The sequence below is a fragment of the Nelumbo lutea genome, chromosome 3, assembly GCF_056320005.1.
Source record: "Nelumbo lutea isolate HS-2025 chromosome 3, American lotus-T2T, whole genome shotgun sequence".
Lineage (NCBI taxonomy): Eukaryota > Viridiplantae > Streptophyta > Magnoliopsida > Proteales > Nelumbonaceae > Nelumbo > Nelumbo lutea.
The window spans coordinates 35,394,981-35,539,159 of record NC_142686.1 but is presented as its reverse complement, the minus strand read 5'-3'; the positions used below and the strand labels follow the sequence as shown (position 1 = coordinate 35,539,159).

The 144,179-nt window shown below is 39.2% G+C and overlaps 6 protein-coding genes, 2 long non-coding RNA genes and 2 pseudogenes across 15 annotated transcripts in view; 7 read left to right on the top strand and 3 right to left on the bottom strand.

Moving 5' to 3' along the window:
• LOC148864213 (2-methylpropanoate--CoA ligase CCL4 pseudogene) overlaps positions 1 to 1,931 on the top strand; it is a 2,500-nt pseudogene extending 569 nt beyond the window's left edge. Inside the window, exon 1 of the transcript XR_016109100.1 lies at positions 1 to 1,931. This exon is cut by the window's left edge and continues 569 nt beyond it. The product of XR_016109100.1 is annotated as a 2-methylpropanoate--CoA ligase CCL4 pseudogene (transcript).
• Positions 1,932 to 4,425: 2,494 nt separating this feature from the next.
• On the top strand, positions 4,426 to 5,367 carry LOC148864212 (uncharacterized). The gene is made up of 2 exons (XR_016109334.1): positions 4,426 to 4,565; positions 4,645 to 5,367. It is a non-coding gene; the product is annotated as an uncharacterized LOC148864212 (long non-coding RNA).
• A 26,946-nt stretch (positions 5,368 to 32,313) lies between these two features.
• On the top strand, positions 32,314 to 34,702 carry LOC148864211 (2-methylpropanoate--CoA ligase CCL4-like). The gene has a single exon (XM_088980628.1). The coding sequence runs from the start codon at positions 32,900 to 32,902 to the stop codon at positions 34,547 to 34,549; it is 1,650 nt and encodes a 549-aa protein (XP_088836754.1). The 5' UTR covers positions 32,314 to 32,899; the 3' UTR covers positions 34,550 to 34,702.
• Positions 34,703 to 61,587: 26,885 nt separating this feature from the next.
• On the bottom strand, positions 61,588 to 64,265 carry LOC148864210 (putative metal-nicotianamine transporter YSL7). The gene is made up of 4 exons (XM_088980219.1): positions 64,108 to 64,265; positions 63,864 to 63,961; positions 63,609 to 63,743; positions 61,588 to 63,142 (listed from the first exon to the last, which is right to left on the bottom strand). Exons 1-4 carry the CDS (start codon positions 64,243 to 64,245, stop codon positions 61,819 to 61,821), a joined length of 1,695 nt encoding a protein of 564 aa, XP_088836345.1. The 5' UTR covers positions 64,246 to 64,265; the 3' UTR covers positions 61,588 to 61,818.
• Positions 64,266 to 80,387: 16,122 nt separating this feature from the next.
• On the top strand, positions 80,388 to 87,835 carry LOC148864209 (NADH dehydrogenase ubiquinone 1 alpha subcomplex subunit). Its single transcript, XM_088980169.1, has 3 exons — positions 80,388 to 80,576; positions 80,678 to 80,767; positions 87,469 to 87,835. Exons 1-2 carry the CDS (start codon positions 80,475 to 80,477, stop codon positions 80,765 to 80,767), a joined length of 192 nt encoding a protein of 63 aa, XP_088836295.1. The 5' UTR covers positions 80,388 to 80,474; the 3' UTR covers positions 87,469 to 87,835.
• A 1,023-nt stretch (positions 87,836 to 88,858) lies between these two features.
• On the bottom strand, positions 88,859 to 89,961 carry LOC148864208 (uncharacterized). Its single transcript, XR_016110480.1, has 2 exons — positions 89,823 to 89,961; positions 88,859 to 89,561 (listed from the first exon to the last, which is right to left on the bottom strand). It is a non-coding gene; the product is annotated as an uncharacterized LOC148864208 (long non-coding RNA).
• A 957-nt stretch (positions 89,962 to 90,918) lies between these two features.
• Positions 90,919 to 102,578, bottom strand: LOC148864207 (protein FAR-RED IMPAIRED RESPONSE 1-like). Of its 3 annotated transcripts, none has more exons than XM_088980168.1 (3): positions 102,228 to 102,578; positions 99,616 to 101,562; positions 90,919 to 96,642 (listed from the first exon to the last, which is right to left on the bottom strand). In XM_088980168.1, exons 2-3 carry the CDS (start codon positions 101,521 to 101,523, stop codon positions 96,640 to 96,642), a joined length of 1,911 nt encoding a protein of 636 aa, XP_088836294.1. In that variant the 5' UTR covers positions 101,524 to 101,562; positions 102,228 to 102,578; the 3' UTR covers positions 90,919 to 96,639. The 3 variants fall into 3 exon arrangements, with proteins under 3 accessions (XP_088836294.1, XP_088836293.1, XP_088836292.1); XM_088980167.1 differs by lacking the exon at positions 90,919 to 96,642 and adding an exon at positions 101,947 to 102,022 and having other exon boundaries at positions 99,531 to 101,562; positions 102,228 to 102,422; XM_088980166.1 differs by lacking the exon at positions 90,919 to 96,642 and having other exon boundaries at positions 99,531 to 101,562.
• A 197-nt stretch (positions 102,579 to 102,775) lies between these two features.
• LOC148864206 (plasmodesmata-located protein 8 pseudogene) lies at positions 102,776 to 104,246 on the top strand (annotated as a pseudogene).
• An 8,310-nt stretch (positions 104,247 to 112,556) lies between these two features.
• On the top strand, positions 112,557 to 131,013 carry LOC148864205 (protein S-acyltransferase 8-like). Of its 4 annotated transcripts, none has more exons than XM_088979141.1 (5): positions 112,557 to 113,140; positions 122,524 to 122,709; positions 123,063 to 123,368; positions 123,481 to 123,714; positions 130,085 to 131,013. In XM_088979141.1, exons 1-5 carry the CDS (start codon positions 113,102 to 113,104, stop codon positions 130,580 to 130,582), a joined length of 1,263 nt encoding a protein of 420 aa, XP_088835267.1. In that variant the 5' UTR covers positions 112,557 to 113,101; the 3' UTR covers positions 130,583 to 131,013. The 4 variants fall into 4 exon arrangements, with proteins under 4 accessions (XP_088835267.1, XP_088835268.1, XP_088835270.1 ...); XM_088979142.1 differs by having other exon boundaries at positions 112,636 to 113,140; positions 123,063 to 123,224; XM_088979144.1 differs by having other exon boundaries at positions 112,778 to 113,140; positions 122,524 to 122,872.
• A 5,990-nt stretch (positions 131,014 to 137,003) lies between these two features.
• On the top strand, positions 137,004 to 140,881 carry LOC148864204 (BTB/POZ domain-containing protein At3g19850-like). Of its 2 annotated transcripts, XM_088975517.1 has the most exons (4): positions 137,004 to 137,188; positions 137,283 to 138,431; positions 139,872 to 140,332; positions 140,423 to 140,881. In XM_088975517.1, the coding sequence occupies exons 1-3, from the start codon at positions 137,126 to 137,128 to the stop codon at positions 140,286 to 140,288; spliced, it is 1,629 nt and encodes a 542-aa protein (XP_088831643.1). In that variant the 5' UTR covers positions 137,004 to 137,125; the 3' UTR covers positions 140,289 to 140,332; positions 140,423 to 140,881. The 2 variants fall into 2 exon arrangements, with proteins under 2 accessions (XP_088831643.1, XP_088831642.1); XM_088975516.1 differs by having other exon boundaries at positions 139,872 to 140,425.
• The last annotated feature ends 3,298 nt before the right edge of the window (positions 140,882 to 144,179 follow it).

Here is a 144,179-nt window from a genome sequence, read left to right as displayed (position 1 = left end):
TGCCTGCAACTCGCTTCATCCCTCACGTCTCTCGGCATCAAGAGAGGCGACGTGGTCTCTGTCGTGGCCCCCAATGTCCCAGCCATGTACGAGCTCCACTTCGCCGTCCCCATGGCCGGCGCCATCCTCAACACCATCAATACCCGCCTGGATGCTCGGACCATCTCCATCCTCCTCCGTCACGCCGAGTCCAAGCTCGTCTTCGTCGACGTCCTCTGTCGCTCCCTTGTCCTCGATGCCATCTCCTTGCTCCCACCCGCCACTCAAAGCCCTCTTCTCTTCTTCATCACAGAGGAAGCAAACGAAATGGTAGCCGTTGACGACGACCGGACTTACGAAGGCCTGATCAAGAAGGGTGACCCCAGCTTCAAATGGGTCCGGCCGGAGAACGAGTGGGCCCCGATGATATTAAACTATACCTCTGGTACCACCTCGGCTCCTAAGGGGGTCGTCCACTGCCACCGGGGAATTTTCATCGTCACCCTTAATTCTTTGATCGACTGGTCTGTGCCGAAACAGCCCATCTACTTGTGGACCCTACCAATGTTCCACGCCAATGGCTGGACCTTCCCTTGGGGCATGGCAGCTGTGGGTGGGACCAACATCTGTCTCCGTAGGTTTGATGCTGCGGCAATCTACCGTGCGATTCACAAGCATGGGGTGACCCACATGTGTGGTGCACCGGTTGTGCTCAACATGTTAGCCAACGCACCTAACGTCCAGCCACTCCCACGACCCGTCCATATTCTAACGGCTGGAGCGCCGCCCCCTTCCGCCGTTCTGCTCAGGACAGAGTCGCTGGGCTTTATAGTGAGTCACGGCTTCGGGATGACCGAGACAGGTGGAATCGTTATTTCATGCGCTTGGAAATCCAAGTGGAATCGGTTACCGGCAACTGAGAGGGCGAGGTTAAAGGCGAGACAAGGGGTGAGGACTATTGGGATGACCGAGATAGACGTAATAAATCCCAAGTCGGGAGAGAGTGTGAGACGAGACGGGTCGTCCATCGGTGAGATCGTTTTGCGTGGTGGGTGTCTTATGTTGGGTTATTTGAAGGAGCCAGCCGCGACGTCCGTCGCCCTAAGTGACAAAGGCTGGTTCTTCACCGGCGACGTGGGTGTGATGTACCCAGATGGGTACGTGCAGATCAAAGACCGATCGAAGGATGTGATCATAAGCGGAGGTGAGAACTTGAGCAGCGTGGAGGTGGAATCGGTTCTATACACGAACCCAGCTGTGAACGAAGCGGCAGTGGTGGCTCGGCCGGACGAGTTCTGGGGTGAGACTCCTTGTGCTTTCGTGAGTTTGATGAAGTCGTCGACACAGAAGCCGTCGGAGAAGGAAATTGTGGAGTACTGTCGGGCTCGGTTGCCGCACTACATGGCTCCTAAAATTGTTGTGATCATGGACGAGCTTCCCAAGACTTCGACGGGGAAGATTCAGAAGTTTGTTCTTAGGGACATGGCGAAGGGATTGAACTCGTCCCAGCAATTGAGCCGGATATAAGCTTATTGTGAATGAGCTCGAATCCAGTGAACGGGGAGCGTGCACGTCGCCCCTTTCAAATCTAACAATTCTGTTAATTAAATTCGATTCACGCTCCCGTTATTCAACGTTGGGAAGAGACAAAATCACCAATAAAAAGCCTTTTTTTTTTAAAGACACAGACCCTCCTACTTTGTTTTGCGACAAAGTCCCCTCATTTGAAATTTGCCGTTGCAATATTTGTAATCCCCATACTATCCTTGTACCTGTAATCTTCCCTGACCTTTTCTTTTGTCTTGACGTTGTTGGCGAGTGGAGAAGTAATCGGGTAACCTGTAAGTGGGGTTGATTGATTTGTGCGGTAATCAGAACTAACTTGTAAATTATTGAAGCATGATTATAGTTTTCATATCCATTCAAGAAGGTTACTTAAAATCGATTGATCACGATGTTTTTTTAGCAGTCACAAGTTAGTTAGAAAATGGAGAACTCAACTACGCAATTCAAAGAAAACAGAGAACGGTAAAGGTAGAACAAAAGGGGAAATTTATTGTAGAATTGTAGATATAGTGGGGACTGAAAAATAAAGAAAAGATATGGAAAAGAAAAACAAAAAAAACAATGACAGAAGATACCAGCCGTCGGAAGGGATTAAAATCTCCACTTGCTCACACAGTACAAGCCTACAAATACCAGTTCGAGTCCAGGGTTGCCTATAAATATCAGTTCTTAGACGAGGTTTTTTCATCCAGCATTTCTCTGCAGAACTCTCGTTCTTCCATACACAGGAGCTTCCTCTCCTTACATAAAAACCATCTTTCGTTCTTCACACACATCTGATTTTCTTTGCAAAACGCCAATTATTATGGCTATAGAGATTGAGATAGGGAAGATAGGGAAGATGAGAAATGGGTTTCCTTGGTCCTTTCATTTTGTAGAGTTGGGAGAGAAAAAGAATGAGAAAGGACGGTGAGGGAGGGGAAAAGAAAAGCAAAAAGGGAAAGCAATAGGTTAAATAGGTTTTAAGAGAAAAATGGCAAAAGAAAAGAAAATAAAAACATTTTAGTGAAGTATTAGTAATTTAACATATTTCGTCATCTGATTTAATGGTCAAGGGGATCTTTGTTTCACGGTCATAGTACAGGTCATAGTACAGGAGAGTTTTTGTCGCAAAACAAAGTACAAGGGGTCTTTGTCACAAAACCTATAGTATAGAGAGGTTTTTGTCGCAAAACAAAGTACAAGGAGCCTTTGTCACAAAACTCATAGTACAGGGGAGCCTTTGTAATTTACCCTTTTTTTTCTCTCATTTGTTGGAATCTGTTATTAGCACCCATGGGTGCATGAATGCACCCCCCAATGAAAGACGACCACGTCGTCATCTGGGCGAAATCAAGCTAACGTTAATAGGCATTTGAACATTAGTAAAATGAATCTGGTTGAACCAAATAGAAAAAGACAAAAGAAACTTAAAATCATTGATTCTTTTGAATTATTTAGGATTGGGATGTGAGAATTCGTTCTTACTCCTCCCATTTTCTCCTCGGAGCCCTAACACAGAAAGCAATCCATCAGCGGTTTCACTGCATAACCGACGTCTGTGAATAAGGAATCCACCGACAATAAGAAATCAACCGGCAATAAGCATGTTTGTCTTCTTTATATTCTTCTTCTTCTTCTCTTCCTCCTCCCCTGCAAATTTAATTTTTTTTTGCTTTTTAATACATCTGAATTTGGCATTACCCCTAAACTCCTTCCTCTTTAAACCAAACATCCACATCCCCAAGTCGATGCGATGCTACCCTGATCGAATGCAGCCTATCGAAACCCCACAAACATAACTGGATCCAATTCTCTGTTGCTTTGGTGCTCTTTGTCTAATGCAGAAGAATTGAATTCCTTGTCCGTTCAGTTCTATGAAATTTACTACACTGCTTTGAGAACTAAAAACCTGGAATTTAGACTACAAAAATGAAATTGTAAAGCAATTCTCTTACTAGAATTCCAATACTGAATGCTATTTGAGTTCATCTCACTGTAAAAATTTCAAAATGATTTTTATATTCTTAATGCATGGTCGTTCATCGTACTTTGAGTTATGCTTGCACAAGTTTTTTATGAAACTAATACAACATTTTACCTTAACCTTAGAATTACAAAAAACAAAAAAAAACATGTCGATCTGCTATCCTTGAGGAGTTCCAAGGAAGAACTTCAGCACCACCTCAAACCAAGCTTTATTACTTTATGATACAAATTTGTTGCAAGTAAAAAAATAAAACTTTAATTTTTTTTACTCTTAAACTTAAAATTGGTTACAAAGTGTAGAGTTAACTGTTCTATTTTTGAAACTTTGATACTGATGATTCGTTTATGAGAAAAAGGGGTTCAGATACCGCCAATTTTAGAAGCATTCACTAACAACAAAAAAATAATAGTATAATGAAGTGATATCGGCATTAATCGAAACCCCCTGGCAATTTCTTGCATTGAGGAACACCAGAGTTTTGAATCCATCATCGTACAATCCGTTGACGGAGATGACAACAGCGGAGACAATATGCGCTATCCGGTGGCAAACAAAGCTGTAGTCCTTGATGTTGTCCGCGTGGCTTTCACGTTCACGGACGTCCTGCCGATGGATGCTTCTAGGTTAGGGCTTGGTGGGGGAGAATCGAAAATGGGAGGAAGACCGAAAAACCCCATGTAATTAAAATGTTTATAACTTTTTAAGTATTTTTTTATCCTTTTATGCCTAGTTCGACGCCGACGTTGTGCATTCGTTCAATGCATCCATGCGTGCATAGTACGCCGACTCTTTGAATTCCCTTTCCCCATTTCCATTTTCACCCAAGCCCGAGCCCAAGAGCAAGAGACCACCGGCAGCAATTCCAACAAGCTCTGAAGGCATGGAGTCAACTGGCAATAAGAATAAGCCGAATCCCTTCTTCTCATTCTCCTTCCAACCCTATATTATTCCTCTTTGTTAATGTTTTCCTCCTTTCTCTTCTTCTAGCAACAGACCACCGGCGGCGATTTCATTGTTTCACCGAACTCCAACAGCATGTAGTCAACCGGCGGTAAACATCCTTTCTTCTCCTTTTTCTTTCAACCCTGTGATTCATCTTCATTAATATCTTCTTCCTTTTCTTTTGGCAGGAGACCACCGGCAATGATTTCATTGTTTCACCAAGCTCCGACAGCGATTGCCGTCCAATTCTGATGGCATGTCACCTAGTGGGAGGTTGGTGCCGTCAAGCTCAAAGAGACAATTGTGCCTCCGAGTTTTTGCATGTTATGTCAGCTATGATGAACCCAAACGATATTGAATGGAAAACGGAAAGAACCTGATTTTCCCTTGAAGGGGTACAAGTGTTTCTTGTATATCTGTTCCCAGCGAAGAAGTTGGTGCCATATGGAGATTTCATTGGTGCCTTTTACTTTCGAGCTTCTCACAGTTTCTCCGATGATGTTATTATCAAGCAAAATCCAATTTGCTCCTATTGTATTAGTCGACATGCTTAATACCAGAGGTGCCATTCAATCACTGGAGTAGGATGACAAGACAAGCTCGGTTCGAATTGGAGCGAGGGAAACCGGAGAGATGAGGTTGTTTGCATCAAAAGAAACCAAAAGTTTGTTTAATTGATGGTGAAGAGGTGCATTTACGTTCGAGGAGCACATAGTTGTGATTCAAGTTCCATGGCCTACTTCTGTGTTATCTACAATTGATTACCAGTTTTAGAATCTGAGATGGGGATCGGATCCACAAAAAAATGGATGTTTTTTGAAAGCCACAAAAAATGGATTAATGTTTGATTTTTATTGAACTAAATTTATGCAATGTGAATAGTAGTAAAGTGTGCTCTGTTATTTATTGTCTATCTTGTGCATCGAACAGTAAATTATATTCATTTTTCACAAATGACCAACTATGGTATTGAGAAAACCTGGTAACCAATGTAAATGAAGAATTAGTATGATAAGCGTGGAAACCTTTCTTGATCTTCTAGGGCTACCTTATACAACAGCCATGACGGTTAAATTTAATTGTATACACAGAAGGTGGGAGGGAACTAGGCCATATAAATCATAGCTCTTAAAGGATATTCTTTGTAATGAGATCATGAAGTTGAATGTGGGAACTCGGTGAAACAGTGAAATCGCCGCCGGTAGTCTCCTACCGGAAGAAGAGGAAGGAGGAAGATATTAAGGAAGAGGAATAACAGGGTTGGAAGGGGAAGGAGAAGAAGAAATGCTTACTGCCAATTGACTCTATGTCGTCAGAGCTTGGTGAGTTTATGTGGAAATTTATGCATGGTTCCCTCCCCATTGATGAGGTGGTTAAGAGAGTCTAGTTTCAAAATGTTGTTGTGTGATAACCATCATGTAGAATTTTTCAACCATATCATTGTCAAAAGGGGTTATGACAATGAAGATATGGAGCAAAGTTTGGGGCTATGGAAAAAAAACAACTGAAAAACTCAAATGATCCACCTTTACTCTAAACCAAACTTAAATAATACCCTTACTAGATTCTAACCATTAGTCCCCTCTGCCTCCCCCCACCCTTAGTAAACAAAATTAGAAGAATCAGCAAGATTCTACACCTTATGCATATAAGAAGTGTATTAGAAAATTTCCTGATGTTATCGAAAACCAACACAGTACTAACTTCCACATCTAACCCTAGTAATTCGCTGTTAATCTAATTACATATTTGGTAAATTATTTCCATTAAAAATTGGCTGGGGCAAGTATACCCCACCCCCATCATTAAAAAAAACCAATATTCTCTCATTCCGTCACCTCCTTTTTTTAGTTAGTTGAAGAGGAAAGGGGAAGAGAATTAAGAAGGAAAGATGGGGAGAATTTGTATGAGGCCTTTGGTGAGAGGAGAGACCCTTGCCCTATCGAAACCGGATTCAGTCAGTGCAATCCCCCCATTTGAACAGTTTTTATAGCCTTCCATTGGGAATTTCTTCCCATTAAATAAAACACTGAAGTATGGAGATTGATGATGTGCAATTCGTTCGGTCCTATCTGTCGGTTACCTTGCCTCTGACGAAATTGGAGGTGCCTGAAACAAGGAAGAAAATGCAAACTTCCGGGGGGAAATCCGATTGGAACACTCCGAAGCTCAAGTTAGTGCTCTTGAGAAGGCAAAGGGAATGAGGGATTTCAAGACCAGAAAGCACAAGAATCACATACCTCCTTCTTTGGGGGAAGGGGGCATTTTATAATCACCAAGGTACACTCACTCCCATACCTCTACCAAATCGAGCATCATCACTTCCGCCAGATCGAATGTCATCATCTCTGTCAGACGGCAGTTCGGGTGTCATAACCTCTGCCAGTTGCCAGTTCGGGGGTCATAACCGCCACTTTCTTCCTTGTCAGGGCCGTCTCTACCATGTCTGAGATGGCGGTGGCAGGTGGCCATTGGAGGGTGGCTGTCATGTGTCGGACCCCTAATCAGTCAGGTGCACCGCCTTCGTGTACAGGCTTCCGAGGCGTCAGTTACGGTTGTACAATCAAGCGACTTGGAGCCGAAGTGGTGTGCGAGGTGAAGTCTTGAGTTCGGATAGAAGTGTGGCCCGAACTATCCCGGGGTGGGTCAGCTCGGGTTTTTGCCCTTTCGCTCCTTGTAAGGCTCAGGACATCCAAGGGAGAGCTCGGGTTCTTCCTTGGGGAGCTCGGGTCGTGGGTTCCTTTTTTGGGGGAGCTTGGGACTCCTTTTCTCGGAGCTCGGGTTGTGGGCCCGCTATCGTGCTGAGCTGGCGCTTCTGCTAGGTCACTCTCGGTTGCTTCCACGTGTCGCGTGGCCAAGGGGTCGGGCCAAATCTCCCTCCATCAATTGCCTCCCACTACCCATGCCCGGGGTCCTGACCCAATGTGGGGAGTTCATGGGATGACGGGTGGATTTGCCTCGTGACGCTTTTGCCTTGGTTTGGAGCTTCTCCGGTCTGACCTACTTGTGTTTTTGGCCCGATCAAGGTCGGCTTGGTTCGACCAGGGGTTAATCCCGGGTTGCGTGTAGCTCACGCGCGGACGCCAAACGATTTTAAAATTTTGAACATCGAAAATGCGCACTAAACTGACTTCTCCTCGAGGGGCGCACAGTCGGTTTTGAGGGGAGCCGTTGGATGGTTTTGATCTTGGTCGTTGATGCGTGAGTACAGTGGCTATAAATAGTGGGGGGACCCTGGTCACTTTCCTTCGTCATTCTTCAGCATTCATTTCTTGAGCTCACGTCCAAGGCTATTAGCTCGCGCCATTCTTCGTAGTCCGGTAGCTTTTCCCCGGTGAGTCCTCAGCCTTCTTTTTGATTCAATGTCTAGCTCGGGTAGTTTAGATAGTCTTCTAGGGGGGTCAGATGTTGGTTCTACAAACCGAGCTGCTGCCCCTGACAGCCTTAGTGAGTCCAAGGCGGGGCCTGAGGTACAGCTCGAGGAAGAGCTCGAGTTCGAGCCCGTAGGCCGAGTCACCTCGGTGTCGAGGTCGGGTGCCAAATAAGTTCGAGTCTTCCACTATGATGCCCGAGAGACTTTGGTCCCTTATCGCTCAGTATAACCTGCCCAAGGAGTATACTTATATTTTACGCTCGAGCGACTTTCCTTGGGAGCATGGTTTGGGCGAGATCGTGATATTCTGGGAGCAACTTGTTGCTGGGTTGAGGTCATGAATCACTTTGGCGTTACTGTTGGTCAAATCCACCCGAACTCCATTCGTAACCTTGTTGGGACCATCTCCCTTTGTTGCGAGCACTACCTTCCATTGGACCTAGGCGTAGGCGGGCCTACTACTTGTCTCCTCGTCCGAGGTTCAAGCTTTTGCACGATCTTCCGAATATGGTCCCAACATGGAAGTGGGACTACTTCGTGGTTCGAAGTGCTACGGGGTGGCCATTTCCTACCAAGTGGAGATTGGTTGTTCCTGATGCCGGTGCCACGTTAGATGAAGAAACGGTGAAAGGCCTCCAGGACTGGGCTCGGCTTGGACTCAAATGCCAGGTCTACCTCACGAAGGCCAAGCTTATCCAGGCCAGTCTAAGTTCGGGTAGGTTTCTTGCTCAGAGGCTTGCTTTTACTTTGTTTTTTATTCTCGTCTTTTGATGTCGAGCTCTTTTTATAGGTGTTATGGAGGCAGAGAAGACTCAAGGTGCAAGCTTGTTTGATGGTATGAGGAGGAGGAAGTGAGCTGCTAAGCGGGTTCGTGCTGATCCTTCCCGGGTTGTGGAGCCTGAGGCACCGAGAATGGAGCCTCCTAGGGAGCCCGAGGTGGCCCCTCCAGTCCAGGAAGCGGCAGGGGTCCCCTATGCCGATACTGCTTATACCTGGGTTATGCCTTCAGGCTCGGGAAGTCAGGATGGGGCTGGGAGCGTGCTGACGTCGAGCTATGCTCTCCGAAAAAGTAAGAAGGCTATTTGCCCTGAGGAGGTTGCGGCGTGGGACGATCTTCCTCCGCAACACATAGGCACGCGTGTTGCTACTCACGCCATAGTGGTAAGTCGAAGTAGTTTTTTTTTTTTTTTTTTTTTTTTTTCGGGCTGATTTGTTCTTGTTTTGTCAGGTGAACTCCTCTATCCATGCTCTAACAATCTAGGCAGAGAGGAGCTTGAAGCGAGAGCAAGCTGCCGAAAAGGCTTCCCACGCTGCGCGATTCGAGCTAACGAGGTCTCGGAGGGACAACGAGGCCTTAGGATTGGTGGTGAAACACATGGTGGACCTAAAGATGGACCTGGAGCATCAGGTTGGGTACCTTCAGGATGATATCAGGGAGAAGAATGAGATCTTCTCTCAGGCCATCGAGGAGGCGAAGGTGAAGGCCGTTAACGATTACATCGCTTTGCCGCGCTTTGATGACATGATGGTAGGCTCGTACAGAAGGGGTTTCAAGTTGAGCCGATGGATGATAAGGAACACATACCCCGAGCTCGACATTAGTGCCATAACCACTTCGCGCATCACTCCGGAAATGGCTACTACAGCTGATGATGACACGGATTTCGAAGATGAAGCGGGACCTTTGGGTATTGTCGAAGTCCCTTCTGAAGGCGAGGAAGATGTACCTCCGGGCCTGTGAGCTTGTTGCCGTTGTTTTTTTTTTGGGATGAAGTGTAAGCAAGATTATTTTGCAATGAGTAGTCCCCCTTTTTTGGTTAAGTGTTGGGTAGTCATTTTCTCTTTTCGCCGAGCTGACTATGTTGCCGAACTGCTAAACTTAGGCCCCGAGGCGAGTTAACATAGTAAGGCTATACGCCCGATTTGTTCTCCGCCCGGGTTAGTTAACATAGGCTTAGAATTGGGCTCTAGGCCATGCACCTTGGGATCCATACTCGTGCAGCTTGCTTCGTTGATGAGGTGCCGAGGTCATCTTTAGCTCGGCATTCTGGCCCTTACGGTGCCGAGGTCCTTGTTAGTTCGGCATTCTGGCCCTTAGGCTCTGATAGTGGCTCATGGCCTACTATATTTGATAATTTATAAGTAATACCTCTCAAGTGCTCTCTTTACTTGGGAGGACCCTTCCCAGTTCGGCCCGAGTTTTCCAATGCCGAGCTTAGGTACCATGACCTTGCGAAGAACCAGGTCGCCGATGCGGAAGTTTCGTCTCTTAACTCTGGCGTTGTAGTACCGAGCTACCCTTTGCTGGTACGCCGCGGTCCTGACGTATGCGAGGTCCCTCACCTCGTCAAGTAGGTCGAGGTTGGTACGTAGCTCGCCGTTATTAGTACTGTCGCTGTATGCTTCCAACCGAAGTGAGGGGATTTCAATTTCAGCTAGGATGACAACCTTTGTGCCATAGGTGAGGTTGAAGGAAGTTTCTCTGATGGCGGTCTTCTCTGTAGTTCGGTATTCCCATAGGATGTTGGGCAGCTCGTCTGCCCATAACCCTTTAGCTCGGTCTAACCTAGCTTTTAGTCCGCGGAGGATAGCTCTGCTCGTGACTTCTGCTTGACCGTTTGCTTTTAGTCCAAGAACTGCTTGCCATTGTTGGAGATCAATGCCTCATATTTTTCCTCATTGTTGGATGCCGCAAACTCGAAGCGTAGCGCGTGTTCCATTTTCGTGCCACTCGGACTATGGAGAACTAAACCAGCTCCGCTGCCTTGCTGATTTGAGAAGCCATCTACGTGAAGGATCCAGGGCTCTTCATCCCATTTCGTGCTTGGCCTAACCAGGAGAGATACCGAACTGGGAATGACCTCATAGGACTCGAACTCAACCGGCCTGGGAGCCTCGTGCTCAACGGGCTAAGGACCTCGGAGCTAAATGTGCATTCTGTAACAAAATCCGCCAAGGCTTGAGCTTTGATAGCGGTTCGTGGCTTGTATTGGAGGTCATACTCACTAAGTTCGATGGCCCACTTCGTCAATCGACCAGAGACCTTGGGCCTGAGTAATACTTGCCTCAAGGTTTTGTCGGAGATGATGATGATGGTATGGTCTTGGAAATACAGACAGAGTTTGCGGGCCACAATGACCAGCGCATAAGCTAGCTTTTCTATCTCCAGATATCTTGTTTTTACTCCCTGCAATATTTTATTAACATAGTAGATGGGTCGTTGAACCTGCTCTGCTTCCTTTACCAGTACCGAACTGACCACTTCGTCGCTTGCCGAGAGGTACAGTTCTAAAACATCGCCCTAATCAGGTCGGGTCAACACTAGGATACTGGCGAGGTGTTTTTTGAGCTCGTCAAATGCAAGCTAGCATTTCGGGTTCCACTCGAATCCTTTGCCTTTTATTGCCTTGAAGAAGGGCAGGCAATGGCCTGCTGACTTAGACATGAAACGACTCAGAGCGGCTATTCTGCCATTTAGTTTCATGTTAAATTGACACAGAATTTGAAAGACAGAATGTAGATCTTGTACCAATTGATGCGAAAACTGTGTTTTGATGACCATGTCGTCTACATAACATTCTATCTTTGTTTCAATTAAGGGTTGTAACAACTTATTCACAAGCCTTTAAAAGGTTGCCCTAGCGTTTTTTAGTCCGAAGGGCATAACCTTGTAGCAGTACAGGTCGAACTCGGTTACGAAGGCGGTTTTTTCCTCATCGGCTGGGTCCATCCTGATTTGGTTGTAGCCCGAGTAGGCATCCAGGAAGCTTAGAAACTCATGTCCCAAGGTCACGTCCACTAGGTGGTCGATCCTGTGAAGGGGGAAGCAATCTTTTGGGCAAGCTCAGTTCAAGTCAATGTAGTCGATGCACATGCGCCACTTGCCATTTGCCTTTTCTACCAGAACGGGGTTGGCTACCCAGCTCAGGTAATGAACTTTCCTTATGAAGTTTGTTGCGAGGAGCTTCTCGACCTCCTCATTGACCGCCCTCCAGCGTTCTGGGGCTAAGTTGCGTTTCTTCTATCTAATGGGTCTAACTACAGGGTCAGTATTGAGCTTGTGAGTTATGAGCTTAGGGTCTATGTCGGGCATTTCTGCCATGGACCAAGTGAAAGCATCTAAGTTATTGAGTAAGAAGCGTACCGGTTCGGACCACAAGGGTTCTTCCAAGGATGCTCCGACCTGAAGTAATCTGGCGGGGTCTTCTACCGAGATAGAGATGGAAACTGTTTCCTCTGTTGGTGCAACTTGCTCCTCGTTCTGTTCCACCAGCCGCTCCAGTTCGGGGTCGCCAGCTACCTTGGCTTTTCCCTTGAGGGCGGCGACATAGCACTTACGGGACTCGAGCTGGTCGCCCCGTACTACTCCGATGCCAAAGTCCGTTGGGAACTTCATGGCCAAATAGTAAGTAGACACCACGACCTTTAAAGCATGGGTGATTGGCCGACCTACTATGGCATTGTAAGGGGAGGGGGTTGTGACCACCAAAAAATCATGATTGAGTCTTACCGTATTAGGCCACGTGCCGACTTCCACGGGTACTGTGACCTTTCCTAGGGGTCCGACCTCTTCTCCGCTAAAGCCGACCAGCGGGGTTTTCTTGGGTTTCATGTCATTCTCTCAAAACTGGAGTTTGTCGAAAGATGCTTTAAAAAGGATGTCTGCCGAACTGCCGGAGTCAACGAGTATGCGCCAAACTTCGAAGTCGTTGATCTTTACCTTTATGACAAGTGCATCATTGTAGGGGTAGTGGACCCTGCGTGCATTGCCTTCGGTGAAGAATATGCGGTCTTCCATCCTAGGCCGCTTTGGGGGATTTTGTTCTTCTCTGTCGGCCTCCCGGGTTGATGCCCGAGTTGCTGCCGAGGTGCATCCTACTACGATCGATCCTCCAATGATCACGTGGATTGTTCCTCGAACTGGTCTTTCCTCTGGGGGCTACTTCTGCGGTTCAGCTGGCCGGCTGCTGGACTCGGAGGCATCTCTGTTGTGCTCTCCCTACCGATTTGCCTTATTACTATTATGCTGTACAAAATTCCTTAGGTACCCGCGACGGATAAGTTCTCCTATCTCATCATGGAGATTATTACAATGTTCAGTGCTATGACCGTGGTATCTATGGAAACTACAATACAAGTTTTTATTCCTCTCATTCGAGTTTCCCTTTAGACGAGGTGGCCATTTCACGTGCGGGGTGTCTTTGATTGTCATTAAGATCTCGGCCCGCTTTGCGTTCAAGGGAATCTAGTCCGTCCGACCTGCTAAGGGAGCTCGGAACGGTTGGCTTGGCTTCGTCCACTGAGGTGGGTCTTTCCTTCTCCTGTCATCTGGGTTGGAGGGTTCACCTTCCCTCTTCCTTTTTTCGATCCAAATTTCACTCATTTGATTGATCTTCTCCTCTGTTTTTATGAATTTGTCCACGAGCTTGAGGAATTCAGCTACGGTCGCGGGCTGGTTGACTACCAAGTGCCACTTGAACACCTTGTGTGTCAACCCCTCTTGGCTGCCGTGGACTGCACCACGGGGTCTCGGCGCGGTATCTGTAAGCACGCGTCATTGAACTGTTTGACATAGCCCCGGATGGACTCTCCTTCCCTTTGGACTATTCCGAGGAGGCTCTCCTCAGTTCGGGGGCACCACTTGCTAGTAATGAAGTGCGTGGTGAAGACTTGCACGTACTGGGTCCAGCTTCTTATCGACCCAAGGGCTAGATTCCTGTACCAGTTGCGGGCCACTCCCCTGAAGGTGGTAGTGAAGGCCACACACATGCAGGACTCACTGGCCCTTGCTAGGTGCATTTTGGGACTGGAAAGCATCGACATGGTCATTGGGGTCAAAAGACCCATCATACTTGTCTAGAGAAGGGAGTTTGAAATCTTTGTGCATGGGAATTGCAAGGAGTTCTGAGGACAGGGGGGAAGGGACTGAAAGAATAGGGGCAACTTTTACCTCGTTCGAGCTTATTTCTTCTTTACCTTGGAGCTCGGGCAGGATGTGGGTGGTAGTTCGGCGACTTCGTCGGAGTCTTCACTGCTACTTAGAAGGCCTGGCATTGGTGCTACTTGCCTCGGTGTTGCCGAGCTCGATTGGCACGGACTGTTGGTAGTCCGCGGCCAGGATGTCGAATTGGTTCTCTGTGAGCGGAAGCTCGAACTTAGAGTGCTGAGGTGCTGACTTGGTCGGAAGGAGGTTCCTAATCCGTCGGTGAGATGCGAGGCGGGGCTAATTAGTCTTTCCCTCCTGCCCGGGGATGAGGCCTGGCTCCTGGAGGGGTTCTGAAGTTGGGAGGCTTCCCCTCGGTGAAGGCGCCCGCCCTGAGGGGACGGCTTGACCGCCTTGGGAGCAGGGTGCTGAGGTGGGAGCTGAGGTTGGTTCAGAGGCAGTTGGGGGAACTGTTGTTGGTAGTGATGTTGGGAAATGTGGTGTAGTACTTGCTGCTGATGGAGCTTATGTTGCTGGAACTGTTGCATTTGGGTTTGCATTGCCCGCATGCACTGCATCAAGTCATCAAGCTGGCTCTGGCTGGTCGCCAGAGGGGCAACGGTCGATTCGGCGAAGGTTGTCTCAATAGGAAGGGGAATGGGAACATTAATAGGTGCCACCGCACTTGGTGCATTGAGGCTAGGGATTCCGTCCATCGAGAGGGGGACGGTGAACAATCTGATACATACGGTGGCAGACTGAGGGTGTTCCCCTTCCGCATTCAAGTCGGCGTTGCTGTTGGAGGAAGCCATGGGAGCTAAGGTCTCTTTGAGAGAGAGAGAGAGAGCTAAAGGATAGGGGAGGCTTTTTGAAGTGTTCCCACAGACGGCGACAAAGGATGATGCGCAATCCGATCGGTCCTAACTGCTGGTTACCTTGCCTCTAACGAAATTAGAGGTGCCTGAAACAAGGAAGAAAATGGAGGCTTCCTAGGAGGAACCCAGTTGGAACACTCTGAAGCTCAAGTTAATGCTCTTGAGAAGGCAAGGGGAATGAGGGACTTCAAGACCAGAAAGCACAAGAAGCACATACCTCCTTCTTTGGGGGAAGGGGGCCTTTTATAATCACCCTGGTACACTCACTCCCATACCTCTGCCAGATCGGGCATCATCACCTCTGTCAGACAGCAGTTCAGGTGTCATAACCTCTGCCAGTTGCCAGTTCAGGTGTCGTAACTGCCACTGTCTTCCTTGTCAGGGTCATCTCTGCCACGTCTAAGATGGCGATGGCAGGTGGCCATTGGAGGGCGGTTGTCATGTGTCGGACCCCTAATCAGTCAGTCGCGCCGCCTCCGTGTACGGGCTTCCTGGGCGTTAGGTATGATTGTTCAGTCAGGCGACTTGGAGCCGAAGTGGTGTGCGAGCTGAAGTCTTGAGTTTGGATAGGAGTGTGGGTCGAACTGCCCTGGGGTGGGTCAACTCAGGTTTTTGCCCTTTGCGCTCCTTGTAAGGCTCAGGACCTCCAAGGTAGAGCTCGGGTTCTTCCTTGCGGAGCTCGGGTCATGGGTTCCTTTTTTGGGAGAGCTCGGGACTCTTTTTCTCGGAGCTCGGGTTATGGGCCCATTGCCATGCCGAGCTGGCGCTTCTGCCAGGTCACTCTCGGTTGCTTCTACGTGTCGCATGGCAAAGGGGTCGGGCCAAATCTCCCTCCATCAGAGATGTTCGTAATGCAATGCTGTAAAGGTTATTCGAATGGAGTTTGCACGGACTGAAGTCGATCTCAGCCTATACATACTCCTCTTTCTATTACATTTATAGATGTTATGACTAATAGAGATTAAGGGACAACCAAAGAAAAGAGAACCTACATGGCTTCCATTATCATTTTTGTTGCGCACATCACCATTGTCCCTTCTATGCTACGACAAACAGGAGACCTTACCAATCAACGCTGGTTGACACCTTGCAAATAGACCTACCTTTTTATTTGTGTAGCAGGTTGACCAGTTCAACTATCAAGGTCAACAATAATTGTAAACATCGATCAAGAGTGGTAATACATAAAATACATGCTTATATCTTATACCAAATTTATACTTGGTAAAATCCATGGTGCGTAAGCAATGTGATATGTCATACCTGATATCTTTGGCATTATTACGTTTTTTTAAGGTAAGTACATACAACTTGTGAAAAGTAAATTAACCAATGAAAAGAAAATAAATTATTTATTGTCTTTAATGTAATTGGCTGAAATTGAAATTTAATGTATCACAAATCATCGCTTAGGTGGTGCTACAGATTGGCCCTAGACGAGGTGCTCCTAATCGGCCTAAGTTGTGGTCAAAGTCGCTAGGTCGGAGTGAAAATGAACCACGATCTAGAACTCCAAATCATCACTTAGGTGGTGTCCAAGTGTCATCCAACTGTTCTAAGATGCCATGTCATGATGCGACTAAAGGGTCAAATCCACCCTCATCAATTGCCCCCTCCTGAGCTGAGGGCAGCTCGACGAAGGAAGTAGATCGTTCCTTTTAGCCCAAAATGACTGTTTGATGAGCTCGTAGTCGCAAGTATCGGTCCAATTTGCTTCTCAGGTCGGAAGAGTCTGAGCATTTGCAACCTTTCGTAGGACCTTGCCGTCTTGATTTTTGGGGCACGAGAGCAAATTCATCTGCTCGAGGAGAGGTGGAGCAGGTGCCACAAGGACATCTACCTTATTAAGGATGTGACCATCAAGGGGTTTTGCAATCTGACTAAGTACCTCAAGAGGGAAGCTCATCATGCCATCCTCAAGAAGGGGTTCAAAATTGCGTGATTGCTTTAATAGGTCGCTCTATCGAGGTAGACTTTGGCGCAGTGTCAATCGAAGTGGTTCTCAAAAGAGTAGCCAGTGAGTTCGACATGGAGCCTGAAACCGAAGTGAAGAGATCAACCAAGTTTGCATCCGTCGTGGTGTTGAGAGTGAACTAGTCTTTCCTTTGTTATCTTTCTCGTGTTGAATGCAAACAACTTTTTATTTCGCCCAAGCAAAAGAGGTGAGTGGGTCTTATGTGGTGCCAAGGTCTTTTATTAGCTCGGTATCTTAGCCCTTAGGATCTGGGAGCAACTTGTGGTCCACTCTCCTCATCCTTGATTTTTCCCATCCTGAAGAGGCTATTGGATCTTATGTGGTGCCGAGGTCTTTCATCTGCTCGGCACCTTAAACCTTAGGCTCTGGGAACGACTTACAGTCCACTCTCCTTATCCTTGATTTTGTCCATGCCGTAGAGGCAACTGGGTCTCATGTGGTGTCGAGGTCTTTTATCAGCTCAGCACCTTAGCCCCTAAACTCTAGGAGAAAATCACGATCCACTTTCCATATTATTATTTAGCCGACATATGGCTTGACTAGTTTGCTTAAGTAGGTGGTCATTCTTTTGTACTCTTAGATGTGGCTACTTCTGCATCATCACTTGAGATTGGCTTCATCGGGAAGGTACTTGCAAGATCATGGCGTACTGCTTCTAGAACTGCTGACTGCCTGCTTCTATTGGAGTCATGGGAGGCTCACCCTAAGGGGGCAGCTCTGCTGTCTACGGGTCACCTACTCTCACAGGAACCATAAGGGGCTCGACTTATGAGGGCGGTTCCACTTTCAGCTCGCTTCCAACTCTCAGGGGGCCATAAAAGCTCGATTCGTAGGGAGGCTTCGCAGTTCGGGCTGGAGGTAGTCTGGGTCAGGTTGCTAAGGCTCGCCCAAGCTAGTTATTTGTTTCTGTTCTATTTACAGATTTTGTCATTACTTTTGACATTAGATGATAAGTTGATGTCGCGGTTACACTACATCAGCCCTCGGAGACGCTGGTCATCAACTCCTACGAGAAGCCACAGGGAGCTCGACCTGCAGGAGCAGCTCAACTAGCTGTAGGTTGCCAACTCGCGTGGGAGACTTGAAAGGCTTGACCAGAAAGGGCATCTGCACAGTCCGTAGGCCGCTAACTCCCGTAGGAGCCATGAAGGGTTCAACTTGTAGTGGAGACCTTGCGAAGAAGGCTAATGAGGCTTGTCTGGGCTAAAATGAGGTTGGTAGAGCTGCTTAATTGGTTGGCTATCAACTCCTACAGGAACCATGAATGGCTCGACCTGCAGGGGCAGCCTTATTCCGAGGTGCTTGTCGCCAGACTACTGGTTATTGAGGTCATTCTACCGTTGATTGCTCTAATGCACTGAGCTTCTTGATTGTCATGGAGAAGGGTTCTCATGTTCTTTCCCCCATAGTAATTGATTATTTGTTCTCGATGTTGGTGCTGCTTAAAAATGCATTTGAGTTAGTAAAAAATGGAAATTAGAAAGTAAGAACATAAATTTTTAAAAGGTGAGATCTTAGCTTTCTGGAAGATAAGGACTTAGCTTTTTAGAGGTGAGAACTTAACTTCTTATAGCATTTCCCACAGACGATGCCAATTGATGAAACAAGTTTTGGCAGCCCTTGGTTGGCTGGTGACTCGAATGCTGATTAATGGTGTGTAATCCGACTGCTCTCCTATTGTCTGGTTATTTCCTAGTGACTGATGACTCAGAGGCCGAAGTGGAGGATTTTTGTTGAATGAGGACTTGGATGCCAAGCTGACAAGGCCGAGCTTGGTTGCTCTTCAGAGAAACCTGCAAAGAATCAATGTTAGAGGACCAGGGGTGGCTAACCTGGCAAGGTCAATGCGATGCTTAAGTTAGTACTCTCGTAGTAAATTGTGAGTTAAAAAATCAGAAAGTATGAGAGATAGAATGTGCTTACTCGCCTCTCTCTTGTGTCATTGGGGTTGTTGCCTTTATATAGGCTTTGTTTGACGTGGGCTTTACGCACCACATCCAAGATTTCTAGGAGGTCGCCTAACTTGTCTGAGATCTCTGGAGGTAACTGATGAAGGAAGATTTTGCCCGACCTCACAGTTATGCGACATGTGGCAAAAACAACACCTCGGCACAAAAGTAATCCTAAGGCGCGAACACCAAGGGGAGACACCAACGGACCGAACTCCCTACTGGGGGCCCGAACTCACCCTTGGCCCCAAACCAGAAAGTAATCCAAATTGGACAACCTTGTAACAGTTCGGGGTACACCTCGCCGAACTAGCCAACCTTGTAACAGTTTGGGGTACATCTCGCCGAACTGGCCAACCTTGTAACAGTTCGGGGTACACCTCGCCGAACTAGCCTGCCCTATACATACCTCCAAACTCAAGACTTCGCCTCGCTCACCACTCCGCGTCACCTTCCGAGTACCAAAACCAAACAAATCGTACCATGCCTGACACTGAGGAAGTCCGTACCCGAGGGCGGTGCACCGGACTGACTTGGGATCTGACGCTTGATGGCCGCACTCTAAACGGCCACCTGCCACCGCCACCCGACACCCGACACCGCCATCTCCAGTTAGAGAGACGGTTAGGCAGTGACGGTTCTGTCCCAACAGAAAGGACGGCGGCCGAATTGACAGATGCAAGGGTAATCATACCCGACCTGACAAGGGCCTCGGAGCGAGTGTGCGAAGTGATTATAAAACTCCCTGCCCCCAACAAACAAGGTATGCGAACTTTGCGCTATCTGGTCTACAATTTGCCTTTGAGAGATTACTGACTTGAGCTTCGGAGTTATCACACCGGGTTCCCCCCCGGAGCTCTCATCTTCCCCGTTTCAGGTCCCCCGACGCTCCAGCTCAGAGGCGAGTTTGTTGACAACTAAGACCGGGCAGATTGCGCTCCATCAATTGGCGTTGTCAGTGGGAATGCTTCAAAAAGCCTCCCTCCAAATATCTTTTACCTACCCTTCTTTGAAAAACTCCCAACACCCACTCCAGCCCCAAGATGGCCTCCTCCAGCAATGCCGGATGTGGAACTGAAACAACCACTACCGGAGAGCAACTTAATGCTCCGGCGGTGTGCATTGGGTAGTTCACCATCCCCCTTTCAGTGGATGGGATCCCAAGTTTGAATGTGCCACATGCGGTGGCACCTCTGAACACTCCCTCGCTGAACATCCCTCTCCCACTCCCCATCGAAACGAATTTCCCGAAACCGACTGCTGTCCCACTGGCAGCCCGCCAAAACCAGATAGATGATCTGATGCAGTGCATGCGGGCAATGCAGGCCCAAATGCAGCAATTCTAGCAGCACCAACTCCAACAACACCAGGTGTTGCACCACCTCTCCCAACACCATTATCAACAACAATTCCCTCAACTACCCTTGAACCAGCCACTTCCCCCCGGCACCCTGTTTCAAAGCCGGTCAAGGCCTCCCCTCAAGGTGGACGACCTCACCAAGGAGAGGCTTCCCGACCGCAGAACCCCCCTAACAGTTAGGCCTCATCCCTGGGCCGAAAACAAAGAAAGATCACTCCTGCCTCGCAGCCTGCGGGTGGGTCAAGAACCTCGCCAACAAAGTCACCTCGGCGCTCCAGGCCTGAGTTCCCACTCACGGAGAACTGCTTCAGCGCCTTGGCAGCAGGCCAACAATCCGGGCCCATCGAGCTCAGCAACACAGAGGCAAGCAGAGCCAGCACCAGGCCCACTCAAAGAAGGCACCGACAAAGTCGTCGAACTGCTACCCGCATGCTACCCAAGCTCAGAGGAAAGGAAGAAACGAACTCGGGCGAGGTAAAAATCGTCCTCATTCTCTCAGTTCCTTCCCCCCTTTTAGCGGAACTGTTGGCAGTCCCCTTGCCTAGAGATTTCAAACTCCCTTCTCTGGACAAGTATGATGGGTCCTTTGACCCCAACGACCACGTTGACGCGTTTCAGTCGCAAATGCACCTCACTAGGGCAAGCGAGTCATGCATGTGCGTGGCCTTCACCACCACTTTCAGAGGGGTGGTCTGCACCTGGTACCGGAATCTAGCTTCTGGGTCAATAAAAAGCTGGCCCCATTTCGTGCAGATCTTCACTACGCACTTTGTCACCAGCAAAAGGTGTCCCAGAACCGAGGAAAGTATCTTCGGGGTAATCCAAAGGGAGGGAGAACCCATCCGGAGCTACATCAAATGGTTCAATGAGGCATGTCTACAAATCCCTCAGTTAGACCCCGCGGTACAGCTCGTCGCGGCCAAAAGGGGTGTGACGCACAAAGAATTCAAATGGGAACATCGTGGCTAGCCAGCCAGCAACCGTGGCCGACTTCCTCCAGCTCGTGGACAAGTTTATGAGAACAGAGGAAGAGATCAACCAGAGAAACGAAGGCGGTGTTGAAAAAAGAAAAAGAGAAAGCGAGCCCTCCAACCTCGGCGACAGAAGAGGCCACAACCGAGATGCGAAGCCAAGTCAGGCATCCCGAGCTCCCCTAGCAGTTCGGACGGACTACACGTCGTTGAACACAAGGCGGACCGAGATCTTGGTGACGATCAAGGACGCCCCCTACATAAAGTGGCCACCTCGCCTAAAGAGCAACCCAAACGAAAGGAACAAACATTTATATTGTAGTTTTCATAAAGATCACGGTCATAGTACCGAGCAATGTAATAATTTCCGCGACGAGATAGAGGGACTCATCCATCGCGGGTACTTGAGAAATTTTGTACATAGTGACAATAGTAATAAAGCAGGTCGGAAAGGGGAACACAGGAAGGATGTCCCCGGGCCGAGCAACAGACCGGCCGAAGCCTTGCAGCGACCTCCCCCAGAAGAAAGGCCAGTCCGGGGAACCATTCACGTGATAGTGGGCGGTTCAGTGGTGGTAGGATGCACTTCGGCGGCAACAAGGACGTCAGTTCGCGAAGCAACCCGAGAGGAGCAGAACCCTCCCAAGAGGCCAAAGAAGGAAGACCCAATCTTTTTTACAGAAGACGATGTGCGAGGTGTTCAATACCCCCACGACGACGCGCTCGTAATAAAGCTAAGGATCATTGACTTCGAAGTTCGGTGCGTACTGGTAGACTCAGGCAGTTTGAAGGACATACTATTCAAATCGGCGTTCGACCAATTGCAGTTGTAGAAAAGCGATTTGAAACCCACTCACACTCCTCTGGTAGGCTTCAGCGGAGTGGAAGTCAGGCCCTTGGGAAAAATAACAGTACCTGTGGAAGTCGGCACATGGCCGTGCGCGGTAAGACTCAACCACGATTTCCTGGTGGTCGCAACCCCCTCCCCATACAACGCCATAATAGGGCGACGAATTACGCATATTCTTCGTGCATTGGTCTCCACCAATTATCTGGCAATGAAGTTCCCCACGGACTTCGGTGTGGGGGTAGCGCGGGGCGACCAACTCGAGTCCCGCAAGTGCTATGTTGCTGCCCTAAAGGGAAAAAACAAGGCAGCCGATGACCTCGAACTAGAGCGACCGACGGAGCAGGGCGAGGAACGAGCTTCGCCCACTAAGGAAACAGTCGCAGTCCCGACCTCGGCTACAGATACGATGCGAACTCTATAGATCGGCGCCTCCGTCAAGGAGCCTTTGCGAACTAAACTGGTGAGCTTCTTACTCCAAAATTTAGATATTTTTGCATGGTCTGCAACAGATAGGCCCGGAGCGCTGGAGGGCGGTCGACGACGAAGTCGAAAAGCTCCTCGTAGCGGACTTCATAAGGGAAGTTCATTACCCGAGCTGGGTAGCCAACGGCAAGTGGCGCATGTGCGTCGACTACACCAATCTAAACCGAGTTTGCCCAAAAGACTACTTCCCCCTACCCCGAATTGACCGCCTCGTCGACGCGACCTTAGGACACGAGCTGCTAAGCTTCCAGGACGCCTACTCAGGCTACAACCAGATTAAGATGGACCAGTCCGACCAAGAAAAAACCAGCTTCATTGCCGAGTTCGGCCTGTACTGTTACAAGGTCATGCCCTTCGGACTAAAGAATGCTGGCGCAACCTTTCAAAGACTTGTAAATAAACTTTTTCGGCCTTTAATTGGCATGAAAATCGAATGTTATGTAGATGACATGGTCGTCAATACATAATTTTCGCGAGAATCAATAAGAGACTTGGATTCTGTCTTCCAAATTCTGCGTCAGTATAACATGAGACTAAACCCAAACAAGTGTGTATTCGGTGTCACCTCGGGTAAGTTCCTAGGGTACATTGTCAACCGACGCGACATTGAGGCCAACCCAGACAAAATAAAGGCCATCCTTGATATGAGACCACCTCGGAAAGTAAAAGAAGTTCAAAGGCTAAACGACCGCATAGCCGCCCTGAGCCGCATCATGTCCAAGTCGGCAGACCGCTGCCTGCCTTTCTTCAAGGCAATCAAAGGCAAAGGGTTCGAATGGACCCGAGATTGCCAGCTCGCATTCGATGAGCTAAAGACTTACCTCGCCACCATAACGACCTTAGCCAGACCCGAGGAGGGCGAGGTCCTAGAACTGTACCTCTCGGTGAGCGGCGAAGTGGTCAGTTCGGTATTAGTAAAACAAGTAGATCGAGTCCAGCGGCCCGTCTATTATGTTAGTAAAATTCTGTAGGGAGCTGAAACAAGGTACCCGCAGATTGAAAAAATTGCCTACGCACTGGTGATATCAGCTCGGAAACTCTGCCCATACTTCCAAGCTCACACCGTCGTTGTCTTAACCGACAAACCCCTAAGACTAGTTTTGCTGAAGCCCGAGGTCTCCGGTAGGCTGACGAAATGGGCCATCGAAATCAGTGAGTACGATCTCTAGTACAAACCCCAGACCGCAATTAAGGCCCAAGCTTTGGCAGATTTTATCGCCGAGTGCACTTTCAGCCACGAAGCCCTACAAGTCGAGCCCAAGGCCCCCAGTTCGGGTGAACTCGGAGCTCTCGAGCCAATAGAGTCTGAACCCCGTGAAGTAGCAGCAAGTGTGGCATCTCTCCTAGTCAGGCGTAACGCGAACTGGGATGAGGAGCCCTGGATCCTTCACGTGGATGGTTCCTCGAACCAGCAAGGCAACGGGGCTGGAATAGTCTTATGCGGCCCGGGCGGCACAAAATTAGAGTACGCACTACGCTTTGAGTTCGCGGCATCCAACAATGAGGCAGAGTACGAAGCACCGATAGCTGGGCTGGACCTAGCACGAAAGGTGAAGGCAAAGCACCTGGTCATCTGCAGCGATTCCCAGCTCGTGGTCAACCAAGTTATGGGCATGTATGAAGCACTCGAGCTCTCCATGATCGCATATTTGGCGAAAGTAAAAGAGGCCCTGCACAACTTCCAGTCACACTTCATCAGGCAAATCTCGAGGTCAGAGAACACTGAGGCCGACGCTCTGTCCCGGTTAGCCAGCACAAGTCACAACAACATGAGAACCGTGTACATAGAGGACTTACCTCGGGCTAGTATTCTCGGGGGGGGGGGGGGGGGGGGCAGAGGAGGTCGCTCCCATCCTGGAAGCAAAGCCGAGTTGGATCGACCCACTCGCGAGCTTCTTGATAGACGGAACCCTCCCTGCAAAACGCAATGCAGCCAAGTGGGTGCAGCGCCAGGCAACCAAATACGTCATAATAGACGAACGGTTATTCTGACGGTCCTACACGCTCCCCTACTTGCGTTGCCTGCGACCTGCCGAAGCCGAGTTCGTACTCCGCAACACTCATGTAGGCCTGTGCGGCGGACACTTGGGGGGCAGAGCACTCGCCCAAAAAGCACTCCGATAAGGATACTACTGGCCAACGATGAAGGCAGAAGTTGTCGAGCTCGTCAGAAAATGCGACAAGTGTCAGAAGCATGCCAATCTCCACCATCAGCCTGCCTCCGACCTCAAATACCTCGCTAGCCCGTGGCCCTTTGCACAATGGGGCATCGACCTCCTGGGGCCATTCCGTGGCCCTTTGCACAATGGGGCATCGAACTCCTGGGGCCATTCCCACCAGCAACAGGCGGAAGAAAATTCCTCGTTTGTTGTAGTAGACTACTTTACGAAGTGGATAGAAGCCAAATCTCTAGCAACTGTTACGGCCCGAAACATACAGAACTTCTTTTGGAAGAATATAGTATGTCCTTTCAGGTTACCTCGGGTACTAATTTCCGACAACGGCAAGCAGTTTGAGGATATCAAGTTCCAAGAGTGGTGCCAGAACATGGGGAATCAGCAAAACTTCACATCAGTCGCGCACCCGCAGGCAAATGGTTAGACGGAAGTAATGAACAGAGCCATCCTGCGCAGACTGAAAGCACGTCTGGATCAAGCTAAGGGATTGTGGGCCAAAGAGCTGCCAAGTGTCTTGTGGGCTCACCAAACTACAGAAAAAACTGCCACGGGAGAAACCCCCTTCAACCTCACTTACGGCATTGAAGTAGTGATCCCAGCGGAAATCGAAGTACCAACATTGCGACTAGAAACATACGACGATCGGACAAACGGAGATGAGTTACGCACCAACCTTGACCTACTGGACGAGGTAAGGGACCTCGCGCACATCCGGACAATGGCTTACCATCAGCAGGTAGCTCGCTACTACAATGCTAGAGTAAAGCAACGAAGCTTTCGAGTCGACGACCTGGTCCTTCGTAAGATTATGGTGTCCGAACCCGGCGTGGGCAAACTTGGACCAAACTGGGAAGGGCCCTATAAAGTAAAGAGAGCGCTCGGGGGGGCATACGAACTCGAAACTTTGGAAGGCAAACAAGTACCTCGAACGTGGAACATCGTGAACCTAAGGCGATACTACCTATAAACCGCCAAGCGAGGTGGACGAATCATCCACCGTTTCAGTTTGAACCCCCTTTTGTAAGAATCCACCATCAGATCATCAAAATGCGGAGAGGCAATGTAGGTTTCAATGGCCTTCTTCTTGGCGTCTTCAATGCCTTGGGAAAAAATCTGCGTTTTCTCCCTAATGTCCTTTTGAAGATACTCGACTTGATGCTGCAAATCCAACTTCAAGTCTGCCATGTGCTTGACAATGACCCCCATATACTCGGCATCACGTTGAGACCTCGCTTGCCTGGCCATTGCGACGCGAGCAGCCTATTCGGCAGCATAAGCGGCCGCCTCAGCAGCTCAGGTATTCGCCTCTACAGCACGGAAAGCCTCTTCAGCAGCATGAGCGGCAGCCTCAACAGCTCACGCCTGCCGCGAGCTCCTCTCCACTTGGGCTGCTAAGGCATGAATTGAAGAATTCACCTACCAAAAGAAACAAGTGAGCAATGACAACAGAAGTGACAAAATGAAAAAGGCAAACGAAATCTGACATACCACCATAGCATGTTTTACGGCGCGACAAGCGACCTGGTTCAAAGGAAGATCGGTCCACGCCGCGATCTCCTCAGGGAAAGTAGCCTCCCTACTCTTCTGAAGAGCGTAGTTCGGCGTCAACACGCTCTTGAACTCCCCTTGAGCTCCCGAACCCGAGGGCCCAGCCCGCATATTAGCGGACCCAGAGTGAGCAGAAGCACTTGAGTATGCAGGAGCGCCCGTATAGGTGGTCTCAGCGTAAGGCACCCCAACAACTTCATGAAATGGAGTCACCTCGGGCTCCCTGGGAAAATCCTCCGGCGTGTTGTTTGGAACTTGAGGCTCCTCTTCCGGGTGTAGCTCGGTACGAGTTCGCTTGGCGACCCGCTTCCTCCTCTTCATACCTTGGAACAGACGCCCCCCACGAGTTCTCTCTGTGTCCATCACACCTGCAGAAACGAGTTCAACATCAGAAAAAATAAAGGAACAAGGCAACAAGAAACCGCAGTACTAGAAAACTACCCGAACTCAGGCCAGCCGTAATAAGCTTGGCCTCTATTAAGTAGTGATGGCACTTTAAACCTTGCTGTGCCCATTGCCAGAGGCCCTTCACCGTCTCTTTGTCGAGAGTAACACCTGAATCAGGAGCGGCCTCACCCCACCCGGTCTGAAAGGGCCATCCTTGTGCACTTTGCACACCGAAGTAGTCCCGCTTCCACGCCGGGACCTTATTAGGAAGATCGTGCAGAAGCTTAAAGCCCGAGCGAGGAGAAAGGTAATACGTCCGTCTTACCCCAGGAAGAGAACCCGCCTGTCTCTTGAGCATCAAGATGGAGGAGAATATCTCTAAATCTAAAGGGAAATTCTGCTCGCAAAAAAGGGAGAATGTCCCCACTTGGTTCCGAATAGAGTTTGGATGAAGTTGGCCAATGGTGACACCGAAATGGTTTATGACTTCGACCAGAAGGGGGTGGAAAGGAAGTCGCAACCCCACAGCGAGCTGCTCTCGAAAAATCATGATCTCATCAGGACCGTGTTCCCAAGGAAAGCTACCCTACGAAATAAAATATGTATACCCCCCAGGCAAATTGTAAGACATAAGTATAGATTGAAGCCCCTTGGGCATCATGGTCGAGGGACCAAACCTGTCTAGCATCCGACCTCGGTGAGAGGTAGACGCCAAACTGCTCGAAGTGGCTCGGCCTACTGGTTCATAGTCCTCAAATTCCACCTCATGATCACTGAGGCAGTCCGGGGATATGGCTCGGTTTGTAGAACCTACGTCAGTCCTACTTGAAGAGTCGTCTGAGCTATTAAAGCTAGACATTGAGGAAAAGAGGTGGATTCAGGAAAATACTCACTGGAAGAAAGTTTTGAAGGCTCTGGAGACGGGAACAAGCCAAAGAAACCTTGGAGGCTATGTAACCAGCCTAGGCGCGAGCTGAAAAAACTTGGTCGCAAGCTGAAAAGTTGGACGCGAGCTCAATAGGCAAACCGTAGAAGTGACAAATCGACTGGGGTACCCCACTTTTTATAGCTACAGTAACCAAGAACCGATCGTACAAAACAAAGACGATCTGACGACCCACATTCGCGTTGGCCGCACGTCCCCTGAGGTTGAGACGTGATTGGCACACGTCCTTCCAAAAAAAGTGAAACGTCGACGCACGTCTTTTTGAATCCCTGAGTGAAGATAATGGTGTCATCAGCATAAAGACTATGAGTGATAACCGAACAACCCCTATGAGTAGCATAAACACTTGCAGGGTGATCCTCACAATGATAAATAGATAAGGAGACAAAGGGTCCACTTGACACAACCCTCTTGTGGACTAAAAGTATCCTGCAACTCCTCCATTCCATAGAACTGAAAACCAACAGTTATTAACCATTTTCTTAACCAAACCAATCCATGTTTCACTAAAACTGAACATTCTCAAAACTGCAAAAAAAAAGGACCAATTCAACCGATCATAGGCTTTCACCATGTATAGTTTCAGCACAACATTCCCCCTACCGCCTTCCTATCAATATCATTAACCAGTTCCTGCACCAAGGCCACATTATCCATGATATTCTGTTCCTGTATAAAGGCACCATGTTCTTGTGAAATCAATTTAGGTAAAATATTTGCTAGCCTCTCAGTAACCACCTTGGCAATAATTTTGTACCAAAAATTACCTAGGCTTATGGAGCGAAAATCTGTTAAACTTTCAAGAACTTTACATTTTGTAATGAGAGTAATAAAAGAGGAAGTGTAACTCACCAGGAGCTAGCCACCATTAAAAAAGTATTGGACAGCCCCTACTACGTCAACACAAATGATGTCCCAACATGAGATAAAGAAATGCCCCATAAAGTCGTCCAGACCTAGAGCACTATCTTTGTCCATGGCGTGGAACACCTCATGGATTTTAGTCTCTGAAGACACGACCAATAAAACATCATTGTCTTCCTGGTTTACGGAATAACCTCCAGCAAATATCATCGCAATCTGCCCCTTCCTCTGACATAACATTGCAAAAGTAGTTCACTGCCATCAATTTTATTTCCTCCAGGTCAGTAATCCAATCCCCTATCAAGTCTTTAAATTTTGCAAATTCTGATTCTGATTCTATTCATTTTTTACAGAGAGATGGAAAATTTTGGAGTTTCTATCACATTCTTTTAACCATTTCATTCTAGATTTTTGTCGCCAAAAATTTTCCAGCAAATATGTGAATCTCATGAAGTTTCTTCCGTTCCTCCCTAAGGTCAGTGAGACTGGCAGCTGAACTCACCTGTAAATGATTCATCTCTACACTTTGAACTCTATCCTCTATCTCTTTCACCGCCTGATGAATATTCCCAAAAACCTCATAGTTCCATTATTTGAGTTTACTCCTTAATTTATGTAATTTGAGAAATAAACTCATCAATGGAGCAGCATACATATTTTAATTCCAGCAATCCCTAACTATATTGTGAAAAGTGTGGTGAGATAGCCACATCTACTAAAATATGAATGGCTTAGGACCTGTCTGTCTTTCCCCCTCAACTAAGAAAACCAAGGGACAGTGATCTAAACAAGTACAATTAAGATGACTTACTAGTTTCAAGGGAAAAGATTGAGCCCAGCTAGAGTTTACCAGAACACGATCAAGTTGATCCCAAACATAGTCCAATCATTCCCTATTATTGCACCATGTCAATCTTCTTCCAGAGAAACCCAAGTCCACCAAACCGACTGCATTAATCACATCTACAAAATCCTCCATTGTAGAAACATCAGGACTTCTCCCTCCAACCTTTTAGTTCTACATGTAACTACATTAAAATCACCAGCTATTAGCCAAGGTTCCAAAAATAGAATAAAAACCTCATCGGCAGAAGTAATAATTCTCATTGTTAAAATCTGGTCGCAATCACCTATCAACTGTATAGAGAAAAAAGTATTCCAAAACAAAACAATTTTGCTACTAACATTATCAAGAAAACTAGTCATGTTAAGTCTCCTAGTAATCAAGGAGAGTCTATCATCCCCAATCATGGGTTTAACAACAGCCACCACACCTAATTTATGTAACTTATAGGGTTTTTTTAAGCGAATAATGGAGGGATCATTAGCAACCTCAGATATTCCAAAAAAGACCATTCATTGAGAACAACTAGAAGTACACTTACCATGGCATGTTTGCAGTCTATTTACTGGCCTATTCTCGCTCTACACATATTTCTTTCTAGGCCTTTTCTTTCGGACCACCTGTGTCCATTTTGCCTCCACATCTAAACCGGCATCATCCTCAGAGAGAGCACAAGAAGGACCTTTCATTCTTTCAGTAATTTTGTCGAGCAAATCAACATCAGATTTGTTGACATTGCTATGTCCCTAGCAATTAAATCTTTTGTCCAATTCCAATTTGGAATTCCTTAGATCCTCCAAACTCTAGAGCCTATCTAGCTCCTAAAAGAGAGAGGACTAGTAGTCTCCAACAAGTATGGCCGAGCAGGCTTCACACAAATGTCATCTTTGGAAGCAAAAAAAATTTTGCAATACCTCCTCCGAATTTAGAGTTTCTGTCAATACCCTCTCTGTGGTAACTACTGGTGCTCTTTGCATTTCCTAGTAAATCTGCTTCACAATTTGTTTTGTTTTGGGAACGGGTGCTGGTTCTATTGGCTTTGAAACTGAAGTAGTAGCATTGGTCTTGGAGACTTCTCCCTCTGCTTAAAGCAAAAAGTGCAATACTTGGGTAGGTTCTCATAGATTATTTTTTGCCAAATCCCCTATTTCCCAAGCCCAACTCATACGTGACTAGGATTCTCCTTCAACAAATCTACCTCCACACAAACCCTAGCCACCGTGGTTACAGACCGGTACACTACTCGCGTATTGTATCGGCCGATCCATATCGATACAGACCGGTACACTACTCGCAAAATGTGAATGAGCATACTCGGTAACGCGCCTACTGAAAAAGGAATGTTGCAAGACTTCGAACCTACATCAAGAACTAAAGGAAAGCTTATCGTCCGTGCCTACAAGCCATTATTTCACTCCATCTTTTGTGTTTATAAATAAATGATTACATAATTTATTTCTTTATTACTTAAATGTAATTCAAATAAATAATACATATTATCGTTAACTCCAACTAAAATTTAAAAAAGTAATACTGAAAATCAATATTTTATAAAGTAATAGAAATAAATAATATATCAAATCCACATTTATATCAAAATATTATTTGAATCTCAAAAAATTATAAAAATATAATATTAATAAGAAAATAACTATATTAATACTTAAAATTTATAAATTTGCACATGACATATATATATATATATATATTAATTTATATTACATAAAATCATATTTATTATTTAGAAAATAAAAACATTGTTTACAAAATATTCAAGAATATAATGTAAAATTGAATCTATCAAATCTACAAATCTACATTTATACCAAAAAATATATTTTTAATTAGAAAATTATAGGAATAAAAATAAAATAGTGGAATAGATTTGATATATGATATAGATAAATTTACATATGATACGTATCTTAGAAATTTTATTAGATTTGATATATTTTAAGTTAAGATTATACATTTTATAAATTATTAATTGATATTTTAATTTACATGGATAATTTAATATTTAGTTGACCTCATTGTTAATGTAAAAAAGTAAAAATAGTAAAATAAAAATAATTGATATAATAATTAAAATACAATTGGAAAATAGGTTTTGCATTTTGGACACTTGATTGATACATTATCGATAAAATTGTATGATATTTATGCATCATATTATATTAATTGTAATATACTTTTTTCATATACACCATTAAAATATACATTTTCTATGTATTTATACATTATTTATGGTTATTTGACTTTAAATTTAACATTATTAATGTATTATGAAATTTTTATGTGTTTCTCCAACGTATTCATATTTTTCTTCCATATCCATGCGTTTCCAAAGCATATCTGTATCTGTATCCAAGTTATCCGATACGATACTCGATACTGATATTTTAATCCCTGGTTCTAGTCAAGCGAGTAGTGGCTAGATCCACCTTCAAAACTCTTTCTGCTACCTGCGCAATTGAGTGTAGATACCTATCATTGTATAGATTGATCAACATCTTTGGCAAAGAGATCCAAAGCGGCATAACTGATGGATCCCACCCTAACTCCAAACCTGGCGAGATGGAAACAACCAAATTGAATTAATTTAAGCAACTCAACCTCCAGCTAATCTTGATTTCCCTTTAAAGTACAAAAACACATTATGGCTCAAAATCAAGTTTTGAACTTGTTTATGAGGTCTTCATCGCCAATCCTCTAATCTTTTTTGGAGAGAGCCAACCCTCTAATCACGAAAACGATTGTGCTTTGTTTGACCCACACAAATATTATGGTTCTAACTCACGCCATCTTCATTCTTTAAATTACCATGAAATTTGCTCTTATCTTTGCACTGCGTATCAGCCTAAACGGAAGCATTCCATGGTTAAACTCAAATCAGTGAATTTAGAGTGGAGTATTATAGGAAGAAGAGGGAACAAATTCGAGAATATCTGAGATAAGGGGGATGGAGAGTTATAGTGTATCTACCAGAATGATCGTTGACATCGGATTTCTCGACAAGATCCTACAGGGGAGGAGATAAGGCAGTCTGAATTAGTGACGAGATATGCTCCTCACAAATGGGCGCCTCACAGGCACACCCACTGTCCATTGGGAACATCTCCCGTGAATAATAATTAATAAGTATGAGAGATGTTCCCTGTCAGGTCTCTCTGAATTAGGTCGATAGGAGTGAAAGATCGTGGGCCCATTTGGCGTGTCTTTTCACGCGGTCTTTCGGCTCTCTATAAGCTAGAAAGACCAATTTTTAGTTTATTCCCGTTTGGCTCTAAAAGATTTAGTCGCCAAAAGACAGAATGCCAAAAAGATGCAAGAAGAAGCCTATTTCAGGCTGATTTTGAAAAGCTTCAAATAAAGCTTCTTGCGTCTTTCGTGTTTTAATCTCGCACGAAAAGACGTATATCTACTAAATGTGCTTTAGACTACTCAGATCTTGATGTGAAAGTTCAATGCATCTTTTGCATGTCAAAACTAACAGAAGATCTTCTCAAATAGACGTACCAAAACGGGCCCAGAGATTCAAACTCGATAAAGGGGAACTCACTTTTTGGATAAAATGAGAGCTAACAGAACAAATTAACGGCCGTTAAATTAGCTCCGCACGAGGTTGAGATTACATCTCCGCCCCACAACACATCTCACCGTACATTGAGAATATCTCCCGAATCATCGGGACTGATACTATCATTGGGAGATATTCACAATACACGGCGGGATGTGCTGTGGGGCGGAGAAGTGAATTCCACGAGGTTGAGGCGCATAACACGCGGCGTCTTCTAGTAGTGTGGGGCAACCCCCTGGGGGCGTGACAAGTATCCCATTATAAATTATTTATCCGCCGCCTCAAAGAAGTCCGGAGAGAGAGAGAGAGAGAGAGCGCTTTTTGTCGGTAAAGCGTCCATGGATCACTTGAAGCCAAGCTCTGCTAATTCCTCGCCTCTTACTCCGTTGGGGTTTCTGGAACGAGCCGCCACCGTCTACGGCGACTGCACCTCCATCGTCTATAACAGCACCACCTACACCTGGTCTCAAACACACCGCCGATGCCTACAACTGGCCTCTGCCCTCACATCGCTCGGCATCAAGAGGGGCCACGTCGTCTCCGTGGTGGCTCCCAATGTCCCCGCCATGTACGAGCTCCACTTCGCCGTCCCCATGTCCGGCGCCATCCTCAATAGCATCAACACCCGCCTAGACGCCCGCACCATCTCCATCCTCCTCCGTCACAGCGAATCGAAGCTCGTCTTCGTCGATTACCTCTCTCGCTCTCTCGTCCTCGAAGCCATCTCCTTCTTCCCGCTCAATATCGAAGCCCCTCTCGTCGTCTTCATCGCAGATTACGATGAAGAAGAAGCAAACGCAGCCGTTGACCCTGATCGCACTTACGAAGGCTTGCTCAAGACCGGCGATCCCGGATTCAAGTGGGTCAGGCCGGAGACGGAGTGGGATCCCATGGTGTTGAACTATACCTCCGGCACCACCTCTGCTCCCAAGGGAGTGATCCATTGCCACCGCGGGCTTTTCATCGTCACAGTTGATTCTCTGATCGAATGGACTGTACCCAAACAGCCTATCTATTTGTGGACCCTACCTATGTTCCATGCCAACGGTTGGAGCTACACATGGGGCATGGCAGCCGTGGGTGGGACCAACATCTGTCTCCGCAAGTTCGATGCCGCGACGATCTACGCTGCGATACGCAGGCATGGTGTGACCCACATGTGTGGTGCACCAGTGGTGCTGAACATGTTAGCCAACGCACCTGATGCCCAGCCGCTCAAGCAACCCGTCCAGATTCTAACTGCCGGGGCGCCACCGCCTGCAGCGGTGCTGTTCCGGACGGAGTCTCTTGGGTTTATAGTGACTCATGGGTACGGGTTGACAGAGACCGCCGGGCTCGTTGCAACGTGCGCTTGGAAGCGCCAGTGGAATCGCCTGCCTGCAACCGAGAGAGCGAGATTAAAGGCTAGACAAGGAGTGAGGACCATTGGGATGGCCGAGATTGACGTGATAGATCCCGAATCAGGTGCGAGAGTGAAACGAGATGGATCATCACTCGGCGAGATCGTCTTGCGAGGTGGGTGTGTCATGTTGGGTTACCTGAAAGATCCGGCCGGGACGTCAAAGTGCATGAGTGACAAGGGCTGGTTCTACACCGGCGACGTGGGCGTGATACACCCAGATGGGTATTTGGAGATCAAAGACCGATCGAAGGACGTGATCATAAGCGGGGGAGAGAACCTGAGCAGCGTCGAGGTTGAATCCGTGTTATACACGAACCCGGCTGTGAACGAAGCGGCCGTGGTGGCTCGGCCTGACGAGTTCTGGGGTGAGACCCCATGCGCTTTCATAAGCTTGAAACCGCAGGCGCAGAGGCCGTCGGAGAAGGAGATTGTTGAATATTGCCGTGCTCGATTGCCGCACTACATGGTTCCCAAGACGGTGGTGTTCAGAGACGAGCTTCCCAAGACTTCGACGGGTAAGATTCAGAAGTTCTTGCTCAGGGATATAGCAAAGTCTCTGGGCGCATCTCCGGTGAGTCGGATGTAGAGATTTTTAATTTGACTCGTCTGGGTTGAGTTCCGTGGAGTGGCTGAGTTGGTGCAATTTGGGCTTGTCTCATCCATTACTTCTGTGGATGATTGTGTATTTCAACTTTTTTTTTTCCCTTTTCTGATAATAATAACTAATAATGTTGATGAACGAGATCACCTCCGTCCGGTACCAAAAAATTTCTAGTCCACGGCATGTGGTCTGCATATCCATAATAAAAAGAAAAAAAAAAAAAAGAAAAAGCGATGGAGTATGGACAAATTTGACAATGTCTGCTCGTGTCTTAATGTAACGGTTACATCATGTCTTATCTCATTTATATATTAGAAAGAGAGCCCAAGATGAGGATTCGATGCTCAAATTGTGAGATTTTAGAACAGTGGCCTGGCATGTTGCCGATGCAAGGAGATGGCCCGAGACCGAGTGATTGATGACGTTGTCAAATTAGGTTGTCACAGCTGTTTTATACACATCAGGTGAAGTTTGCGTGTGCTTTTTGTAGCATAGTTCACCTCGGTAAGGAGTGTTTTGATTACGGGGTCTTTTGTATTGTGAATGAGAAATAGGTAAGTGTGGATAGGGATGTTAATTTTACCCACAAAACTGGGTTCTGGATCTGATTCGCCTTGTGTGGGGCAGATTTTTCTTGATCATATATGGGGATAGGTCGGTTTCAAGGAGTTCTTTTTGCCTTGGACAAGGGACAGGGCGGGGATGGGGTCTGCATATAAATCCCCGAACCCGCCCGACCTCGGTTGTAAATTATAGATATACCTTTATATATATACTCTATAAGGTATTGCGTAGGTTATTATTGCGTAGGTTATTATATATACTCTATAAGGTATTGCGTATATATATACCTTATATATATATTCTATAAGGTATTGCGTAGGTTATATATATACTCTAAAGGTATATATATATACCTTTATATATATACTCTATAAGGTATTGCGTAGGTTATTATAGTCTGTTTTCCTATTCCCTAATCCCTATTGTTTCGTCTTCTTCAACCTTCACACATATAGAGATTCAGATTGAGTCTTTGTTCAACCTTCGCACAATTGTCGATCGCCAAGCGTCGTCGCAGCCGTAGCACAGAGAAACCGCCATAGCAGAGGAATTGTCGACTACCATGGTTCTCACTTTCTCTCATTCTCTATTTCTCAGTCTGGCACTAATAGTCTTTCTCTCATTATGTTTCTTCCTTTCTTGCTCTCTGTTCGTCCACCGATCGCTGGGTGCGACCACCGCCATAGCAATAACTTCCCTATCTTCCATCATTCTTTGATCATGTTTCTCGGTACTCTCTAACATGAAGTGAAGAATATCAAGAGCCGATAGTTAGTGTGAGCTCCACACCCAATGTCATTTTCTGGCATTTATGGGCATTTGGCATCAGAAGCACCAGGATAACCAATCAAATGCATCACCCAAAATGGATCTCCAACTTTATCACCCTCAAATTCATTTGTTGATCCACCTAATGCTAGAGCTATGCCTCACATTCATTTACGGGGTGGGTACATGTCGGGGATTCCCCATCCCCGACAGGGCCAAGGATGGGGGTTGAATCTTTACCCCAATACCGGGGACGGGGCAGGGACGGGTGAGGGGATTTTAGCTACGGGGCGGGGATGGGGAGGGGGTGCCCCGCCCCATACCCGCCCCGTTGCCATCCCTAAGTGTGGACTAGTCCACACCACACCCTTTGGTAGGGACCAATCCACACCACACCATAGTTTACAACTTTTCTGAATTGAGGGAAAACTATTTTGACTAGACCATTCTACATTGACAATGTCGTTCTATAGGCGTGGTGTAGAATCAGTCCACACCACACTTTTTGATTCCATGTATCTCATATACATTTTATGAATGATCTACACAGTTAATCATAAATATCTAATTTTTGCATTTTATATGATAAATGTATTGAAAAAGGCATCAATAAATTAAAAAATATATTTTAAATATTTAAAAATATTATTTTATTGATAAAAATATTAAAATAATTAATATTTTATTAAAAAATAAAAAAAAAATAATTACAAACCGGATGGATGCATCAAGAACACAAAAACAAACGATCAATTGTTCAAGATTTAGCATCATTCAACAGCTAAGAGGGAAACACAGTACTATTCGCAAATAAAGATGGATCACATCAAGAGGGAAACACGCTACAGAGGATTTTCTGATGCAGATCGAACATTTGTCAAGAACAACACTTGACATCGTGAGTTTCTTCAAGATGGAGCCTTGGCAGGTGGACCGGTGGAGGAGAGTTGTAGTGGTGGAGAGCTTCAGCGGGCGGTGGAGAACTCCAACGGTAAAATGTGAAGCAGATAAGGTTTCAAGTAGAGTGTGAAGTAGGGGATCAAAAAATTACCTATGAACCAGCCCTAACCACGATATTTTGCCCTTGCCGCTAAATTGGGGTGTAGACAGGACCAATCCACGATATAGCGTGGACCAATCCCATCCACAGCCAGCCCAATAAGTATTCATCCTGAAGCCGAAATGGTCCCATCCACGAGATGAACACCAAACCGAGCACCGCCTAGTTCACTCGGGATGAGATCATCATTTGAGTTCATGGAAAAAATATATATTAGTTTTCCTTGATTTCTAGATGTTGATCAAAATCATTCGCTCAAAGCCAATGCAATCCAGTTTTGGCGTGTGCTGGAATTGTCTTAGCATGGGTCCCATACTCAAGGGCTCCACAGTGAGATTATACACAAGGAATGCCTTACCTTTCTATGCTCAGCATCCTCATACCCAAGGGCTTTGTTTATCGTCCTCAGAAGTTAGACCCCCCTCACTTTCTCTCTGTCATGTGGCGGTATCAACAAGAACCCATTTAGACACAACTCAAAATCCATGCATGAATAGAGCAGATCCACATATAACTTTGAATTGCAAAGAACCCATCATCATTCACAATTGAATCATAGTAACAGTTAAACGAGAAGCAAAACTAGAACTCGAGAAAATTACAAAATAGAAGTTGAGAAAGCTCCGCTTCTGCAACCCAAAAAGACCAAGCTTTGTCTTCGTCACTGCTAATCCGATTGTTAATCGATGTCAAGGATTTCACCTGCTCGGCTGCTCCTTCTCCCTATTGGCCATGTTGGGTCCTTAGAGAGAGAGAGTGAGTTGGTGCATCCAGAGGAAGGGGACGAGGGTAATACTGTGTTTTAAAAAATTTTAAACGGTAATGTGGTGTCACATGTTTACGAAGGGGTAGATCTAGTCAATTGTCAGAATAATAGGGGGTGGTTAAAGACATTAGTTAAGCAGTACGGATACAGTTTGTCAATTAACTAAACAGTACGGGTTGTTTAAGAAATTTGCCCTTAAATAAAATAATTCAATTGAAAATACTTAATAAATACATTAACATAAATAATTAATACAAATTAATCAATTAAAACTATTTAATAATTAATTAATTTTTCAAAATAAAATGTTCAAATTATTTATAATGCAATAAGTAGTCATTAAATAAAATATAAATAACAAAATTAAAATATTAATTAATGATCAAAATTAATTAACTAAGTAATATCAATATATAATTAATAATAAAATACTAAATCATAAAAATATTACTAATTAATTAATATTTAACAATAAAATAGTTAATAATTATTTACTTAACTAATTAATGCATAATTAAATAATTATTCTAATATTAATAATTTAATTAAAATAAAATAATACATATAATAAAACATAATGAATCAATGAAAAATAATTTATTAATTATTAATAAATCATATTAAAATATTAAATTTATTAATTAGTTCAGAGGTATTAATAATTATCATAGTAAATATAATTAAATATAATTAAAAGTATTAATTAATTCATAGTAAATATAATAAAATAAGATTTAAAATATTAATTATTTTTTAATAATTAATTATAAATTTAATTAATAAAATATTAATAATTAACTAAAATAATAAAAAAATAATAAATTATTACTAACAATATAATTAATTAATGACTATTATTAGGGTTGATTTTTCCACTATTTTTCCTTTTTCCTTTCCCATCCCACCAAAATCTTCCTACAAACCAAATGCAACCCTAATCCCTTAAGAGTTAAAACTTAAAAATATACAATTAACCCACGATTAGACCATTCAATAAATGGGCTAAACAACATCTTTAAGCGCCTTGCCATAAAAAATAAAAAAAATAAAAAAAATAAACCTGTAAGCGCCTCAAGGTCTGAACCTCTTATCTTGACCTCTCATCAATGGATTATTTGAATTTTTTTGGTAAATATTGTTTGAATTCACTAGACTATCCTTTGTTTTTATAAATTATTGAATATGCTCATGGAATACCCACTGTTTGAACTATGAAATTACTGAACATGCCACTCTGGAATCCTTTTTTTTCATTTAATTTTCAAAATGTACGTTTTATATTTCTACCATTAGTCTCTCAACTTTCAAAGTGTAATTAATTATAATTTAGTAATTACTATTACTATTAAAGTATAACTACAGTTAATTTTAAATAACTATTCATTAAGCAACTACTTATTATTTTTAATTTTTAATTATTATTAATTAATAATTTTTAACGTTATTCCATTAATTATAGATTAGATTGGAACATTTGTAGTACTTTGACGGAGAAGGTATAATCAAAATACTAGCTTAGCTGTGAGTGTAAGAGAGAACATGCTCACTAAGATACAGGAGATTTAGTAACAATAATTCCTCGTGCTATAGCTCTTAAAAAGAGGGAAAAATCAAGGCTCTAAGAGAAAAGAAAAAAAAAGGGGGGTTCTTAAATTAAAGAGATATGCCTCTAGAACGATAGCTAATACCTGCGGACTTTGAAGCTTTAGCGGACTTGGATGCCGATTTAGACTATTCTGCAGATTGTGATGATACGATCCCTCATATCCCGATTATGATTTCGAGAAGGCTTACAAAATAAATAAAAAACGAAAAAAGCACTTTGGAAATACATTCAATTGTTTTGCCTAGGCTTAGTTTCATCCTGAAAGCTATTGAATCATCTTGGACAGAAGAGAGTACGAAGGAGAAGTTCATACCCTTAAGAAAAGAATCCCGATTCCACTCCCGCTGCAACACTGCAAATGAGTTAGGAGTGAAGGCCGACGATTCGAATAAAGCAATTGAGCTTATAACCCCCCCCCCCCTCTCAGCCATGGTCAATCTGACTCTCCCCTCCAACTACTGACTGGGTCAACGTCGACTTGAATAGGAACTGGCCTTTTCTCATGTTGGGGAATCGATGAATCAAATAGATGTATGCCACTATTCCGTCTTTCTCAGCCCAACCCTTCGCGTTATCGCTTCAGTAATCGCAGTCGATCGGACATCTATCCATTACGAAAACTCGTTCTGGCGGCAACTCCGATTCGGTCATCCGGCCAGCGGCGGGGCCATCTTATTACGAACGAACGAACTATACTATATTGTTCAAACCAACTAGTGGTTTGTAGTTTAATAAAAATTATTTAACTATTTGTAAGGAAGCATTAAGAGAGAAAATCTATACTACGTTAGAAAGTAGTAATAGCTTCAAGAATATTTCTAGAATTTTCTATGGATAAAATTTATCCCTCTATATTTAAATTGATATATATATATCCTAAATTATCTTTAATTCCTATTTATCCTCTACCCCACTTTTATCTACATCTACCTAAAAAAATTTCAATTAAAAATTTTCAGAATTATTTAAATATTATAAAAAATTATATATTAATTTTTAAATATTTATTCAAAATACAAAAATTAATAGATATAATAATATTGATATTATTAATAATTCTTTATTTTTACAAAATTCATCATGAAATTATGTAGTTACAATATAAATTATAATTTTATGAATTATTCAATTTAAATGTTATTCAAATAATAAAAATTTAACATTAAAAAATAAAACATTATGTAAATATTTCAATATCTAAATCTATACTATATTATAAAGTGATTATGTCCAACATCAATAGCCCTCTCCTTCTTCCATTCCCCCGTCTCTCTTTTCTCCTTAAACTTGGGGCGTATCATATCAATATTTTAATCCTTATTCTGAACTTTAATTGTATAAAAAGAATGGATTTTGATAAAAGAAATTTTAAATAAAACATGAAAATATACATAATTTTAACTGTTGATTCATAACCAAAGTTAACAAATGTTGTTCTAAATCTCTCAAACCACGCTCTAAGGGACTGTTTTAGTCCATAAAGAGATTTCTTCAGCCTGCATACCTTTCCTTTCATATCAGTTCCATACATCCCTGGAGGATGAAACATGTAAACCTCCTCTGTATTTAAATTTATTGATAAAAAGTGAGGGCAAATAGGGTAATTGGTTATTGATATTAAATGAGTTGAAAAGAGGTTATTTAAAGATTTTTAATGCATTCAATTCTCTCTCATTAAATCCAACATTTAAGGTATTAATTTGCATTCACCTTCATTGAATCATATATTTAAGATTTTTTTTTGTTTTTTCTCATCATTAAATTCTATAATTAAATCCGTACATAATAAACTAATGATTTCAATAGCATAAAAACTTATACTTTTAATATCTACCTGGAAAAAAAAATAGTGTTTTCATCTAGGTGGTGGTAAAACTTATGCTTTTAACCCATCTGAGTTGGGGAATATTCCAAGAAGACACACCTGATTGCTCGTGGATCCAATTTTCCCTTATTATGGACATGAACAAAGGCAGTGCAGCCAAAAATTCTTGGTGTGAGATTATTTGAGGTTCAAATATCAGGGTAGAATTGAAAAAAACAATTCAAAATTGGAAATAAATATTACAACACAAGATCAAACGATATATTATTAAATGAGGTTATGGTTTTACTACTAATATTATAATGAGGTTATGGTCATATCTTGCTAATGTAACATGACTTTTCATATGTGTGAGATGTGAGATAGTGGGGTTGGTTGTAAATTGTAATGAAGCCAACAGGGAAGCCGTTGTCCACCTAGTGACGAGAAAGTAGGGAAATGAAAACTATTAGCCCCACATGAGGTTTGTGAAAAAGTGATTGTCTGATAATGAGCCAGGAATATCCGTCTTTCTGCTAAACAGGATCTATTGAACTCATAATTCATTAGATACTTTTTATGAATGTCAACTAAGTATCGTAAGTAAATTGATCTCGGTTGCTCAATCATTTGATAACCAGGGTCACCATGACCCGAAGTGCCCGCCTCGGGTTCATCCGAAAAGCTACTCTCACTAGACATAAGGGAGAACGGGCTGAGAAAAGAAGAAAGGAAAAAGAAAGAAGGAAAAACCCAGGGACTCACCGCCCCCATTCTTGGTTGTCCACTGGCTTTTCAAAGCCTGCTGATTGCTTGACGTTTTCGGTTTCGGGTTGAAGGAAGAAAACTTGCGGGATCTTACAGCGATGGCCTGGTCTGAGCGTCGCCACTGAGACTATCAAGCAAGCATCAAAATCCATTGGCTAAGAGAACCACACATAAAAATCAAATAGAGGCTTGATTAAAGTGGCAGACCACTCCACAAACTCATCTGAATTTACATTTTTCAGAAAATTGACTTGTTAATTATTCTTTGGAAGATGCAAAAAATATGTGATAACTGATTGAGTTGCAAGGTAAAAAGTACTTCATAATCTGTGTCTGACCCAAGGTGGAAAGAGGATATGAATGAAGAAATGAAGGCCTTGATGAAAGTAGGGACTTGGGAACTAGTAGATCTACTTGTTTTATTTGTTAGTTAGTGGGCCTTAGTTATGGGCCTGTTTTATTTCTTTCATTACTGTTTTTAGGGCTGGTTTCCCTACTAAGGGTATACATGTAATTATACCTCTTTTACAATGAAAGATATACAAGATAATTGTGGGGGCTGGAAAGAGGTTCGAATTATTCTCTTCCTTCTTCCCTTTTTCTTCCATCTACTTTCTCCATTGTTTTCTCTCTTCCATCTTCTTCGATTCCTAGAAACATCTTTCTATTTCCTCTTGAATTATATAGCCTTTTTTTTGTATACTAACACACATTTACATTATCATGTAAAAAGCATATTAACTCAAATTAAAAGTGAATTATGTAAAAACAAAATCAAAATAGCATACAAAACAAAACAAAATAAAACAAACAAAAAAATGCAAGGTGGAGAGGATGCAATGGAATGGTTTAATTGAAATGCACAATAGGATATTTAAAATAAGTACAAATACAAATACGTAGAGTCTAAAATGTTGTATTTTGTATTATTTTGTATGTATTTGCACTGTATATATTTATATTTTTATTCTTTCTGTCACTATTGTCCCATCATGCCTAATGGGCTTGATTAACTTAGAATCCTCACGGTCAAGAATGCTCTTCTCATCAAACTCGCCACATGCATCCTTCAACCATTTAAAAGGAAAATAAAATATAACATTTTAAGTAAAGAAAAACAATAAACAAGTATTTTTCAACTATTTTCATCATACATATACATATTTTTAGAACCGTTCCTTGTTAGGAGAAATTGGTATTGAGGCAAAAGAACCTATGATGTTGTACTGTGATAACCAGACAACAATTAACATTGCACACAACCCAGTTCAGCTTGACAGGACAAAGCACATGAAAATGACAAACATTTTAATAGATGAAGAGGCAAATGACATTATTATCGTCCTCATTTGTTTATGATTTAAGGCCTCTTCCGATGCTCGCTCTCACTTTGGCTTAAACTTGTCAAAATAAGGTTTCCTTGCATGGTATTAAAATTTACGATGTATCTTTTCAACCTTAGTAATTGATGAAGGAAGATTCGGCCTGACCTCACAGTTACGCAACACGTGGCGAAAGCAACAGCTCGACACAAAAGCACGCCTAGGCGTAAGCACCAAGGGGAGAAACCAGCGGTCCGAACTCCCTACTAGGGGCCCGTTCTAAAAGCCTCCCTCTAAATCTCTTACCTACCCTTCTTTCAAAAACTCCAACACCCATTGCCCCCTCCAACAATGCCGGACGTGGAACAGAAACGGCCACCACCGAAGAACAACTCCATGTTCCAGTGGTGTGCATTGGGTTGTTCACCATCCCTCTTTCAGTGGATGGGATCCCCAGTTTGAATGTGCCACAAGTAGTGGCGCCCCTAAACCCTCCTTCGTTGAACATCCCTCTTCCACTCCCCATTGAAATGAACTTCGTGGAACCAACTATTGTCCCACTAGCAACCCGCCAGAACCAGCTGGATGATCTAATGCAATACATGCGGGCAATGCAGGCCCAAATGCAGCAATTCCAGCAGCACCAACTCCAGCAACACCAACTCCAGCAACACCAATACATGCGGGTATCCATTTATTCGAATTCGATCCGGTTAAGGGTGATTCGAATTTCAAACCGTCAGTCCATCGTAAGATTTGTAGGGGTGGATTGAATCTTGTCTGTGGATTTTTGTTAAATTAAGCGATTTATAAGGGGCTATAAATAGAATAAGATGAATTACAATTCAGATTTTTGAGGGGGATTGCAGTTCAAAAATCCCTTAAAATTATATTCTTCCTATTAATATGTATGGTTTAGATATTGTGATTTTACTAAAACTCAGACAAGCTTCCAGACTTTCCGCATAATTTAATGAAATTAAATACATAAAATTAATAGTTTTAATATAACACCTCTATCCGGTACCAAAAAATTTCTAGTCCACGCCATGTGGTCTGCATATCCATGATAAAAGAAAACAGAAAGAAAAAGCCATGAGGATAGACAAATTTGACAATGTCTCCTCGTGTCTTGATGTAACGGTTACATCATGTCTTATCCCATTTATATACATTAGAAAGAGAGCCCAAGATGAGGACTTGATGCTCAAATTGTGAGATTTTAGAACAGTTGCCTGGCATGTTGCCGATGCATGGAGATGGCCCAAGACCGAGTGATTGATGACGTCGTCAAATTAGGTTGTCACATGATTGTTTTATACAAATTAAGTTGTCACATGTTCCCAGACCGAGTGATTGATATGGTGAAGTTTGGGTGTGCTTTTTTAGCATAGTTAATGTTTTGATTACGGGGTGTTTTGTATTGTTACGTGTCTGTTTTATACAAATTAGGTTGTTACATGGCCCGAGACCGAGTGATTGATGTGGTGAAGTTTGGGTGTGCTTTTTGTAGCATAGTTCACCTCTGTAAGGAGTGTTTTGATTACGGGGTGTTTTGTATTGTCACATGGCTATTTTATACCAATTAGATTGTCACATGGCTGCTTTATACAAATTAGGTTGTCACGTGGCCCGAGACCGAGTGATTGATGTGGTGAAGTTTGGGTGTGCTTTTTGTAGCATAGTTCACCTCGGTAAGGAGTGTTTTGATTACGGGGTGTTTTGTATTGTCATATGGCTATTTTATACAAATTAGATTGTCACATGGTTGTTTTATACAAATTAAGTTGTCACGTGTCCCGAGACCAAGTGATTGATGTGGTGAAGTTTGGGTGTGCTTTTTGTAGCATAGGAGTGTTTTGATTACCGTGTGTTTTGTATTGTCACATGGCTATTTTATACAAATTAGATTGTCACATGGCTGCTTTATACAAATTAGGTTGTCACGTGGCCCGAGACCGAGTGATTGATGTGGTGAAGTTTGGGTGTGCTTTTTGTAGCATAGTTCACCTCGGTAAGGAGTGTTTTGATTACGGGGTGTTTTGTATTGTCACATGGCTATTTTATACAAATTAGATTGTCACATGGCTGCTTTATACAAATTAGGTTGTCACGTGGCCCGAGACCGAGTGATTGATGTGGTGAAGTTTGGGTGTGCTTTTTGTAGCATAGTTCACCTCGGTAAGGAGTGTTTTGATTACGGGGTGTTTTGTATTGTCACATGGCTATTTTATACAAATTAGATTGTCACATGGCTACTTTATACAAATTAGGTTGTCACGTGGCCCGAGACCGAGTGATTGATGTGGTGAAGTTTGGGTGTGCTTTTTGTAGCATAGTTCACCTCGGTAAGGAGTGTTTTGATTACGGGGTGTTTTGTATTGTCATATGGCTATTTTATACAAATTAGATTGTCACATGGTTGTTTTATACAAATTAGGTTGTCACGTGTCCCGAGACCAAGTGATTGATGTGGTGAAGTTTGGGTGTGCTTTTTGTAGCATAGGAGTGTTTTGATTACCGTGTGTTTTGTATTGTCACATGGCTATTTTATACAAATTAGATTGTCACATGGCTGCTTTATACAAATTAGGTTGTCACGTGGCCCGAGACCGAGTGATTGATGTGGTGAAGTTTGGGTGTGCTTTTTGTAGCATAGTTCACCTCGGTAAGGAGTGTTTTGATTACGGGGTGTTTTGTATTGTCACATGGCTATTTTATACAAATTAGATTGTCACATGGCTGCTTTATACAAATTAGGTTGTCACGTGGCCCGAGACCGAGTGATTGATGTGGTGAAGTTTGGGTGTGCTTTTTGTAGCATAGTTCACCTCGGTAAGGAGTGTTTTGATTACGGGGTGTTTTGTATTGTCACATGGCTATTTTATACAAATTAGATTGTCACATGGCTACTTTATACAAATTAGGTTGTCACGTGGCCCGAGACCGAGTGATTGATGTGGTGAAGTTTGGGTGTGCTTTTTGTAGCATAGTTCACCTCGGTAAGGAGTGTTTTGATTACGGGGTGTTTTGTATTGTCATATGGCTATTTTATACAAATTAGATTGTCACATGGTTGTTTTATACAAATTAGGTTGTCACGTGTCCCGAGACCAAGTGATTGATGTGGTGAAGTTTGGGTGTGCTTTTTGTAGCATAGGAGTGTTTTGATTACGGTGTGTTTTGTATTGTCACATGGCTATTTTATACAAATTAGATTGTCACATGGCTGCTTTATACAAATTAGGTTGTCACGTGGCCCGAGACCGAGTGATTGATGTGTTGAAGTTTGGGTGTGCTTTTTGTAGCATAGTTCACCTCGGTAAGGAGTGTTTTGATTACGGGGTGTTTTGTATTGTCATATGGCTATTTTATACAAATTAGATTGTCACATGGTTGTTTTATACAAATTAGGTTGTCACGTGTCCCGAGACCAAGTGATTGATGTGGTGAAGTTTGGGTGTGCTTTTTGTAGCATAGGAGTGTTTTGATTACCGTGTGTTTTGTATTGTCACATGGCTATTTTATACAAATTAGATTGTCACATGGCTGCTTTATACAAATTAGGTTGTCACGTGGCCCGAGACCGAGTGATTGATGTGGTGAAGTTTGGGTGTGCTTTTTGTAGCATAGTTCACCTCGGTAAGGAGTGTTTTGATTACGGGGTGTTTTGTATTGTCACATGGCTATTTTATACCAATTAGATTGTCACATGGCTGCTTTATACAAATTAGGTTGTCACGTGGCCCGAGACCGAGTGATTGATGTGATGAAGTTTGGGTGTGCTTTTTGTAGCATAGTTCACCTCGGTAAGGAGTGTTTTGATTACGGGGTGTTTTGTATTGTCACATGGCTATTTTATACAAATTAGATTGTCACATGGCTGCTTTATACAAATTAGGTTGTCACGTGGCCCGAGACCGAGTGATTGATGTGGTGAAGTTTGGGTGTGCTTTTTGTAGCATAGTTCACCTCGGTAAGGAGTGTTTTGATTACGGGGTGTTTTGTATTGTCATATGGCTATTTTATACAAATTAGATTGTCACATGGTTGTTTTATACAAATTAGGTTGTCACGTGTCCCGAGACCAAGTGATTGATGTTGTGAAGTTTGGGTGTGCTTTTTGTAGCATAGGAGTGTTTTGATTACGGTGTATTTTGTATTGTCACATGGCTATTTTATACAAATTAGATTGTCACAAGGCTGCTTTATACAAATTAGGTTGTCACGTGGCCCGAGACCGAGTGATTGATGTGGTGAAGTTTGGGTGTGCTTTTTGTAGCATAGTTCACCTCGGTAAGGAGTGTTTTGATTATGGGGTGTTTGGTATTGTCACAATTGAATCATAGTAACAGTTAAACGAGAAGCAAAACTAGAACTCGAGAAAATGACAAAATAGAAGTTGAGAAAGCTCCGCTTCTACAACCCAAGAAGACCAAGCTTTGTCTTCGTCGCTGCTAATCCGATTGTCAATCGATGTCAAGGATTTCACCTGCTCGGCTGCTCCTTCTCGCTATTGGCCATGATGGGTCCTTAGAGAGAGAGAGAGAGTTGGTGCATCGAGAGGAAGGAGATGAGGGTAATATTGTGTTTCAAAAAATTTTAAACGGTCATATGGTGTCACATGTTTACGAAGGGGTAGATCTAGTCAATTGTCAGAACAATAGGGGTGGTTAAAGACATTAGTTAAGCAATAAGGGTATAGTTTGTTAATTAACTAAACAGTAGGGGTAGTTTAAGAAATTTGCCCTTAAATAAAATAATTCATTTGAAAATAATTAATAAATATACTAACATAAATAATCAATTAAAATTATCTCTAATTCCTATTTATTTTCTAAATTATTTCTCATTCATATTTATCTCCAAAACTATCTCTAATTTAGTAGAGAGTTTCTCTGCTAAGTTATCTCTAATTCCTATTTATCCTCTCCCCTCCTTTTTATCAATATCTATCTAAATAAGGTTTGGATTAAAAAATTTAAGAATTACTAAAATATTTTCACAAAAGTATATAATATCTTTAAAATATTTATTAAAAATACAAAATATAATTTTATATTTTTACAAAATATATCAAGAAATTATGTACTAACAATTTAAATAATGTTTTTCCAGATTATCAACTTAAATGTTTTTCAAATATTTAATAAAATGTAATAGCTTTAAATAAGTAAAAATCAAATAACATGTTTTAAATATTTTATAGATTATTTAAATATTTATCATAACTATATTTTAAATAGTTAAAATAGCGGAATTATGTAATAAATATAATTTTTTTCAAAGTAGAAAAATAGTTATAACATAATATTGAAGTTAATAATAATTTAATATATTACAAAATTAATAATGAAATTATGTAATAATAGTATAAATTATGATTTTATGGGTAATTAAATTCAATAAATAATTAATATATTAAAATGTAAATATTTTACATATTATTTAAGTATTTAAATAACTAAATATTTTAACTAACAAAATATTTCATATAACAAGATTTTAAATAGTTAAAATAAAGAAATTATGCAATAATTGTAACATAATATTGAAATTAATAATAATTTAATATCTTTACATAATATTGTAAATAACTAGTTTCACTTATACCAAGTAATAATTCGAGAAAATAAATTTCAAAAAAAAATAATATTTATTAATAATAATTTTAAACTCTTAATCTGTATTTATTATATAATTATATATACTAAAATTAATTTTTATTATATTTCAATAATTATTTATTGTTTTTTGTGATAAATGTTTTTTCAATGATTATGTATAAATTTATTTTTTTTATTTAACAGAAAACTTTCAATAATTATTGGAGATTAAATGACTATTATTGAATTTTTTAAATTTAATTTATTGTACTTATTTTATTTATTGTGTTTTTGTTACAACTTATTGATTAATTAATATTTATTAGAGATTATACTATTTATTGACTAAGTTAATATGTTTTTAATACTTACTGTATTTTTGTAATTATTGTAATTATTGTATTTTCATTACCAATATATTTTCAATAATTCAGTATTTTTGCTATAAGTTTTCAATAATTATTGGAGATTAAACTATTGTTATTTATCAAAGATAAGACTATTAATTTAGCTAAAATTATGAGTGCTCATGAGTAGGTTCGTTCGGCCGTATGCTATTTGGCCAACCAAATTGACCTGGTCAAGTTGGGGAGTTGGTCAATAGAAACTGATTGACATTTAGTGAAAACCAACTCCCTCAAGTTGTATCGGTTTGGGTCGGTTTTCGCAAAAGGTCAATGGGTTCAAAAGATTTAAACTTAAAAATTAAATTTAGTTTTAAAAATTACAGTTGAATTATTAAAAAATAAATTTAAAAATTATATTTATGAAATAAAACATTTTAGACTAAGAAATATGGGAAATTTCTCACTTTTCATATTAAAAATTATCTTTAAAATATAAAATATTAATATATGTCCAGGGTTAGGTCGTTCGATTTTGGTCGGTTTACAAGTGGCCAAAGTGAAACTAATCCAACTTGGTCTAATTGGAAATTTTTTGAACCAAAGCTAACATAACATACTAGAAAACCAACCAACTTGGTCGGTTTCATAAATTTGATGAACAAACCTAACTGAAATTAATTATTGTTGTTTTTGTATTATAAAAAAATTATTAAAAGTAGTATATAAAATATGAATAATTATTAATTATTTAAAATTTGAAAATATAAAACAATTGTATACTCTTATGTGTTTCTATTTGGGTCATTTACTAGAACACCCCTTATAGTTTTACATATTTATTTAAACCTACCTCATAGTTTTCATTTTACTAAAACATCCCATATATTTTACAATTTATTTACTTAATCAACCTTTCATTAAGGATTGTTTGTTTTGCCATTAGGCCCATAATTTTTTTCTTCCAAAAATACCCTTGACACATTTTATATAGAAAACATAATTGGCCAAATATAGCCAATAAAGTGGTTGTCCGTATCTTAGAAGGGAAAAAATGGTATTTTATTTCTATTTTCTTTTGATTAAATTTATTTAAATGAACATTTGGGTCAACCTTGTCATTTTCCACTATCTTCTAATGGAAGATTGATTAAATCCGTTGCAAACTATATGTGGTGTTTTAGTAAAATGCTAATTAACTATATGATAGATTTTAGTAAATCCATGAAACTATAAGGGTATTTTAGTAAATGATCCATTTTATTATTTATCTTTCGCTTAATAAATCCCGTGCATCACATGGGTCCCCGCTAGTATATAATATAATCTAATCATTTGAAACATTCCTTCCTTCACTTTCGTACTAAATAACCAAAAAATGTTTCGAACAAGCAAATACCAATAAAAAGATAGTTAGTATAAGATCACAAAGTTTAGTTTAGGTCTCTTAGTCATAGGTTAAGAGCTTTTGAGGGATTTTATGAGATTTTAAGAGAAAGGGAAAAAGATCAGGTTAGGCCAACCCAACCCGAATCCAAATTCAGTTTGGGTAGGGTTTAAGGTTGAGAAGGTCAGGTTGGGTTAGAGTTATGGTTAATTAGTGTTTGCGGATTCAAAACCTTGGGTTGGGCTAGGGTTGACCTGACCTAACTTTTACCCTTAGTTGTGAAACCCATTACCAATAAAAAATCTAATTTTTTTTTTCATTTTTCATTTTAACAACTATGTTTTGGTACTAGAGAAAGATGTATCAGAAATACTAGGGTTAGGAATGGTAGTAAGGCGGGTTCAAGGTGAGGCACCCCTCTCTATTCCCACCCGGTAGTCAGGGCTGTCAATTGGACGGTTTTGGGTTGGATCCAAATCGATTCAAATCTTATCAAATCAGTTTTGAACAATCCATTATACTTATTGGGTTGGGCCAACCCAAAATAAAACCGTCCGTATTATTATTGGTTTGAGTCGGTCTAAAACCCAAATCTGTTGAATCACCATCTCACCAAAAGTCCAAACCCTACAGATTTGATTCAAAGCCAAAATCGAAACCTGACTCTAAAACTCAAAGCAACCTTCGAACTCATAGTTCTGATCTTCGTTCTTTTTCTCCCCTGTTAGTTCTTTTCTCTCCTTCCTCTCCCTCTCTATCCTTCTCTGTCGTTGTCCCTCTCCCTCTCAATCCTTCGCTGCCATCGTTTCTTCTCATCTTTCTCATCAGCGCATCAGTAGAGTTTTTCATCGTTTCTTCTCATCTTCTCATCAGCCATCATCGTTGATGTTATGCGATCTGATTGCTCCCTGCTGGAGGATGATCTGGCTTCCAATTGGACGGCGAGCTAGGTAAATCTGCAAAATAAGATCAGAGAACCCGGGGTGGCTAGCCCAGCGAGGTCGCTCTGATGCTTAAGTTAGTAAGTTGTTGCGAGCTAAAATAGCTTTGAGAATGTAGAGATCTAGAGAGCAGAGAAATCATGCATACCTCATGCCATCGGGGTTGGAGCCTTGAGTATTCGTGAGGCACACGAAAGAGTTCCGAGATATCCGGGATGTGGAGATGGAGTTCGCTTCGCTTCTGAAGGAACAACATATAGGTAAGGCTTATCTCGTTCCTCCGATTCCGGCAGAGTGAGGATAAGTGCTTATCGTGATCCTAGAAAGATCGGGGTCTGTTAACTTATCGTGACCTCGAGGGATTTGGGAGTCGTTGGAGAGATCTCTGGAGTTGGTTACATGTCGATTCGAGTTGTTGGTTCCGAACTAGTACTTCAGCCTTTTAGTTCCAAACTGGCTTGGATACCGAGGTGCCTCGATGCCGAGGTGAGACTTGCATCGAGGTGGCCTTGCTCCGAGGTGATCCTTAAGCTATGGCCTTTGTGTTGGTGACTAAATACGCGAGCTCCATTGTTGCAAACTGAACTTGTCAGGCTGAGTTGTCATCTCTTGGTCAGGTCGTGTCCACGTGTCCCCCTTTTTACTAGGTCGGGCCAAATCACCCTTCATCAAACGTCGTCCAAGATGAACCAGAAGAATCCAAAGAAGCCTCCGTTGTTGCATTGACAGACCTCAGGCAAAAATTCCGAACTAGGTAAGTTATAGTATATCTTGTAATCCATTTATTCTCTATATTGGATTGTCGGATTGGTTTCACTGTCACTGGTGTGGTTCATGGTCATGTACTCATGTCATGGCCCATGGGTTATGAATCTTATTCTTCTTAGTTGAATTTGGATATGTTCGGATATGTTCGAATTTGTTTGTATTTTCTCAGTTGTAAATGCTTTACTCTAATGGCTTCCCAAAGGCTCTAACATGATCATTTTCCAAAGGCATCTACACCTCTGGTCTCCCCTTCCCACACAACACTCATAATCCTGCCAAGCTTGGGGCGTCCCTTTGAAAAGAAGTAGAACAAAACAACAAGCACCAACAGCAGAGTTGGTGCTGGACCTTTGGAGTAGTTTTTTCATAGGACAGATTTCATCCAAGATAGGTAGAGTGACATTTCAGCATCATCCATATGTAACCGTCGAAATATTCATAAAACACATAGGCCTGAAGTTAGAAGATATCCACTGTAAATATGGTTAATTTCTACAAGCCTATAAGTGTAGCTAGGATGATCAGGACAACTCAGTTGTCTTGACATCCATTCACAGTGATTGATGAGTATGTGTAGCCAATTTCCATTCCAAGTTTAGAAAAGAGAAATAAAGGAAGAAATGGAGGTGGTGGTGGTGTTAGCAGGGTAGGGTGCTATTAGCATTTTGGAGTGGTGAAGTGGATGGGTGGTTAATTAATGTCCATATATAGTCCGGGAGAGAGAGAGAGAGGGAGAGAAGGGAAATCCAGCACAAGAATTATGGAACAAGGTAGCCGCCATAGTCATAGATAGCCTTTATCTTTAATGGACTTTGATGTGTAAACTTGTGATATTTTTGTTTATCTCGAGATTCGTTCATTTTCTTCCTTGGATCATTGGATGTTTGTGTCATGTTTACAGAGATTCAGTGACTATAGAGCAGAATATTCATTAGGTCAAGTAGGGATAGCTAGCTAAAGGTGGAGAACTGGCCAGGGATGCCATGATCATTGATGTAATTGTTTCTGGTCACGTACCAATTTTTTGTGATGTATAAATTTTTTTGGCTAAATACCACGTTATTTGACCCGACGTGCCTTGGTGATGAGCTACTTGGTAGTGAACTCCCCGGTGGAGAACTGTCTGGTGGCGAGCTCCCTGGTGGAGAGATACTTGGTGACAAACTGCTTGGTGGCAAACTGCCTGGTGGCGAATTGCCTGATGGTGAGCTCCCTAGTGGCGAACTGCCTGGTGGTGAACTCCCTTGTGGTGAACTGCCTGGTGATGAACTGCCTGGTGGCGAACTGCCTGGTGGCGAATTCCCTAGTGATGAACTGCCTGGCGGTGAACTCCCTGGTGGCGAGCTCCCTGGTGGCGAATTGCCTGGTGATGAACTCCCTGGTGGCGAGCTGCCTGGTGGCAAACTGCCTGGTGGCGAGCTCCCTGGTGGTGAACTCCCTCGTGGACTCTTCATTTGACCTGCTCCTAGGTGGCCTGCAACTCAGAGGATGGTGGAGCTCCCTGGTGCAACGCAACCCGACTACCCTATGTGTGAGGTGATCTCCTCTCCTTTGTAGGCGGCGTGAGCTGAGGGACCTGCGAGAACTGAATTAGAGGACTCGGGGGTATTTTCCCGGTGGGGACTCTCCGATGCCTAAGTTAGCATTCTGATTACAAAGAGCTTGGAGAGAAATGAGAGAGCTAGAGAGCAGGGGTTACCATCCTTTTTTTCCCTCTTTTTGGCTTTGGGGGTCGGAGTCCTTACATAATGGTGTCCTCGCGGGTTAGGTGGGTGAAAAGCCTTCAAATGGTAAGACTTGTCATATCCCATCAGAACTGGGGTACAGTGGTGAACTCCTCGAGATTGTCAGGCTGGCGCTTGTGTTAGGCGGCCAGGTCGGCGCCTGGGCCAAGTTGTCAGGTCGGTGCCTGTGCCAGTCGGCGGGTTGGTGTCTGGGCCAGGTTGTCAGGTCGGCGCCTGTGTCAGTCGGCGGGTCGGTGTATGGGTCAGGTTGTCAAACAGGAGATCTTCCTGCGATACGCCAAACTACTCTTCTGTACCGAGCTACCGTACAAGTGGCGAGCTGCCCAGGGGAGCTATGCCGAGCTACTTGTGGCGAGCTTTACCGAGCTGCCTGGCTCCTTGGTGGCGAGCTCCTTGGAGAGCTGCCTAGCTCCTTGGCGAGCTCTTTGGTGAGCTACCGAGCTCCTTGGTAAGCTACCGAGCTTGCGAGGTATGCCGTTATGGTTCATCGGTGGGCGTCTTATGGGTTGCCAGGTCATCCAGGTCGGATCATGTGCCAGGCTGATCCAGCCAGGTCACGCAGCCCGCGCACAGGCCGTACAGGCCATGTGCAGGCCGCACCGGGTCGCACGCAGCCCGCGTGCAGGCCGCCCGTAGGCCGCATGCAGGTAGCGCCAGGCCGTGCCAGGCCAGCCAGACCGGTGCCTGGGTGGGACACCAACTTGGTAAGTTGTTGCCTGGGTGTTTTCCTAGTTGTCACAAGGTGCCACATGTCGCAATTCCACTGGATGGCCAAATCTGCCCTCATCAATTGCCCCCCACTCCCGAGCTGAGAGTAACTCAGCGAAGGGAGAAGATTTCTTTTGGCCCGTAAGTCGACGAGCTAGTAAGTGCTAATCCAATTCCTTAGGCTTCGGGAGCTGCCTGTATGTGGCGAGCTACCAGTAAGGCGAGGGGGTCTCCGCCAGTTCAGTAGTGTAGCTCTTAGGCTCTGGGGCAACTTATAGTTCACCTTTGCTGATTTTGCTCCTGATGAGGAAGCGACTGGATATTTTGCAATAGTGTGGCCCGTAGGCTTTGGGAGTGACTCATAGTCTACTCTTCTTTGACTTTTGCCCATGTTGGAGAGGCGACCGGGTCTTAAGTAGTAATGTGACCCGTAGGCTTTGGGAGTGACTCGTAGTCTACTCTTTTTTTTTTACTTTGGCTCGTACCGGAGAGGCAACCGGGTCTTAAGCAGTAATGCGACCCGTGGGCTTTGGGAGTGACTCATAGTCTACTCTTCTTTTACTTTGCCCGCGCCAGAGAGGCGATTGGGTCTTAAGCAGTAATGTGGCATGTAGGCTTTGCCTATGAGGTGTCGAGCTATGATTTTGCTGCATCAGCTTCGTAATGCCGGTCACCCACTCCTACAAGAAGCTACTAGGAGCTCGACCTTCGGGGGCAGCACTACTAACTTTAAGTCGTCAGCTCACACGGGAGCCTTGGAAAGCTTGACCGGTAAGGGTGCCTATGTAGTTTGTTGGCCGCCAACTCCCGCGAAAGCCACGAAGAGCTCATCTTTGTAGGGGGGACCTTGCGGAGAGGACTGATGAGGCATTATCTGAATTGAAAGTAAGATTGGTAGAGCTACTTAGTCTGTTAGCTCCCTGCATAGTCTTTGAGTTCATAAAAAATGTAAACTATAAAGCGATAGCTTCAATTTCTAAAAAGTGATGACTTAGCTTTGGTAAGATGAGAACTTAGCTTTTGTAGGATGAGAACTTAGCTTTTTGTAGCGTTATCCCACAGACGGTGCCAATTGATGTAACCGTTTCTGGTCACGTACCAATTTTTTATGATGTATAATTTTTTTTTGGCTAAGTACCTCATTATTTGACCCTATGGTGACGTGCCTTGGTGATGAGCTACTTGGTAGTGAACTCCCTGGTGGAAAATTGCCTAGTGGCGAGCTCCCTGGTGGAGAGCTACTTGGTGACAAACTACTTGGTGGTGAACTGCTTGGTGGTGAACTGCCTGGTGGCAAGCTCCCTGGTGGCGAACTGCCTGGTGGCGAACTCCCTGGTGGCGAACTGCCTAGTGACGAATTGCCTGGTAGCGAACTGCTTGGTGGCGAACTCCCTGGTGATGAATTGTCTGGCGGCGAACTCCCTAGTGGTGAGCTCCCTGGTGGCAAACTGCCTGGTGGCGAACTGCCTAGTGACGAACTGCCTGGTAGCGAACTGCTTGGTGGCGAACTCCCTGGTGATGAATTGTCTGGCGGTGAACTCCCTGGTGGTGAGCTCCCTGGTGGCAAACTGCCTGGTGGCGAACTCTCTTGTGGCAAACTGCCTGGTGGCGAACTCTCTTGTGGCAAACTGCCTGGTGACGAACTGCCTAGTGGCGAACTGCTTGGTGGCGAGCTCCCTGGTGGCGAACTCCCTAATGGACTCGTCATTTGACCAGCTCCTAGGTGGCCTACAACTCAGAGGATGGTGGAGCTCCCTGGTGCAGCGCAACCCGACTACCCTCTGCGTGAGGTGATCTACTCTCCTTTGTAGGCAGCGGGAGCTGAGGGACATGCAAGAACTGAATCAGAGAACCCGGGGGTATTTTCCCGGTCAGGACTCTCCGATGCCTAAGTTAGCATTCTGATTACAGAGAGCTTGGAGAGAAATGAGAGAGTTAGAGAGCAGGGGTTACCATCCTTTTTTTCCCTCTTTTTGGCTTTGGAAGTCGGAGTCCTTATATAGTGGTGTCCTCGCGGGTTAGGTGGGTGAAAAGCCTTCAAACGGTAAGACTCGTCATATCCCGTCAGAACTGAGGTGCGGTGGTGAACTCCTCGAGGTTGTCAGGCTGGCGCTTGTGTCAGGCGGCCAGGTCGGCGCCTGGGCCAGGTTGTCAGGTCGGCGCCTGGGCCATGTTGTCAAGTCGGCTTCTGTGTCAGTTGGCGGGTCGGTGTCTGGGCCAGGTTGTCAGGCAGGAGATCTTCCTGCGATACGCCAAACTACTATTCTATACCGAGCTACCCTACAAGTGGCGAGTTGCCCGGGGGAGCTATGCTGAGCTCCTTGGAGAGCTGCCTAGCTCCTTGGCAAGCTCTTTGGTGAGCTACCGAGCTTGCAAGGTATGCCGTTATGGTTCATCGGTGGGCGTCTTATGGGTGGCCAGGTCGGCCAAGTCGAATCATGTGCCAGGCTGATCCGGCCAGGTCGCACAAGCCGTGCGCGTAGGCCGTTTAAGCCGCGTACAGGCCGCACTAGGCCAGCCAAACTAGTGCCTGGGTGAGACACCAAATTGTTAAGTTGTTACCTAGGTGTTTGCCTAATTGTCACGAGGTGCCATGTGTCGCAATTCCACTGGAGGGCCAAATCTGCCCTCATCAATCATCATCATGGATTTGAGAGCATTTTGATTGTGAGAGGTTAATTAGAATGGGGAATCAGTTCAGGTAAAGCAGAGGTGTTCAAATTGAATTGTTTTTGGTATAGGTAAGATCCAAATGGATACTTCATATCCTAAATGTTTTAAGTAACTCTGTGGAATTCCCAAGGAAAAGTTCTTAGCCAATTTTGTGAAATTTCTTAATAACATTCCCTCAACTTTATACTTCTCTCTCTCTCATTTTCTATCAAACCAAAGACAGATCAACTGTGAATAAATCAAGGTTAATTTGGTTTCTTCTGAAAATGGATGCACATAAAGTAGTGTTGTTTATTCTATTATGTTTAACAATGTTTCAATGAGATTGTCGACGTGAAGTTGACTGACAAATGAGCCCATTTTAGTTTGTTCTTGACCTCAGACCAATACATGTCAGCTGTGAATAAATAAAGGTTATCTTGGTTTCTTCTGAAGATGGATGCATCATTTTTTTTCATGGATTTCAAGGTTAAGTGCATTACAATTACCATGATGATGTGCTTGTTGTTGATGGTTGGAAATGACAGGTGCTGGAATGCGGACCAGGATCTAGAGCTTGGGGCGCATAACCATCGGAACATGCCGTTAGTATTCTTTTATATGGAAAATACTACATTAATTTCTTTTGGGTGGTTTGAATAACGGTTTATCTGATTTCAGAAATTTTGTTCTATGATTGCAGTTGTTCATCCATCATCTTGATGGTACTTGCTCAAGTGGAGATGGAATTTTTTTGGTTGATACAGTAATTTCTTTGAAAAGAATGTTGATTAGATACAGTAATTTCTACCTGGAATATATGGTTGATACAGTAATTATTTGTTTTTTATATTTTTGTGATAAAATTTAATATATTTCTATAACATTTTCGCATTTTCTGGGTTTTCAAGTATTTTTTGAATATTCATTTAGTTTGGACCGGATTGGATCCAATCCAGTTTGTATAGGTTTGGATTGGATTTGGTTCAATCCATTTGTAAATGGATCAATGTTGGATCGGATTGGACTGGACCAAATCCAGTCCGATTGACACCCCTACCTGTAGTCAAGATACCCTACACCATTCTTACCTCATCTCCATTGACAGTAGATTCAAGGCAAGACACCCATTCTCCATCGGAATGGGGAATCCCTGAATTTTTCCCACCCTAAGATAACCACCTAAAGAAACATCTAATTTAGAAATATTTTAGAAATGGAATTATGGGATCATATAGTTTTAGAAATTTGAGAAAAATTCAATGGTATATTAGAAATTAATGTCAAACCAAAGAACATTTTACTAATCTCCCATCAGTTTGAGGAATTAAATGCAAATTTCTATCCCCATCCCATCCCTGTTTAAGATCAAGGAAAACCATCCCATTCAGAGAGGAGCAAGAAAAATTACCATCCCTAAGCAGAGTCAAGAGTGTGGCCCAAGTTATTTTAGCAAAACCCTATCTAATTCTTTGTACCGCACCCAGCCCACTGGACTTATTCTTTATGGCTATCATTGACCAATGGATCAGCCACTTTTCTTGTCTTTAGAAAGGATTGTCAACATGTTGGGTTTCGTACGTGTTTGGTCAAGCCTAAACCCAATCGGATGATTTCAAATCAGCCTCCACAACATTGTCCCCACAACGTTTCAATTATATTTTCGCCTTATATTAATAACATCTTCCTATGATGATATCACCATTTCTGATATTATCATCAAGAGATATTTTCAATACATAATATGGATGTGCTGTAGAATGTTGTAGGGGGCAATATTGTGAGTGGCTACCTTAGTGTCAACGGGCTGAATCTGGTATATGGGGCGGGGCACGACCCTAGTCCATTGGGTAGGGTAAATGCGGGTTTACCACTTAACCCGACCCATTGACATTCTACATTTTATAATGGTTGAATCTAACAGTACTGATCTCAATAATTAAAAAGAAAAAATCATTTGGTTGAGTAGTGTTTTCCGCCCTACGAACATTAGCTGTATATCATTGGTTGCATAAATAACTTCATATAATGGAAAGCAATTAATGATTGCATTTTGAATTAATAGGACAAGGTTCACTTGTTCTTGCTGAATATTATTTATTTTTTTATTAATTTATTCATATAAGATTGTGTTTGGTTCCAGTACAATGAAATTTGCACGTGTTAATGTATGAAGTGTAAATTTGCACAGGTGTAAATGTATAAAGTGTAAATAGACTGAGTGTATTGGGGGTGGAGCGGAGGGCCTTAGGGGGCAGTTATGGGGGTGGTTTTTAAAACCGGACTTGACCAGACGGTCAGACCAAAAAAACCGCGAACCGTTCACATGACTGGTTCCGCTTTCCCCAAAACCGTTGATTTTGGTAAACAAACCGTTGAATCGGCCGATTAATCGTTCGAACTGTTCAAACAGTTTTGACTATTTTCTAATTAATTTTTTTTTTGTTAGAACGGTCCGATCGTTTGGATCGAATGGTCGGACCATTCGAACCGATAACTGGACCCCTGATCGGTTCGGTCACCGGTTCGTTTTTAAAAACCATGGTTATGGGTACAATTAGAGGTGTAAAATGGGCCAAAGCGGCCTTGCACTACACAACCCCTAGGGCCAAGCTGGGCCAAGGGTTTATGGTCGAGGAGTTGGGCCATGTATATATAAATATACATATAGGTATATAATTCTTTTCAATTTTCTTGTATACTATTTTATTCCAATTTTCTTGTAATTTTTTCAATTTCATTTTTTATTTCATACATAAATAATTGCATACATCAAAATACATATGGAATAAAAGATTTTATTAACTTGTTGTCTATCTTATTAATTTATTTTAACTTTTCATTATCTTTTTTTTTTCAATTTTTCTTAAAAAGATCATCCTAGCCCACTACCTATTGGACCTGGGCCTTGGGCCTTGCCATATTTCCCTCTTGGGGAATTCCTGCCATCCAACACGGCCACCAACTCTAGAGGTGTAAAGTGGGTCGTGTCGGGTCGGCACGGCAACATGCCACCCTCCCTGGTGAAAATTTTGGGGGTCGGCCCAACATGGTCTACAGCCTAGGCCCATGCCGGCCCTTGTCATGCCATGGGCCGGGCTAGCCCTTTGACCGAGCCTTGGGCCAGGTCGGGCCAAAGCAATTTATTTAAAAAAAAATTGACAAAAACTTAAAATTTTAATTTTATATGAATTTTGTGTATATAAATGCTTATATATACAATAATTAAATAAATTAGTATAATAAAATTTAAAAAATTATTTTATTAATATATTATATACTATAAAATTAGTATAATTATATACATGCCGACCTGTGGACCTAAAACACTAGGCCCAGCAGGCACGGACCATCGTGTCGGGCCTAGCACGGCCCCTGGGCTATTATGTCGTGCCATGGTAGGCCGGTCCAAATTCTGCTCCTCACACAGCACGCCTCACACAGATTTCACAGCATGTCCAGGCCACACATTGGGAACATCTCCTGTACTTATATTTATTATTTATGGGGAGATGTTCCCAATTCAGCAGGGTGGGATGTGGCTGTAAGGTCGGTGTGAGGCGCTAGTAGATTCCAATTCCGTGAAGGCACAGCACGATCCGCTACAATGCCGTCAGCTTGCAAAAGTGGTTACTCCTTTAGGTATATGGAGGACGTGTGTGTAGGTGTAGCCCATTGAAGATTATTAAAAAAATGCAAAATTTATATCTGCTTCAAATTTGCACCACCAAATGCAGCCTAAATTCCATAACAGATACAACTTTTAGATGTGCAGAGGTACGTAAATTCAGTTTCAGTGAATGCACTAGTACAAATGCATGGGAATGCAATTCTACGTATTTGTACTCCAACGTTCATTGTACTTTCTCAGATTTTGTTTTACTTCATTTGCGCTGCAAACAAAAAAAAAAAGAGATGAAAGAAGAACAAATCAGAATTTGCACTTGAACTCCCATATATACTTTTGCAATGAAATTTCACTGAAAACAAACCAAACCTTAATCATGTCGTCCATGACTAATGCAAACAGAACAGGGTTTGCAGGTCCAATATGAACTTAAATACCAGGTTGAGAGTTGAGGTGGTATTGGAGATATAGCTAAAAAAATACAGTCCAGCAGGATTAATGCAATGCAATTAATTAATCTTGACTCATTAGCTGTGCAATATAAACAACATTTGTTGTATAGAATTTGCAGATTACCACAACTATATATACTCAATAAAATTTATAATTAATACAAATCTATATATTTACTCTCTTGAGTGATTCCCTCAGTTTTGAACCCACTAAAAAATTATAAATTATTAGCTAAACCTGTTAACCAGAAGCTTATTCATTCCTATATATGCAACGTAATAAAGAACCACTAAACGTAGTAAGAATTAAAGAGAGACTGACTATTGTATATCTACAGAACTAATTAAGTATCAACTCGATTCGTTCATCCATTCAAGAATGCATCAACCTTGGCATTTGCAGACGCTGACAGGAACTTCATGCAGAGGGGAGGGTTGACGTTGGCGAGAGAGAGGATAGCAGCCGGAATGCCCCACAGAGAGTCGCCACAGATCATGCCGGAGGCCACAGCAGGCGCTAACGCATCTGCCCCCGCCTTGTTCTTCCATCCCCACAGGTAGAGAATTAAGCTCCCAATGCACATGTCAATGGCAAAGTAGCCACCCAGATAGAAGGGGATGGCCATGCACATTGCCCTCGGGACAAACCTGTGAAGCCTCCATTTCTTGTCATACTTCTCCAGGAGCAAAGTGACAATGTTCAAGGCAATCGCAATGCAGAAGAATCCAACTGATAGCTCCACACAGTGCCTGGGGAGGGAGGAGGTTCCTTCAACTCCGAGAATGGCGATTCCACGGTACATTAGCCCATAGGGTGCTGGGAACGAGCCGTCCGCCTCGCCCAGTGTGGGGTAGGATTTGTAGTAAAACCAGAAGACAGCAGGCGCGATGAGGCAGCCCAGAGCCGTGCCCATGACTTGGCTACAGAACATTGCGCGAGGAGACGCAAGCGTCAAGTAGCCAGTCTTGAAATCCTGCATGAGATCGGAGGCCGTGGACACAATGCTCATCATCACGCCACAGGCGACGAGGCCTGCAACTATGCCGCCCCCATGGAGGCCGACCCAGGAGCCAATGATGAATATTGCAATCTTGCCGTAGGTGGATGCCAGAGACCAGTCTGTAAGGCCACACCCATACGAGTTGCAGAAGGCCAAGATCGGGGCAATGATGTAGGAAACCAGTATGTGGTACCATTTGATCTGGTGAAAGATTTGGGGCACTGCAACAATGGAGATCGCAGCCAAGGAAACATATCCCAAGCCTGCCACCCACATGGGAATCTGGTCTTTCAGGAACATGTCTTTTCTTCGTTGGTCATCGTAGCTCTCCTCGTGATCATGAGTGCTGTCTGAGGATGGCTGATCACCAGCAATGGCGACAACTGAAGACGAATCTCTTTTCTTGTACTGCCTCATGAGGCTCCATCCGGTTGTGATCAGCATACAAACGACATGGAAGAGTCCGTCCCCTAGTATCATAGCAATAGAAATGAAGACTCTGTATCCTTGGGTCCCACGAAGGCTACTCCCAGAGATATCAGCGGCATACCAAATGCCTTTCTTTTGCTCGATCAGCGGCCACATTATTAGCCATGACAAGATAGCTCCAACGAGCAAAGATACGTTCACAATGTAAGGGCAGATCATTCCAACACCTACATAGGTAGCTGAGAAATCGAAGTAGAACCTATAGAACAAGGAGAATGTTAGTGAGAATGGAGCTTCATTAATTACAGTAGACCAGCAACAACTTCAATAGACCATAGTATGATTTACCCAGAAACAGATGTTAAGTGACCGAATTAACTAATGTTTTAGATTTCTGATTACATTGGATATCGGTTGAAGAACAGCATAACCTAGACCTGAACAGGCCGAGCTTATTGCCACCATTACTATTATTGGAAATGAGCAATGCTGCTAAAAACTTGAGCTAAAAGTCATTATTAATTAATTAGCCATATGGTTTCTGAAGTGCATTTGCAGATGAAGTAGATTGCTTTCCCAAATTATCACTCAGGACACATTAAATGGTGGGTCCTGATCATCTAATGAATTTTGTAATACTTCAACCATAAACTCTCCATTTCAGCTCGAGTTTTAATTGATCCAACATTAATTATAGGAACTTCTGAACTGCATAGCATACTGACCTCTTATTAAAAGCTTGGAGACCAAATGTAGGGAAACTGCTAAAACCACAGCCATCACTACTAGTGAAGAACCACTGGAAGAAAGCCCACAAGAAGCTAATGGAGAACCATTCAAAGAGTTTTTTCACTTGTTTCCTGAGTTCAAAAAAAAAGGTTCATTAACTGCTTGAGGAGGTTAAACTAGCTATTGATGGATCAGAAAATGGGGCATCAATTAGAAAAGCAGTTCATGAAGGAATGAGGATGACAACTTACTTAGCTAGCTTAGCTCCCTTAGAAGTGTGGAAGCTGTTGATGAGGAATGCGGTTGCAGTTCCACTAGGGTAGGTCAACTTGTAGTCAATTATCATAATCTGAGAAAAGAAAGAAAACCATAAGCTAACAAATGAAACAATTGATTGGGTTAATTACAAGCTTGAGAATCATTATCTAACCGCAGATAACTCTTTTAATTACTAGAGACACACATGTTTGAGCTTAGGTTGGTTTGAAGTATCACCTTGCGTAGCGGAACAATGGAGAAAAGACCAACAAAGCTCACGGCAAAAACAAACCCATACATCCATCCCAAGGAAAGAGGCTTCATGTTGTTCACTGTGTTCCCATCTTCTGCCTGAGATGCAATCTTGGGCATCATTCCTAATATGTAACTTCCATATCCACCTGATATTCACCCACAAACAACCAATAATGAATTACCAATAATAATTATAACAAGTATAATATAGTTCTTTTTTTTTCATTAGTTTTCCTTATTTCTAAAGTTATTTCCACTAAATCCTAAATCTCATAGGAAGAAGAATTCTATTTATAATCTTCCCTCTGTTATTAGTAAAGAAACTTCGGCATTTACAACCACTTTGTCTAAAATCCAAATTAATAAACGATTAATTAAAAAATTAAGCATTTATAAACTTTCAATAAAGCATAAAAAACAAAAATAAAGAAAAAGAAAACATTACATCATCTTTGGTAAAATTCTCCCTACAATCAATTTACTATAGAAAAGTTATTACAGATGTCTATAAGAACTAATAGAAGCTCTTAACAAATAGGATAGAAACAGAAAGTTAAAGGGAACTTCTTAACAAATTTTATTAAAATCCTTAACAATCAATTTTCTGTTTCACTCTTATTATCTATCAAACCAAAAACAGCTTAAAGGCACACGACTTCCCACATCTCCACATATATGATGTGATAGATTTCAAACGACGAGAAATCAGGAAAGAACAGTTGTAATGCAGTGTATTAAAATTCTCAGTATGACCAAAATACTGCCTACAGCTAGGAGGATAGAGAGAGAGAGAGAGCGGAAGTAAATAAACAACAAAAGTTTCCAAAAACAAATCCAAAACAACAAAAGTTCAACTATAAAAACCCCTTTAATCTCCCGGTAGTCAAACTAAGCTTCATCACTATAAAACAGAAGGCAACACTCAGAACAGCGCTCGCCAGGAAAGCCCTGAACGTTAGCTGTTCCTTCCACGACGGAACGATCTCATTCTCGAATGCCTTTTCGGTCGATGCTTCTTTTGACGAGGAGTTGTCATTCTCGGCGACCGCCTTCTTCTCTATTTCCAACCCCGACCTCTCCCTTCTTTCACACTCTTCTTCTATTCCTCCACTCCTAGACATGGTTTCTCCACTTCTCTGTCTGTCTGCTTTCTCTAATTCTCTCTAAACGGAGCTTTTCATCGTAGGGTCTGCGTATTTGTAGTAGAAACGTAATGGATTCCCATCTGTAGTGTGAAACTGTGAATGGGATGGGTGCAGTGTTTGGCTAGGAAAGGTTTTCCACTTTCCAGTGACCGGATCTGTTCCTTACACATGGCGCTTCACACCGACCGCACAGGCACATCCCACCGTGCATTGAGAACATCTTTCGTATCTGTTATTATTTACGGGAGATGTTCACAATGCGCACGTGAGGTCGTTGTGAGGCGCCTGTGTGAGGAGCAGATTCCTTAATAGGGCTCAAATTCAATGAGTAATTAATTGGGTAGGGATAGGGAACAGGGACCCCAATGGGTTGGGTTCAATACGGGTTGTTTTCACCCTATCCCAATCCGACTTAACAACACTGAGTCAAGCCGGGCTTACCATTTAACCTGATTCAGTGACTTGGGTAAGTGGCAAATCCGCATTGACCCGATACTATTAAGTTGAGGTCCGGTTAGCCTAATCAAGTGTCGATTCGGATTCAATTTACAAGCGAATCCCTGTAAAACCCGACCCGTTAACATTGAACGATGATTCGTTGCATAAGTATTAACGTAATGAAACTAAATGTCGAATCTGCCCTCTATTACTCTTTAAATTTTGAAACTCAACCGATGAAAAATTTATCCTCCTCTTGTCATGTATGGCACCACCAACGCAGCAGAAATATTTGGGTGAATCAGGGGTGGGAGCGACCTTTGTTCCTCAATAAGCTTTTCATGGGAAGGGAGAGAGGGACCAGTTGGGGCCATGGATTTAGTTTTTACTCTGCCTGAAGAAAACAGAGGAGAGATGTTTTGGTTGGACGAGGAAAACGTTTCAGCTCTATCGACATTGTCGGGCTTAGAAGGGAAGCATGATGTGAAGTGTTGCTTGCTGACTGTTGAATTCCCTCGACCAAATAGCTTATATTGATTATTAATTAGTTCATCAAAACAATTGTGAGATGCTTTCCGTTGTCACAGACTCATAGGGGTGGAATTACGAGCATTTTCCATTGTCACAGTAGCTTATATTGATTATTGATTAGTGATTAGTTCTTTTAAAAACCTATTTTTTTTTGCTTTCTGTTGTCACAATGGCTTTCTAATCACTGTAACCTCACCATTAATTAGAGGGTTACTCCACTAGTGCAGGGGGTGGAGTCACGAGCATTTTCTGTTGTAACAGGAGCCAAGGAGGCAAGGTTACTAGTTTTAATTAATTGGAGTACTGGGTTCCATCTATGTAGAAGAGAGCAGCAGAGGTAATTAATTAGACGGAATAAAATTAAATTTCTGTATGAGTTCATATTTTACTAGTGCATTTGATACAAGGCATCCGTGCCAAAATCTCCCAAGCATTTACAGATGGATTCAGAAGGTGTCTTCGGCTTGATCGTAGCAGAAGATGGAGAGTTGTTTGGGGCGAGCCAGAGCGAAGATAGGGAACAGTATTCCGCCGACGCCGATGCGGAAGCAGAAGATGGAGAAAACAACAAGTGCACTCGCACGGATCTTGCTGAGCTCAGATTTAATCTTCCCCTTGGATTCTGTAGCTCAGATTCAATCTCTGTTATGTTAAATTATTTCCCGATTCTGAAACCTCTTGAGAAGAAACAAAATGAACTCTCTCTCTCTCTGAAACCTCTTGTCACCACTCACCACCGCTCTACTTCATCTCAAGGTTGGATGATGAACAAGCCACAATAACGGTATTTTAGGAATTTTAAAAATTACCAATCAAGTGATGTCACATGTGAATGGAGTGTGATAGAAAGTTAACAGCAAGTAGGGGTGGATCTGAGCCCAGCTAAGCCAATCCGAATACTTGGCTATTCGAGCTCGGCTCACTCAAACTGTATTAGGCTCGAGCTTGACTGCAAGCCAATTTTTTTAAAAATAATATAAAAATATTTTTATTTTATATATAAAAAATTAAGAATTATAAAAATTGATTAGTATTATACATATAAAAATAAAAATATACATATAAAAATGTTTTATTTTACATACAAAAAATAAGAATTATAAAAATTATTTAATATTATACATAAAAATAAAATATTATTATATAAAATAAAAATTATTTATTATATATATTTATATGTATATGTATGTATGTATGTATGTATGTATGTATGTATATAATAAAAAAATATTTATTTATTATACTAGGCTCGCGAGCCTCACAAGCCGAACTTTACTAGGCTGGAGCTCGACTCAATCAGAAAACGAGCCTATATATCAGTCTCGAGCTCAGTTTAAATTGAGCAGAACCGAACTTTTCACAAGCCAAATTTGAATGGCTCGTGAGAAGCTTGGCTCATGGCCACCCTTAACAGCAAGGGAGATTTTAGACAAATGTCAAAAATAGGAATACTTTAAGAGAATATGTTAACAATAAGGGTGAATTAGTCAAATAACTAAACCATAAAGTAGTTTAAGAAATTTGCCCTATAAAATGACATGGACTCTCGTAAAAATGTAATCAGGATCACTCAATGGGTAATTGTCGGGACCAGCCCTTGTATAACTGTTTACTCAATCACTCATCCTCCCATAGGGACCGGTCTTACTTGCAAGTTGCAAGTGCAACACATTCTTGTCTAGCTTAATCACTTCAATCCTTTTACCTCGGTATTTTCAGCCCATCAATTACCTGGCCGATTCAACCATTGCAAATGTCACCCAAGCATTAATTTTGCTAAATGACCTACTATTTGCTAAATGACAAATTTCTTAAAATACCTTTAAGGTTTAGGAAGTTGATTAATTCTATCCTTATCATTTACATGTTGTCTTAAAAATACCTTCAAGTTTTCTGATAATTGTTATTGTTATCTTTAAATATTAACGAAAAAACAAAATGTCAAATTTATCCTTTATTATTTCTCAATTTTTCAAAATAAAACTCAACTGATAAAAAAGTGATTGGTGCTATTTACTTTACATGTTTAAAACCATAAAACCCTAACCCGAAAAAGGTATCCCTCATAACCAAAAAGCTAGCATTAACATCCCACATTTCCTTCACAAACATGGCATACAACAGAGTTGGGTCAGAATTCAAAGCTAAACTATAGAAGGGACTGAAGTTGAACACAGGTTCAATAACCCAATCCTTATAAATCGGGTTAGGTTGTGTTGGAATGTATGCAAATGAAGGAAATCTAGGTTGTGTTCTGATTACACACACGCCATGTTATAGAGCTAAATTGTAGAAGGGGTAGAAATTGAGTTCAGGTTGAACAACGCAAGCACAAGAGTCACAGCGAAGAACATCAGGGAGCCATGGGGGAGAATCCGAGTTCAAATCAGCCCCCCACAATGTCCCACAGCACATCTCCGATACACGGCGGAGATGTGCTGTGGGATGTTGTGGGGGGCTGATTTGATCTCGGAGAATCCAAGCGGTGAGATAGAGGGAGAGAGAATTAAGGGAACATTTGTTGCAGTACATTGTTAGATCTTTACCGGGCCACACCATACGGGAAAGAAGAACATCTTCAGGACCTTCTCGTATTCCACCAAATCCACTACTGAGCCGCAATTGATGCAGCGCCCTGCTCCAGCCTTGATCAGCTTGCTCACTTCTTGCTCTACGCCTCCAACAAAGAAGAAAAACATCCCCTCTGTTTTCTTTCTCCTTCTGAAAACTGATCAATCGCTTCTCTCTTGTGTCATTAGTTTACCTTTTCTTGGGTTTTGATTTACTTCTTCTCGATTAGAAAATAGGAATGAATCAATTCCTTGGAGTTTCTCGAGTTTTCTGATTCTCTAAACCGTATTTCAGAGTTCAGACTTCGGAGCATTGCTCACACTCACACATTTACATTATTGTGCCCAAACTGAACCATATCTCTAACTTCAACAAGATTGTAATATCTACTGTTTCTCCCTCACTCAAGAGTACAAGTTTAGGTTGCTTCGATCTATACGAGTCATCAACCACGACCATCTAGGAAGAACAAAGTGGATGTGTGCACCGATGAGACAGAAGATAGAGATGGAGTAGACTTAATTAGAAGTGGGTTTTCATTTCCGTTTACAACTTGATTGTATAATCATAAAAAGGGTATTTTAAGAATATTTAAAAATATATCAATCATGTGATGTCACATGTGAACAAAGTGTGATGGAAAGTTAACAGCAAGAGAGGTTTTAGACAATTATCAGAAAACTTAAGGATACTTTAAGACAAAATATAAACAATAAGGGTAGAATTAATCAATTTCCTAAAACATAGGGGTAATTTAAGGAATTTGCCCTTTGCTAAAAAACATTCTCTTGGTTGAAAACCATATAATCTAGGCAGTTCAACCATGGACCCATTTGACCTAGTCACTAGGTCACGAGTTGCACACTTAGTGTATGTGCAAACTTTCAAAGACAAAAATGACCCGAGTTACAACTCAAAAACAATTATATGTGTGTGTGTGTGAGAGAGAGAGAGAGAGGAGGGGGCATGACTTGACGCATTCAACCCAAACAGTCGAACTAGTGACCTATCACCCAGAGACAAAAATGATTCGGCCTTCAAATTGGTTTTTAAAACATCGCTTTACCTAGGGCTGCCCATACTCATGATGATAGACTTATTTAACCAAAGACCCCACATGCCCCAGTTTACTTTTAATTTCAACTATAAGCTTCTCACTTAAAATATATCAATCATATTCTCGAGCCAGGGCATGTCATGGTCTAAGTTGGAAGGCTTTTGGAAACTACCCTATATCATTCCTCATATTAAATTATTCCTTTGGTGTCATTGCATGAATGCATTGCCAACTGGTGTAGATCCTACATGCAAACTGTGTTATAAGGAGATTGAAAATATTGATCATTTATTCTTTTATTGTCCAATGGTTCGACCAATTTGGTTTGGTCTTCGCATACCAAATAAAAATGCATCATGAAGCCTACGTGATTGGCTCTCTATCTGGTTTAAAGCTCATTACTCTTCGATTATAGGCCAATCACACTGTCTAATATCAGTGTAAGTACATCTTGTTTATCCTCATTGTGATTGCAATGAAGGTACCAAACTAGACCCACAGAAACATCCATGGCAACACACAAGCCCACGCAGATCCACAACAAGTCCATAACTCGTCGCAGACTTGTGATGAGATCGAAACCATTGCAGTCCTGCAATGGATGAAAACACCATCAATTCACCCGTGACAAGACATCCAGTAAGATCAAATAGGAACATGCCAGATTAGTTCTAATGCCACCCGCACCACGTCACTACAGAAGACCCGCAAAGAAAAGTAACAAACGTGTAGTATGAGAATCCTCGCATGAAAGAAAACTGCATCTTAGAAAGGTCTCATGAGACACATGGCAAACCCCCGGTAGTGTCCCCGTGTCAGTTGACACCGAATCGAAGATCCCCTTTCCAAATAGGAGTCAAATCCCTTTTGGTTCCTTCCTTTCAGGACCTCGGGATCTCCAAACACAACTCTCTGTCAATAAAAACTCATAGCCTACTCTTGCTCCTATCATTCCTTCGCCTTTCAAGGAGACCACCACACCTACAATGGGGATTGTGACTGTGGTTTATTTGGAAGTTTCGAAACAAGGTCTTGTTTGAGAATGACCCAGTCTCATTATCTTCAGCTCTGAGGGGTGTTAATTGGACTGAATTTGGTTTAATCTGATTTAGTCCAATGTGAGTCCATTATAAATGGATCAGGTCCAATCTAATCCAATGAATATTTTAGACTATTTTGGACTAGTCCAATTCAATGTCTGGACCGTCCAATCTGTTCAAATTCATTTTGATTTATATTGGTTTCAACCTAAACCCGGTCCATTGACACCTATATTCTTATCTTATATCAGTGGACCAAATATTGGCTTAATCCAATCCAATCTAATATATATTTTGGACCAGATTGGTCCAATCCACTATGTCTTGTTAGTCCGTCCAATCCATCCAAATTGATTTTACACTGGATAGAGGCCAATCCAAAACTGATCCATTTACACCCTTAAACACCCCTCCCCCATGAATTTTAATAAATACCACCTAATTGGTCACCACTTTTATGATAGAGCCGGGTGATTGGTTATAATTTTTCAGTATCATTGCTGAACCCATTATCTTACCAGCATAAAAGCACAAGTCATGGAATCCAACCTCTTACTACCTAAACCCAGATTTCATCTCCTAAGCGATCCCATGAGTTATTATTCCTTTGCTTCTCCTACTAACAACTCCAATTTTGTCCACAATATACAAGCAATCCTAGGGGACCCCATAAGATTCCTAAAAAATAGTTCCAATGCGACTTGGGACTCCCAATTCCACATGCACACTGCCCTTAATTTTGCTTCAATCAACTCATACAACAACAATATCAAAAACCTTTCACTTGCAGCAACCATGAAAACAAGGAAGTCTAGAAAATTTCTCCTTTTTTGAATTTTTTAATTTTTATAATCCATGTCATTTTCGAAACTACCAATTATAAACTCTACTTTCCCCAAAATTTTCCTAAAATCTCTCTCTCTCTCTCTCTCTCTCTCTCTCTCTCTCCCACACACACATACATGTTCCAAAAACCTAAATAATCTAATATCTTAAAATTTCTCCTAAACAACCTCCCCCAATATCCCCAACTTTCTCCTAAGTTATCTCTAATTTAGTTGAGATTTTCTCTCCTAAATTATCTCTACTTCTTATTTATCTTCTCCCCCACTTTTTATCTACATCTATCTAAAGAAAGTTTGAATTAAAAATTATAAGGATTATTTAAATATTATAATTGATTTAATAAAATCCATATTATTAATAATTATATATTTTTTACAAAATTCATCACAAAATTATGTACAAACAATATAAATTATGATTATCTAGATTATTCAATCTAAATGTTAATCAAATAATAAAAATCTAACATTAAAAATGAAATATTATTTAAATATTTTAATAACAAAATATTAAAATTAATATTTTAAATCAATTAATAATATATTTTAAATAGTTACTGAATAACTTTCAATTACAATAAATAGATTAAGATTTTAAATATTTAATTAAATAACTAAATATTTTAAATAACAAAATATTTAACATAATAACAAAATTATGTATTAATACCACTATGATTTTATGGATTATTAAATTCAACAAGTAATTGATATTTTAAATTTTAAATAATGATATTATTTCAATAAATAAATAATATTATAAATAACTAATTTCATTTATACGAATTAATAATTATAGAAAATAACTTTCAAAAAAATTATTGTTTATTAAAAATAATTTTAAAAACTTGATCTTTATTTATTATATATTTATCTATCTAAAATTAGTATTTATTGTATTTTAATAATTATTTATTGTTTTTGTGATAAATATATTTTCAACAATTATGTATAAATATATTTAAAAAGGTATAAAACTATTTTTGTTTTGTTATTTAATGGAAATTTTTCAATAATTATTGAAGTTTAAACTATTATTATTTATCTTTCTAAATTTAATTTGTTATGTATTTTTGCTATAAATTTTTAATTATTGGACATTAAACAATTGTTCACGGGTTGGTTCGACTCAGTTGTATGTTGTTTGGGCAACCAAATCGACCTAGTCAAGTTGGGAGGCTGGCCATTCAAGTTATATCATTTTGGATCAATTTTTGGTTTGGTCAATTGGTTCAAAAGATATAAACTTAAAGAATTAAATTTAAAAATTGAGTTTAAAATAAAAAAAATTATAATGGAATTATTAAAATAAATAAATTTTAAAATAAAGTTTATGATATAAACTATTTTAGCCTAAGAAATATTGGAATTTTCTCACTTTCCCATGTTAAAAAATATATTTAAAATATAAAATATTAATATATATCTATGGTCGGGTCATTCGATTTTAGTCAACTTAAAAATGGCCAACGCGAAACCGATCCAACCCAGTCGGGTTCGGAAATTGTTAAACCAAAGCTTAGTAGAAATACTAGAAATCAGGTTGGTCAGTTTCATTAGTTTGATTCGGAATAGTAACGGGGCGGGGTGGGGACAAGAAGCCCCTCCTCATCCCCGTCCCCACAAAAATCCTCATCCACGTCCCCATCCCTATCCCCACTAACGGGGATAAAGTTATCCCCATCCCCATCTCCATAGGGATCCCCATTCCCCGTGACTTTATAATGTCAACCATTATATTTTGTTTTTGTTTTTTTTTATTTTATTTAACAAATAAAAAAAATAATTAAAATTTTCAATCCTATTAGAAAATATTCAAACTTATCCAACCATATTGTTAAAAATATTAACATATAGGCGTATGTGTACATATATACATATATAAGCGTATGTGTATATACATATATATTAGTGGGGATCAAGGTCCACACGAGGCAGGGAGTGCTCTCTCCGTCCCCGCCAATGGGGATGAAAATTTACCCATCTTTATCCCCGTGGGGGGAAAATCATCCCCATCCTTGCCCCATTCGGGGCATATCCCCACGGGGATCAGGGGAATGGGGAAAATTGTCTTCCCTAAGTTTGATAAACAATTCTATCTAAAATTAATTGTTCTTATTTTTGTATTGTAAAAAAAATATTAAAAGTAGTATATAAAATATAAATGATTATTAATTATTATATAAAACAATTGTATGCTCTTACATATTTCTATTGTTTATCTTTAACTTAATAAATCACGTGCATCGCATGGATCCCTGTTAGTAACTAAATAAAAATGTCATTATAGTTTTTACATTATGACTTGATAGATGAAGACTCGGGGCAAAAAGGGAGTTGTAGATGATTATCATGAATTACAGAGCAACTTAACACTTGGAGCATAGAGTTATGCTTATTTATAACCCATTGAGGAGAAAACTAAACACCCAATAAAATACACCTCCAAGAGAGGAAATCCTTCTTCAACTATGCATTTAAGGATCCATTTGGTTTGCACTCAGAATCAGAATCAGAATTGAAATCGGAATCAAAATCCTCCATAATTGGAATCGAAATGGTCCATTCCCATAATCTATTTGGTTCAGACAAGAATGGGAATGAGAATTGGAATCAGCAGGAATAGAACCTCATTCCCAAGAAAGGGGTAGGGAATGGGCATTCCCTCAAATGGAGGAATGTCATTCCAGCAGGAATGGGAATGGGGTTTCGATTCCATCCAACCAAACAGTTGGAATCGTAATAGCTCATTCCGGCTCCGATTCCAAACCCATATTTCCATGAACCAAATAGGGCCCAAGTAATTGAGGAAGCATATTTAGAGGAGTTTCATTCATTGACTTAGAATTTCCAAAACAGGCCCTAACAATTCCCCACGTAGAGGTAGCAGATCCAGAATTTTGCAGAAGGGCATTGAAAAAATGAATGCATTTCTTAGTCCTCATCTATCCAGAATTTTCTCCTTTTTTGAAATTTTTATTTTTTTATTCAATGTCATTTTTGAAACAACCAATGAGATGCATTTTCCTATAACCTAAATAATATTTTCTCTTAAAATTTCTCTTAAACTACCTCCCCCACTATCCCCCACTTTCTCCAAAATTATCTACAATTCCTAATTTATCTTTTAAATTATCTCTAATTCCTATTTATCCTCTCCCCTAGTTTTTATCTATATCTATCTAAAGAAAGTATGGACTAAAAAATTTAAGGATTATTTAAATATTCTAATAAAATTATAAAATAAATTTAAAATATTTACTAAAAAACACAAAAAATAATTTTATATTTTTATAAAATATATCAAGAAATTATGTACTAACAATTTAAATTACGTTTTTGTGGATTATCAATTTAAATGTTTTCAAATATTTAATAATATGTAATAGTTTTAAATAAAGAAAATTCAAATAAAAAAATAAATATTTTATAGATTATTTAAATATTTAAATAACTAATTTTTATCATAACTAGATTTTAAATAGTTAAAATAACGAAATTATGTAATAAATTTAAAAAGTTTCTTCAAAGTAGAAAAATAATTATAACATAATATTGAAATTAATAATAATTTAATATATTACAAAATTAATAATGGAATTATGCTATAATAGTATAAATTATGATTTTGTGGATAGTTAAATTCAATAAATAATTAATACTTTAAAATTTAAATACTTTGCATATTATTTAAGTATTTAAATAACTAAATATTTTAAATGACAAAATATTTAACATAACTAAAATTTAAATAGTTAAAATAAAGAAATTATGTAATAAATTTAAAAAAAAACTGAAAAGTAGAAAAATAATTATAACATAATACTGAAATTAATAATAATTTGATATATTTACATAATATTGTAAATAACTAATTTCACTTATATCAAGTAATAATTTGAGAAAATAACTTTCAAAAAAATTAATACTTATTAATAAAAAATTTAAACTCTTAACCTGTATTTATTATGTAATTACACATATTAAAATTAATATTTATTGTATTTCAGTAATTATTTATTGTTTTTTGTGATAAATGTTTTCAATGATTATGTATAAATTTATTTTGTTTTGTTATTGAACAGAAAACTTTCAATAATCATTGGTGATTAAACTACTATTATTGAACTTTTTAAATTTAATTTATTGTACTTATTGTATTTTTGTTATAACTTATTGATTCATATTTATTAGAGATTAAACTATTATTTGAGATTATACTATTTATTAACTAAGCTCATATATTTTTAGTACTTATTTAATTATTGTAATTATTTTATTACTTTCATTATTAATATAGTTTCAATAATTGTGTATTTTTGCTATAAATTTTCAATAATTATCAGAGATTAAACTATTGTTATTTATTAAAAATGAGACTATTAATTTAGCTAAAATTATGAGTGTTCATAAGTTGGTTTGGTTCAGTCGTGGGCTATTTGGCTAACCAAATTGACCTATTTAGGTTGGAGAGTTGGTCAACTGAAACCGACTGACCTTTTGTGAAAACCCACTCAAGTTGTATTAGTTTAGGTCGATTTGTTGGTTTGGTCAAACGGTTCAAAAGATTTAAACTTTAAAATTAAATTTAATTTTAAAAAATACTGTGCAATTGTTAAAAAATAAATTTACAAATTAGATTTATGATATAAAACATCTTAGACTAAGAAATATGGGAAAATTCTTACTTTTTCATATTAAAAATTATATTTAAAATATAAAATATTAATATATATCCATGGTTAGGTTGGTCGATTTTGGTCAATTTACAAATGACTAAAGTGAAGCTTATCTAACTTGGTCGAATTGGGAATTATTTGAACCAAATCTGACCCAAAGTACTAGAAAACCGACCAACTCGGTCGAGTTGATCGGGTTGGCGGTTTCATCAATTTGATCAATAAACCTAATTGAAATTAATTATTGTTATTTTTGTATTATAAAAAATTATTACAAATAGTATATAAAATATGAATAATTATTAATTATTTAAAAGTTGAAAATATAAAATAATTGTATACTCTTATGTGTTTCTATTAGGGTCATTTACTAGAACATGCCTTATAGCTTTACATATTTACTTAAACCTACCTTATAGTTTCCATTTTACTAAATGATCCCATATATTTCACAACTTATTTACTTAATCAACCTTTCATTAAGGAGTGTTTGTTTTGCCTTTAGGCCCATGATTTTTTATTCCAAAAATACCCTTAACACTTTTTTTATAGAAAACAAAATTAACCAAAAATTAGCCAATAGAGTGGTTGCCCATGTCTTAGTATGGGCAAAATGGTATTTTTATTTTCTTTTGATTAAATTTATTCAAATGAATATCAGGGTCAACAATGTCATTTTTCACTGCCATCTAATGGAAGATTGATTAAATCCATTGCAAATAAGTGGTGTTTTAGTAAAATGCTAACTATAGGGTAGATTTTAGTAAATCCATGAAACTATAAGGGGTATTTTAGTAAATAACAATTTCTATTATTTAGCTTTCACTTAATAAACTCCGTGCATCGCATGCATGGGTCCCCGTTAGTGGTTATTAAAATATTAGCAAGAGACCTCAATGTCAGTTCCTTCTAACCCATGGCTAATCTTATCTGAACAAAACCTCTATAAGAATTATGGGTTCAGATCTTCTGCCAACATGTCCCAACTGGCAATTACAGCCGTGTATTGGGAACATCTCCTCATGAATGACAATAGAGATTTTCCCAATGTATAGGTAAAGTGGCCTGTTGGAATACCGTAGGTAGTGTTGTGTTGGTAGCAATCCCTGCCCAAGAATTACTTGAATCAACGAATTTTCAATTTCCATTATTTGTTTGAATTTGGATTCAAATTCAATCCTTTTAAGGGTGATACAAATTTGAACCATTTATAATTGGATCAACCATGGATTCACCCTATCCAATCCAATATGTGTGTTCGCACACATATATACAGAAGGTGTTCAACAACCTGCATGGTTGGTTTTGCTTTTGAAAACAAAAACAACTTCTACATCAGCAAAATTGTATTGATTTTTTATGTGAAAACTGTTATTGTTTTCAAAAACAAAACCAACTGTGTTGTTGAACACCCTCATACTTAAAAATTATATTAGAACTATTAGTAAAGTTGCTTTGGATGTTGTATTTTCACTAGATAGGGGTGCTCACGGTTCAGTTAACCGAACCATGGGGTATTTTTTCAAATTGAAACGATATGATTGGTTTTTTAAATATCTAAACTGAAGCCAAACCGATGCAATCAATTAACTGATTTAACCGCGGTTTGGTTTTTTATTTTTCTTATGCACTTAAAATAAAAGAAAAATAAATAAAACTGTCGATGGTTGCTAGTGTTGGACTACTGGTGCCGTTGGTTGCTGTCGGTGCCAAACTGGTTGGTGCCGGTGGTTTCCATCGAGTGTCCCCTGAATGAGAACCTGAGAGGTGGCGCGGCTAGCGCTTGATAGAGACGCACAGAGGAGAAGTGAGAGAGAGAAGAGAGAACTGAGAGAGTGAGAGAGGCCGGCATTGGTGCTTGCTTGTCGGGCTGGTTAGACCTTTGGTGCTTGCTTGCCAACGAGGCGGCGACCAGCGTTGCCGCTTGGTGTTGCTGTGCTGGTGGTTGGCGGGGGCCGTGCAACCGTCTGGACTCTAGAGTGAGGAATACAAAGAGAATTGATGGAGTGAGAGAAGAAAACTGAGAGAATTGAGTCAAAGAAGAAGAGAAGAGAGAAAATGAAGAGAAGAGAAAACTGAGTGAGTAAGAGAAAAAAAGAGAAAAGACAAAAGAGAAAACTGGCACTTTGGGAGTCTGGGGAAAAGACAAAAGAGAACTGGCACTCTAGCAGAGGTAGACGATTGAACTTTCAATTGAAAGGTTCAAATATTGAAATTTGAACTGCTAAAAGTCTCTCATGATGCCGCTTTTCAAAAAAACAAATTGATAGGCGATTGGGCGTCGAATAAACCGAAATCTTTTATTCGATTTTCAACAAAACTAAAAAATATAATATAAATATATATATATATATATATATATATATATATATATATATATATATATATATATATATTATATAAAATATGTATTATTGTATATATCGATCGGTTCGGTTAGCTGCCAGTTTTTTAAAATGGTTAACCAAAACCAAACCATTTAACTGAATCGGTCGGTTTGGTTCTGGTTGGTTCATTTTTTTTTGGTTTTTTCTACTCACCCTTATCACTAGATATTCATAGGTCCAAGTTCCATACAAGATTTTTTAATTCATTTTGTTCATAAAATAGAATATTAATGTCATTTTTAGTTCAGTTTGTACATAGAAATTTTTGGTAAATATAAATAGATTATGGTCATTTACTAGAACACCCCCTATAGTTTCACAAATTTTCTTAAACCTACCCTATAGTTTGCATTTTACTAAAACACACCTTATAGTTTGCAACCTATTTATGTAATTGACCTTTCATTAAGAACTCTTTGGTTTGCCATCTGAAATAGTAACATGATCACTTAAATTAAGTGGAAAATGTTTAAGGGCATGGACTCATGGTTATTTATTCCAAAAATATCCCTAAACTAAGTGGATCTATGGTTGTTTATTCCAAAAGTACCCCTAACACTTTTTTGTATATAAAACAAAATTGACCAAATAGAAAAAATAGTGGTTGTCTGTGTTTTATTAGGGGCAAAAATGGAATTTTTGTTTTTAGTTTATTTTGATTAAATTTATTTGAATGGATGTTAGGGTTCAAGCTGTCATTTTCCACTCTCATCTAATAGAAGGCCAATTAAGTAAATAAATTGCAAACTAAAGGGAATGTTTTAGTAAAATACAAACTATATGATAGGTTTTAGTAAATTCATGAAACTATAGGGGTGTTTTAATAAATGACCCATTAAATTATTATATTTTTATAAATAAAATGTAAGATTTTGATTATTTTTAGTCTAATTCATTTACAATTTAACATGCAATTGTAATTCAAGTTCAATTTGAATCCATTAGACATCCAATAGATATGATTCCATTCAAATTCGAATATAAATAAATTAAATTTAGATCTACCTATATTCAATTCAAATTCAATTCGATCTATTTGCACCCTAAAAAAGCACAACTTGTCTTATAACCCAAATGGCAATTCTAAGCACCATATCTAATCGTGATGGAGAATTTGTCTTATAATCCATATGTCCCTAGTCTTATTTGTCTTGTCCATTGAATTAACTAATATTTAAAAATCAGTTTGGCTTGTAGTTAGAATTGGAATCGAAATGATTTATTTACATAGTTTGATAGATAGGAAGAGGAATAAAAATTGAAATCAATACAAATGAGATTTCATTCTCAAGGGAGGGGGTAGCGAATGTTCATTCCCTCAAACGAGGGAGTGTTATTCTTTAGGTTCATCCGATTAATAACTGGATATAACATTTTGGTTCTACCAAAAAAAAGATATTACATTTTGTGGTTGATTTGATTCAGTTCGATCATGATTACATACTTAAATGGATATCTGACTATCCGAGTCGGTCTTAAATCAATAGGATCCGAATTCTGACGGGATTAAACCCGATCCATCTTCAGCCCTATGTTATTACTAGAACTTCTCAGGCTATAAATTGACCAAGTATCGGCGATGTACCGAGAAGAGAAAGGAAGAAATTCTCTTGTTTTTCCCTGTTTTCTTTTGATACTCGGTTGTGTTCGGCCACGATGATCTGGTTGGAAGCTGTTCTTCCTTTGGGAATCATTGCTGGAATGCTCTGTGTGATGGGAAATGCTCAATATTACATCCACAAAGCTGCTCATGGCAGGGTAAGTAAAAAAATTGTCAATTGAAACTAAAAATTCTCTCTGAGTTTATTTTTTATTAGAAAAGTAAACACTTGAGATACAAATTTTGTTGAAATCTTCAGCCGAAGCACATTGGAAACGATGGATGGGATGTGGCCATGGAGAGACGAGACAAGAAGTTGGTGGAGAAATTCGCTGCTTCTCGCGATTAGGTCAGATTTTGATTCTAGATTCTATTAACCTTGCAACCTATTGATTTGTCTCTTTTCAATTTGGGATCATTTTAGGGTTATTTTCTGTGAATGCAATTCATTTGAAATAACTTATTGGCACGTTTGGTTAGGTTTGTAACTTGTTTTGCTCTGATTTGATGTTGGAGTTTGATTAATCTTGTTTTTATGGGTGCTTGTTTCTCTAGTCAGGGTTTCAATTTGATGCGTCCTACTCCTTTTGCCATCTTGAAGTTGGAATTAAGGAGTCTGTTTTTATTGGACGGGTAGATAGTTCATTTATCATCTATTTCCTGTTTCTGAGTTGCTGCAGTTTTATTGAATTGGTGCTTGGTTTTGGTTGATATTGAATCAATTTCTTCAGTCGTACCTGCTGCTTTTGGTTTTAAACCACTTGAGGTTTCTGAAATTTGGGGCGTCCTATGTTCTTTTAAGCGTTTATTTTGAAGACTGCCCTTTTATATGATTGCAAAAGTAAAACCTTTTGTTATGGAAAGCTTCGATCCAGCACCCAGAATGCACCTAGCTGGACTGTTCAGATTTTTGGTAACGGGTCCTTGCATAACATATGGGACTCCTACTACTGAACAAAATAAGAATGTTTGACGAATTGCACATGAACAAAATCGAGCTCCTGATTGTCACTCTATCGAGTATTGACTGGAAAACATTGTCCACTTTTAGATGTGGATTAATAGTTATAAGCAAGATCATTTTAGCAAAAAGAAGTCAAGAAATCAAGTCAAACCCTGAACCCATCCCAATTTGAGTTGGGTTAGGATAGGGATTCAATAACTCGGGGTGAGTTAGGGTTAACCTCAACCTGACCTAACCCAACCCAACTTGCTCCTGTACTAGTAGAAAGTAACCCAATATTTGACTCAGGGGAAAGGGTGGTGGTTTTGCTCTCAAGACATTATTAAAGGTGGGATGAGGTGTTTTTCTTGGTGAAGAATCATCTGAGTGGTTATGCATTGCAAACCATTAGACCATTTAAAACTAGTGGTGCAATTATCTTCCTGCCATTTGAGTTACCACCATGATAACATTGCTCTCTATCACTGGTCACCAAGAGTAAACTTGAGAATGAAAGGAAATGTGCTAGCATAGGTAATATTCAGACTTCATAGAGATTAAATTACAAAAGTTGGATGGTCTAAGTGGTGGGTACTTAGGTATTTCTGAGGAAACAAAAAACCTTATAAATCTTTTCATGGCTAAGATTAAAATTGCTCAAAATAAAGTTGGTCCCCATCCCTAGATCTATCAAAGTGAGAATATTTGCAATGAACACTGTGGTATGGGTGGTTTCCTCCTAGGAATGCAAATTGCACGATACCATTTGGCTATGCATCAGTCAATAAACCAAAAAGATGGGAGATTCTTCTCAATACGTGACCTATGAAAAGAAGCTCCTTTTGTGCAGATGTATTGTTGAAAATCACATGGAATCATAAAAACCAGAAAGTAGAGAAGAAGCTAACATCTACATAGGGAAATATACCAAGGGGGTGATCAATCAAACTTTGATTGATGGGTGCAGATTCAGAAGTCATTTTGCTGATTGATTGAAAATGTCCTATATACCTACTAATAATAATCCAGGCACATGTCACCTATGAGAAAAGTGATTTCAAATGTATCACATTTTTTATCGATAACAATAAGCTTTATTTTAAGATAGGAAGAATTAATACAAGAGAAAGGGGAGGTAAAATGGCTTAACTCCCCACCAACAAATTACAAAGAAAGATGAATTAAAAATTAGCTCAAAACAAAGACACCCTATTCGCCCCTTGCTTGGCTAACCCATCAGCAAATGAGTTGGCATTTCTTTTCACCCAGCTGTACTTCACCTCATTGTCCCTAGCAAGCCATTTGAATTTATTCCTTTCATTTCTATAGCTCCGCATGCTATTGTTGTCTTCCTTAAGCCATCTAATCACCACCTCCGAATTACCTTCAAAGACCAATCTTCTGATGTTCAACTCTCTTGCTTTTTGGATTCCTTCCAGAGCTGCAAAGATCTCAGCCCTGAGAGAGTCACCTTCTCCAATTAGGCCTGAAAACAAAGCTAGAATAATCCCTTCCTCATTCCTGAACACACCCCCAATCTCAAAAGGCCCTGGATTTCTAAAACTACTCCCATCAAAGTTCAGTTTTATGAATCCAGAGGGTGGGGAAGTTCAAAGGGGGCTAGAAATTCTCTTAACTTAGCATAGTTAACTCTCTTTCCAATTTCTCAGCAAGTCAGTCATGGAAAAATCTGTAAAAAGGTCCAATGATTTCAGCCAGTGAACCAGCCTTACGTGTGTCATATATATTAAGCTCTCAGCTGTTAATTCCTTGTCTAAAAAAATACATGAGTTTCTTTCTTCCCATAAGGATCAACAAACTTCTTCCCTAATGCATCTCCACATAATCCTCCCTCTTTTCTTAGGCCTGCTGAAATAGGAAGGAAAGAACAAACTTTGCACATTCAAGGGAGGATTCCAATTACACCCAAAAAGGGAGAAAGCCCACTTCCAATTAGCTTTAGCATATAGGCAAGTAACCGTAAGGTGGTAGCCAGTTTCCCCATCAACCTTGCAGAGAGAACACTTATGCAGGGAAAAACAAGAATTGGGTCTCTTTCTTTGAAGCAGGTCACTTGTGTTAATTCTTTCTAGGAAAGTTTCCCAGCAAAAACTACTAACTCGAGGAGGAATGGGCTTACTCCATACCTCTTTAACAAGGAAGGGCATCCCAAGAGGTTCAGGGGGTTGAGTTAAGGTTTCAAAGGAGCCACAAGGGAAGGTACCCGAGGAGGGGGGCCAAATTCTGATATCTTCCTTAGTAGGGTCCAGGAAAACATTGTCAAGGATATTTAACAAATTCCAAACGCAGCTCATATTTGTATCCCTAGTGGCCCTTCCTAGTCCCAGGTTCCACCCAAAGCTAGAAGTTGAGTCTGAAGGAACTAAGAAAGAAGAGATAGGTTCATTTTTGAGGTTTGACAAAGCATACAAAGAAGGAAACTGTTCCATCAAAGGGGAACCCCCAACCCAAGTTTGTTCCCAAAACTTTATTAGGTTACCTAAGTTCATGCCATACCTGATCCAAGGGGAGAAAGTTGGAAAAATATCATGGATGGCTCTCCATAGAGAGCCATGAATGCTAGCCACTATCTTCGTCCATGTGATTTTCAGGTTCCCATGTGAATGCTAGCATTCATTGTCCTTGAGCCCATGAATGCTAGCCACTATCCTCGTCCACAATTTGTCCATTTCCAAAGGAAACCTCCACAACCACTTCCCCAACAAAGTCATGTTTCTTTTTCTAATATTCTCCATCCCAAGACCTCCCAGTTTTTTACTTCTAGTTACCACCTCCCAACACTCCCTATGATTCCTCTTCTCCTCTCCTGGCTTCCACAAAAAGTCCCTCATTAACTTTTCCAACATGTTGGAGACCTCGGTGGGAATCTTAAACACTGACAATAAGTAAACATGTAAGTTAGCTAGGGTAGACCTAATCAAAGTTATCCTCTGATAGATAATTTTTCCTTCAGGAAGCAAGTTTTTTCTTGGATCTTTCCACCACCGGGTTCCAAAAGCTTTCTTTTTTGGGATTATCTCCTAAGGGGAGGCCTAAGTAATTCAAAGGCCAATCTGAAATTGCACAACCTAACACACCTGCATAATTTCTTATTTCCCTCTCCTCCATGTTCACCCCCGCTATACAACTCTTATCAAAGTTCACCTTGAGATTAGACATTTGCTCAAAGAGTTGTATTGCCAATTTTAAGTTCCTAATCCAATTTAAGTCCCCACCTTCATGGAAAAGAATTTTATCATTTGCAAATTGCAAGTGTGTAAGTGGAATTTCCTCCCTTCTACTCTCCATCCTCTTAGTAAATTCCTTGAATCAACTTTATGAATCAATCTCCCAAGAACATCCGCAATCAATGTGAATAAAAAGGGAGAAAGTAGGTCACCTTGCCTTGTTCCTCTCAAGGCAGGGAAAAATCCACCACAGTTCCATTCACCAAAATAGAATGGTGGCAACTCCACCCAAATCCATTTGCACCATCTATCCCCAAACCCAAAGCATCTCAACACCTGCAACAAAAATGTCAACCAAGTCATAAGCCTTTTCTAGGTTTAGCTTGCAAACCACTCCCTTCTTTATTTTGCTAAAACTCTACAGACTCTCATTTGCAATCAGGATTTTATCAGTGATCTGTCTTTCCTTCACAAATGCTCCTTGGTTGGGTGCAATAATAGTAGGGAGAACTTTCTTCATACTAATATATGGCACTTTTCCAATAAATCCTTCAGTTGTGATGCCTCTCTCTTCTTTGGGACTAGGGCAATAAATGTAGAGTTCAACCCAGATAGTTGTCTGATAGGAGTGTTTAGATTTGCTGGCCACAAGATGCTAGCAACAACACTAGCAATATTTAATGTGGCACCACCTGTCCTAGACATGCTAAAATGTCTATTTGTGCGGATACTAAAAATTTTCACATTTTCACTTTCAATCTAAACCCTAACAAGAGCTTCTCTTCTCCCTAACATGCTCCTCTTTCACCATTTCTCTGCTCTTCCCTTTACCTCACTCATGCTCTCACTGGCATGCAAACCTGCTCTCACCTGAGAACTCTTGAGACTGGAAATCAGGACCTGCCACACTAAGTCTATAAACCAAAATGTCAGTTCTTTGGCAACAATGAACCTAAAGAACACTAAGGTGGGAAATGAAACCCAAGGGCAAAAATGAGAATGGAAGATTGAAGAATCCTTTAAATGTCATTTTGTATGACTAATCCAGGAGAAACATGAATAAAGATATGAAAATTTGAAATAGGCATTAGAAAACCAGTAAACCTTTACATACTGACAAAATTAAGTTCCAAGAAAAACAAAAACCATTGATCACATGTAAAATCTCAGATGAAGGGAGAAAATAAACATGAGGGGGTAGCTAATAGCATAAAGAAAGGAGGTTCTAAGAACCCATCAAACCCAAAAGTCAAAACTGAGGAGCAAATTCGTAGAAAATATGGAATACAAACTCATGAAACAAGGCAAGGAGAGCGTGAAATAATAGTCTCCATTTCTAAACTCAATCCCATTCTGAAACTAAAACCATAAGAAGGCAGGTCAAGCTGTTGCTCTTCAAGTGAAAGGTGGGCACTTGAGATTTGGCATTTACTATTATTATCTACTATTTGCAGGCCTGTGGATGAAGAGAGGGATCAATCTTCTTGTGGGGTATTAGGAAACCTGTGTCAAAGGAAGTATGTTCTTGATCTACTTGAAGGAACAAGGTTGTTGGGTGCTAAACTAGTTGAATCACCTATAGAGCCAAATGTTAGACTCAATGCAGATACAAATCAATTGTTTGATGATTTGTTTATAATTATACATAATTTTGCGAGTTTCATTTCTGAAGGAGTTTTAGGAGGGTTGAAAATTAATATCTGTACACATCTGCAGAATCTAGGGCACATCTTTGCTTGATATTCTTTTTAAGCTTGTTCCATAATGAGTCTAGCATTTATTCTATGGTTGGGGCAGTTTTCCTTTACCCTCTTTTTATTTGTTAATACATTCATGTGCCCACAAAAATAAAGGCAACATTGCACCCCACCTTCATTATATGAATGTATGACTGGCTTTGCTGGTAAAGACCTGAAGTCATTAGATGTAATTCCCAATGTTCATTGCTTGAGATGGTGACCTGTTACTGCCGGTCCATCCTGCCCATTTGATGAGGTTTTCAGATATTTCCTTTTTTTTTTTGCACTAGACTTGCAATTAACACTTTTTTGTTACCAAGAAAAGAAAATCATATGCATTGTTGCTTGACAATATTGTATGTTCTTCAAAAGAATTTTTAGTATGTTATATTATATAACTAAAATAACTAAATAATTATCAATAGAATCTTTAAGGTTCATGGTAATTTAGTTCCTCACCCAGATGTGAGGGAGGACAGGTGAGATAAAGGTATCAGAATTAGGGATAAAAAAAGAAGTTTTCAGTTTTTGGTTTTAACATTTATACGTGCAATATCTTAGCTCAACATTTTTGTCTGGCTCAAAGAAAAATTGTGATTTATTTATAATATAGAAAAGAGGCCCCCAATACAATCTGGGTTTGATGTTTCCAGCTTAAACATTGTTGATGATTTAAACAAAATGCTGCTAATTAATGGGCCAACAGATTCTGTTCCCTAGGTCTGTGCTGAATGAACACCATCATCATCGAAGTCCCAATTTGCTTTGCTTCTAGAACATTCTATTATCTTTGATACAAGGTCTCCTTTCATGGATCTCACTTCGCAGACCAAAATGCCTTGGGTGTCTCCTACATGCCTTGACTGAGGCAAGGTTGCTCATATTTAAGGCTTCTGGTCTACTTCTAAATAACTAAAGAATTCTTAATCTCTCTTGATTGATATTAGGATGCATTCCAACTAGTAGTAGCATGAGCTCCAGGATTATTTGGGATCATTTACTCAATTTGGAATATGCCTTAAGGAGCCCCATTTTTTTATGCTATTTTGTTAATTTCTCTCACCGGATCATTCTTAGCTATGTATGGTGCCAACTTTTCTATGAACTTTCACCTGTTTTATTCAATTATCTAATGTGTATTCTACCTACATTCTTATGGGATCCAGTTCATGTTATGCAGGAAGTGGTTCCAATTGTCTCGTTTAGAAAGGAATAAGGTGCTCCTGCAATCTTTCAGAATTGTTGTAAGAGGTGTTTTAAAGACATTTCATACGATGATTCAGTTCCCTATTGTTTTGGATGATATGAATCTTTAGATGTTTGTAGACAATTTGAGAACCATGCTGTTTCAGGTCATCCTAAAAGCTGGCTTGTCAAATTTACTAGCTTTTACAGATGCTATTGGACATTCTGCAACTGTCTTTAATTACTGTTACATAACTTGAGTATTAGCTACTCTGTTGGATTTGAGCACATATAACGCGATTTAGGTGACTGTTGTGTTGACTTATTGTTATCGAAAGGTCCATCTGATTAAGAGTGCCCAAGCCTCATGATTTGTCACAATTTGATGATGCTGTTTTATGAGCTTCAATAATAGTTTGTCTGGGTGATGCACTCTGATGAGTAAAACCCTGCTAGTTACCACTCTACCTGTGATTATGTATATGTACCATTTACCGGCTTATTTTCAATCTAAATGGAAGAGAATGAATGTCGTTTTGATCGTTTCTTCCCGTTTTTTTCACATTGCAACTTTTTCTTTTTCAGACTTGTCTGTTGATAGGCCCTACCAATATAAAACATCACCATATAATCATATTTATATTCTTTTTGAACATATTTCTGTGTTTTGTTTTTATTGTTTTGAGACGAGGATGTATTTCTCCTACAAGTATGCAAAGGTGGTACCAAAACAACTTATTCAATCATATTTTATGGCAATATCCAATTACCCCCGTATATTTGACAAAGGGTCACCATTGGCATTTTATTATTATCTACAGAAAGAAACTGATACTAAAACTATTTAGGTTTGACCATTATCCAAGATTATGTGCATTTAGAACTTGCACATGAACAAACCTTTTTGTGGTATGAATGTGGGCCCTATAGACCGGAATCTATTTAAGTAATTTTTCAGTAATGAAAAGCTTTATCAGAGTTTCAGAGTTCTATTCTCATTTATCTGAATGGAGTGAAATCGGTTTTCTGGTTTCAAGGGAGTTTCCCAATGGGGGGGGGGGGGAATTATACCCGAGTGAAATCGTGGATTGAAGATTAGGTTTTCGACCCCTCAACGGATCCTTGGAGCTTTGGAAATTCGGAATCCATGACATCAAAACCTTTAATGAATTGTCTTGGCCCCACCTTCAATTTGATGAAGTGACGTCTAACATTCGTAGTTTTAAATCTTCGTGTCATTGTGGGGAGCGTAATGTGTTCGGGCTTGAAAAAATGTGTACATGCTCATAGGCCTCTTCACTCCGACCTCAGAGTCACATCTGGACTCACCACAAGTTTAGTTTTGACTTTGTTTAATATAATTTTTTGAACTGCAAAACAGATTATAAGTCTTTAAAATAAGGAATGCAAAATGCAGCCTAAGCCATCTCCATTGATATGATAATGGATTTTTAATGATCATTACATTGAACAAGGATAAATCTCTTAAACTATCCTATTATTCAGGAAATTGACAAACTATACCCTTATTGTTTATCTATTCTACCCTTAAGTTTTTTAACAATTGACACGCAGGTAAATATTAAGCCAAAAGTGGATTCCCTCATCTTGCATCAGGAATTCCTTCAACTACTCCATCCCCAACCACCCTGATGAACTCCAGCCGTGATTTCAGGCTTTCCAGGCTTTTCAAGTTTCCAACTTCAATGTCACGGAGGAAAACCTCATCTTGCATCAAGTTTCCAACTTCAATGTCAAGGAGGAGGTCTATGGGCTAGGCCTGTTTGGCATGAACGCAGGTCAAATCCCATTCTAGATTGGCCAAGCCTGATACTCTTGAATATACGCAGCAGATGACAAAGGTACCTCGTCCAACCTGTTTTGGTGGTCTTCCTTCGGATCGCCTTTACGTTGCAGTTATACTTCTTGATACAACTCGAAGGGAACTCGCAAGCGGCGCATGTGCTCTTCTAAATGTGAAAGCTGCGGCTCTAGCACCTCGCACAGAAGCTTCCTATACATTTTCCCGTTGGCGCGGTTGCTCAAAAACCCTAGCTTTCGTCGTACTCATATCTGATATTTGATTATCTGTCAAAAAATCTCACGCAAAAATAGCAGTAAAGATACTTAGATATGAACTCATAATTTTGAAGTATAACGAAAACCCAAAAAGAAGGGAAAGCCCAGATCAGACAAAAACCTAATCAAACATAGCAACATAAAATACAGAGAAAAGGGGAAAATATAAAAAACAAATAAAACAAAAACAGAACAAAGATTTGAGTGAAGAAAGGTTTCTCATTAAAAACAGAAGACAAATCTTGTAAAGGCATTCTTGCTTTGTACGACCTTCGTCTTGTAAAGACATTCTTACTTCGGTTCCTGCCCTCGCTCCTCACTAGCCATGGCCGACCTTCAAACACAATGGACAAGGTCCTTGAATCCATCCGTATAAACAAAAATCAAAGGAGAAAAAAAAGATAGGCACGGAAGTCCAAAGATTTCAGTTTTCCTGAGGCAATGGAAATCTAGATCGGCGTTCAGATCTGATGCAATGAATGGGTGGGTATTGATCAGTGTTGTGTGATCACCAAACTTTTGCCATTCGGAAGTTGTAGCGGTCGTCGTTGCTTGCAACAAGGATACCAAAATCACCGCTACCGCTGCAACTTCCGACAGCGGCAATGAACAATATAGGTATTTTAGGAATTTTAAAATAATTACCAGTCACGTGATTTCACATGTGAAGGGAGTGATGGAAAATTAAGGGCAATGGAGGTTTTACACAATTAAGGGTACTTTAAGACTATGTAAATAGTAAGGATATAATTTGTTAATTTCGTGAATAGTAGGGGTAGTTTAAGAGCTTACTCAAAAATAAAATGATATAAATGTTTTATATTTATGTCAAAAATGTTTTCTAATTTTTCAGTAACTTACACATAAAAATAATAAAAAACAAAATAATTATTTTAGTGATTAAAATTTATTAATAGCATTTGATATGCATGATGTATCTTTGAAATTCTATTGGATTTTATGTACTTTTCAATTTTAAATTAACATTATAAATTTCTAGAGTTTTTTTATTAGTGATATAGTTTACAATAAACAATAGCATACTTGGTTTACTTAGCAATTTCTGAGACGCTAAGAATTTAACATTATGTTGACATTTTTTGGTAATATAAATACATAAAAACAATAAAATATAGAATATCCTTTTAGTAATTAAAATATAACAATTACTTAGAGTTATGTCTTGATCAACTTTTTTAGATTAATTATATTTTGGTAATTATTAATTAATAATTTAACTCAAATAAATAACAATATATTAATGCATTCTACACTAGTATTTTGGTATTTATTAATTAATTGAAAAAGGAACATGTTCTTTAAAAATAATATTCAACAATAATAATATATAGTTCAAAACTTATATTATTTTTATTGATTTGAGTAATTTAATATGTAGATTTATTATTGTAATTTAAATTTTGTAAATATTATCTTTTGCATTGCTTATTATTCACATGCAAATATTCAAAAAAATAAAAAAATAAAAGATCAAATCACTTATGTGACCCATGGTCTTTTAACCATGAGTGTTTGGGTTCAAAATCTTCACATCCTCAAAAATATTTTGGGATTTATTTCAAGGATATACAAAAATCACAACACTTTTTTTTTTTTTTTTTGTAACCTCCAAATAAAACACAGGCATGTCAAAAACATCATTTGGAATTTACTTTCTCTTCTTTAAAAAAAAAAGGAAAGAGTGGTCCAGCCATCTCATCCAAAGATACATAAATTTTCAGAAACAAGGAGGCACGGCCTTGCCATAAACTATGAATATGACCATGTTCTCTTCAAAAATGAACAAAAGCTTTTCTCCACCATTCCTAATATAGTGTTGATACTTTGTTTGGATTCACATTCAACTGACCATGTTAAAAATTTAGGGGTGTTCGGCAATGTGTATTATTTTGTTATTGAAAACAAACACAACTATCATATCAGCATAAATATATATATATATAGTTTTGTTGATGTGGCGGATTTTAGTTTTAAAAACAAAATCACACATAAACAAAAATAACAATTTGAGAAAATCATCTTATATATTGAATAACTAGATATAACTAACAAATAGTTTGTATGAACAAGTGCTGTAATCATGGATGTAGTCCTTGACAATGAGATTGGCTCAGCCCCATATGAATCTTATATAATTAAAATTTAAACTATAGTATTTTTACAATTTAAATAATAAAATTAAGTGAACAATTTAATATATTACCCGATCAATATGGACCCTTGATGGGATTGAATCAGGAGGATGGGTGGATTGTTGTTAACATTACTAGGGTTTTTGTGCTTGTGAAAGATGAATTGTCTCTAATAGAGTTTGCCCTATGTGTATTTCTTCTAATGAAATTGTTGTTGATTCGTTTTGTTCATGTACCCTTGGAAGAACCACTTTGTTTACTAGTCCTTGGGGTATTTCTTTTCCCATTGTTCATTACAAATTTGTAGCTGATATTTTCTCTTCCATTTAGGTTCAGTTTGGAAAAAGTGAAAATACAAATATCTACAATGCAAAGTCTTGTGTTTCATTATTATATTTCTAAATCTGTATTTGCACTGTACATATTTGTATTTGTATTCCTTCAAACTGAGCCTAATGTTGCGTTTGGAAACAATGTAAATTATGTAGAGTGTAAAACAGTCAATACAAATTGCAAAGTTGGGTTAGTTTTGCACTTACAAATTTACCTTCTTACCAAACAGACTTTTAGCTTTAATGGATGCAAATACAAATTCAAATAAAATATGTCTTTTTTTACCAAAAGCCCACTTAAATACAAATTTACTTCTTTTTTATTGATGTACTTTTACATCTCATTATCAATGTAAATATGCATTGGAAAATGTGCTTTCTGTCATTTGTAAATACATAAATGCATTGTTTCCAAACACAGTCTAAACTGAAACAAAATGCAAATTTACCCTAAACTGAAATTTACACTCCATTTGCAACGTTTATAAACACAACATAAGGAGTATAAATACAAATATATACAGTAAAAATACACACAAAGTGATATAAAATACAAGGTTTTGCACTCTACATATTTATATTTATACTCCACCCAAAGTGAGCTTTAGGCTCAGTTTGAAAGGAATACAAATACAAATATGTACGGTACAAATGCATACAAGTTAATACAAAATATATAGTTTTGCACTCTACATATTTACATTTGTACTCTTTCCATACTGAGCCTTAAGGACTAATCAATTGATAGCTCTGAGATTACTTCTGTTGTGTGTTGGATCGTTGTATATTTGGATGGCTCCTAATGAAACCCTATTTAATAAGGTAAACCGCTATTGCGAGTGGGTTTTGAAACAGGAAACTATTTTCCGGAGTGATGTCTCCTTCTGAATCATATAGTACTAGGTCCATGAATATGGTACGTGAGGCTCCAAACCATTTAATCATTGAATGCGATGCAGGTATTACTAGGGATGTGCAAGGAACATTTGGCTTCTGATAAATTTGTTGTGGCTGCAGATGGCTTCTTGGATTATATGATTACAGTAATTAAGCCAAGCTAGGTGATGTGTATTCAACACTCTCTTTTGCTAAGCATCAAGGCTGGAAGTTGTTGGTATTTGGTGATGTGTATTCAACACTGATAACCCGTTTTGACAGCACTTCACACAAAATTTTTAATTTTTGGGTCACATTTGGACTTCCATAAATCCCTCCATTGGTTTTTCCCTAGAAGAACATTTTCAGGCCGGTTAAGGTTTACTGAAGTGGCCTTATCTTGAAGTCTATTGGCAACAAAATAAGCTGATTTGACAGTAAAGAGTCCATTTCGGTTCAGTTTCCAGCAAAGTTTGTCATCCCATTGGCCAATTGCCAGGTTAATGCTTAGGATATTATTAGCCACTTCATCAAAATTTTCTTTAATTAACCTTTCATTCCATCCTCTCTACCCCTACAACATGAGATCCTTAAATCAAATTTGGGTTGTTGAGTCTAGGTCCCATAATTTTAAACCCAGAAATGTGGCCAAGCCAGGGATCATCCCACACTTTGAATTTAGCACCCGAGTTAATAGCCCAGCAAGCTCCTCCTTGAATGATATCCCTCACAGCCAGAAGGCTCTGCCAACCCCAAGAGCCTTTTCTAGGGAGTCTTGACGACAAGAAATCTTTACCTTTGAGATGCTTAGCTTTTATGATTTTAACCCAAAGATTATCCTCCTCAGTGCAATTCCCCAAGCTTGCTTAGCTAATAAAGCAATATTAAATAAATGTGGGTCTCTAAAGCCAAGGCCTCCATTCAGCTTATTTTTACTCATGGTGGACCACTTAACCCAATGAATTTTCTTTGTGGAGGTTTTTCCCCACCAAAATTTTCTTTGGAGTTTCTGCAATTCATTACAGACACTCTTGGGAATTAAGAAACAAGACATGGTGTAGGCTGGAATAGCCGTAACCACAGCTTTCAATAAGACTTCTTTCCCAGCTTGAGAGATAAACAAACTCTGCCAAGTGGACAATCTTTTCTCCACTCTCTTGATTAAGTGGTTAAAAGAGGGCCTTTTTTTGTTCTTCAAATCTCAGTTGGCAGCCCCAAATAAATGGATAGCTGATCCACTTTTTTAACATTGAGAAACCGAGCCAACATTTTTTGTGGTTTTGGGTGCATATTTCTGCTAAAGAAAACCTCAGATTTTGAAAATTTTACCTGTTGACCTCAGGCTCATACATTCTGATAGTATCCAATAGGTGTTGTCCCTCTTTCAAGTCAGCTTTAGAAAAGAAGTAGCTGTTGTCTGCTTAAAATAAATGAGATACAGAAGGACAATTTCTAGTAATCTTTATGCCAGAGATTTTCTTTTGAGTCCCCATTCTAGAAAGCCTGACAAAGAGAACTTCAGAACACAAGAGGAACAAGTAAGGGGAAAAAGGATCTCTTTGCCGAAGCCCTCTCTCTCAGGTTTAAATCTGTTGCCTGGGCTCCCATTTATTAAGATTTGACAGGAAACTGATGTTTTTTTGATAGGTATAGGAAACTGATGTTACACACTCCATGGCCCATTTTATCCACTTGCTCCCAAACCCCAACTTAGACAAGGCCTTTTCTAGAAATTAAATACCAATCTACTATCAATCTTTAGCTTGAGTTCACACTATGAAAGGACATAATACAAACACCATGCTCTATGAGGATATGAATGTGATCTGATCACAGTGGTCCACTTTTCATGAACAAAGATGTTCAGAACAGTCTGTACCCCAATGGATCACTCAGAGAGAGAGAGAGAGGCAAGTCTTTCTTATGAGAAGAAAGTTGGATATTAAAGGAAGCATTACTGGTTCCAGATTTGAAATGAAAAATTGCAAAGGAAAACTGAGTGAAGTCACAAAATTTCTAGCAGAACTTCACCCATCCATGTCTTCCCAGAATCTAGCTTTATTACAGGAGTCAATGTCATAAATGTAATATGATGTGATTAGAAAAGTTAGAATGGAAGAACTGATTAATTTCCAACTACAAGGTAAAACAGGAGATGCTCTATTCTAAATACTATAATTTTGGTAAAGGCAAAATTCGCTTTTGACCATTAACTATTGCATTCTGTTGTTAAGTTGGAAATATCTATCACCATTTTCCAAGCAATAACGTTTTGTCTTCTTCCATCCAACCCTTATCCTGAGCACCTTCCTCTGTTCTTGAGAACCACCTCTTAGTTCACTAGATGAACTTCTAGACTTCCTTAGGTCCTGGGTCCCACAAAATATTATGCTCAAATCATTTGCCTCACATACTTTTACAGCAGTGCAACAGTATCAAAAAGGTTTCCAGATGTTAGAGTAATCTGTCAGGATGGGGAATTGTCAGTCTAGTAGATCTCCTAGGTGAGACTAGAAGAATTGACTACTGGAAATTCATCTTCTGCATGACCCCCACTAGCTACATGTTCATTCCCAATTTTATATTTTCTCGTGTGTTACAAGAAAGGTCATAGTTTTAACATAGCACAGTAATAGAAAAAAAGGACAATATAATATCATTTGTAAGCTTTAACTGACAAAATTATAATGTTTTTGTATCCATATTCTTCTTATAGGTCAATTATTTATTTTTTCTTTTTTGATCAGTGAACAATAAAATTTTATTGTAGCATTAAAATAGTTCTATACAACAGAAATGTGCCAAGCACCTCTTTTTTTGTAGGCTAGTTACCTCCCTACCCCTTGTTATTGATGACTGTTCACAACTAATTCCCCAGTTCAATTTCCCCTGAGAACATTTGAGCCTATGGACTCCTTGCTGAGCCAAGGCATTTGCCATGGAATTGGCACTCTGATATGTCTAATGGAAGGTGGAATTCAGTTCAGTCGCCAATCTTGAACTTCTCTTATGTAATATCTATATTTCCAAGTTCCCAAAATTTTTGTCTGAATTCTGAACCAGCCCACCACTACTTTTGACTCACCCTCCACCCAAATGTGCTTGTATTTGAGGGGTTTTTTCCAATCATAGCCCTTGTAGATTCTCCATATCCAACGGGTTTTGAATGTATAGCCATTATAGCTTCATGTTTCAACACCCAAAGAACAATGGTCTCCCCATTTTCTAAACACAGAAAATACAAGGTTCCCGGTTCCCCTATAACTCTTCAAAAACTACACAAAAATTTAAATGCGAGTGGAGAAATGTTCATACCTCAATAAGTCTCAAAGTCTGGCATCAAATGGATGCTTTTGGCATCATTTACCAGCTGCATAAACGAATTCAAAGATAATAGTGAAAAATAACAAGGCAAAATCTGCACATGGAACCATAATTCTCAACCTGGAGCTTATTTAAGAAATAAAAGTTTCATATCTCAGCGGCCCTCAAAGGAAATCTTTGTCACAGCAATGCGTCAGAAGGAAACCCTCATGCAGCTATCATGCAGCTAAAAAATATCCTACTTCATTGACTTCAAAACAAATTTCAAATACCATCAGCCAACTGATATTAAGGTGATGCTTATAAACCAGAAAACTTAATTATAGTGTAAAATAAATAAAACAACAGTTAAGCTATCCTAAATAAACTCACAGAAATTTCCACTCTCCAAGGCTCCTTATTTCACTGAAAGTTGAAAAAAATAGCCAAAAAGAAAAAAAAAATGAAATAAGAAAAACTCCTGTGAACAATCAGCCCACTCTTTAGAAGTATTCCACCACAAATTAGAATACAAAACATCAATTAGAATCTAGCCAACATCTTTAAAGAGAAGCCCACTCTAATCTTGACTTGTTCTTAATTCTTATGCATATATTTTTATAATTAAATAATTAAATGCAAATATGTATATGTATATATGCATAAATTAACAAAAATAAAGAAAAAGGGAAGCTAAAATTATCACTCTTCTGTAGAAAGAATCTTTGAACTCTCATTCCCAACTCTGAATTTCTGTTTCGGTTTCAGCTTGTGTCTCAGAACCCACATTTGTCCCCACCAAGAATTTCTGGGAAAAAAAAAAGAAAAAAAGGGGATAAAAAGCATCTAGGTGTTCTGTTTTGTTCTGTTACTAAAACTCTGTTTTCAGTTTTCACCTAATAAGTGTCTTCTTCCTTCCCTTTGCCTCTCAATTCTTTGTTTTTTCTACATCTGCATAAGGAACCCTAACCCATCAACTTGGAATTTATTCAAGGAATAAAATGTTCATGCCTTCATGCAGCTCAAAGAATGGCAGATTCTTTGTCATAGCAACACATCAGAAGGAAACCCTCAATCAATAGCTGTAATTGTTTGAGCCTCTCATGCAGACTGGTTAGTGTTTGAGAGAAGGAAGAAGACTCATGAGAAAGACGATAAGGGAAAAGGAGAGAGGGAAAGGAACAAAGAAGAGAAGAGATCACAATCCTGTCTTGGATTCCCTTGTCCAGACTAGTCTGGTTTTGGGAGAGGATAACTGTGGAAAAGAAGGGAAAAGAAAAGGGATCATGAGAGTTGGAGAGTGTTTTGTGTTTTTGGTCTGATATTGTAAAGTGTGCCAGCATGGATCCATTAATCCATGCTGGTAAGTTAAAGAAAAAACATAACAAGAAAGCTGATGTCAGTGGGAGTATTTTGCCAATATAATTTGAGAGTGGGAAGGCAGTACTGCTGAGAATAAAGTACATGGTGCAGATCAGAGCAATCTTTTAAAATGCGGAGGCGTGACGCGAGGCGTTCCACTACCTAAAGGCGTGAGGCATAGCTCAGAATGTAAGAGGTGTAAGCCTCCTTAAGAGGAGAGGGATGAGGAGGAAGGAGGAGGAGGAAGGGGAAGAGGAAGAAGAGGAAGGAGGATCCCATTTTTCTTTATTTTTAATAAAAATCTTTTATATTAAAAAGAATGAAGATGAATAGCACTAGTTGAAAGGGGGGGTCTTGTCGAAGCGGAGGTGAGCGAGTGAGAACACAAAAAATAAATAAATAAATAAATTGGGCTGCACTGAAAAGGGGGGCTGGGGGCACTGGGGGCAAAGCCCCCGGCCCAATTTCTTTCCCCTTATCTATTCTTCCCTTCCCTTTTCTTTTCTTTCTTTTTCTCTTTTTTTTTCTTCTCTTTCTTTCTTTTTCTTTTTCTTTCCCTTCCCTTTCCTTTTTTTCTTTTTTCTTTTTGTCTTTTTATATGAGGCGTACGCCTCTTGCACCTGAGACGTATGCCCCAGAGGTGTCAGTGCCTCTGGCCTGCACAGCTGCACCTTAGGGTGTTTTGGGGGTGCCTTGCCTGGAGACGCCTTTTAAAACACTAGATCAAAGCATTTATACACCAGCTAAAATGTACAAGTTTCATGCAGAACCATGCTTGTGAAGAAGAATGGAAAATTACAAAAGAACATAGTGTGGAGGATCTAATCAAGTTAATCAAAGTTAAATAGAATATTGGGCAATGGGTATTGATATGGGAGGAATTAAAAGGCATCAAGATGGAGGATCTCATGATAGGATAGTAATGGCTAGAGCTGTCAATAGGCTTGCATCAAGAGATACCAGCTGGGAACCAGCCCCCAAAGGAAGGCTAAAATTTAACCTCGATGACTGCAGTTTTGACAACTCAGGAGCCTCAGGTGTGGGAGGTGTAAGAAATGAATAAGGTAGAATTTTGCTAAGTTTCTCAGAGCCTGTGGGAATTGGAAACTACTTGAGAGATGAAACTTTGGCTACGATTAAAGGGCTGAAATTGATTGACCATCGTAACTGGAGGAACTTGATTATAGAAGGTAACTATGAAGTGGTCATTTCATGGATAACAACAGAAGAAGAACCACCTCCATGGATGTTCTGATTCTTAGTAAGAGAAGTTAAATATCTAGGGAGGTACCTGAATTGCTCATTCAGGTGGATCAGTTGATGCCTAGGATGGCAAATGGGCTGGCTATTTTTTTAGCAAAAGCAGGGATGTCGAGGCAAGAACTTGAATGGGGCTTACGAGGGCCAGGGAATGATCTGTAAATTGTAGGCCAACTATATTATCAACTTGTATTACAGATGAAAGCTGGTCTTGCATTGCCAACACTGTCTGTCTGGTGACAGTGGGGTTCTTTCTCTCTTCATTTAATGAATGAAATCCATTTATGTCAATTATAAAAAAATGGTTATATTAATTGAAAACCAAAGCTACAGCTAATGGGAGTTATAAAACCTTAAACCAAGCCTCCAAATACATTAGATGCCAAAGAAACATGAAAGCTCAATTTCAGTAAAAAAAGGGAAAAAAAATCAAACAAAACATTCTAGCATCTCAAATTTGGTACTTAATATCTCTAGTAACATGCCAGTTTACTGAACTTCTACCTGTACAGTTCTACATGTTAAGTACTTTGATGGAGAAGAAAACAAGCTCATATTGTTTTAACTTACTTATAGCTAAAAGGGCATGAATGGATCAACCTATAAAGGCTATTCATGAAAAATAAAAGAAGGTTCTTTCAAAAGAAAAGGGAACAGAATATAAACGATTCTTGTTGCCATGGAGACCATGATTTGCTAATAAATTAAGTTTGCAACATTCTATATGGGATTGCAAAAGCTTTCACAATGCATCAAAGTTTCTACAATTCCACGTACTACAACATTGTAGCTATCTTGAGATATTGACCCATATTCAATCAACTTGAGAACCCGTTGGCATATATCATTGCATCTTTGTATCCTACATTGCAGCTCCCCTGATATTTGATTCATGGCTTGCCCATTTTTCACATCCTTGGTCCATCGGTTCAATATATAGTGTGATGGAATTTTAGGTACAGCCGAAGTATGGAGAACAGCCATAGCATGTCTGCAGAGAAAGCCATTATATTCAAAACAACGGCATAAACATGAGATAACCGATTTTGTCTCATCCCATGCCACTATGAAGTCGTCTTGTTCTTCAAAATCTTTGACTTTAAATGTTGTTGTGGTCCCATCTTCTTTCTCTTTTCTTACCTGGCAAGAAACAATTTCCAAAACCTCAACTTGAAATTTCTTAAATACTTCAGTTGTGTAGGTTGTTGACATTTGTTTCTCATAAGGTGAACAAGTTTGTAGAACAGGTATTCCATGCCATGAATCATAATCTGCTCTATATTCTTTTTCACACATGTCCTGCAGGACAATTTTGTATTGCTTTAGAAACTCTTTCACTGTTGTTTCCTTGTGGACATACTTATCATAGATGCTTTGAGATTGTTGCACAGTGGACATCCCAGCGAAAAATGTATCTGTCATATAAGTTGGCACCCATAGTTTACGATCTTCATATAAAGATTTTAACCACTCATCTTCACCAAGCTCAAATATTTGAATCATTTTGAGCCATTGGTCTTCAAATTCTTCCTCTGTCCATGACCTATAAATGCATTTCTTAAATTCCCCCATAAAGTTTACATGTCTTTTGATTACATGACTGAGATTCTGAGGTACCTTACTAAGAATATGCCATAAACAAAACCGGTGGCGTGCACTTGGAAAAACCTGTGTAATTGCTGCTTTTATAGCATCATCTTGGTCAGTAACGATTACTTTTGGAGCCACTCCACCCATTGCTCTAAGCCATGTCTTCATCAGCCATACATATCTTGATGTAGTCCCATCTGCAATTAAAGCACATCCAAGCAATGTAGGCTGACAGTGATTATTCACTCCGATAAATGGGGCAAATGGCATTTTATACCTATTCGTAAGATATGTTGTATCAAAACATACTACATCACCAAAATTAACATAATCATGCCTCGCTTTAGCATCAACCCAAAGTACATTCCGTAGGCATTGTTCATCATTCAAATCAATTGCATAGAAGAAGTTTGAATTGTGTTCTTGCATATTTGTGAAGTAATTAAGCAGAACCTGTGCCTCCTCTTTGTTTACTGCTAGTCGGCATTCTCTGTCGAAATGATCGCCCATGTCTTCTGAAAAATCAACATCTTGATATCCACCACATGGTTTCACCATTGCAGCATAAATGTTACTAATTTGAACCCCAAAGGCATGTAAAATATCTGCATTATCTTTGCTAGTTGGATTTGTACTCCTCTGGCCACGAAGATAACGTGCTTGGATTGGCTGGAGCTCATGGTTATGCTCATTGTTGAAGTTATTTATTGCCCATTTTCCATGTTTCCTTCTACTGACATGCATTGATGCCTTGCAGCCTACCTTATAGCAAGGTCTTGGGTTTCTGACTCCTATTGTCTGTTTCTTTTTCCCTTCTCTAGAGCATGCAAAAGTTGCATGGGTGAATTCCCTATTCCTTCCGCATGAAGTGCTTTTCTTTAAAGTGTCAAATCCTACAATCCTAGCATATTCTCTGTAAAAGGAATATGCTTCCTCAAGTGAACCAAATTCCATTCCTTTGCATGGAAGAGGAAAATCCACACCACCTTCATCTTCACCATGAATATCTCCGTCATTCATTATAATTCCATCCACATTCTGCCCAACATCATTAGTTTTACTTCCATCTACAGACACATCAAGATCTATTTCCATTAAGAGAAGCTCAGTCTCATTAGTTGGGAGTTGCTTTATCTATGGAAGAATGAAAAAAAAAAAAAGGATGGAGTTAGAAATTATTAGTAATGCAGTGTTAACAAGATTTTCCCCAGAAAATAAAAAAGTAAGACAAGATTGAGAAAGTAACCAAATTGAAAAAAGTACAAGGCAACATGGATTGGGGGGGCTTAAATACTAATTTGACATGAAAGGGGAAAAAACACGCATAATCTCGAGTTGTCAGTAAGCAAAACAATAGAAAAGGAAAGAATAAAAAGAGTGACTGAAAACAAACAGGTTACGACTGCAAGTAAGACATAATTTAAGAATGAATTTATCAATTAGGAAGAAAAATTTACTAAAAATTATACTAATTACAAAAGAACAAAAAAGTGATGGGTGTTGAGTAAGAAAACAAACTTTAAAACGCCAACATTTAGGTACGAATGATTGATAGACGAATTTTAAATAGCCAAGAATATGCAGATTTCTCTACCTGAAATATCAATTATGAAAATGAAAACTCGCCAACAACAAATAAATAACGAAAAATGGAATTAGAAAATGGGATAATTAGATCTCAAAGAACTGATAAGGGTGACAAAGACAATACAGATACAAGCCTATAAATCACCAGGAACACTTGAGTAGACGGCCACAGCTATGTGATTTAAAGGGAGGAGAGAGAGATGAAGGGGTACCTGCCGGCAGCAATAATTGCAATCGATCAGCAGCGACAAAGACAACCGACGACTATAGAGAAGGGATAGAGGGCTAAGGCAGAACGCAGAAATTGTGTTCAGCAAATGCTAGTCATGGCTCGAAGTCGAAGTGCTCGCGACGAAGATGGCGGAGTAAAAACCACAAAAGCACAGAAGCAAATCAAATCATGGAGTCATGGGCTCCCGATGCCCGTGATAATATTTTGTCGTTTTGTGTTTTTTAATTCCCTTGTCCCGTTGTCCGTCCTGGACTTGGGGGTGTAACTTGGACGGGCCCAACCCGATTTCGGACCGACCCAGGCCACAATTTTACGACTGCTGCGCTTGGGCTTTCCGTCATCGGGCTAACATGGACTCAAAAGTTGGGGTCTTTTACTTTTTAGGTTCGCCCCTCTCCTAGTCTCTGGTAATCCAAATCAAATCAGCAGGCCCAATTATGTACATATGTGTTCTCTCTCTCTCTATATATGGATATTTCTTTTTATATGCACAATTTCTTGGATAAATTTTAAAAACCCCCCAGTATTATGGGGTCTGTGACAAATACCCTCTGTGCTATTACCGTGAAAGAAAGATTCTTTTCCGTTAGCCTTCCGTCCAAAATGGTCATTGCAATATTTTTTAATCTCCATACTGAAAAAAAAATACTGTTCATCTTCCCCGACCTCACGAACAGCGGCGGTAATCCCCATATGGGAATGGGATCGTGAGGCGGTAATCCTCATACTTTCATCTACGGGGTGCTGCTCTCCAGACAAATACCAACCCAGCTCACTCTTTGAAGCCAACCTCAACTCCCTACTGTCCTCCATTGCAATCTCAGCCTCTCATTCTGCTTATAACAGTTTACAGTGGCAAATGGCACCTCAATGCCGGCCGATGCAGCGGTGATTTGAAGACAAGTGACTGTTCGTGGTGTGTCCAAAACGCCGTTAGCCAGATTAGTTTGGTGTGCCCTTACTCAATAGCAGCTAGTTTACAATTAGATGGGTGCTTTCTAAGATACGACAATGACAACTTCCTGGGGAAACTCGACATGGCACAGGTATACAAAAAATGCAGTCGCGATGCTAGTAGTGATGTTGAGTTCTTTAAGCGCAGGGACGATGTTCTTGCTGACTTGCAAGGAGCAAATGGTTTTCGAGTTAGCAGCCTGGGGTCTGTGGAGGGTTTTGCTCAGTGTTTGGGGGATCTGAGTTCTGCCGATTGTTCTTCATGTCTTTCGGAAGCCGTCGGGAAGATGAAGAATGCATGCGGGTCGGCGTCAGCAACCGATGTCTACTTGGCCCAGTGCTATGCTCGACACCGGGCCTCTGGCTACTATGATTTCCCTTCAGGTGCAATTCATAATTTCGTATTACTTCTTTTGCATTTTTCCTTGTATTTCCTTGCTTGTGAGTGTGTTAAGCAGAAACCTCAGAAAAATCTCACAGAGAGAGAGAAATTAGTACCACTAGACGTAGAAGCGACTAAGCTTCAGTTGATGATCAATAAGGTCATATCCACTACGCAGTGAACTAAAATAGTTCAACAATCTTAAGCTACTATGTCTAACTACCAAGGATATATGTTCAGCAAGAGCAGTCATTTCCAGAGAAAAAGCTTAGAGAACTATGTTTGAAGGGTCATTGACTTCCTTTTATAAAGTTTAAGGCATTAATTAGCTCCTCCACTTTCATTCAAATATCGAAATAATTAATTAGTGTTTCTTAAAGATACGTATATGTGTCTGCGTTTCCTTTTCTCTGATGAAGATGGTTTTTTGGCTTTCTCATCGCACCCCAACAAACCAATGGATGAGAGAGAAAGGCATCAAGTAGACTTGCTTAATTGTAGAAAAATTCCCTTACTACTTTTGCTTTTTATGGCTGCATGCCTGTAGATACCTCCACCGATGACTAAATCGGAAAGACGGTGGCAATAATCGTTGGAGTACTGGCAGCACTCGCTTTGTTCATCGTCGTCCTTTCCTTTATGCAAAAAGCATGTGGTATTTAGGGCTATAGAGACAAGAAAGAAAATATGAGAAATGGGTTTCATCTATAATTATAAGAGATAGTATGAGAGAAGACGGTGAGAGAGGGGAAAAGAAGAGAAGAAAGGGAAAACAATATGTTAAATAGGTTTAAAAAGAAAAAGAGCAAAAAAAGAAAATAGAAAAAGTTTAGTGGGTATTTTGGTAATTTAATGCATGGGTCTTTATTGCAAAACAAAGTACAAGGGGTCTTTGTCACACACCCCATAGTACAGAGGGGGATCTTTGTAATTTACCCTAATTTCTTTAATAAATCATTTTAGTATGCATGGATTGATCAATTCAAGCTTGTCACCTAGATCGGAACCAATCCAAGTGCATCAAAATTCAATATAGACTAAGGTGGCATTTGACAACACTTTTCAGATTTGTCTGAAATGAAATATCTATTTTTCAGACACAATGCTTATTTGGTGTTGTATCTGAAAAAGATACGAAAAGCTTTTTTAGATCTAAAATTGTAAGACTTAGGCCCGTCACTTAACGCATTCAAGCACATTTCATATGTGGCCTAAAGTTGAAATTACCCCTACCACATTCAATCTCTCTCCTCTCTCTCTCTCTCTCTCTCTCTCTCTCCTATCTTCCAACCATTGTCACTGCAACTCTTTGCAGTAGCGGTGGTTCTTTCCAATTTTAATCTTATTTTAATAAGTTCTTTATCTTTTGTAAATTATATTTGCATTAATTATTAATTATTTTATTTTTTATTAATCACTAAATATTTTAATAGTCTTAAGGCATTGTTTTGATAATTATTAAATTTTTTATTGCTTTATGTTGTTTATTACTATTTTCATTATTATTTTAACTCATAATAATTTATTTTTAATTTATAAATTGATATTATTTTTTATTTTTATTTTTATTTTAATAAATTATTTCCAATTTTTATAATTTACTCATATTTTTTAATATTATTTTGAATTTAATAAATTATTTTTTATGAAATAATGCACAATGAACTAAAAATTACCAAATAGCCTATTTTAGGGGTAAAGTAGTAAAATCAAAGAATTTCAAATGTTGAAGGTTTGATCCAACACAAAGAACCTTCTTTATTCAAAGCCTTTAAAAAGCCAAAAGCAACTCTCTCTCTTTTCACTTTTAATCTCTTTTAACTTTTCAGATTTCAGATTTATCAAACGCCACCTAAGCCTGAATTAAATAATTTGGCTTTAACCTCAATCTTGGGCCAAACTTGTTTAATAGACCCAATTCTTAAAGTTAGGCCTAGGTTGATCTTAAACCCAACCTAGGCTGTCCAGCTTGCACTCCTAATTTTGACCGTGATGCTACTAGCATAGGCCATAGGGAATGAATTTGGATCTGCTGATTGCCAAAGGCTTTTTTACTACACTAACAGAACAATATCTGACCCTACATCTGAAATAGGAGGTCACATCTGCCCCCTCAGAGAATGCACCCTAAAAACTTCCCACAGTACATCCCAATCATGTATTTGGAACATCTCCCAATGACAAGTATGGGAGATGCTCTCAATGCACACTGAGATGTGCATGTGGGGCGTTTTCAGGGTGCATTCTGTGGGGGCAGATGTGAACTCCTGAAATAGGGAGATATAGATATTGAGTCCTGATTTGCTCCCAACAATTACCCTAATATAATCCTAAGGCGTCACCTGGCCCATGACACAATAAATTCCTGCTCAAACAATAACTCTCAAGACCTGTTCATGGGTCATGGCTTTTGTCAAATTTTGAATAAATTTGATCCAAAGCCTAACATAATGTAAAGTCAAGCCAAAAGCCCACCCTGAGAACAAGTCCATGTCTCAACACTAAACCTCAAGCTTTCTCCCTCACCGCTCTCCCATTCCTTCTTATTGGAATTCTCACTGACAGCATGCTAATGATCCGAGAATCTATCAAGCACCCGGATTAGTAATAGCTCATCAAATTCCAATATAAGATGCAAACAAGAAGAGCGAAGTCTATAGAAATGCAGAAGATTTTCTGTTAAAAAGCTTCAAATGCCAATTTCAGCTTTTCTGTTAAAAATACTAAAACAACTTTAAATTTTCATTTAATCATGTTTTTTATCAAAAGTAATTAGTCTGGACAATGTTGAGCTTTTTCAATCCCATGACTAGCCCAAGCCTCAAACTATAGAATTTTTTTTGCCATCTCATTTTAAATATTGCCACTACATATTACATGTACAAGAAGAAAGTCTTATAGCACTCCCCAAATAAAAAATACAAAAATGTAGCAATTATACTATTTATGGTGATGGTGGTACTATTGGTAATTATGTTGGTTCTTTGGGTTTGTATTAAGTTTTGATGATGAAATAAATTTGTTGTTGTTGCAAGTTCTTCGTTTCATATGCTAGAGAAGTACCATAGAAAGTTTGGAGGCTCTTCTTTGTGTTAATAGCACTAGGATCTTTTGGGTAATATCAAAGTTGTTTGGAAATTTTAAGTTTGTTAAGTTTGTATATATAAATAGGAATTTGAATTGGAATGTTGATGTTGTATTTCAAAAGGTAAGAGGCTATTTTTCTATGTTTAGTTGGAATGGGTTCAACTTGGGGCTTGTTTAGCAAGTTTTTTGGGCAGATATTCTGGTAGCTCTGACAGTCAAAAGATACATTGCAATTTGGAAGATGCATGTCTTTCCGTGTCTTTTCGTGCGAGAATAAAACACAAAAGACGCAAAAAACTTCATTTGGAGCTTTCAGAAATTAGTCAAAAATGAACTTTTCGCATCTTTTCGGTGCTCTGGCTTTTGGCGGCTAGATCTTTCGTGAATCAAACGGGAATAGACAAAAAATCAGTCTGCCCAACTTGTAAACAGCCAACAAACCGTATAATAAGACATGTGAAACAGGCCTTGATTAATTGTTGGTCTTGTAAACTCTTTATTTTGATTATTTTGTTAGTTTACTTACCAAATGAAAAGATTGACATAATTTCATGTGCCACTAATGTGGTACCCACATTGTTAATTTTGGCTTTGTTGGTGTGAGTTCCACGTATTTTTATTGTATATTTGTTATTAGACATTTTATATGTACATGTTTCATAATTAATAATAAAAAATTGATCTGTAAATGTTGTAGTCTATCATGAATATCAGCCCCACCTACAATAATCATAATTATGCCATAGATGTCTCTTGCAAAAATTTAACAACTTGTCACACATAATTTACAATTTATTTCTCGTCATACAATTATAGCTACTTTATTATACTATCAATGTGACTTGTCATAGGATCTAACTTGTGAATGAATTAGGTGATGATTAGACCTATTCACAGACTGGGCTTTGGGCTTGAGCTTCGGGTCAAATTCATTAAAATTTTGGCAAAATCAAACCCAAACCCGGCCCATAAACAAGTCTATGGTGATACCCTACTAGCTATTGCTGTGAATACTTACACTTGACAACTAGTTGTAGAAAACAATTCACCCTAGAAGAATGTCTATTGTTTTATAATGTATTATATTTGTACTAAATACTAATACTTGCTTTGGTTTCAGTGCAATCATAAATGGCAAATGGCATTTCATAACTTTTTTGTCCTTTTCTTACACTCATACATAGCATGTGGCTTACACATGTTGCATATATTGATGATACATGCTTTGGTTTTTAAAAAGAAGTTCGTATTAAATGCATATACTTGCCTTTATTTTGGTGTATGTCATAAAACTTAAATTAAACTATAGTATCATATATATATGGTTAAATTAGACTACCATATTATATAATGTCAACAATTTTATCTTTACTTACATGCATGCCCTTACACTAATAATAAATATAATACAAATAATAGGAATGAGAAAAATAAGAGCATTTCATTTTTTCTTCATTTGTCATTTTTTTCTTTCTTTTGTTTCTTTGGAGTTCTAATCAGCCCCCACAACATCCTACAACACATCCCCGCCATGTATTGGGAATATTTTCCGATGATGACATCATCATTTCTGGTATTATCATTGGGAGATGCTCCCAATACACAGCGGAGATGTGCTGTGGGACGTTATGGGGGGCAATCTTGTGGGGGGCTGATTTTATCTCGTTTCTTTGACATATCTACCATAACTCTTTATATAAAACTTCTAGGCATATAGTCACAACTATTTAAATTCTACAATTCTAGATAAATAATCAAATTGAACCTACAATTTTTATATTAAGACAACCATAGTCGACTATCTTTTATATATTATCAACTAACTTGTCACAAAATCTAATTGGTGAATGAAATAAGTGATAACACCTTAGTGGCTATTGCTATGACTACTTCAAAACCCATCTCTTACAAAACAATATAATTTACACTAAAATAATATCTAATATGTTCTATTTTAGTATATCTTCATGGTATCATATGAGGGATTTTTTTTTAATAAATGTTCATGTATTTTATTCTTTCAACTTTTTTTAGCACACATGAATGACATGTACCACATAATGGTGATACTTGCCTTGCATCAATTGAGGCTATATTAAATGTCAATACTTACCTTGATTTCAGTGCAGTTCATAAAAGCTAAATTATAGTATGGTAGCAGCATGCAAGGTTAGTATTCATATATTTTTATCCATTTATCTTTTCATATAAACATACACAACACATATCCTTATACTAGTAACATATAATGCTGATACTAGCCTTTGTCATAATGCAAGTAATAAAAGTTAAATTATACTATAATATCATATAAGGTTAATACTTGTATCATCACTTCGACATGTATAGCACATGTCCTTATAGTAGTAATAAATAAAAAGAAAAAATGACCATTTTTCATTTATTCTTTTCACAAACTATGTTCTTTAACCAACCTATATAACCATTTATACTATTATAAAGCGGATAATTTCCTTGGTCTTGGTGTAGTAAAAGTTAAATTTGATTATATCGTGACAACTTATATTTTACCCTTGTAGGCATGCATAGCACATGCCCTTACACTAGCCTACATAAAACTTAAAGGCATAGGTTTCCCAAACAGCTATGATTTGTCACAAAACCTAACATTTGTTTCTTTAAGCTTCTATGTAACCCCCTAATACTTCTAGTAATAATTTCCATACTTTTCCTTAACAATTTGTCATTCTAGATGACTATTCAGTTAAAACATGTGCAATTTCTTTCCTTAGGCATACAATCACAATTGACTAGCCTTTTTCATGCTATCAAGGTAATTTGTTACAAAAATTGGCTCATGAATAAATTAGGTAATTGCACCTTGTTAGGGTTGTGCATAAAACTTGAAATCCCATCTCCTATAATATATCATAAAAGAATACATACATACATCAATATATATATATATATATATATATATATATATATATATATATATATATATATAAATAATATACTGCACACATGTATAACATGCAGACTTACACTAATACCATATAATGTCATTTCTTTCATTTAGATATAATCCATAAAAGCTAAATTAGATTGTCAAATCATATATGGTCAATACTTTTAATTTTACTTTTACTTGCACATATGCATAACATGTTCCCTTGTAATAAATAAAATAAAAATTAAAGGAGGGATAAAAAATAAGTATATGCCATTTTCCTTCATCTATCATATTCCTTCACATTTGATTATTTAACCTATGTACATAACCCTCTCTAGAAAACTTCTCCCAAACAACATAGTTTTATTTGCTGAAGTTGCCAAGCCTGTTGGATGGCTAAAGCTGAGTAGAACCTTGAGAATTCAAAAGTTAGTGGTGGAAACTTATTCCCAAGTTCTCTACATTCAAGATGTTTATTGTTTACCATGGAGCTTATAGTATCGAAGAGTGAGATTCAAGGGGACAACATAAAGTCTTGAGGCATTTTTTGTGCATATTTACAAATAAACAAATGAAGTAGCAGATGCCCTTTCAAAGTTAGGGAGTGACATTGCTCATCATAGGACTTTTCATAGCTTTTGCCAAGCTTCCTGACAGGATTGAAACTCTCACGTATATAAATGGATTGGGTATTGCTCTTGCAAATTAGGTACTTTTTGTATATATTTGAGCCTTGGTTTGGGTGTGACCATCTTTTTTTATCATGAGCTAATGGCCCTTTGTATAGCTTCTCTAGGGGTAAGGCTTTACATCCCTTCATTGGGTGTAAAATTTGGGGTACAAAAGAAAAATGAACATCAAGAAAATAAAAACCCCAGGGGCTTGTAAGCAAAATGGTTTTTGTAAAAGGACATGAGTAAAACAAACAAATTGATGTTTCATGAGAGGAACTATACATAAGACCAACTCTATTAGAAGTAATGCTTCTTGTATACAAGACATCTGTCTTTCAATAGCACAAAATCCCAAATAATCTTTCACAATAAAGACTTTGAATCTAGGTGGGATTTTAAGTTTCCAAACTTATTGTATAATTTATATCTATATACTAAAGCAAAAGGTTCCATGTTAGAGGTCCCTTTCATTCTCACTGCATGCTTCCCAAAAAAAAATAATAACCCAAAAAAGATGCCAAACAACCCCTCTCTCTCTCTCTCTCTCAAGCCCATGTTTTTTTGACTCCATGACACAAGTGGGAGGGGGGGGGGGGGGGTAGTAGGCCCTTACCAAGTTTTATCCTTTTATTATTTTCTTTCTCTCACAAGTAACAACATGACACCCTCTCTATTCTCCGGTCCCACCCACATCACATGCCCTCTTTTCTCTCCTTAGACCCCTCTAAATTTTTTCTTTTTTATTTTCCTTTATTTTCTTTAACAAGTAACAACATGAAAAGCCCTACATTAGCATCTCCCATTGTAACTTAATTAACTTAAATAAAATTTTTAGGAAATACAAATGATTAATTAAATAAGAAGTATAACGGTTAAACAATAAAAATAATTATTTATTAAATTGATAAAAATATTATAAATTGTTTAAACAACTAAAAAACTAATTAGTAAAATGACTATATAATTAACCTAATTAACTAAAGATAATTAAGTTAGCTAAATAATAAATATAGTACTAACTAATACAATAATTAAATCATGGTTCAAAAATAAAGATGCCACAATTATACCAAGTAAATAGAGGGATCTCAAACAATGAATTGGGGCCAAGGCCCAAGGGTGTAAGTGATGTTAAGATTGATTTCAATTTCAACAATGTCATCAAAGTTAGAAGGGAAACGATCAAATTGAATCTCAACAATGGTGCAATTAGTTTCTTTGTTGAGGTTCTGGTTCTTAGCTTAAATATCAAATTCTCCAGATCTAATACCAAATGATGCTTGATGGTACCATGAGAGGCAAGAATGGTAAAGAAGTTGTAGAGGTACAATTTGTGTAGATCCTATTGGAGGTCTGTAGATCACCACCTCTTGAATAAATAATAATATTAATGTTAAATTAATTATATTGATATCATATAAGTTAATACCAAACAAGTTACAATTAATATATAATAAGGATATTATTAAAATAATATATTAATACTTAATTGACTTATAACTTGGGAAATTAAAAGTACTTAATCATAATATATTAAGCTAAAATAGATAAAATAGAAAAATAATTACGTTAAAGTTAAGTTAAATTAAATTTAGTTTTTACACTAACTTGACTTTAAATTTAGTTAGAGCAAAAGTAATTATTAATAATTATTGCAAACTAAATTATTTATTTATTATTTATGTAAATATTCATATGAAACTCAAGATGACTTTTACTATCATATGGTTATTCATGCCTAACATCTAGATGTAATTAATTTTAATCTTTATCAAGAAAACAATAAATCATCAATCTAGGGCTCTCCCTAGGTTGAATAGTTTGATTGTCAGTGTTTTTCTCTTGTATGCTTGGTTCTTCATTGGGGGTTTGGAGTTTTTTTTCTTTTTTTTTCTCGAGTGACTTTGGGTCAGCTTTCTTGTTTTTTGATAAACTTTATTTATTACATAAAAAGTTAATATTTTTCTATACATGAAAAGCTAAGAGATGTTAGAGGGCTAATTTTATTAACCACGCATGATAGAACATGCTGTGATGTTGGTACGAGGAGCGCTGTAAGGAGCAGATCCGAACTCCCCAACTATAATACAACACAAGTTGCAATCTACATTTTGCCCTCCAAAATTTAAGTTGGGATCTCCTCCCAACCAAAAAAACTGTCCCAACACTCTTCTAACATGATTTGTATCTATGTATATCAACCCAAGATTGGGATCCACCATATTCGAGATCTGCGGACAAAAATCATGTCGGAACGATTTTTTATTGAGAGGAGATATAGGCTTCCAAAATCCAAACAAGCTGAGCGGAAGAGAAATAGAAGAAAGGTCAGGCTGGTGGCTATATAGAGCACGTTGGACCCAAACACCTTTCCAGTGTTGATTTTTCTCTGACTCTTTTCTCCCGTGTTGAATGAAAGCCAAAATAAAAGGGAAGTTTCCTAAGACTTTAGGGTTAAAATAGTCATTTAGTTTTAATTAAATGGAGAATAGAAAGTGGGGAGAGACAGAATCTGCTTGTTTTTCTTGCTGCTATATCCCCGGAAACATTACCTAAAACATTCCACAATCCAAAATGCATTTAATCGGAAAAGCACTGCGAGAGGGAAATTAATCTCCCGTTTTTCCTGCATTTAAAAGAGCTCGAAAAGCCATAGTAATTAGTAAACCCAACAGGGCCAACACCCCACCAATCCGTCGAGCGAGGGAGAATTGTTTGTCTTGAAACCCCAGTCGCGTTTCTTTCCCTTTTTCTTTTCTTTCACAAATTTCGATGCCGAGAAGATGAACAAGCAGAAATTTCAAATATTCGATTCTCTTCCGGCCTAGTCAGAAGGATTTCTCATGGCAAAGCGAGTATATGAAGCTTGGAAGGGAAGCAATGTAAGTTTCTTCTAAATTTTTCATTGTTTTCAGGGTCGTTTGCATTTGAATCACTTGGGTATCTACGGATCGAAATGGGAAAGTTGGGTTCTGATTGTTTTGGTGGTATTTGAATTGGGTTTTGTTGGATTTGGGGGTTTTGATGGATTTTAGTACTTGGGTAAGTTTTGTTTTCCTTGGTTCTTTCTGGGATAAGGTTGTTTTGTTCATTTGAAGGTCCTTTTTGTTATTACTTGAATTGGGTCTAAAATTTAGCGACCTTGTAGTTTGGTTTTTGGCTTTTTTTTTTTTTTTTTTTTTTTTTCGGGAACAGGATGCCATTTGTTTGTTTTCGTCATGTCAGTTTAGATGTTTTTCTTCAAGAGGGAACTTTAATGTGCCATGGAATTGTTACTGACCGGGTCTGTCGTAGAACCACTGAATGAAAATGACATACATTAGTGATTCCTCGACCTCGCGTCACTTACTAGATATACTGGAAAGGTGGGGGTGGTGGGGTTCGAAACATATATCTTTTAAATCTTAGAAGTAGTAATAGATTTGGTCTTATTTTTTAATTGTTATTAATTTTTGCTAAGTTGCTGTAAGTTGGTTTGGACAGTAGTTTTGGAATCCTAATTTTCAAAGTTGTTGGCTGGTCTGGTAATAGTCTTTACTGTGCAAGCTTGGGCTTCAAGAAAGACTTCTTTTTTATCTGGTTTGTTATTTGTACTTCCTTTTGATTTCAAAGAACTCAATAATGCTTGAGTTGCAGAAGTTGGCCGGGGCTTCAACATCAATCTGTATGGAGTTTGTTTTATGCATAGTATATTTATATATTTTTGGTAGTTAGACGTGCATGTGCATCTCTTCCAGATGTTGGTTCTAATATAGGTGGTCTGATTATTTCTGATATATTATTCTTTGAAGTCAATTTGTGCCTGAAAAATGGTTTGGTGAATTTGGACTTACTATTCAAAGCAAAGATAATTGTTTGAGCAGCGTAGTGGCTTTAGAGATGACTGACTTCCTTGGTTTTAATGTATAGGGAGCTAGCAAGTGAATATAAATGTGTATGTGTGTATTAAGTGGTAAAGCATTTTATTAATAGAAAATAGGGGGAGGGGCCCTCTTACAATTGAATGATATACATGGAAAACATAAACATTCAGTTACAAAAGGTAACCAGACTCAGACAACAAAGTTTTCGTCAAATAAGGTCTCCTCAAATTGCCTAGAGTAGTTAGATGACTTGAACAGAACGGAATGCTTAGATGGATGAGTCGTAAAACTAGAAAGGATAAGGCCAGAAGTGAAGTGATACAAAGGAACCTAGGGGTAGCTTCAACAGGTGATAAAACGAGATAAAGTAGACTTAGGTGGTTAACATGGTTTGGTCATGTGCATAGGAGACACTTTACAACACCTGTTAGAAGAACTGATCTGTTACAAGTTGAGGGGGCTTGAAGAACTAGGGTCAAATTGAAAAGGACTTGGGTGGAAGTAGTAAGAAATGATTTGAGCACCTACAAATTGACAATGGATACGACACTGAACTCTGAACAGAATGCAATGGAAAAACAGGATTCATGTAATCGACCCCATATAGTCGGGGCAAGGCTCAGATGATGATTACTTGAAAACCTTACGAGTAGAGGCCCAACAGCGCATAAGACTCACCACTTGTCCAGTGGTGGCTTCCACCGCAAAGGTTTCTCATCAAGTATTTTGGTACTCCTCACTTTCCAAATGGTCCAACAGAGATAGATGGAAGGAACTTCCATAATGTTATCTCAGTGGCTTCAGTAGTTCGAACCAGAGGAAGCATAAACCCTATCAGTCGAATCTGATAACATAAACCCTATCAGTCGACCCTAATATGAATTAGCCTCTAATTAGTTGTACAAAGACTAAACTGCCCCCACTTAAGTATGGGACATGAAGTCTCTATTAAAACTACCACATAAGCACATAACTTAACAGAAATAAAATGACTAATCTACCCTTATTCGGCTAGCTCTAACACTCCCCCTCAAGCTAGAGAATATATGTCATATAATCCCAGCTTGTTACATATATATTTCACTCTCCCTGAGCTTAAGCCTTTTGTAAACAAATCTGCCCATTGATCACCTGAGCCCACATGTTCTATACTTATCTCTCCAGAAAGGACCTTCGCCCTCACAAGGTGGCAATCAATCTCCATGTGCTTTGTTCTCTCATGAAAAACAGGGTTAGATGAGATGTGGAGTGCAGCTTGATTGTCACAGTACAATTTCATAGGTCTATCCATGGAGAACCCGATTTCTTGTAGGAGATTCCTCAGCCATACTAATTCACATGTAGTGTGTGCCATGGCTCTGTATTCGGCTTCAGCACTGCTCCTTGCCACAACCGTCTACTTCTTACTCTTCCATGTCACAAGATTTCCTCCAAGAAATGTGCAGTAACCCGTAGTAGATCTTCTATCAGACACATAGTCTGCCCAATCTGCATCTGTATACCCAATTACCTCAAGTCCTCCTCCTGGTTTGTACAATAACCCATGGCCCAGATCTCCCTTACAATTCTAAGAACTGCATCACAGTGAGGTATCCGAGGGTTCTGCATAAATTGGCTCACCACACTGACTACAAAGGAGATGTCTGGTCTCGTGATAGTCAAATAGTTCAGCTCCCCCACTAACCGTCTATACCTTATAGGATCATCAAATATTTCTGTTGTATCACTACTCAACTTAGCATTTGGCTCCATGGGAGTTTCAGCCGGTTTTGCACCTAACAGTCTTGTTTCATCCAGCAGATCAAGAACATATTTTTCTTTGGCACAGGTTTACACCTTGTTTTGATTTAGCAACTTCTGTACCCAAGAAATACTTTGATGTCCCAAGGTCTTTTGTTTGAAAATGGTTTTGCAGAAAAACCTTTAGTTTATCGATCCCCAATTTGTCACTACCAGTTATGACAATATCATCCACATAGACCACTAATAAATTCTTTCTAGCTTCTGAATCATAGCTGAACACCGAGTGGTCAACCTGGCATTGTTTCATTCCAAAATTCTTCAGCACTTCACTAAACTTCCCAAACCAAGCACGAGGCGATTGTTTCAACCCATAAATTGCCTTTTTCAATCTGCACACCTTACCATCCTCCCCCTGAGCAACAAACCAAGGTGGTTGCTCCATATATACCTCCTCCATAAGGTCACCATGAAGGAAGGCATTTTTAATGTCAAGTTGAAACAAGGGCCAATCATACATAACTGCCAGGGAAATTAAGACACAGACAGAGCCAATCTTAGCCACTGGAGAGAGGGTCTCCATATAGTCCACCCCATACAACTGCGAATAACCTTTAGTAACAAGTCTGGCCTTCAGACGCTCCACACTACCATTCGACAAGTATTTAACAGTATACACCCATTTACAACCCACAACATGCTTACCGGGAGGAAGAGTAGTGAGCTCCCACGTTTGAGTATGCTGAAGGGCAGAGAGTTCCTTCTCCATTGCCTGCCGCCACCCAGGTGATCTAAGAGCCTCTTGGAGATTCTTAGGTATAGAAATAGATGACAACAGTGAAACAAACTAGCGATGTAAAGCGGAAAGGTGAGAGACTAAAACAAAATTGGAAATGGGATGAAGGGTATAATTATGTTTACCTTTCCGTAAAGCAATGGGAAGATCAAGTCCTAAAGGTTCTGAGACATGAGCAACAACAGGATCCGTAGACAAGGAAGAAGTTGGAGGAGGAGCCGGTGTCTATCGATGAGTATACACGTGCCGGATCGGTGGTCGTTCAGTAGGGATCTGCACTGGAGGAGGTGAAGGGTCAACCCTAACTGGAACAACCAGAATGGGATCACATACTGAAAGAGTAAGAGGAAGCAAAGGTGGAGACATCGATGCTTCAGGTTCCGAGAAGGGGACAGACGCAAAAAAGGTGACATCAGGACAGACATAGCACTCTCGAGTAATGGGATTGTAACACTTATACCCTTTTTGAGTCTGAGAGTAGCCAAGAAAGACACACTTAATAGAGCGTGCATCCAACTTGTCTATCCCAAGACTCAGATTGTGAACAAAGCACACATAGCCAAAGATGTGGGGTGTTAATAGAAAGGGAGACAAGGTGGGGAACAAAATAGAAAAGGGAGACCGACCATGAAGAATGAAGGAGGGCACCCGATTAACAAGGAAACACACAGTAAGTACAACATCACTTCAAAATCGTTTAGGAACACTCATATGATGAAGAATAGATCGAGCAGTTTCAAGGAGATGATGGTTCTTTCGTTCAGCCACCCCATTTTGTTGAGGAGTGGATGCACATGAAGTTTGATGGATGATGCCACGATGTTCTAAATACTGTTGAAAGGAAGTAAGAAAGTATTCACGACTGTTATCTGAACGAAGAACTTTGATTGGAACACCAAATTGTGTACGTATTTCAGCATGGAATTTTTGAAAAATGGAAATTAATTCACTCATTTCTTTCATTAAATAAATCCATGTCATTCTTGAACAATCATCAATAGAAGTGACAAAATACTTGTAACCATTATAAGACTATTTTAATCGGACCCCAAACATCTGAATGAACCAAAGCAAAATGACTCAACATACGACTATCAACTCTAGGACTGAAGGGAACCCGACGATGTTTCCCATACTGACACGACTTACACTGTAAAAACAACAAATGACTCAAAGACGGAATCAGTATCTTGAGTGCCTTGAGAGATGGATGTCCCAGTCGACAATGCCACTGTAGAGGAGTGAGTGAAGTCTAAAATGCAACTGATGATCCACCACCGTCAAGGTAATACAATCCACCAGCCTCATGCCCCCCACCAATCTTCTTCCCCGTCTTGAGATCCTAAAAAACACAAAAGAAGAGAAAAATGTAATAGAGCAATTAAGAGTCTTGGTTAATTTACTAATAAACATAAGATTGAATGGAAACTTAGGGACATATAGAACAGATGATAAAGAAAGAGAAGTCGTGTCAACATTACCAACACCACAGATGGGAAAAGAGAAATCGTTGGCGAGAGTAACAGTTTGAGATGTGAAAGTTTCAGAGAGGGAAGAGAACACACCTGGAGTCCCGGTCATGTGATCAGAGGCTCTAGAGTCAATAATCCAAGGAGAGGGTTTGGATGCCAGACAAGCTATACCTGAGTGGGCAAGGGTGGCTGTAGTATGCTGTGAAGTAGCCTGGAGGAACCTCTCATACTCATTGCGGGGTACACTTACCATCTCCTTCCCGGAAACAGATGTAGATGTAGAAGGTGTTAGATCTGCCTGTTGGTTATCATTGACATCAACCCCACCAACTACTACATGATTAACCCATGTAGAATGAGGGCCATGGACATCATAACAGAAATTCATCGAATGTTCGTCCCTGCCACAATGGGTACACTTCCTTGTAGAGTTACTTTTTCCTTTACCACAGCCTCCCCCCGAGTCACGACCACCACCGTGGCCAAATACGGAACCACCACAACCTCCTCGGAAGGCATGTCCTCCCCCTCTAGTACCACGTCCACCTCCTTTGGGTATCACAAATGCTAATCTGTCAGACTGTGTGGGATTCTCTGTAGATCCCAAAGAAATCCTACGAAGCCGTGCAAAAACTTCTTCAAGTGTAGGAATAGTAGAGCCTCCCAATATTTGGGCCCTAACTGGTTCATATTCAGATTTCAACCCCACTAAGAACCTAGTGACATCTAGTTGTTCCCTCTGTTATTGTTAAACCTTAACATCTGGAGTGAGGGGATTATAGGCATTGAGTTCATTTATGAGGTTCTTCATACTGGCATAGTACTCTTCTAGGGTTTTATTCCCTTGTTGCAGATCGAAATACTCCTGATAGAGCTGATATACCCTTATAGTATTATCCTGCCCAGAATAAAGCTTCTTGGCATGTTCCCATATGTCCTTAGCTGTATCTAAGAACATAAAGTTGGTACTTATTTTGAGTTCCATACTATTCCATAACCATGTCATGATTTGGGCATCTTCATGTTCTCAGTCATCAAACCCTAGAGAGTCAACTGATGGTTTATCATCCTGCACGTGTTTTACTTTCCTCTTTGCTTTGAGGAAAACTTCCATTAACTTGGCCCATGGCACATAATTCTCACCATTAAGTTTAATGGAGGTCATCTGCACACCCAAATAATCGGAGGGGTTCATCACACTCGGTTTCTGATCACTAGAACCATCTCCCATTGCTACCATTATGCCTCCCCCACTGCTATCTCTAATGCTGAACTCTCAGTCACCAACCAAATACTACAGCAGCCAAGGCAACATTATAGCAGCCTCTAAACTCAGGTGATATGTTCACAACAAATCACAATCAGTCACCACTGTGCACAAACTACCATCCATATTAAGAACAAAAGGTAAGCCAACATTCAGACAACACCAACAGAGCATGGTTTGACATATTCAAAAAGGCCTTCATTGCTTTTGGATTCACTCAAACTCAATCGATCATACCTTGTTTGTGAAGCAAAGGGTATCTTTGGTATTAGTCCTAATTGTTTATGTGGATGATATTGTTGTCACGGGGAATGACCTAAGTGAGATTGATTGTCTGAAAAGGAATCTACATAAAGAATTTGAAATTAAGAATCTTGGAGAACTGAGATACTTCCTAGGCATTGAAGTTGCAAGATCAAAACATGGAATTTTTATCTCTCAAAGGAAGTATGTCTTGGATCTTCTCTAGGAGACAGGGAAGCTTGGAACGAAGGCGATCAGTACCCCTATTGATCAGAACCATAGAATCAATGCATCAGAAGGTGAACCGGTAAAGGACATTGGGAGATATCAGAGACTTGTGGTCGGCTGCTATACTTGTGTATGACAAGACCAGACATTTCCTATGCAGTAAGTGTGATAAGTCAATACATGCATGCTCCACGAGTCCAACATTGGGAGGCAGTTGATAGGATTCTTGCTTATTTAAAGGGACACCCGGACAGAGGCATATTGTTTACTGATCATGGACAGTTGAAACTAAAGGCTTATACAGATGCAGATTGGACAGGATGCCTTGATGACATGAGATCAACTTCAGGAGTGTGCACCCTTGTTGGGGGTAACCTTGTCTCATGGAAGAGTAAGAAACAAACAGTGGTGGCAAGATCAAGTGCTGAAACTGAATACAGGGCCATGGCACATGGAGTTTCAGAACTTCTTTGCATCTGTTGCCTATTAGAAGAAATTGGTGTACAGGCAGAAGAATCTATGATGTTATACTGTGATAACCAGGCAGCAATTAACATTGCCCATAACCCAATCCAACATGACCGAACTAAGCACATTGAAGTGGATAGACATTTTATCAGAGAAAGAGTAACTTCTGGAGAAGTTTATCTTCCATACATTGCTTCTGGTCTGCAGCTCGCGGATGTTCTCACAAAAAGTGTTGCAAAGAACAAGCTGGAGCATGACCTATGCCAGTTGGGAATGTGTGACATTTACTCTCAATTTGAGGGGGAGTGTTGAGTTGGGCCTAGTTGTTTTTTATTCTTATTTTAAGCTATTTAGTTACCTAGTTGTTGGGCTTTAGGCTCATTAGTTTATGTTTTTAAGTTGTGACTGTTCAGCTACATTAGTAGCCGCCCTATTAAGGGCATCCTTGTAATATCTCATCCTTTAAGTTAAGTATAAATATTATGAGGGGTTGGCGGCTAGGGTTAATTCAAGAATCTTGGTCGACTTCCCACTCTTTTCTCCCACTCTTTTCTCCCTCTCTTTTCTTCTTTACTATTGAAATCTTTATCTTCCTCCCCTTTTCCTTTCACAAGAAATTCAACTAAATCTACAATTAGTGATTTCTACTCTTGAAAATGTTTTATATATTTGATTTTATTTTTAAATTTTCATTTAGATATGCTTTACATGTTATGTTTATGTATTTTAATTTTAGATAATAGGTTTTTTAAACCATTAACTTTAAAACTTAAGTTTATATTTCTTATTAATATTATGTTTAATATATATATATATATATATATATATATATTTTTTTTTTTTTTTAATTTTTGGCATTTTTTTATTTTTTTTACATTTTTTAAAATTTTTATCATTTTTTTGTAATTTTGCGCCTTGCTTCAAAAAGGCGCATGCCTTGCCTTGCACTTTTAAAACATTGTTCCCATCCATCCATCTCAATATTCACATTACCACTACAAATAAAGTGATTAACAAGAACAATGCTTTAAAATAAGTATATCATTCCAAGATTTTTTCTTCCTCCGCCTATACAAAATACTTGCTATTGATATTGTAGCCTTGTTGGTTGTAAATATCATTCTCTTATGTTATATTCGATACAAAGAGTCATCTATAATGATAAGTTAAAAAAGGAATCACATAAATCAAATTATTTGGATGACATTACTTTTAATATAACTAACGATGTGAAATGATGTGAGAACTTGTTGAAAACAATATAACTAATATTAACACAACAGAGAATATGTTGAGATATGTTCTAGTCAAGGTTCAAAGTACCGACATGTATCGACCTGTATAGGCCGATACGTATCGTTCCGAGACCCCTCCGATACATTCCTATAGTGGGTGTATCTGGGGGTCTGACCGGTTCAGGGGGTGGAGGAGCCCTAAGCCGGCCCCCTTGAACCGGTTTCAGAAAAAAATAAAAAAAAAGTATCGATTCGCTTGATACACCCCTACCGGCGTATTGGGCGTACCGATATTTTGAACCTTGGTTCTAGTAATATTTTGCATTGGTACCTATGAAAATGAAAATATTTCATGGAAATATAAGGAAATATCTAAAAATTTTAAACTAATGCATAAAACTAACATACATTTATTAGGATAATTGGTTTGAGTTTTACATTTTATTAGTGGGTTATAGGCTGAAGTCTCGTATAAGTTACTTTTAAGTCATTTTATTCATGATAATAAAATCATTTCTAGTTTGTTTTTTTAATAATATTATAAAATCCCGATCTGAATCCTAACTGTGTCTATTCTGAATCCAACAGATAACATTCAATTTGAATATGAATATTAATGAATCAAATTCAGATCTAGGTGTATCAGCTTTGAATTCAATCTGTTTGCATCTCTGTGAATGAGGGGATTGGTAGTATTCTCAAAAACAAAAAGAGAAAGGGATCAGTATGGATGTGATTTCTTAGCATTGTTAGAGGAAAATATGATATAAAATCTCTACATACCTACCCACTTGTATGCATTGGGTATGTGTACATTCACATTTTCTTATCAGCATTCAGGAAGATCCTTGTAATTGGTTTTCTATTCTATGAATATTTTTGAAGCCAAGGTTTTCTCTGTTGGTTTTGTACTTTATTTTGTGTCTAATATGCTTTTCTGTTTTTTCCTGCAGAAATTCTTCTGTGGTGGGAGGTTAATATTTGGACCAGATGCAAGGTCATTGATTGTGACAGTATTGCTTATCCTTGTTCCTGTGATTATCTTTTGCACACTTGTTGCAAGGCATCTTCGCCATGAATTTCGATCATATAATGCAGGATATGCAATTCTGGTGGTAGCAATTGTCTTTACCATCTACGTCAGTTCTCTTGATCCTCTTGTGTATTTTTCAGTTGGTATTTACATCACCTCAACATCAAATGGACCTCTTAGAACATCATGCACCAAGTATTTCCTCTTTGTGGATGTTTATGTGGTCATTATCATTGTTTCTTTCCCTTCAGTAAATCAGTTCTGTGATGGTAACCTAAACACCAATTTTCTCTATAAAGTACAAGCTCCAATTTTTCATTTATCATTTTGTTATTTGTGTGTTCATCAACATTTGCCTACAACCTACTTTTATGTATTTTTCCTTGTATTGGATTCTTTGTTTAGTCTTTTGAAGTTTTTAGGCAGTGGTTATTTTAATGCCTATGTTATTATTGACAGGTGTTGGGGCTTCTTTTTATTACTTCATCCGGGGACCCAGGTATTATTCCACGTAATTCACATCCACCGGAGGAAGAGTTCTCTTATGAATCTTGTGCTTCAGTTGAAGTTGGTGGAAGGCAGACACCAAGCTTACAATTCCCTCGGACCAAAGAAGTTATGGTAAATGACATGCCTGTGAGGGTGAAATATTGTGATACATGCATGCTTTATCGACCTCCACGTTGCTCTCATTGTTCCATCTGCAATAACTGTGTGGAGCGATTTGACCACCATTGCCCTTGGGTGGGCCAATGCATTGGAGTGGTATTCTGTTTGACATTCACTTTACAGCTCTTCCTCATTTAGTGGGCTGTCTCATTTGGTTACATATTAGAATTGCCTTAATATAACTCTAACTACCTGTGTTAATGTGCAGCGCAATTACCGTTACTTCTTTCTGTTTGTTTCTTCTTCGACCATTCTTTGTATCTATGTGTTTGCCATGTCAGCACTGTACATTAAGATCCTCATGGGCAACTATCATAGCACAGTTTGGAAGGCAATGAAAGAGTCTCCTGCATCGGTGGTGCTTATGGCCTATTGTTTCATTTCTCTGTGGTTCGTTGGTGGTCTCACTGGCTTTCATTTATACCTTATAGGCACAAATCAGGTCCTTTTTTGTTTCCATATATACATACAACGTTGATTGCTTTCCCTTCTACTTTTTTTCTTCCCTCTTTCTGGAATTCTTGTCATTTTCTCCAACTTGACTTGTATTTTTCCTTTTTATTTTTATCAGTAACAGGTCAAAGTATTTCCACTTTCAGATAATATTAACCCAATACTAGCCCTTTAGCCCAAAACTATGGGTAAAGGAAAGAAACAGTGCAAGACTGGTAATACACCAGACAAGCTTCTTAACACAAGGAATGGTAGAAGGGACCAAGAAAAAAAAATACTTAAACTGAAAATACACCTAAGAATGGAAAAATACAATGCACAATATTAGGGCTGTCAATGGACTTTAAAAGTCTGAAACCCAATCCGATCTGATTATTGTGGATTTGGATATTAAAACCTGCATCCGTTTAATAATCTGATCGTATGCAAATTTGACCCCATTAAAAGGCTAGGAGGATTTTAGGGTCTGCATCTCGCCTAGGCCCAAGCACAGCCCCTTTGAAGGTGCGTGCCTAGGCATGCACATGATGCACTTTGCACCTCAGCTTAGGCATGCACATTTGTTAAATCTTGTGCTTCGGTCGCTCACCAAAGGTACAAAAACCCCCTATTTTTCAATGCCGTCCTTTCATTCTTCCTAATGAAAGATATTTTCTAAAAGATAATTAAAACTATACCCCTCTGAGCAGGCACATGCCTACTGCGCTTAGGTGTGCACCTGGTACGCTTTGTGCCTCAGCTTAGGCATGCACCTTTGTTAAATCTCGTGCTTTGCTTGCTCACCAAAACTCCTAGAACCCCTTATTTGCTAATGTTGTTCTTTCATATCATTTTTTTTGTAGGGATTAAGATTTTAAGACCCTACCATGGATTTGTTTGGGCTTGCCTCAAGGGGCTCGGTACAAAGGCGGCTTATGGAATTAGGAATAAAAATATGTTTAACATCATATTATCTATTTGAAATAATGCAATTATAAAAGAAAGAAATTGAAAATTCAACATACTTGAATATGTTTTATATGCTATGTTTGATTTTATAGTTTGCATTTTCACTTTGAATATGTTTATATGCTATGGTTATATATTTTAATGAGATAATAAGCATTTTAAAATATTTAATATAAAATTAGAATTTGCATTCTGATTTGATATTAATTTTAGTATTTTCTTAATTTTTTTTTGGATTTTTAATATTTTTGCAATTTTTTTTTTAATTTGCAACTTGCTTCAAAAAGGTGTGTGCCTTGCCTTGCACCTTAGATAGATATTATATATAATTGTATAAAGTTTATAAGTAATAAATGCACTTCTTAATATTTATACTAGTAGGGCCCTGTGTGATACACAGGAGTTGTTATAGACTGATATCCAATATGATGACAGAAGATATAAGAAATATAGACATTACATCATAAAGCTCATTAATTTGTAGTACAAAAACAATGTAATCAATGTAATAAATTGTTGGGTTGTCTTGCATGTAAATGTCTTTCAAGTCCACTTTAGATTATAATAGTGTCTTTCAAAATAATGTAATAAATAAATTATGTTAATTAAGGGGTGTCTTTGCATATTGATTTAATAATTGAAGGGAGGTTTCTATAAGAATCAAAATGTAGGGGAGGTTTAAGTAATTCACCCTTATTATTTTAATAAGCTAATTTGAGTAAACTAAACTAAATTAAATTTTGTTGGATGCTTCAGATTAAATTAATTAATTGAATTAACTTAACCAAAGTAATTAAAGTATTATTAGTTATATATGATATTAGTACATAAGTTTGTATTATCTTGATTGACAATTAAGCATAACAGAAAATATAAATCTAAACATGGCATTTGCAAAATGAACGACATTCAATAAGAATAAAAGTATAAAACTAAACACTACCATGGAAGAATCATAAATTACGTGATAAAACTAATGTAGTTAAATTAATTAAGCCAACTAATCTAACTAAGTTAATTCAGTTAATCAGTTATTCAGCAAATTAAGAAAATTAGGTAAATAAAGTAATTAAATTAGTTACACAATTAACTTAATTAAGTAAATTAAGCTAATTGAGCAGAGTAAGGCCATGTTTGGGAGTGCTTATGTTAAAAATAAGTGCTTATTCAAATAAGCGCTTATTTGCATTTGGTATTTTGATACCCTACTTTTTCCAGTGCTTATTTTAAAAAATAAGCACTTAAATAAGCATTCGTGACTATTTTGTCCTTCATTTTCTTTCAAATTTTACGAAAGCACTTCTATTGTACTTTTATGAAAGCACTAGTACTTTTACACAAGCACTTTTATGAAAGTACTTTAATAAAAGCACGTTTATGAAAGTATTTTATAAAAGTACTTTAATAAAAGTACGTTTATGGAAGTACTTTTATAAAATTCAACTAGGGATAGTTTTGTAAGTGGTATTTTAAAATTCAACTAGGGATAATTTTGGAAGAAAATTTTGAGTAAGTGCTTATTGTATAAGCACTCAAAAAAGCTGGAAAGTTGGGCTTAAAAAATAAGCCCTTATTTTAAAATAAGCACTTATTTCAGGCTTATTTCCCAAACACCAATGAGTGCTTAATGGTGTGGTCCCGGCCCAAATAAGCACTTATTTTTAAGCACTCCCAAACATGGCCTAAGTTTTTCAACTAATTTGCAGGTTAAGTACTTAATCAAGTAAATTATGTGATTAATTGATGTTATTTAAGTTAGTTAGGCTAACTAAGTAAAATGGGAATGCATTGTTACTATATTCATTAAGATGATGTTTTGAAGTCATCAGCTGGTTGTAAGGTACCGATTGGATCAAAGGATGGAATAATTTCTCCATTTAAATCGTGTGAGAGCAAATCTTTGCCAGGGTTGAAATCAGATTCTCAGATTTAGCAACACTCAAATTGTAGCGGGATGTTTGGGGAAGTTTCTATTCAATTTTCAAATGATAGAAGTATGTTGGGGATTCTCAAGGTAATGACAGTGAGTTGTTTCTTCTGGGAAAGATGGGAAACATATGTCGAAGTTGTTTGAGCTAAAGAGCCTGATAGAGATGGTTTTTGAAAACACAAGAGTGACTGGAGAACAACATATAAGGTATCTTGAAAAGGAAGGAAACTTGAATATAGAGGTGCAGTTTTGTGCTTCTGGCAGGAAGTCGGGTTGTTCATGCATTTGCTGAAGCTATGCCAGTAGCTGTAAAAAGGAAAGTGTGTTTTTAGAGGGTGATACAAATGAAGGGAAGGACTAAGGATTCTGGACAAAAATAAGAATATCATTGAGGGTGGGGATTCTTTTGACACAGGAGGTTTTGTTGAAATAGATGGAGGGAAATTGGACAGATTTAGGTAGGGGGCCTGAAGAAAATAAGGACAGAAGGGTGAAAGAGGAAAAAGGTTAAAAGTAATCTTCCTTTGAATTAAAAAGAAAAAACAAAAGGCAGAAATTCAGGGCAGTTGCATGTCACCAAGATTGTTTTTCTAGATTGAAAGAATGGTTATGTGGGGAAGGGCCAGTGATTTAAAAGGTATGCCTGAGGCGCACCTAAAAGGCACACACCTGGTGCGCCTTGCACTTCAAGCCAAGTGTGCACCTTTTAAATATTTGCACATTTCTCTCCTCAAGGGGATTGGAACAAAGGTGGCTTGTAGAATTAGGAATGCAAAATGTTTTTCATCTAAATAACATCACATTATTTTTAAACTTTCATTTTGAATATGTTTTACATGTTACATTTATGTACTTTAATTTGAAATAACAGTTTTTTTTAACTTATTTTAAATTTTAAAATAAATTTAAGTTTATATTTTTAATGAATATTATGTTTATTTATTTTTACTTTTATTTTTTGGGGGCATTTTTGTGCCTTTCTTCGGAAAGGGGTGTGCCTTGCACTTTTAAAACACTGAGCAGGGCCTTGTAATAAATTTAAGAAACTTTATAAGAGGAAGAGAATCTTCACCCCACTTACTGATCTCCTGTCCCTTTATGTTGTATATTTGGGAGTCTTTTTGTTCTCTTTTTGGTTGCAAGTGGATAACTCCTCAGGATATAGCAAGTCATTTTAGCCCAAATTTCCTCAGGCAGCCAACAAAAAGAGGAAGAACAATGTGGAAGGCAGTTAGAGCTGCTGTGATGTGGCCCATTTGGGGGGAGAGGAATGCAAGAATATTTAATGAGAAGCTCAGGTCGAAGGAGGAGTTAGTGGAATTAATAAAAATTAAAGTGGCTCATTGGATAAAAACCCTGGACATCTTCCAATGGTTTACAGCAATTGATATAATAAGGGCTTGGGATGAGGTGGCACACTTTTCAAAACAAAAGGAAAGGATGATGATGGAATGGAAGCCACCAGCAAGAGATAAGATAAAGTTAAACTTTGATGGGAGTTCAATGGGAAACCCAGGGATGGCAGGTATTGGTGGTGTATTTAGAGACTCCTCAAGTAAAGTGCTGGCTATGTGCTCAGGAACCCCATAGGAGAAGGGGACTCTTTAAAAGCTGAAGTGATGACACCGTTACAAGGCTTAAAATTTGCTAAGCAACCCAATTTTAGAAGCCTGGAAGTTGAGTGAGACTAAAAAGTGGTTATTTCTTGAACCACTTCCAGTCACAGTGTGCCTAGGGTATACAGACATGCCTTAAGGGAGATAGAGTCTGAAAGGGGACCTGAATGCTTCCTTCAATTGGATTCACAGGACAGCTAATGGTGTGGGAGGTTTAATGTTCTATTGATTTTTAAGGGAGTGGGAGGATTTTTTTTTTGCTCTGTGAATTGGATATGCATTCATGAGGTCTATTGAGTCATGGGATGGTTTGGTCCATTTTGCATTTGTTTGGTTGGGGTGGGTGTGACTTCTAGAGTGGTTTCTGTAGATGTTGATTGTGCAGGGTCATTCTGTTTGGATTTTGTTTTTATTTTTGTTTATCTTGAGGGTGACTTTTTTTTTTTTATCAATAACAAAAGCAGATTCATCAATATTAAGGAAAATAGTACAGATGAAGAGAAAGGGGGAAGGGAAAATCTCTTGACCCTTCCTCAAATAATAATTACAACACAGCCCAGAATAAACTATTTCTCCCCATCCCCTTGTTTAGCAACTGTATCACCAAAGGCATTTGCATATCTTCTGACCCAATTACAAGTCACATCTATCCCTTGTAACAGTTTCGTGACTTTCCTCTTCTCATAAATATAGAACCACCATCCAGCCTCCTCTTCTCTCTGGAGCCAGCTTATTAATAGCTATGATTCACGTTCAATTAACAGCTTCCTAATGTTCAACTCCTTTGCCTTTTGAACCCCTTTCGTAACTGCCATAATTTCAGCCCTTAGAGGGTTCCCAACCCCTTTTGGACCTGAGAAAAATGCAATGACAATTCCTTCATTCCTGAACTTGTAAAATGTCTTTTAGAATTAATAAAATTTCTCTTTTTTATCTTCAAAAAACAAAAGCTTCCTCCTCCAGCAATGACCTACATGTCTTTGATCCGACCATCACTTTATTGATTCAGTTCTCTCTCTCTTTCTCTCTCTCTTTCTCTCTCTCTCTCCCTCCCCTTTTGCATTTCTTTTATTTTTCTTATGTTAAAATTATATATATTTTTTATAAGTAAAATATGAAGTTTATACCTTTTCTTTTTTTTTTCTTATTTTTCTTCTCATGAATATGTTAATTTTCTATGTTTTAATATGAAGTTTATACCTTTTCTAATGAAGATTATATATAATTACTGGTGAAAGATGGTTGGTGGTTGCTGTGGAACCTAGGGAATTACACAAGGATTCATGTTTTTTATTTAAAAAAAAAAATTCCATAGACAAGGTGCACCCCTGTTACCTAGCCTCACCATGGCACCTTGAAAACTGAGTCAGAAATAAACATCAAACATGAGTTCAGCCAAGTTGTCAAAATTTGTAATGGCTTATGTTGCCAGTGTAATGATATACCGACAACAATACTCTCTAAAATATCTGGGAATTCTTATCGTGCATGAAGCATGAATAACCAAATTTACAAATCTGCCACGATTCATTGGGAAAAGTTTAGATTTCAATACAAAGGACCATTTTTAGTGCTATGAACATGGTTTGAAAAGAAAGAATCCTCTCATGTTTCTGTGAATTACAAAGGACCAGCATATGGACTGGTTTGAAAAAGATGATCTTGGTCCATTGCCTGTACATGTGCATACCTGGAAAAGGTGTTGCTGCCACCAGAAAGCCCAATTATTTTGCAGATTAATCTGTTTAAGAGATGAAAGTGTTTGAGTTATTTCTTGTGGTTGCTGCTTTGCTTTTTATACACTACGATCTGTATTGATCAAACACTCCAGTCTTTCTTTCTCAAGACTTGTGTAATTTGTGCAGACTACATATGAGAATTTTCGTTACAGAGCTGACAACCGGCCTAATGTCTATAACCGAGGTTGTCTAAACAACTTCTTGGAGGTGTTCTTCACAAAGACAAAACCTTCAAGGAACAAATTCCGTGCTTTTGTACAAGATGAGGTACCTAGGCCTCCCACTATTCGCACCCAAGAATCAGAAGTAGATGAATCAGGTGGAGTCCGACGTGCAAAGGTAGAAGATGATCTTGAAATTGGTGGAGATCTGTTGAAGATCTCCCAGCGTCATAACTTTGAGGAAGTTGCTGAAGATGTACGCAGCAGAGGTAGCAATGGTCAACACCACGAGCCCACAGGGGCTGACTTTGTTCTGGGTTCAGACCCACAAGCGCCAGTTGCTCGACCAGAAACACGTCACTCCAGTTGGGGTAGGAGGAGTGGGAGCTGGGAGATCTCACCAGATATTTTGAACATGAACTCTGGGGTCACTGAGCAGAAACCTGTAGCACTGAAGGAATAACACCATTTAGGTGTTGTCTTTTTCAGTTGATTTCCTGTTATCTGTACAAGCAACAAATGCAGTGAACTGATTGCTTCACTAAAGTCTGCTTGGTAGAACAGTCACATTGGAAATTTATACACGAGCCCATGGAAATGATTTAATTGCCCACTTAAGGTATAAATCTTGTACTACCTTTTATTAATTTTTTTTTGGGGGGAGGGAGAGGGTGCATTTTCTTATATTTCTTTTAGAAGCCAGTGCAAATGTGTGTCCAAGTAATGAAGAATGTAGGGGAAGTGTCTTTTGCCTTGTTTTTGTTGCCTTATTTATTTTGTCGAACTGTATGCTATAGGGAGGATTTATGAATCATGTAGCGATGGGCCCTGATTCTTTGTGTAAATTAGCGCTACAGAAAATGTGTTAATGGTTCTGAAGTTTGTTCAAACAAATTTGTCTTAGTCTTAGGATAGGACGCCTTTAAGTCAATCTAAGGATCTGTAATGTGGATCAGTTTTGAGTTTAGACTATGAGGTGGGTGCTTGAAGACCTGCATCCTGAAACTTTGTATCCATTCCTTAGACCATGAACGAACCTAAATTGATAGTCTGCGATCAGCCCTTCTATTTGTTGTCTACGTTTGGGAGGGCTGAAGTGCAGTGGCTTCTGCTTTGAGGCGGACGTGGAGCCTACACGGAGAGCCTTTAAGCTATGTTTGGTGAAAAGTCGGAGAGCCTGGCTTACCTGTCAATCAGATTTTGTATCTGGTTCAGTTTTGCATCCATTCGTTTGTCACCATGGTTTTTATTCTTACCTGATGCAAAATTTGCACTGTCTCATTTCAACTTGTTGGCTATGTTTGGTGAAAAGTCGGAGAGCCTGGCTTACCTGTCAATCAGATTTTGTATCTGGTTCAGTTTTGCATCCATTCGTTTGTCACCATGGTTTTTATTCTTACCTGATGCAAAATTTGCACTTTGTCTCATTTCAACTTGTTGGGAATACAAATTTTGCATCTGATAAGCTGATTCATAATTTGCATTACCTCTTTCATACCTTAATCATACTACCAGATAAATAACCCTCTTTCATGTAAAGTGGGATCACATTATTTTACTTCCTATTTCCTTCTCAAAAAACCAAAAACAAACAAGGTCAAATATGAATTTAACCAGAATTTTCACTTACAGGCCCACGCATCTACTTGGTGCAAATTTCACTTGCAGAGCAAATAAATGCAGCCATTAGTACTGACATACTCGATGCATTCCTGCTTAGAATATGAGCATTGACGTGCTTAAGTTGTGCTAACAGTGTGGTTTAAAATGGGTAACGCCACTCTGCGATGGCTTTTCATCAAACTTGATTTCTCGGATGCACCATTTTGCAATGGTAACATAAAATAAAATTTCTCCAAGTTTTACGAGCACAAGGATTTCAATATTTCATCACCACTTGGACTTAGGCATTCAGAGATTTCAATGCAAACTTGCAAAGAACCTTCCTGCAATATTGTCTAATTACCCATATTGGAAAGACGTTTGTGTATTGTGGATATGGTAATAAGCAGCTTCTGCAGAAGACCCCTGTTAATAAGTTCCGGCGTGTTAAAAATAAATAAAAGTTTCATTAGTGCAGTGCATAATTACATCCAAAGTCAAAATGTAGGCATGCAGAAAAGCTTTAATTAAACTTACAAAGGTTGTTTTTGGATAAGCTTAGGATTTTTGCTTTGAAAGCCCAGCAGCATAAAGCCCCAAAACCCCAATTGCAGGCTTTGTGCTTTAGGGCTTAAAAGTGTTTTGGGTTCAGATTATATCATTATAATGTTTTTGAAAGCATTTCTTCCCAAACACTCAAAACAGTTTTTAACTATTACTTTTCACAGCCCAAAGCTCAAAAGCAAAATGCTCATCCAAATAGAGCTTAATATGGTAGATTTTATTGATCTCTCCAAATACATGTGTTGAATGATCTTTTTTGCACAGAACTATTTTAATTTGGTGACTGGGTCACGGGTGGGATGGTCCAACCATCTGGTTTGACTCGCTTAAAATGAATTAAAAAAAAAGGAAAATTATGAAAATAGCATATAGTTCTATATCACGTTTTAAGTATACTTTATCTTAAAAACAATTGATATACCCTATAATTTCAAAAATTAAACACTATTTTAAAATAACTTTTACATGCCTTCTAAGCTGGTCCAATATAAGACCTCCCTCGATGAACTGAGCTAGGTTTAGCAGAACACAATAGCTGTTCAGAAGGTTGTGGAACCAATAATAACATGCTTATTTTCCTAGGTATCACTTAGGTGGGTAAATAACTTTTCCACTTGGGAGGAAAGTCACTAACACTTGAATGGGACAAAAATGCCCCTTTTAATAATGAATTTTTATGGTTAAAATGGTCATTGCCTTATTTACCTAAGAAATAAAAGCACTTAATTACCCAAATAAGTAATTTACCGAAAAGCGAACGGGGCCTAACTGAATACAGCCAGAACAAGAATTTCAACACAGCATATGAAAATCCAAAAAAAAAAAAAGAAAGAAACTCTAAAACTCTTAGATGCATCTTTTTTATGGTATCTACAACTCCAGCTCTTGCTATCTCGTTTTGGGGTTCTATTTTTCTTTGAATCTTTGTTCAACTGTGATTAGGGTTGGAACTCAGGGTGGAAAGAAAAAAGTGAGTTTGAAATTTCTTGAAATGGCATCCGGTGGTCTTTGAGACAACTGTTGATTGTTATGCCTCTCTCTCTCTCTCTCTCTCTCTCTCTCTCTCTCTCTCTCTCTCTCTCTCTCTATATATATATATATATATATATATATATATATATATATATATATGAACATAAGAGTCGTTTAACCCTTCATTTCATCCATTCATTAGGTTCCTAGCAAGAATGGCCCATGCAGTCTAATTGGAATGCCAGTACAAAGACGGTATAGAGATGGAAGTCTTCTCCATGCAATTCTTGGCATCTTCTCTTCTAGTCTTCTTAGGGTATCAATGCAAAGTTAAATTTGGAATGCGGAATAGCTGAACATTTTAGCTATGCAGCAAGTTGTGGAACCAATGATAATTCCCACACTAGTGATAAAACTATATGGGCCCCACAATGAGAGGTTCCTAGTTATGGGTATCATGTATTTTATGACTGGTGTGGATAGGGCTGTCAATGGGTCAGGTCTATCTAACAGATCCAAACCAACCGAACCAATTATAATGGTTCTGGCTCCAAAATTTTGTCTTGATTAATAATTGGGTCAGTTCCGGTTTTTTCTTGCCTTGACCTATTTAAATACATATAAGATAAGATTTTCTTAATTTTCTTATAACTTTTATCATATTTTATGTTTGAAATGGTAAATTTGGTAGATAATATATATGATAATATTATTTAAAAATGTATAATTTATTAAGATATAAATAATTTACTATATTTCTGTCATTTTTAAGGTTATATTATCAAATTTTAAATTTTAGGTTATTATTTGAATAAAAAAATATAATTTTCAGACCCAATAGACCCACCTATTAATTGGGATAGTTTTGGGTCTGTTATTTTGTCCCAATTAATAATTGGTTCAGAACTGGAACCGCCCTATCCAGACTCAGACACAACCCATTGACAGCCTTAGGTGTGGAGCATTATGATTGATTCCACAGCCTATTGAACAATTACTGCATTCAGCTAATCTTATCTCTGAAATATAACTATAAAATATGATCAAAGTTTTCGCAGTCAGTATATGAGAGTGAAATACAATCAAAGTTTCAATACTAACAGAGACGAAAGTCTTGCAACAATCTCCCATTCTTTGTGAAGATGATGAACATCAACTTTACTGTTCACCATTTGTTATTGTTGAATGGTCAACAAGGCATATATAAGCCGTTTGGTTCGCAGGAATAGGAGTCTGGAATCGGAATCCGAATGGCCTATTCCAATTCCAACTGTTTGGTTGAGCGGAATCAAAATCCCATTCCCATTCCTGCTGGAATGCCATTCTCCCATTTGAGGGAATGGCCATTCCCTGCCCCTCTCTTGGGAATGAAATCTCATTCTTGCTTATTCTAATTCCTATTCTTATGTCTGTCTAAACCAAATAGACCATGGAAATAGACCATTCTGATTCCGATTCCAAAGGATTTCGATTCCAATTTCGACTGCGAATCAAATGGACCCTAAGTAAGTATCCCTATATGTTAATATACAAGTATTTGAGATAGATTTGACCAAGTCAATATTTCATGATGAGGAAGCCTAAAGAACCATTCTCATTGCCATTCCCTGGTTTTGATGGTCCAACCATCTAGTCCAATCTTAGTTTAATGAACTATTTTGAGCTTTAATTCTATTATTTTTGTGGAAAAAATCTATGCTACCGGAAAGACATGATACCTGAATCTCTCTCCACTATTATAGTTAAAATATTGTATATTAAAATTAAAAAAAAAGAGAAAAAAAAGAACATTGTGGATGGAGTTAGGGGTGCAAACAGATCGGATGGGATTCGAATCAGGGTATATTCAAATCTGATTCGACACTGTTCATGTTGGATCCGATCCGATCCAAAAATTCGATTGGATATGATAGGACTCGATTTGAATTCCAATCCTATCGATAAGTCGGATCTGATCTGATCTAACTTGTTTTCTTTAAATTTTAATAAATTATTAAAAGAAAAATAAAATATACTAATTTAAATAAAGTAAAAACAAAAATACATATGGTTTTTAATTATTTTCACCATATATACATGTTTTTTTTTATAAAAAAATAAATAATATAACAAATTTATAAAAAATATATTTATAAATAAATAAATAACATATATGTATTATATATGTTTATATTTATAAATATATAATATACATCAGATCGGATCGGATAGAGGTGATCCGAATCCGATCCATTTTTTTTTTATGAAATCCTATTATCCAATCCAATCCAAAGAACTGATCAAAGATGATCTGAATTCGATCAAATAGAACCGAATCAGATCATGATCCGATCCATTTGCACCCCTAAACGAAGCATTAACATATTCACTTATGATTGATTACATAACCACCCCTAAATCAAGCTGAGCACAGGATTGGTTACATAACCACCGATCCATTTGCACCCGTAGACGGAGCATTAGCTGTATGAATTTTGGTTTTATACATTGTGCGGTTTATCTTTGTCATATTTGAAGGACAAAAATAAATCAAGCTGAGAAAACTATTCCTAATCAAAGCTTGCACGCAATAGGCTGCCTATATATCAAATATAGTTGCCTGTTGGGAAAAATTGCCATCTTCCATTTGTGAATTAATCAAAACCCTAATTCTACGATGATGCAAAGGTGTTGGATTTAACTCAGCTTACATGGAAGAAAACAATCAAGAATAATGGTATTAAATATTTAAATTCAAGTTAATGGATTTACTTAATTTTGTTCCTACATAGAATGCCAAGGAACATAATATTCAAGAAATCTCATACATAAAGATTAGGAGAGTTATTGACTAAAGCCCGAAAATTGATAAAAATCATTGACTTGATCAAAACCTATCTAACATGGACGGCTGAATCAATGACCTGTTCGACCCGATTACCAAGTCACAATTTATACTATTTATATATATATATGTTCACACACTTTTGCTAGATTTCTAAAATCTTGGGCGGCAAGAATAAGGATGTGAATTCAAGCCTGGAAGCAACCACTTTGTGCAAAATCGCAAAAGGTCAAGTCCAACCCACCCCTTTAGGAAGGCCGGAATCGGCTTCAATCAGGGAAAAGCCTGTTAGAGCAGCCTACTGCCTTGCATTGAGAATATCTCCTACTTCTATGCTTTATTTCAAAGAAAAATATTTCCAATGCAAGGTATCAAATTAAAAGACCGTTAGAACAGTGTGGGCACAGGTTTGCCCTCATGGAACCGATCTCTTTAGGACCAACATTCCACCAAGCACAAAGCTTAAAGTTGGGGCTTTGTACCTTTCAAGCTTGAAAGAACATAACCTTTAACCAAACGCCACCTAAAATTTCTTGGAGTGTCTGAGTGGTACCAACTAATTTGTAGGACTAAGATCATACAACGATGAAGAAGATATGAGACTATTTATCGACGAAGTGCATGGAGATTGGATTGATAAATGTTTGAATTAGGATTTGGTTCTTACGTAACCATCCTCACAGCCTTTTGCAATCCTGCATGGATAACATCTTACCCGTTATGTGTTTTATTTATTGGATTTGGTTCCCAATGCACGGCTGTAAGGGGCTGTTAGGACAGTGTGAGGACATTTTGTTAGTACCAAATCCGATTCCCACTCAGATGGACAGTTGTAGGCTCTGCGGAGTAAAGTACATTGGCCATAATGCTGCTTAGGAACATCGTGTTCTCTCTTAATTTTAGAGAGCATAGTATAGTTTTCTCTCCTAAATTTAGAGGGCAGAGAATAATTTTCTTGTCTCGTCCTTTGCCATCTCTCTCTCTCTCTCTCTCTCTCTCTCTCTCAACTTGTGATTTTCTGGTTTTTTTGAATTTGAATCAGAAATGCATGAGCTCTGTGATCTGAAAATCAATGTTGATGGGCAACACACTTTCTTCCTAAACGAGGTTATATGAACTTCAACCAGTAATCGTGTCCTTTAATCTCTGTTTGTTTTCCTTGTATGGTAACTTTAAATGTTTCTCTTCTTCATATTTGCAGAGAATTATCTCGATATTCTCAGGAAGATTGAAGAAGATAGTAAAGCAAGAAAAGAGAAAAACCCAGATCAGAAGCTCAGCAATTGAAATTATTGATTTCCCTGGAGGCCCAGATGGGTTTGAGCTGATTTCAAGGTTCTGCTACAACAATGGCAGAATCCTAGTAACCCCATCAAATGTTTCTCTCCTCCATTGCTCTGCCATATTCCTTGAAATGACAGAAAAGGTCTCAAGCTTCAATCTTCTGCAACAGACAGAAAACTTTCTGGAAGGGATATTCGACTGGTCGTGGAATGACACATTGGTCTCTCTAAAGAGCTGTGAGTCGTTCTTCTTGTCTGCAGATTCGTCCGGTCTTCTTCAAAAGCTCATCTCTTCACTTCTAGCAAAGATTGCTCAAAATTCAGATACAATCCCCAATGCTTCGTCATCCTCTTCTTCATCACCCCCTGAAACAACCTCTGGGTTTAGATTATCTTCATCCACTAAGACCGCACCAGAAACAGTGAAACCATGTTCTTCTTCAACTTCAAGCAAGGCCTGGTGGTTTGATGATTTGACCATTTTACCCCCCAAGATCATTGAAAAGGTCATCAAAACAATGGGCGCTTATGGAACGGATAACAACAGCTTAATCCTCACCAAGTTCCTACTCCACTACCTCAATACCGCTGTCCAAAGGAAAGGTGGAATTGGGTCCAAGTTTGAATATGGTGCACTTGCAGACACAGCTGTTTATGGGGTGATTTTGATGGGCAAAACCGCTTTCTCTTGCAGAGGGCTGTTTTGGGTATTGAGAGTGGTTTCTGGTTTGGGTCTGAGCAGAGAATACAGAGTTCGGTTGGAGAGATTGATTGGTGGAATGCTTGACCAGGCAACGTTGGATGATTTACTCATCTCTGGTCATGAAGGTGGTGGTGTTTATGATGTGAATCTAGTCTTGAGATTGGTTAGGGTGTTTGTTAATGATGATGGACTGACAGTGCAGAAGATGAAAAAAGTTGTGAGGTTGATTGATAAATACATGAGAGAGATTTCTCCTGATCAGAACCTCAAAATCTCTAAGTTTCTTGCAGTTGCAGAGAGCTTACCTGACTCAGCTAGAGACTGCTTTAATGGAGTCTACAGAGCTATTGACATCTATCTTGAGGTAAATATCACCAACCCATCATTTCCTTTTCATTTCTCTTTCCCCTCATTTCCCCGATTGTAGATTGAATGTAATTTTTTAAGGCACATAGTAAATCCACTTCTCTCTCTCTCTCTCTAGGAAGTTCTTTTGTTTTTCAAAATAATAATAATAAATAAAAATATTGTAATTTATATAATATGATTTCTCCCTCTTTTTTGTTTCCAAATTAGTAAATTTTGTGTGAGAATGACTTTTGGACATGGTTTCATACCCATCTGTAGTTCTTGAATGAAGCTCTGAATTTCTTTCTTTAATTCTATAGTTGATATTGATATTTGTTTTACTTAGAGGTTTTTATTGATTCCTCCACTTCATATTTTTTTTTTTGAATTTGTACAATTGAAAACAATGACACGTGTAATTTATTCCACCTAACAAATTTTTATGAATTTGTACCATTGGAAAGGTGGGGAATGTGGGGTATTGTAGCATAGGTGGGGTTATATTCCTTTACTTTGATGATTCTATATACCCAAATCGCCCATTCTCTTAGACCAAAAAAAAAAAAAAAAAGGAAATTTTCTAGATTAGTACCTGGGGTCTGGTGACATTTTTATCGCTGAATTTTAAAACGCAATAATTTAATATTATAATTTTTAAAATGTGCCAATCTAGTACCTTTCATTAATCAGCCCGTTTACCAGCTATCAAGTGCTATTTAAAAAGACACAAATACCCATTGAGTGTAACCTAATTCTCTTTATCAACCATCTAAATATTGACAAAAAATGAACAATCCAAAATCCTTGCCACTTCTTTTCAAGAAAGTTGAGATCACCAAAATGTCCATTGAGATGCAACCCCAACTTTCTTGAATAGAAGAGGTAAGGATTTGAGATTGTTTATTTTTATCAATATGTTGATGGTTGATAAAGAAAATTGGATGACACTCCAAGAGCATTTGTATCTTTTCAAATGTCACCTAACGGCCAGTTAACAGATTGGTTAACAACAGGTATTAGATTGACACATTTTGAAAATTCCAGTATTGAATTGTCACGTTTTAAAGTTTGGGAACCAAAGTGGCACTAAATCCAAAATACAGGGTATTAATCGAGAATTTTCCCAAAAAAAAAAAAACTAATACCTCTTTCTGGCTTTCTCCCCAAAAGAAAAAAAAAATCATCCCTTTCCCCTTAAAAAATAAGTCTTTCTACATTTTCTTTCTAATTTGGCTGCATTTGGTATAAAAGTGCTACTATGAATACTGAGTTTTTAACTCAGAGATAAATCCTTATTTAATGCCAAATGCAGCCAAAGTCTTATCTTCAGCCCAAGGGCCCAAAACTTGAGAAAAACTATTATGTATTATCTGTAATCTCTCCCTCTCTCCCAATGAGATGGAATTTATGACGGAAGTGAATCAAGTACTGATAATATAATGGATAATTTGTGTAGTCACATCCTACACTTTCTTTCGAGGAAAGATCAAGGCTGTGTAGATGTCTCAAGTACGAGAAGCTCACACTGGAAGCCTGTAAAGACCTCGCCAAGAACCCTCGAATTCCTCCAAGGATTGCCGTCCAAGCTCTCGCCTCTCAACAATCCAAGCTACTGAACAATGACCCTGCTGTTCCTGAGAGCCCCAGCCCAAGTGAAACACAGTTGGTTTCTTACAATGAACCCGATGCTGAAAAGTTTCTGGGGCTCTCAGAAGACAAGCAAGAGACGAGAATGAACTTACAGAGGATGCAATTCAGAGTGGTTGAGTTGGAAAAGGTCTGCAGACAGATGAGAGGCCAGGTGACAAAGTTGGTGAAGGATAAAGGCATGACCACCCCTGCACACAATAGAGCCTTACCAAGGCTATGTTAACTGTTAAATCTCCTTCTCACATGAAATCTCAAATGTGCCATATTGTAAGAAATCTCTTCTCTGCGTGTGTGATGTTTTGAGATGAAGGGTAGTTTTGTAATTTTATCAGGTGAAAAAAACTTTTTAAATGCCAGGAAGACTTTGAGCCAGTATTCCCCACTGAGGCACTGAATCCCTCAGGCCCTCGGCCTTTGAGGGAAGCTCATTGCTCACCGTACTCTGGACCTGATAGAGAGGTGTTTGGAATTTACTAAAATGACCTGATAGAGAGGTGTTGAAGACGAAGAGGACTGGACTGAACATTGAACAACGCCCACTGACTTGATCAGTGCTAGCTGGCAGCCTCCCCACTTGAGAACTTGAGATCCTCTCAGTGTCTCATTGGAGATCAGTAGGGCAAGAAGAGAGAGAGAGAGAGAGTCAGTCCAATCATGAGAGCATTTAAAACTTTGGTGAATAGCAAATTTTACAGAAGCCAGATGGGGACCCGCCTCTAATGCTTTCACCAAAATTATCTGGGTGGATTTATGTTCAGCCATCTCTAAGCAAATTGAACTTTGTATTGATTGTTTTCATCAGATTTATTAACTGAAGGAGTAGAAGATTTTTGCAATGGTAAAAATTCTGGACTAATAAGTGTCAGAATTGTTTACCAAAAAAAAAAGATGAGTGTGAGAATGTGGACTCAAATATCTGAGAGTGAGTGACCAATTTCTGAAAAAATAATGGCAGAGGCCAGAGGCTAGGTCTGTATCAACTTCGTCCTTCTGCCAAAGAGACCAGATAACGGGGACCAACATTAGATAAGGCCATAACGCCCCCCCCCCCCCGCCCTACAATAGACAAAAATTTGGTCCTTTGACAATGAAAGACAGGAATCTAGAAAGACTTATGTTTTAAAAAGATGACATAAGCCTAAAATGGACAAAACTTTCTGCATTTTTACATCTAAAATCTTTCATTTGACAGCTCCACAGACCATAGTATACTAAGGTGGTGTTTGATTTCAAACCTTTGAATTCAAAAAATGTTGCTTTTCAGGTGCCACTTATGTTTTGGTTAAGTATGAAAAAATGATCTGAATGCATTTTCATATCTGAATTTGTAAGATGCGGGCTAATGATTTAACACGTTTAGACATTTTTTAGACCACATTAAAGGACAAAAATGCTCATTCTTGTTATGCCCCTTGATGATGCGCTATCTACTGCTCTTAGCTGGCAGACAACTCAGACGTTGGATTGAATAAATCGCCTAGCTGAGCTGCAAAAGGAGAGATCAGAGAGTCTAGGTTGCTTGACTTAGGGTGGACACTTCAATGCTTAAGTCAATGAAGAGTTTTAAGAGAGCTCTATTGAACTGTGAGAGCTAAATCGTGCATACCTTTTATGAGGAAGGGGACACCTTTATATAGGCAAGCTGCCATGAGGCTCACGAAGCGCATCCGAGATCTCCGGCTCGTCTAATTTGGAGGTGGTTTCACGCCTGGAAGTGGACTTCGCGCAAGCAAGTAGTGCTTATCCAGTCGCACCCAAAGCATGCAGGGTGATAACTGACTCTTTCGATATGGCATCGTGATCTTGGGGAAGTCAGAGATGATAGCCTACTTAAGAAGGAGGTCGTCTGGTGCGTCAGGCAGGTCACCAACTAGGTCCCAATTAGGTTGGCAAGGTCTCAAGGGAGATCGCCCCTAATGCCAAGGTCCCTAGCTTAGTCGTTATGAGACCGCCACCTGAGTCTTCGTTAGCTCGGCGATGGTAGGTTGCCTCTTCTATTGACCTAGTCTTGTCGAGATCTTACGCCATTAGGTCGGCGGAGGTAGGTCACCAGCTAAGTCTCCATCAGGTTGGCAGAGGTAGGTTGCCAGTTGGGTCTCCGTCAGGTTAGGGGAGGTATAGGTAGGTTGACCACCATGTCATGTAGGTTGCTACCTGGACATCAGTCTGGTTAGTGAGACCTTAGCGGGAGGTCTACCTTCGTGCCAAGTTTTCAAGCTTGATCCTAAGGTGGTCGTCTCGATCCTGATGAGGCGGTGACGAAGCACCCTCAGGGCATATGAGGCACATCCGACGTGGTTCCAAGTATGTCTTCATCATTTTGGTTAAGGCAAGTCATCACCTTCGTGGTGCTGAGGTGTCATGCGATAATTCTGGGATCACCACATGGCACGCTATCGCTAGAGGGCTAAACCTGCCCTCATCAATTGCCCCCCACTCCTGAGTTGAGGTTAGCTCGGAGAAGGGAATAGTTCGCTACACATCTTAGGCCCGAAGTGAGTTCAGCTGGGTTTTTTTCTCTTTTTTTGTGCCAACCCAATTTTCTCACTTGAGCTAGAAGAGTCTAAGGGCTAAATGTGACACTAGGCAGAACATCGCCATCTTGACCACCGAGTGCAGGAGTGAACTCATCAATACGAGGAGAGGCACAACAAGCACTCTGAGGACATCTACCGAGCTAGTGATGTAGTCATCGAGGAGTTTCGTCATTCACCCAAGTACCTCGAGAGCAAAGTTTGTCGTGCACGCCCTCAAGAAGGGATTTAAATTGTGTCATGCTTCCTTAAGTCGCTCGACTCACAAACTTCTACGCAATGTCCCTCAAGTCGGTCCTTGAATAAGTGGCCGACAAGGTCGATATGGAGCCCAAAACCGAAGTGGAGGAGAACAGAGAGGGCAACGAGAATGATGCCAATGAGGGTGTTGTCGACGAGGACAAGGATGATGTTGCATGTTTAAGCGAGTCAACGTGTGCTTAGCACAGGTCGGTCATCTGTTCGTAGATTTTCATTGAAGTGCTTGTATTGCAATTTGGTTCATCCAAGTCACTAAAGTTGGTTTCAGTCAAGTTGGCAGAATCAGGTAGCTTCTTACTCCGACCTGACCTTGCCAAAATATTAACAAGCCAACTTGCTCTTAGCACCTCACCCTACACACACCTCATCACCTCAGTAGGGCTGACTTGCGAGGGCGGCTCCATAGTTTGCTAGTCATCAATTCCCATGAAAACCATTTAGGGCTAACCTACAGGAGTGACTCCATAATCTGTTGGCCATCAACACCCATGGGAACCATGGATGGCTCAACCTGCGGGGGTGACTCCATAGTCTGTTGGTCATCTACTCCCATGGGAACCATACAGGGCTAACCTACGAGGGTGGCTTGATAGTTTGTTGGTCATCAACACCCACAGGAACCATAGAGGGCTCAACCTGCGAGGGCGGCTCCATAGTTTGTTGGCCATCAACTTCCACGGGAACCATGGAGGGCTCGACCTATGAGGACGGCCTCACAATCTGTTGGCCATCAACTCTTACAAAGAGCATGGAGGGATCGACCCACGGGGGTGGCCTCACAGTCAAGGTTGGGAGATTCTATCCGGGCTGATCATTCTGATTCTGCCCTCCTACGAGGGTTCCTTCAATTCAAGCATTGCTATTGTTGTTTAAGGATTCCACTACTTGAGGCTCAGAGAACGGTTGAGAACTTAGCTTTTGTGCAGCATATTCCCACTGGCGGTGCCAATTGATGATGTACGATCTGGTGATCCCTACTGGCATAAAAATAATTATTTTTTTTTATTTTTGATCATTTTAAATGCAATAAAATGGTTGTGGATTAAATCTGAATCTGATCTGAAACCTGAATAATAATTGCATCATGTAGTTGGATCCCATCCGAATCTGATTCATTTACGGTCCTAATTTCCCCTTCCATTGTGCCCCATTTCTTGTTTTATAAATGCAAAATAAAATAGGTGAAAAAATAGATTTGATTGCCCAATTCAATAGAGAGGAGAGAGGATTAGAGAAAAAACATTGAAGTGAAAACTTTAACCCTTTCTTCTTCATCCAAGGAATAAAATCAGGGTGCAAGATCATGAGAGAATTTCCAC

Coding starts and splice junctions, on each gene's coding strand:
- LOC148864207 (XM_088980166.1), bottom strand. CDS start 101,523: ATGGAAATAGATCTTGATGTGTCTGTAGATGGAAGTAAAACTAATGAT.
- LOC148864204 (XM_088975517.1), top strand. CDS start 137,126: ATGCATGAGCTCTGTGATCTGAAAATCAATGTTGATGGGCAACACACT. Junction 137,189..137,282: donor ACACTTTCTTCCTAAACGAG/GTTATATGAACT, acceptor TCATATTTGCAG/AGAATTATCTCGATATTCTC. Junction 138,432..139,871: donor CTATTGACATCTATCTTGAG/GTAAATATCACC, acceptor TAATTTGTGTAG/TCACATCCTACACTTTCTTT.
- LOC148864211 (XM_088980628.1), top strand. CDS start 32,900: ATGGATCACTTGAAGCCAAGCTCTGCTAATTCCTCGCCTCTTACTCCG.
- LOC148864205 (XM_088979141.1), top strand. CDS start 113,102: ATGGCAAAGCGAGTATATGAAGCTTGGAAGGGAAGCAAT. Junction 122,710..123,062: donor CAATTGTCTTTACCATCTAC/GTCAGTTCTCTT, acceptor TATTATTGACAG/GTGTTGGGGCTTCTTTTTAT. Junction 123,715..130,084: donor ACCTTATAGGCACAAATCAG/GTCCTTTTTTGT, acceptor TAATTTGTGCAG/ACTACATATGAGAATTTTCG.
- LOC148864209 (XM_088980169.1), top strand. CDS start 80,475: ATGATCTGGTTGGAAGCTGTTCTTCCTTTGGGAATCATTGCTGGAATG. Junction 80,577..80,677: donor ACAAAGCTGCTCATGGCAGG/GTAAGTAAAAAA, acceptor TGAAATCTTCAG/CCGAAGCACATTGGAAACGA.
- LOC148864210 (XM_088980219.1), bottom strand. CDS start 64,245: ATGATGCCCAAGATTGCATCTCAGGCAGAAGATGGGAACACAGTGAAC. Junction 63,744..63,863: donor AAGGGAGCTAAGCTAGCTAA/GTAAGTTGTCAT, acceptor TTTTGAACTCAG/GAAACAAGTGAAAAAACTCT. Junction 63,143..63,608: donor CTCCAAGCTTTTAATAAGAG/GTCAGTATGCTA, acceptor CTTGTTCTATAG/GTTCTACTTCGATTTCTCAG.